At 41.3% G+C, this 144,179-nt stretch overlaps 2 protein-coding genes across 2 annotated transcripts; one reads left to right on the forward strand and one right to left on the reverse strand.

Moving 5' to 3' along the window:
- The first annotated feature begins 14,835 nt into the window (after positions 1-14,835).
- ENPP1 (ectonucleotide pyrophosphatase/phosphodiesterase 1) lies at positions 14,836-93,531 on the forward strand. The gene is made up of 25 exons (XM_060239468.1): positions 14,836-15,080; positions 32,632-32,704; positions 35,164-35,280; positions 37,265-37,390; positions 38,347-38,407; positions 47,350-47,447; positions 51,157-51,236; positions 53,064-53,183; positions 53,521-53,630; positions 55,787-55,852; positions 57,044-57,116; positions 57,613-57,721; positions 61,063-61,194; positions 62,520-62,551; positions 63,547-63,674; positions 67,651-67,720; positions 70,695-70,782; positions 71,716-71,891; positions 75,067-75,112; positions 75,229-75,383; positions 83,121-83,256; positions 84,311-84,391; positions 87,092-87,224; positions 90,721-90,877; positions 92,443-93,531. Exons 1-25 carry the CDS (start codon positions 14,856-14,858, stop codon positions 92,608-92,610), a joined length of 2,760 nt encoding a protein of 919 aa, XP_060095451.1. The 5' UTR covers positions 14,836-14,855; the 3' UTR covers positions 92,611-93,531.
- An 18,360-nt stretch (positions 93,532-111,891) lies between these two features.
- Positions 111,892-115,154, reverse strand: CCN2 (cellular communication network factor 2). Its single transcript, XM_060239484.1, has 5 exons — positions 114,912-115,154; positions 114,582-114,801; positions 114,005-114,262; positions 113,638-113,849; positions 111,892-113,192 (listed from the first exon to the last, which is right to left on the reverse strand). The coding sequence occupies exons 1-5, from the start codon at positions 114,975-114,977 to the stop codon at positions 112,896-112,898; spliced, it is 1,053 nt and encodes a 350-aa protein (XP_060095467.1). The 5' UTR covers positions 114,978-115,154; the 3' UTR covers positions 111,892-112,895.
- Positions 115,155-144,179: the final 29,025 nt, after the last annotated feature.

Raw genomic sequence — 144,179 nt, forward strand, 5'->3', positions numbered from 1 at the left:
TTGAATAGCAAGCTATGATCTTCAAGAGTGCAAACCTGCAATTCTCAAACAATTTGAACATACCTTCTATCATCCTCCAAACAAAAATAAGTATACTTTTCTATGCCAGTTGAGGTTGGAAGTTGTTGCCAAAATACTACCTCTATGGAATCAGAATCAAATATGTGAAACACCTGAGTTTTCAGGGAAGCAAAAAAACTGATCTACCACTGACATTTTCCAGGGGTGTATTTATCCTCTCTTGATTGACTATTAAACACTTCTGCATTCATTTCATTCAAGTCAAAAACTGTGGCTTGTTCTTTTTTCTTTAAACAAAATCCAGCATGGATACTGTAACACACACAATATGGGGCTACTAATTCCTTCTGTAAGGTATACTTTTGCAGAAAGATAGGATATGAATGCTGTAGATAACTAAATAAATAATACAACCAATTAAACTACTCGATGCATTAATTGTCCACAACAACAGCACAATTCACTTCCTTCTAAGGGGGGGGGGTGGAACTTGATATTTTTAAAACATTTGTATAGTTGTAAGGCATTCAAACAAGTAAGCACCACAAATGTTATTTAAATCTGTTGCATTTTTCTACTATAATTTTCAATACATCTTTCAAATGTTGCTAAGAATCCTAGCACCACAGTCATCCTTTGGAACATCTTTGCACGCACCCCCTCCCCCCCCCCCCATTTCACATGGTCTCTATGAACAAGTTAGAGATGCTCCCAGCCAAACAAGTAAGTTAATCAGCCAAACTCCTGACATGGAAATGTTTGTGCAGTGATCTGGACATGTTAATATAAACATTTCTTATACCTTTTAGCATTCTCTTTTAATATGTAAACAAACCTCCAAAAGGACTATGTGAAACACATGGAGCTCCCATCTATAGCAGAGTTTATCTTTAAGGAGTTGCGATGGGATTAAAACCAGGCATGTTAATGTTTACTTAGGAAATACCATGAACCCTTGGCAAAGCGCCTTATTGCAGTAAAACATGAGGGTCTGGTTTTTTGGGGGGATTTTTTACAATACACCCAATGAAATATGTCTTCACTGGATAAAGGTTTCTTTCAATAAGAGAACGAACAACATTAACTGCAACATTAACTGCACTCAGTGTTTAGATTACAGACTCAGAAAGTCTTCTGACCCTGACCACTTCAATTAATTATGAAGATTAGTGTCTAATTGTCAAAATGAGAGAGGTTATCTGAAAGTTACGCCACCACCACGTTCTAGCATGGGCCCTGGCCCCAGATTTCCTGGATCTCCAACTTCTATCTCCCGCTCTCTTCAAGTGATAATTTTAATTGTTTATAAAATGGGGATACTTTCCCCCTATCTGAAGAAAGTGTAGCAGGCAGGATACCTTGCGTGCATGGTACAGTCAGTGAGAATTTCATCCCAGTTGGATGTGGGCTAGAAGATACATCCAGAAAAGAGTTTCCCACATAAATTAATAGAAAAGAAGAAGAAAAAATTAACAAAACAAATGGCTCTAATAACAAAAACAAGCTTTTTTATTTAAAAAAGTGAACTGAAGCAAAAAAAAGAAGAAGATGTTTTTGTACACATCCCAAGTATTGTCTACTCTAACTGGAAACAGTTCCCTAAGGACTGGGGTGCAAGACCTGATACTGGAGATCATCATAACACATGCCAGGAACTGAATGTGGAATCTTCTTGCAGTGTTGTACCATTCAGCTTTGGTACCTGCTCCAAAGCAGGGAGCACTTACCCTACTCTAGCAGGCACCACAGGGAAAGCACACTGTTACTTATTCCCTATGCAAGGATCATTTAACTCAAATCTCTAAGGTCATCTGCTTTGTAATTATAGAATAGACTGGTGGACAATGGTAGCAAAACCAAAGTAAACTACCAGTTCTGGCTAGCTTAGATATTTGGTTTAGCTGAGAAGGTGTGTAGCAGTAAGCAAACAGCGGCTGTGCATCCATAGCTAACAGAGAATTCTGGATGCCTTTATTATAGACACACATAGATGCAATGAGAGCTTGAATTTACAAGAAGTCTTGCAGGATTTGCAAAAGGTCTCACTGTGCTACAATTCCTTCTTCCTTCACCCATTTCTGTGATTTTGGTCTCTGTAAAATAATTTTGTTCTCCATATGCATCTGAAGATGAGACTTATGAAAGTTTATGCTAGAATAAATTTTGTTATTCTTTAAGGTTCCATTAGAATTCTGTTTTAACTTGATGACCAGCTTAAAAAGTGAAAGGTTATCTCTTCATGGATGCATTTCACAGACAAGGACTTAAGCTGATGCATCCCCTTTGGTGTAAACTGTAATGTCTATATATAGCTTTCTTATTATGATACAAAGACTGAAAGCTACACATCCTTCAGTTTTCTAGACAGCGGTCATAGAAATTTAATTAATGGTATTTGCATATGTATTGCTTGGCTTTTTGTACCAACATCTGTGGTTTTCATCCTTGCCCAGAAGTGTTCTTTCTAGGAGACTGGCAATGGTTTATAGGACGCAACTAATACAATTTTAGCTACAACCAGTAAAATAGAATAACATCATAAGATACAGTTCAAAAGTTTAGGAAGGCTATTTCTAGCATTGAGAACAGCTATTCAAGCAGCGTTATTTGAGGAAAGGAAGGGAAAAATGAGGAAGGAATTCTTAGTACAACTAGAAAGACAAGAGCAAGAATTTAAAGAGAACACCACATAAAAGAATAGAAGCATCCTGGAGTTAATAAGAAATAACACAGAACAGCTATCAGCTATCAGCTTCATAACAGCTATCAGGTTTCTAGGAAATTACCTTTTTCTAAACAGACTATTTAAATATTCAAATAAATTATAAAGAAATCTAGATCATTTACTATCTGAAAAATCTAACCAGAATAAAATCTCTGTAATTAAAGGTAAAGCAGGTCAATGGTTCTGTGAGACATGGAAGATAGAGGAAGAATTAAAATACCTCTTTGCAGCATTGTATGCATCAGATAACACTGCCTAATATGTGATAAATTATTTTATTCAACCAGGTAAGATTGCAAGATTTGAGGAGTCAGAGAGCATTGTTACATCAACTTTATATAGGAGGAAATCCAAATTATTACTAAATCCTTAAAAATGAATAAACGCCAGGGTCTAAATGGTTATACCCAATGACTATCTTGACCAGTAGAAACACTCAGCGAAATCCAATGGAGGAGGAAGAAAAAAGTTTATTGCAATAAATGGAGAGCAAAACTAAGCCAAAGAATGCATACTAAACTGCTCTACACTTTTCAGAGTGCACAATACTTTATATAGCTTTGATGAAATGTTGGCACATGTTGGTGTATACACATACTAATTGTTTGCAGCTGCCAGCATAATGTCATCATGAGAGCCAACTACACACTTTTGATGCGTTTTGCCAGGCTGGCATCAGTTAATTAGTAAGGATTTCTGCCACAGAAAGAAATTGTACTTCGCATGCGTCTTGACCAGATAATTCCAGTTTGGGCTCTAAGAATCCCCTACTTCTATTGTTACTTAGAAACACAGTAGAAATACAGTAAGGAATACTGCAAGTTATGTTTCTTTTATAGGTAAGGCTGAAATGTTGGTAACTCTTCTGTCTTTACTTATTCTCAGTCAGGCCTAGCTGTGTGTTTACCCTCAAGGATGTTACTTAAGCATGCTTGTGGCCTTCCCAACTAAAGCTGTGTCCTATAAGTTCCCCCTTTTGGTTCAATGTCCTTTTCTGGTGCACTGACACCACCCATATGTTGATATTCTTCATATTGCTGGGTAGGGGTGGAATTCTAGCAGGAGCTCCTTTGCATATTAGGCCACACACCCCTGGTGTAGCCAATCCTTCAAGAGCTTACAAGGCTCTTTTTTGTAAGCTCTTGGAGGATTGGCTCCATCAGGGGTGTGTGGCCTAATATTCAAAGGAGCTCCTGCTAGAATTCCAGCCTTGTTGCTGGGTAACCACCATCATTCACTCACCTGGTGTTGATGGTCTTGGTGTGTAAGTCATGCACCATGCTATGATAGTGGAAAGCATTGAATAGAGAGATAGAATATCTCCCCCCCCGATATTTAAAAAGTAGACATCAACAACACTTTCTACAGTTACAAACCTTTCCCCCCCAGAATGCCGTAGTGCTTTTGATTTTCCCCTCTGATAATGTTGCAGTGTAATTGAGCATGCACAAAAATTAAAAAAGCAATGTCACTGACAAAGTGCATGATGGGAGGTGACTTGGCACCCTTTCAAATTAATTGCAGAACACAGTGTATGGGTCTGGTCCTGAGGCAAAAAGCCTACTGCAAAACAAGTGGAGCAAACTTTAAGCATTAGATGTGAGTTCCACTCAATGCTAAAATGAGGTAAGAAGGTATTGAAGATATTGTCCGGAAAAGGCTTTTGACAGAATTAGTTGGCAATTTATATAATGTGTCTTTAACACTTTTGGCTTTGGCACAAAGTTTTCTGATTGTATAAAATGTTGGTATGGTGCTCTGCTCCCTTTGCCAGAGTTAGAGGGGAATAGATTTTTTTTATCTCCTTTTAATCTGGAAAGACTTGTACCTCAGGAGTGTTCTCTCCCCCCACTTTTGCTTAATCTATATATTGAAACATTAACTATTAGGGTTAGATCATATAATCAGTTAATACATCTAAATCTTGTTTGTTAGGATTAAACAGAGAGGAATAAGAAAAATGATTTTGTAAAAATTACGGCTTTGAAGTGGCAACTAAAGATGTGAAATATTTGGGGGTGTGCTTTTCAGAAGGCACAGATAATACAATTACAGTGGTAAGAAAAAACATTATATAATTTATTCAGGGAAGTCTACATAGCACATAGTATTTTAAGACAAAATATTATAATAATAATTGAAATTAATAAGAAAACATTCAGCACTTTAGGGAGAAGTAGATATCTAATACATAATTTAAAAATCTAATTAAAATTAAAAATATTCATAGAATTGTTGCATATTTTACTAGGCACTGAATTAATGGCAGTAGCTTGAATTTTTAGAGCAGTTTTTGGTAACTGCCAGAGAGATGTGATTTTCATTTCCATGCAGATGGTTAAGTAGTTCTCTGAGCATCTGAGAAAAGTTACAAGAAGAGGGGTTATCAGAGAAGATGGTTTTTTAATCAGAGCACAAGCTCTATCAAAGCCTAACTCAGACAAGCCAGAGAGGGAAACCTGTAATCGTGCTATTTTAGAATCCAGAAATTGGTACCATGGACTTAACAAAGGAATCAGTGTGTGACCAAAGTGAAAGGGGAGGGAGGGACTGAGAAAAGTCTAAGAATAGTCTAAACTTTAGAGCAGCAAAACCAAGCAGAGGTGGTAAGTTGTTTCATGCCAGCTTCAAGGAGCAGGACTGATGAAATCACACATCTAAGAGTGCCAAGCAATGCCCAAGGAAAGATGACTGGATGACTTCCATGTTGGAACTAAAAGCTTGGACCCAAATAGGGCCCCATATAGGAAGTGAGCTGTGATTTTTGCTCAAAACTCCTGTAAAGCTGGTGGGATATGTTGGCCACTACTGATAAAGAAGACATTTTGGATAGCTGCCATATTGGTACTTTTATTTGCTAATATATGAAAGGAATAGGGAGTTCATAAGAGAGAGAGAGAGAGGCAGGCATGAAATAATAAACATGTCATGACTTACCCCAGCACCCCCCTTGTTTATTCACTCTAACAGGGTTGCCTTTAAGATTTAGGCACCTCCATGCCGGGGTGTCATGGAAGGGGTCCTTACCTGTTGCCTAGCTCCCTCTGCCTTCAGCCTTCAACACCCAGCCCAATCAGGGAACTATTTAGAGAAACACAGGCTGGTATAACACAGCCTTTTGGTAGTCTGCCACCACTCCTTAACAATCAAAACTCAGCACTCAGTCCTTCTGCTGGTGCATTATTATAGTATCCCTGGCCTCCATAGGTATTCTGGATTACCAATGGCAACCGGGATCTAATTACAAGATGACAGATCTTAGATTTTGACAGCTCCATGAGATTACTAGCTGTCAAAGCAATTAAAGACAGCTGTAATGTTTTCTCCAATTCCACAAAGGCCCAGTCAACATATCTCTGCAGGTGAAGGGAGTCAAAGGCACTTTGCCTAGCAACCTGGATCTTAAAGAGACCCTCTGCACCTGCTAATGAGTTATGTGAATCAATATAGCAAGCAACAGTCCAACGACACTTTGTGCTTAACTATATACAATTTATTTACAATATTTCCATTCACCAGCAAAGTGCTCCACCAAGCAACCATCTGGAGTAGAAGGAAAAACTGCACAGCACTGCTTATATACAAATTACATAGTATCTGCACCAATGGGTTACAAGTGCTGAGTCATTGTGCACTGGACACTCAACCTCTGCACTCATTCCCAAATGCCAGTCAGAACTAGTTTCACTTTGTTGAGACTTGCTAAACACTGATGTCATCTTTTTGACACTGACTTTCAGATCAGCATGATCTCAGTAGTCACTAGCCTAATGCCTTATTGAGAATTTTTATATGCTGACATATCTAGCCCTTTTCATTGTGGCAATATAAGGAGAAAGGTACTCTGCCAGGATTATGCCAGATCATTAAAATCTACTTCTTAGCTTGCAATTTATCCTCTCTTTGTATTCAAACAGGTTAGTGAAATAACTTCCTGATTTTACCCAGCAAGCAAGACATAAACTGATCCATTGGATCATCCCTGCTAATATAATGATTCTTTCCAATACATGATTTTAGGCTCCAAGTTTCCATCAGTTTAGTCCATTGATTAATCAACTAAATGATGGATGAAAATTCTCTCTCCCTTTCCGATTTCGAACTAAGATGGACAGATACTTCAATGTGTTAGCTGTACAGATATCTGATTTCCTTGTAAGCCCTAGTTTGGATGAAAAACAAAACAAATTGGATGATTTTCAGTTTGTAACCAGGTTTTCATTTTAAGGTCAAACTATCAATTTTTAAATCTCTGTTTACTAAGGAAATGTTTATGTTTTGGTGGAAGTGGCTTACAATAAAAATAATAAATAATAATATAAAAACAAATGAGCCACTAAAACAAGCCCAGGGACACAAGAGCAGCATAAAACTATCCATAAAGCAGATCTTGGACCAGAAGTAGACCTGATGAGGGCTGAAACAGGACTCCCTTCCATAAGAGCACAGGTACATCTAGCTGTAATAAAACATTGGAAAAAAGTAAATCCTCTTATCATAATTCCCTTAATTACCATTCATTTAATTTTCTACTATCAAAAGATCACAGGCGGTCTAGATACCTCAACAACATTATCCAGAGTTATTCTATTCCTGGTGATCTCCTAGGAACCCAAAATGACAATTCTCAATTTAGGGATTGGATATATTTTTCAGATACAATGCTAGATTGTTTTCTAATCCTAAACTCTAAAGTAGCCCCCTGGTTCAGACTAATCAAGATCATCTGAGATCCCCATACCTGGTTAATATCTCTAGATTTAGCATCAGAACATCCTCCACAGCTCTCCGCTTTCAGACTATGCAAACAACTCTGTTAACTGGTCGATATTTCCACATCTCAACAGAACAATGTTTTTGCATTTGTGGTTCACCTATGATAGAGGACCTCCCTCATTATATTCTATCCTGTCCACTCTACAATGCCCCCAGAATTAAATTTCTGTCTGGAGTACTAACCTTCTTAAAAGCAAGTTTAGAAACTGAAAAGGTTATTTTTCTGTTATCTGACAATGATGCTCATGTGTCCTATAGAGTCTTTTTGTTTGTCCTTGCAGCTAAGAAGATAAGAGCAAGAGTAATATCAAATGCTGTAACTTCTTGAGGTTGGCCTTTCTGGGGAACTTTTGTTAATTGGAAACTTTGTTGTTTGGGTTCCGTTTTGTTTTGTAACGGCCAATGGCTATACACAATAAATTTTTGACTGACTGTCTCAGCCCGCCCCCAAAAAGTAGACCATAAAACAACTGGAAAAATAAAATGCCTAATTAAAATCCTGGATAAAAAGAAATGTTTTGGCCTGGTGTCTAAAAAGAGTAAGGTAGAAGCCAGGTGAGCCTCAATGGAGAGAGCATTCCAAAGGCAAGATGACACCACAGCAAACACCCTGTCACTAGTTGCTACCCACCTCACCTCTGAAGATGGGGGCACAGAGAGCAAGGCTGGGGAGATAGATTTCAGCTGATGGGCTGGACAGTGTGGCAGGAGATGCTCTTTCATGAGATGTTCTTACATCACATAATGTAGGCAACTGATGTTGACACTTCTCAGCTTAAATCAATGTCAGTTTAATTATATTTGCATCTCATCTAATTGTACAGGATTTGAGTATGTTTATTTAAGAAGGCATATCGGCACTGGGAAACAAAGCAAACAAAAACCCCTTCTTGGGTGACCTGTTTTTTAGAAAATAAAAGTTCATATTCTAAGGAACCCAAATTTTGCCTTTGGTACTATATTCCTAAAAACAAAACAAATAAACCTCACTTTTATATAAGTGGGACAGTTCCTGTTTTAGGAAGCTACTTTAGTTGCAGTGATTCAAAGCAGTGATTCAAGCCTCATCATTACAAACCAAATATTGCAATGCCCAGTTCTGTTCAGTTCTTTGGTTCCAGGACCTGGCAGCAGTCCCTACCAACCTCTTCCTCATCCTGTGGCAAAAATGTTATATTACCCATCGCTTCTATTTTTATAGTCTATGTTCAGGCAGCAGGCCTCAACTGTTGCTTCTAAGGGTTAAAAGTTTTATTTTCAGAGTTTTATAGCATTAGGCTATAAAAATAGGGACAAACATAACTGCATCATCATTTTTGGGTGTGTTCCCACTACACTAAATAATCATAGAATCATAGAGTTGGAAGGGACCTCCAGGGTCATCTAGTCCAACCCCCTCCACAATGCAAGAAACTCACAAACACCTCCCCCTAAATTCATAAGATCCTCATTGCTGTCAGATGGCCATCTAGCCTCTGTTTAAAAACCTCCAAGGAAGGAGAGCCCACCACCTCCTGAGGAAGCCTGTTCCACTGAGGAATGCATTTTGCAATTGGATTTCAACTGTGTAAGAATAACAAAAACCCACTTGCAAAATGCATTATTTAGTGTAGGAGGAACCAGGGCTTTTTTTGAGCAGAACACAGTTCTGGCTGATTTTGTGTTGGGGTGTGGCCTAGTATGCAAACGAGTTCAAACTGGGCTTTTTCTACAAAAAAAATCCCTGTGCAAAGCAATGGTGATGTCAGGGGGGTGTAGCCTAATATCCAAATGAGTTCCTGCTGGGCTTTTTCTACCCCCCCCCCCAAAAAAAAAAGCCCTGGTGTGAACACATTCATTTTGATTCATGTTTCATCATGTGAAGATGCCTGCTTATGTCTGATTGCAAATGCAAACACCATATTATAAGTATGGAAAGAGAGCTCACCATCAGAGTCTCTGTTACTAAGATAATTATTATTGTAACCGATCTGTCCATCTTTCTCTGCTTCCTAAAAGTGCTGAAACAATAAATAAATGTCTTTATTTAATTTATATCCCACCTTTCTCTCCAATAGGAGTCCAAAGCAGCTAATTTTCCTCTCCTCCATTTTATCCTCACAAAAAACCTGTAGGCTGAGAGTATGTGATGGACACAAGATCACCCAGCGAGCTTCCATAGCACAAATGGGAATATCAAACCTGGGTCTTCCAGATACTAGTTTGACACTCTTAACAACTACACCACACTGGTTCTCAGTTAGGGTTGCCAAGTCCAATTTAAGAAATATCTGGGGACTTTGGGGGTGGATCCAGGAGACATTGGGGTGGAGCCAAGATCAAGGCTGTGACAAGCATAATTGAACTCCAAAGGGAGTTCTGGCCATCACATTTAAAGTGATGGCACACCTCCATGGAATATTAGGGTCATGACATGGAGGCAGGCAATGCTTCTCCGTCTCTGAACATCTCTTGCCTTGAAAATCCCATGGGGTTGCGATAAGCTGTGACTTGATGGTACTTTCAACCACTCAGTGAAAGGAAGTGACTGGGGTGGGGAAAGTAGCAATGGTCAAAAATGGAGATCATGAAAGGAGGGATGGGCAAAGAGAATTAGAGGCAGCAAGGGTGGGGAAAGTAGAATAAGAGCTGGCAAAAAAGGAGGTAAATTTGTTGCAGAAACTAAGAGGAGAGAGAGGACAAGGGGATGAGAAACCATAGGACGGGTGGCCAACAGTAGCTCTCCAGATGTTTTTTGCCTACAGCTCCCATCAGCCCCAGCCATTGACCATGCTGGCTGGGGCTGATGGGAGTTGTAGGCAAAAAAAACATCTGGACTGCTACCGTTGGCCACCCCTGCCATAGGAGATGTATAGTGAACAATGGAGATGGGATTAGTGGGAAAAATGAGACAAGTAGTTTGGCAAAGGGGAAGGAAAAAAGAAAGAACATGTATGATGGGGTGAAGAGTATGAGGAATGAGCAAGCAAAGACAGAGCAGGAAAGTGGGCATAATTTCAGTAATAACAAAATCATTAGGCTTATACACTACGTACTTCAGTCTACAGATAATAAATCCTTTTTTGGTTACTTTGTCCATTCCTAATAAACTAAAGAAAGTTAACTTTTTCTTTTGTATATTGCCTTTCAAAAATATGTGCAATTAACTGTGATTTGATGTGGCATCCTCCTCCTCTGGTAAATCATGCTGGGCAGCACTTCATCACTTTGAATAAATGAGTCAGATGTGGTGTGTTAAGAGTGTAGTAATGCAGTGCCAAAACTGTAGGTGGAATGAGCATAGTGGGGTGGAGGTTTGGGTTCATCTTCATGGAAACAGGCATAGCTGTACACAAGGAGCAAGATATAGACAAGCAGCAAAGACCAGAGAATTGACACTGCCAGAAGAAGAAGGCTGACATGCTTTACAAATCAATTGGTTGATTTACTGGGAATCTGAAACAGTTACACCAGTCTAAGTCCATTGACTTCAATTAATTTTGGAGGGTGCAATTATGTTAGGACTGCACTGTTGACTGAAACACTATCTTGCCTTCAGAGAATTTGGTACCAAGAGTATGGTTTTCAAGTAGTCTCTCATTTAGACACTGAACAGACCTAGCCTCATTTAGCTTCAGCAAGGTTGCCAAGTTGTGTGTCTTTGGACCATGCTTCAGAGATGTGAAGATGTCTTTTCAAACTATCCATTTTTTCTTCCTAGCAAGAGAGCCCCATGGTACAGAGAGGTAAGCTGCAGTACTGCAATCCAAGCTCTGCACATGACCTCAGTTTGATCCTGGCAGCAGCTGGGTTCAGGTAGTCGGCTCAAGGTTGACTCAACCTTCCATCCTTCCGAGGTCGGTAAAACGAGTATCCAGCTTGCTGGGGGTAAAGTGAAGATGACTGGGGAAGGCAATGGCAAACCGCCCCATAAAAAGTCTGCCGTGAAAATATCGTGATGCGACATCACTCTAGAGTCGGAAACGACTGGTGCTTGCACAGGGGACTATCTTTACCTTTTTAAATGAGCCATGATATCTTTGAAACCGTGTGTTTCTTTTGCTTACATAGATAACTTGCTTATATCTTCCTAGGAATTCTGTTTGTGTTTCAAGAAAATGTTTCATTGCAGGATCTTATTTGACATAAAATTGCATGTTGTCAATGCCATTCACAAATTAATGGAAGTTTTTGCATGGGCCTCTCTACAGAGTGGTAACTGACTACTTTGCTCTCTCAGAACTGTATTCCCTTGAGAAGCACAATTCTGAATCTTTAACTGGGACAGAGTTTGATGGTGCCTTTAGCTTTGTTATCTTTTTCTGTTATGCAAACTTTGATTTGGTATGGAATGTGTGGACATTCAACCAGTGCTGCAAACACTGCACTGGTTGCCTGTGGCATTCCGGATTCACTTCAAGGTGTTGGTTTTAAGCTTTAAAGTCCTATATGGCCTGGGGCCCGCTTACCTTAGAGATCGCCTTTTGACATATGCACCCCAACGGGCACTATGCTCAGGTTCTCAAAATCTCCTCATGATCCCTGCGCCAAAAGAAGCCTGGTTGGTTACCACTAGGGCCAGGGCTTTTTCTGTGGCTGCCCCCACATGGTGGAATGCCCTCCCAGGAGAAATCAGAGCCCTGCAAAACCTTGTACAGTTCCGCAGGGCTTGCAAGACCAAACTCTTTCGGTTCACATTCAACACCTGAGGGAGACAACTGCTACGTTATAATATCGACACCACAGCACTGACAGCCCGACCGGCATTATGATACTGACATCTGAGTGTCAACATAATAGCAGTAACAATGTCAGCAACATGTTGAGCACCAACAACAGTAGCGATGATAAACAAATCTTGGATGACTAGTTTGTAGTTCTGCATATTGTTGTTTTATTATATTGTTTTTAAGCTGAATTGTTGATTTTAAAACGTTGTCAGCCGGCCTGAGTCCATAAGGGGAGGGTGGGATACAAATATAATGAAATAAATAATGAATATTGCAATATGATATTAATCCTCAACCCCACCCTCACCCCACCCCGCACTACTAACAGAATCAGGCTAAGATATCAGGCTAGTCAGATCTCAGAAGCTAAGTTTGGTTGGCCCTGGTCAGTATTTGAATTGGAGACCACCAAGGAAGACCAAGATTTCTATGCAGGGCCAGATGTAGCCCTTTGAACTATCTTTGAATATCTCCCGCCTTAAAAACCATCATCACCATCTTCACCTTGTGTCATAAATAATAGTCAGCTGCAATTTCGTACTGGAATGCATGGATCAATACTTAAAGAGCCAATAATTTTTAAGTGCCAATAAAAATAATATGCATTAGTTTCTGCAACGTTGGATGCCATTTCTTAACATAAAAGATTGAATATGTAAAAGTCGAAACAGGCATTTTGTAACCAGCTGGTGATATTGGCAGGTATTTTGTTTTAACTTCCCTTTAACAAAAGCTGGCATAAAATATTTTAAGCAGGAATCAGTTTATTTTAATCTTCCTCCCACAAAGCCAGTTTGCTGAATATCACTTCTAAATATGGGCTGCTGATAGGTGCCTATTTGATTAAATGTAAGAGAATATTTAGTAAGAGCCCCGTGGCGCAGAGTGGTAAGGCTGCAATACTGCAGTTGGAGCCCTCTGCTCACAACCTGAGTTTGATCCCAGCAGAAGCTGGTTCAGGTAGCTGGCTCAGATTGACTCTGCCTTCCATCCTTCCAAGGTTGGTAAAATGAGTACCCAGCTTGCTGGGGGGAAAGTGTAGATGACTGGGGAAGGCAATGGCAAACCACCCCGTAAAAAGTCTGTCGTGAAAACGCTGTGAAAGCAACGTCACCCCAGAGTCGAAAACGACTGGTGCTTGCACAGGAGACTACTTTTACTTTTTTTTAACCTTTTAATAGAATATTTACTTTTGTTTTGAACTGAAATCATTTCAGGATGCAAATTCAACATCAACAACATAGATAGCCTTTACACAGTAAGACAGTATTTTACCCTAAGAAATGCGTAGCACTAAATCAGATCTGCTGTGGTCTAATGGCGAGACTCGGAGCACAGAGACCTGGGTTCGAATGCTGTTGAAAGGCTAACCTACCTGGCAGGTTTGTTTATACTCTGCCTTTCTCCCCAATGAGGAGCCCTTATATAATTTTCTTTCCCATTTTATCATCACAACAACTCAGTGAGGTAGGTTGAGTGTGTGTGACTGGTCCAAAATCACCCAGCAGGCTTCCATGGCAGAGTGAGATTTGAACTTGGGTGTCCCAGATTCTAACTGTTGTACTACACTGGATCTTATATGGGAATATGCGTGTGGGGAGACCATACAGAGGACAGCCAAGGATAATTGGGGGTAGGGACTGGACTGGCAAGGGAAATGTAGTTTATAGTAGCTGCTTCTGCTGGTTAATACTATAATAAAAGATAACCTTTCACACTGCATATTCAAAGTATGATGCCAACAAAATATAATATAAAGAACAAATAGAAAGCAAACATAATTTCTGTTGGGTGAAACCACACAAAAAAGTAACAGAATGCCAAACAAAGGACAATATTTTCAATAAGGGGGGTGACTTGTTTTTGGTAATCTTGTTTTTGTAACTTTTATTTAGATACAAATATTGAAGATACATGTGTTAAGCATATTAAGCATGCTTCTTCAGTAGGGGTTACTCCCAAGTAACTGTGAAGAGTAGTAAAAGTAATGAAAAAGTGAAGTCTATGGGAAAAGCCTTTGAAGTTTCAGTTATGGATGGGGATGCAATAATTAATAGCTCTCACAAATATTTTCTTGATGATTACTCAGCTGTTTAACTGTTGCATTTCCTTTGCTTTACTGTAGCCTGGAATTGAAGGGGTTGCTTGAGTTCTGGGAAAATCTGTGTAAATAAGGCAAAAGAATTTTATTTTCCCCCTCCATAAAGAAAAACACTGCAGAGGAAACTGTATCTTCGTTTCACTTTTGCGTGTAAACAAACCCGGTCACCTTCCTGCAAAGTCTATTTTGGAGTCACATTATTCCATCCCTTTCAAGAAATCACACTTTTAGCTTCTTTACAGTATTTCATCTCCTTCAGAGGATGGGGGTATGAAGTGTCTTCAGAAGACAAACAGAGCTTCCTCCTCCACACACCAATCACCACATGAAGCTTGGAAAGGGGGAACCACCTAGATCGAGGGGGACCAGACAGGAAGCCAGGACAGTTGATTCCTCACTCCCCCAGTTTGTTCAGCCTGAGGGAAGCCCGCCAAAGCCGAGGAAGGAGGCGGAGCCAGGGCAGCTCGCTGGCCCTTATTAGCAGAAGCGACAGAGGAGGAGGGCAAGACAAGCCGCAGGGATAATGGAGAATAGCGGCAGCGCTGGCAATAGCCAAGCTAAGGGCAACTCGCCTGCGGGTAATAGCCAAGAAAAAAGCCTCCGCAGCGATGGGGCGGTCGCAAGGGCAGAGCCGCAGAACTCAGCCGCGGTGCCTATGTTGCCGGCCATGGAGCTCGCGGATGAGCCGGAGAAAGCGGCGTCCAGAGGCAAAGACAAGGAGTCGAACGCCTACAAAGTTCTCTCCCTGGTAAGGAGGCGACGCCCACAAGGAGCCCAGCGAAGGCGGCGGGGCTAAATCAGATCCGCTGTGGTCTAATGGCGGGACTCGGAGCACGGAGATCTGGGTTCGAATGCTGTTGAAAGACTAACCTACCTGGCAGGGGTGTTATTATGATGTTAAAATGGGATGCTGCCTGATGCTCGCTGGAGGAAAGGCGGGTAACAAAACAGAAAGTCGTCTTGCAAACTAGGTAGTGACTAAATCAGGGGTGTCAAACATGCAGTCTGGGGATCGAATCAGGCCCCCAGAGGGCTCCTAGCAGGTCCCCGAGCGACTGGCTGTCATCTGCTTCTTTCTCCCTATATCTTGCTTCCTTCTGCATAACAGTTTGCTATGCAAGGCTTGCTCAATTGCACAGGTGCTATAGAGCAAAATCTCTATTTTCTCCATTGGCTGAGGCTCCTCCCTTGGGGAGGAAGGGTGGGGGATTGCAGAGCTTGTTTTTCCAGGCTCTCTCAATTGCACAGCAGAGCTACTGAGCCAGTCCTCTGTTCCTTCTACTGGCTGAGGTTCCCCCCCCCCCCCTCTCCTGGGGAAGGAAGGAAAGAGCCACAGCTTCCTTCGCCCAGTTCCCTGGATCTCATGGGAGAAATACAAAGAAAACATCTTTAAGACCAACAAGTGCTAACATTTTAAGCATGTGTGTGTGTGTGTGTATATATATATACACACACAATTGTGTTTATCTTTTTCCCTTGTAAAGTTTTTATCTTTGCTACCTAACCTTAAATAGGTACACACATGGCCTGACTCTACATGGCCCGGCCCAACCTGACATGGCCAAGCCCAGCAAGGTCTCATTTATGTCAGATCTGGCCCTCATAACAAATGAGGTCGACACCCCTGGACTAAATTGTTTAGTGCCATTTAACTAATCTGTGGCTGACAGCTCATGCAGGTTCAGAATTTAAAATAATAAGGCATCATTACAGCTACACGTATTATTAAAGCACATAGGAAAGACACTTTCTCTGTATTGTGTACTGAGTTGGTTACCGTTGGGTGCAGAGGCTACAAAGGTCTCCAGTATTTTGTGAAGAAGCCATTATCAGCCAATAAAAACCAATACTCTACATGAGGTGCAGCCGCATGGCTTGCTTTCAGCCACAGTTGACCAGCCTTGGTTTTCGGTGCTTTGGTTCAGCCTTGGAAAATGTCAGTTAATGAAGATGCATGAACATCTGTGCATGTCGATACTGCAGTTCTCAGCTTTAATCACAATATACTCTTACACTTCTGGTGTCCAAAGCAGAGCTGGAGTACAGAAGATAGGGCAGTCATGTAGAGATTAAATCTAGTCTCTCTCTCTTTCTCTTTTAGCTGCTCATAACGAGGTGGCACATTCATAGTGGGGAAATCAGAACTGTTCAGTTTGATCTGTTGCACTTTCTGCTCTCAAAGGATTCAATAGAATGGAGCATTTGCTGTCCCCAGTATTGCTGTGTCACCTGCATTATACCCAAGAATTCATATTTAAAGTTATATGATGTGAATCATTTATTCCTCAGCATCTGTTAGCCAGCCCTAGAAAAAAAGATGGATTTCTCCACTTTTCTAATGCATACTTATGGACGATGTGGAGCTTGTAATTTGTGCTACTGATTAAGTCTGTATTTACAATGACGGGTGATAGTTATTCCACATTAATTAATATAAGGTACAGTTATGTGTCATGTCTGCGGTGAATCTCCTGCTTCACAGGAATGATAATGAGGTAACACTGGTTAAAGTATAACTTTCATTGTGGGGGGGGGGGGAGTGAGAAATGATAACTAAATGGAGATTATGTGAGTGGTCCTTCTTGGTTAGATCCATGACATCTATTCTTGCTTCAGTAGAACTAAGAAGTAGGTTGCCAGTTAAACCTTAAATGCCTGAAATGGCATTTGGAGTCATCACACACCAAGGATTTGAGAATGAGACTTCTGATCTGTTCTGGAGACTTTAATCCCACTGCATCATGCATGACTTGGTGATGTGGGTTGAAAGCATGCACTGAAGCCTGGTTATGCATGTGGACAAGTGGTGAAAATTGACAGCAAGATTGCAGTATTGGTGATAAACAGCCTGCCACACTCCATAAACACCATAGCAAATAAAGAAATAAATCATGATTCATGACTGATCTGGAATGTATCCATTTGATATATATGAAGAAGCATTCTTTAGAGCAGTTCTTGCTATCTAGATGGGGATTTAATCTGCAGAAGTTTTTTATAACTCAGTTTGCATGCTACTTCAATGTGAATGGTATTAAAAATATTGCCTTAGTCACCCATAATCATGTCATAAATATTACATCAGTATTTTACTGAAGTCTGTCAATAAAAACAATACCTACTGTGAAATTAAAAAAAAAATAGATGACCCTTACAGGATATTGCATTGCAATTTGTTAGCTGTCTGCTATCCCTGTCTGTGTGCTGTCCAGCACTTGCTCTTCTTGATGATGCAGTAAGCTTCCACCTCTGCTGTAGGTGAAGCCAGATTACGTTCACTGCTGGCAATACGAAGAGAATACAGTTCCTTCCTACTCTTTCTAATAGCATCCCATAGGCCCTTTGGGCACACTGCTGCAGCAGAGTGAGTCACTCACTTTGTCACTGAGGGATGCTTAAATCATTATTAGAGTATAGGCATAACTAGATGTCAGGTTACAGGTGTTCAACGGGATGCATTGTCAGATGTTCATCAGGGGCATTCCTTTAAAAAGTGCTTGTTCACTTGGCTCTGTGAGGAGGGAGAAGGAACTTCCAATTTCTGTCTTATATGTTTTCTCTAGTTTACTCCCCCCTCACCCTGTCGCCACTACCAGGCTTGAGGAATAGGAGAAGCATTTTTCTAAAAGCTAATTGTACCCAGTATTTTTTGTTTTCTGTGAAGCAGTCTAGTTAAGATTTTGAAATCCAGTGAGCTTCTAACCTGATTAATGAGTTGGGACACTCGTGCTTCTGTATTGTACATATTAGGTACTCGTGCTTCTGTATTGTACATATTAGACTCTAAAACCTTTGTGAAGTTTGGACTATGACCTTTGTAAAGTTAGTCATTCAGTATCCGGCTATGTAACAGCTGGTTTTCTGAAGCAAGGGAGAGAAGAATTTTAAAAATAGGAATGTATGACAATAATTTAAGAAAAAAACAGAGATAGATGGAAGGTGAGGGTCTATGCAGTTTCCTGAAGTAATCCCCCCAAACCTGTTTTTGTAAAAATAAAACAAACTCAACAACACAAGAAGAATTCTGCTGGATCAGACCGACGTTTATCTGTGCCAGAATCCTATTTCATACAGTGGCCACTTGGATGTCTTTAGAAGAGCCAGGAGAGGCCAAACATGTTGTTGCTACCCCACACTTGGTATTCAGAAGTATACTGCCTCTGAACATGGAAGTTCTATTTAGCCATCATTAGTTGTAAGCATGGATGGGCCTTTATTTGTTTAATGTAATTTTAAAGCCACGTATACAGTGCAATCCTATGCATGTTTGCAGAGAATTAAGTCCTGTTTTATTTAATGGGGCATACTCTTGGGTACCTGTTCTTGGAACTGCAGCCTTAATTTGGCAGTTATCATTACAGTTTGGGGCAATGGATTCTGTACATAAATTATGCCTTAACTAGTACTTTTGTAATTTTGAATTTGCTTCCTCTCAATACATCTACGTGCTCCTGAGTTCTAATTTTAGAGGGAGATAAGGCTTGTTATATATTTATGCATTTATAATGTTTTTTATTATTAATACCATATGTGTGTATATAGACACTGTGGCAAAAAACCCCTCCCCCCCAAAAAAACCCAATGTCTTGACAATGAAAGGGGGGGATAAATTTGGGAGATGATAAAGGGGGAGAACTGGGTGGCCCCTTATTCAGTTGATGAGGGCAGAGAAGTCTGGCCAAGTGGCTGGAGTGGCAAAGGAAAACATCAGGGTGGAGGACAGGGGGAAAGTGCATGGGAAAAAGAGGTGGAAGTGAAGGAAGTATGGCCAAATGGATGCAGAACATAAGGAAGGGAGGTGGAAGCCAACTGAGGAGGGATTACAATTTTTGTTCTACTGCAGGTCTTCATGGGTCCACCTTTTTTTATGCTTGGGCAATCAAGAGCAGCTGCTGGGACTGTCAAGCATAACAAGGGCTGCAAAACCAGAACAGTCCCACCATTGCAGCCATATTCATACAATGTTCAGCATATTGTTGAGTCCCCCCCTCTCCACTAATAAGCTCTGCCATGTCCCCCCACTAGTCATAATCATCATCTTCTTCTGCTTCAACATAAAGATCCAAACTCTTTAGCCTTACTTCACAAGGAATGAGTCGCTCATTTATTTTTATGGTCGTCCTTTTTGCCTTCTGTATTGGCCTTTTCAAAGGAATATGCAAAGAGGGAACAAAGTGGTCAGGAAGTTGACAAGGCTCTGCAGACTGCTAAAAGGAATTATGAAACGGAATGGATCCATTCTATTGTGGAATTTGGTGTTCTAGATATATAAATGTTATTTGAAAGCCACTGCAGTGCAGTAGTATGCCAGAGGTTGCTTTAGGATTGCTTCTGATTTAACATTTTGTGCTTGGAGATGTGCTTTTTTAAAGGTGATTACATGAGCATCTCCAAATGGAAACATTGTGTTGAATGCTACAGAAAGTCCTTGCAGAGGCAGATCTTCCTGACAGCTCTTTCTCCCCTTCTTTTCCACAGGAGCTCTTTGTTACCTTCTCCTGCAAAAAAAGGTTATGGGTAAAAAGCCACTTAGTATGAAGTGCTATGAGGAGAGGGAGTCAGGTGAAAGTGCCTCTCTTTTTCTCTTGTGCCACCAGTGCTGGCAAGCCTACTGCCCATCTGTCAAAACCTCCAGAACATTTTCCTCAACAGCACAGCTCCCTTGCTGCACTCCTAAAGCAGAAGTGTAGTTGAACTGCGGTGGGCTCAGGTCACAACCAAGAGATTTGTAGGGCAGTCTGGAAGCCAGCAGGGTCCTGTGGAGTGGTCTCCTTCATTACAGCAGAAATTGCATAAAATAAGAATTTGGACTGCTGGGCTCTGACAGTGAAAGTTGTGATTTGGAAGCCCTGTTTATAAATAATCCTTAGGACCAGACATTACATAGGTAACATTTTAATTCATGATATTGTTAAGTATGCACATTGAAAACAAAACCGCTAACTTTTCTAAAGCTCTTTAGTTCCTTAATTTCATGCAGACATACACACATGCATGCACAAACAAGGTGACCCTCAAGGACTTGCTGGGAGCATCTCATTTTCCCTTTCCTCACTATTATTGTAAGCCAAAATGCCCTCAAAACGAGGTTGGGGAATTGTCAGGTGGGCACCTGGCTCACTCAGGATCTTTTTACCTGTGTATACAGGATTCCACATCCAGAAAAGTAATGCTTAAAATATTAGGGACTCTAATTAAGTAATACAATTAAAATTTATTAGGAAAAATATAGGCTTTCATACAAGATAAAATACTCATAAAATCACACATTCAGTCCTAGGAAACATAGATAGAGAGATAGGGGAACACATGGCTAGACAAATAGGGTGATATTTACTGATCGTAGTCTTTAAGGAAGGCTCCAATGGTGACGAGTAAGGAAGTGGGAGGGGACCCGAAGCTAATCAGGAATCGGGGATGGATCTATGCAGCGGAATTGGGATACTGATAGAAGCACACCTGTGGGTAGCTAGTCCACAGATTATAAGGACTCTCTTGAGCCCTTAGGGGATGGGAGGTGCGAGGGAGGAGGAAGGTGGTCAACTGGTGCATGACCTCACAAAAAGGGGAGGTTTCGCAGTGACCATAAGGGCTGGACTACTGCGACAACCAATAGAAAGTTCATTGGTGGCACCTAATTGGGTGTTTGCTCTGGACCAATGGACTTGCTTAGATCCTGGATACCTGAGTGAACTTTCAGGTTGAAATGGACCAAGGGGAGGCTCCAAAATGACAGTTGGGGAGAAGAATAGAGGGATTACTGGGTGGGGAGATGCTTAAGACTAATGAACTTATCTAGAAGGGTGACAATAGAGAGTCAAATCATGGCCTAGGTAACACCCAGTTTGTACAAAGGAACTTGGCTCTGGCTGAAGATGGTCTTCCTCTTCTTCTGTCTTCTCCTTGGCATTAGTCTTTGTCTTGAGTTCCATTAGACAAAGAAAGTGGCGGTTGGACTATTAACCACTCCTGGGGTGGGAAGGTTGCTTGCAGGCACAGGTGACATCTGGTGTGTATGTGAGCCGTTCGCTTCGCTGGACTGGAGTCAAGCCTGGTAGGAAGATGGCTGCGTGTGGTGTTAGCCCTCCATGGTGGATTCCGTGGTCAGAACTTCAAAACCGTTCGCCTGGATAGCTCCTGGCAGCGCAGTTTCCTCTGCTTTATGGCTGGGATGGACGTCATACAGAACGATGGGAAACCATCCGTTCTCCTGGTGGGCACTCTTGTACCGGTCTAGAGAGCCTTTGTAGCATTATGGCTGCTAGTACTGCATAAGTCCCTGTTGCCCCTGGATAGGTTTGCTCACACACTCTGGCCAGACGTGTGCGAGTCACTTCTCCAGGTGTGTGGCAACCAAGCTGGTGACTATGATGTTCTGCAAGGGGTTTTTTTCTCACATTATTTCATGAGAGTCCCCACAGCCTCTCAATTTTTCTGCTTCCTTCTTTTTCCCACCTCCTTCTGCCCCATGCCTTTAGCTTTCCCTTCCCCTCCCCTCCCTTAGCAGACTCTCCCTGAGAAAACTATGGCCTAGTTGTGGGATACTAGCTGTCAGGCCTGGCCCAGTTGAATGGTGCAGAATCTGCAAGGACTTGTGGGAGGCATCTCATTTTCTCTTGCATTCCCTTCTCCACACTATTTCCTCTTTTCCTTCTCCTGGCAACCCCATATCCTCACCTTTTCCTGCTTCTTTCTCACCCGCAAACCAACCTATTTTTATATGCCCCCCCCCCAATCTTTAGCTTTACTTCATTTCTCCACAATGGGGACCCAACATAGTTTACATCAGGGATATCAAACTCATTTGTTATGAGGGCCGGATTTGACATAAATGAGACCTTGTCGGGCCGAGCCATGTGTATCATAAAATGTAATGCCAGGTAGTGGACATATAAACTTTATAAAGGGCACAGACACACAATTAAATATATATTTTTTTGCTTAAAATAAAACATGCTTAAAATATTAGCCCACTTGCAATATTTTGTTTTACTGTCTCTAATAAATGTCACCTCTTGCTATGAACTACTGCATCAAAAACTGCAGATAATGCCTGTGCTATACCAGTCTTAAATATGTGCTGTTCAGGTGTGCACATCTGTAAGTTGCAAACCTACTTTTGATTCATTGGCATTCATTACAGACATCTCACGGTCAATATTTTGAGCCTAAGACCCAGAGGAACATGAAGCAGCTGAGCATTGTGAGCTTTTGTACAGAAGTTGCTTCAAGGACTAGTCAAGAACATGTGAAGGCACCAAGGCACAGACTGAGGGCTATGTGCTTGTCTACAAAACTATAATTTCCCTCAGAAAAATGACTACAACTCAAAAAATAAAATACAACCCCCCCCCCGCCAAAAAACCCCAACAACTACAAGAACAGAGAGACAGCCATGTATAGTGGTAAGTGTCAGCCTACTATCTGGGAAGTCTAAATTCAAGACCCCCAATCAAAGGAAAATGTGAAAGAAAAAAATAAACCTGGGGTGGAACACACTCTCAGCCTAATGCTATTTCTCTTCTAAATAGTTTACATGCTTTCCTATTGAGAAAGACTGGAGGGCATGAGTACAGTGAAAAAGAGGAGGGGAACCCAGTTACAAGCCCAACAAAACTCTCTCTTTCTGTAGCAAGGCAAAAAGCTCATAGCTTCACTAAAACGTTGCTAGTTTTAAAAGCATTCTTTGTAGCTCTCCTGATGGTGGGGTCTGGCAAAGGAAGCTCTGGCTCCTTCTTTCCTTCCCCAGGACAGGAGAAGGGGGAGGAGCCTCAGCCATTTATTAGAAGGAAGAGAGGCTTGTCTCAGTAGCTCTGCAGAGTGATTAATTGAGCCTGTGCATTGACAGCCAACAGAAATCTCTCAGGCAAAGGCACCCAGCAGAAGTCCTTCTGAAGTGTAGACTGTTAGATACTTCCATACTAATATTAAGTGTTTTCTGCTGAGATGTCAACACAATGAAGAAAAAGAACAAGAAAATATTGGAATTATAGCCTGCCCTTCACTTGCTATCTCAGACCAGTGTACTCTCTCCTTCCCCTCCTCACAACAGACATCCTGTGAGGTAGATGGAGCTGAGAGAGCTCTTTTCAGAACTGCTCTTGAGAGAACAGCTCTGTAAGAACTTGTGACTGACTCAAGGTCACACCAGCAACTGCATGTGGAGGAGTGGGGAATAAAACCCAGTTCTCCCAGATTAGAGTTTGTGCTCCTAGCCACTACACCAAAATGAAGCTTTGTAGGTAAAAGGTTAGGAACATTCAGTGCAAGGAGCCACATACTGCTTATTGAGCAAAAACAACAAGTTACACACACACAAAGGGATTCCAGGCATCCATTTTAAGGTTCTACCTAAAAAATCTTATTAGATCTCTACTGAATATTATTTTGACATACCTAGGGAGTAATGGATGATATGACTGCTGTTTTGAGTGGTTATTGTAGTGTTTGGTGGCTTTCTCATATAGTGCTTTGGAATTTTTAGGGTAAAAAGTAGCATGTAATCAAAAATAATTACAGTTTTATAATTCGATAGGAGCAAATTCCTTTATTTTCCAGTTATACGGTGGCTCAGTGGTAGAGCATCTGCTTGGGAAGCAGAAGGTCCCAGGTTCAATCCCTGGCATCTCCAAAAAAGGGTCCAGGCAAATGGGTGTGAAAAACCTCAGCTTGAGACCCTGGAGAGCCGCTGCCAATCTGAGTAGACAATACTGACTTTGATGGATGGAGGGTCTGATTCAGTATAAGGCAGCTTCATATGCTCATATACAAAGAGTCTTTTCATTTATTCCTTTTTGTGAGGGGGCCATGGTAAAATGAGAAGCATTAAACATGTAGGAAGAATAGTCTAAAAGTGTTTCTGTTTGTTTTTGTCAAGCAGGGCAACTAGGCAATTGCCTAGGGCGCTGGCCTTCTGGGGGCACCAAATTGGGCACTTCATGTGACTCAGTGATGTTATCAGTGCAGGCCCCACCCCCCAGAATTTAACCTTGCCTAGGGTGCAAGACAGTCTAGGGCCGGCCCTGTTGTCAAGCATATCAATGTCTTTAGGAGGAAGATTGTGGATCAGTACTACAATGATGTAATGCTAACGAGTCATAAGAAATACCTTAGATAAGAATGAAACTTCATTTTATTTTTATTTATTTATTTATTTAGGATTTATATCCCGCCCTTCCCACAAGTGGCTCAGGGCGGCTTCCAGCATTAGATCCAACATAAATTAAACAATATTTAAACATGTAAGGGAATAACTTTAAAACAGATAAAACCATAAAAATTAATAAATATTCCAATATATACAGAGATCTGGCAGGTTGCATTAAAATTCTCAAGCTAGGTGTAGGCTAACCGGAAGAGGGTTGTTTTACAGGCCCTGCGGAACTGAACAAGGTCCCGCAGGGCCCTCACCTCTTCCGGTAGCTGATTCCACCAGGTAGGGGCCATAACAGAGAAGGCCCTTTCTCTTGTGGCTTTCAAGCGGGCTTCTTTCGGCCCAGGGACAGTAAGGAAGTTTTGTGATCCCGACCTCAGTACTCTCTGGGGAACATGCTCTTCTCTTCTGTTGGGCTTAGTATATCTCAGGTTTCTGTTACTTTTAGATTTTTCTCTTTAGATATGTCAGTTAAATATTTGTCTCTGCATGCAAAAACCACCTTGTCCAGCATAATTGGCATCTTGCTTCACAACAGCTCTTTGAAGGACCTTGACTAGAAATAGCATAGTACATACTAAAAGATTTGGGGAGTGTATGTGTTAAATTCTAATAGGTATATTTTTTTGATGTCAAAATAATGATTTCCCCCCTCTATTGAATGTAAATTATGTCCCTTTCAAAGGTCAAAGAAGACTGGGTTTCACATAGGAATTAGTACTTCACTGTGCACACAGAAAGAACATGCAAAACTTCACACAGTAGGATAGTTTGTGTGTTGTGTATATTTATGCTACTTCCTGTTCTTCTGTTTTTACTCTTCAATGAACCAGGCACACAAGAAAATACCTTTAAGTATGCCCTTGGGTTAGTCATCTTTAGTTGCTTCAGTCTTTCAATTCCCAAATGTCTCTCCAAATGTATCTTTCCAAGGCAATATCATGAACTATTTCCTATATACCAGTCCTAACAACTCAGGGGAACTGCTGCTTTATGATGTGGTTGTCTTAAATAGCAGGGCTGTCATCCAGCCATTCATGTAAATTGCCAGGACTACTGTAAGAAACAAAATACATTTGAAGAATATTGTAATTCCATGGAGAGGCCCCTTGGCTTGATTTAAGTTTTTTTGGCCTTATAGGAAAAGGTCTTAGTGATGTTAAATGGATCATTTTAAACCTGTGGTGGAGGAAAGTTCCATCGAGGTACAGCTTGCTTGGGTTTTCAAGGAAAGAGATAAACAGAGGTGGTTTGCCATTGCCTTGCCACTGCATAACAGCTCTGGGTTTCCTTGGTGGTGGTTTCCCCGTTCAAGTATTAACTTGGGCCAGCCTTGCTTAACAGCCAAGACTGGACAAGATGAGGCTAGCCTGGCTGCCTTGGCCATCCAGCTCTATCTGTAATTCTGTCAAAATATGTAGAAGCATTTTTCACTCTTCAGGAGGGGATAATTTCATAATGACTGGAATGTGCAGAGGGTGAAGTATCTACTTAGCTTAAAAATAGATGAGAAAATGGCAAGAAGAATTAGAATATTTCTTATGATTAAGACAGGTGGGGTATATGTGGGAGGGAGATTATTGCTGCACATTTTCACATATCCAAATAGTCTTTTGGTTATTTAGAAGTTCAAAGAAATGGCAGTGGTTTCATATAGATTTACACTGAGATGGAATTCCGTGGAGAATTCTTAATAAAATTAAGAAAATATTGTGTTATGGTTAATGTGCTGAAGGCTCTTGTTTTTTTAAGTAGACATTTTTTATGCTAGGTCTGAGCAAGAGAATTAAAAAATCCTTTTTTTCCCGGTAAAAATAATAACTGGAAGACTACACGCTGGCAACGCGATGTGATAAGATAGTGGAAGATACATGATTTTTCTTCACTAGCACAAAAGGAGGGGGAGCAATTTCCAGGACCGGATCTACATTTTGGGGGGGGGGGGGATTAAAAAATGTTGCCACCTTATGGGCTTGTTCTGTTTTATGGGCCCATAGAATAGAATGGACTCCATAGCCAATTTGGTGCCTCCCTCCGGCACCCAGGGCAAGTGCCTCCTCTGCTCCTCCGTAGGTCCGGCTCTGGCAGTTTCACCAGATCCCCTTATTGCATGCCCCTGTGCTACATAGCATTTTGTACAGGAGGGTCTCTCAATGTTCAGCATTTTCAGCTTTTCATAAGTGGGGTGATCACACTGGGCTCTTGGTAGAAGGAGAGGGCAGGAAAGAGGAGCATGCTCAAACTCCTTATGCTCTTGATTGGTAGGCTATAACCTGGTATGTCCTAGAAATGCTTATAGACAGACATTCAAACATGGCTATGGATAGGAAAGATGATATACAAATTTATGTAGATTTTCTGCTTCCTGATTGTGTTGGAAAAGGAAAGAGAAAGGTCCCCCGTGTAAGCACCAGTCGTTTCTGACTCTGGGGTGACGTTGTTTTCACAAAGTTTTCACAGCAGACTTTTTTACGGGGTGGTTTGCCATTGCCTTCCCCAGTCTTTTACACATTCCCCTCAGCAAGCTGGGTACTCATTTTACCGACCTAGGGAGGATGGAAGGCTGAGTCAATCTTGGGCCGGCTACCTGAATCCAGCTTCCACCAGAATCGAACTCAGGTCGTGAGCAGAGACTTCAGACCACAGTACTGCAGTACTGCTGCTTTACCACTCTGTGCCATGGGGCCACAAGTGTTTACCAAGTGTTTACTGTCCAGCATGAAAAAACATTTTCTCAGCTATCTGTCAGAGCCCATAATGTTTAATAAGCAATGCTCTCTATCTTCCTCCCACACAAAGGGGAAAGATGTCTAGAATACAAGAGCTTGTTCCAAAACAAACATACACAAAAACACATTTTATAATAAAATGAGACGTTTTCTTCTTTCCTTCAGCAAGCCAAAACCAACTTCAAAATGCTCCTTTTAACTTCAGTGTATCATTGCATAATCCATATTGAAATTGTGCTCAAGAATGGATGGAGGCTGTGGTGAATGGGGAAATCGTAACTGCTTCAACATTTGAAGTTTCTCCCTCCCCAATATTATTTACCTGTGTTTACATTTTAATTATGTCATATTCCTTTTTTGCCATTCAAACATTTAAAGGTGAAATTTTTATATATCAGGGCTCGAGGACTTTTCTCATAGTTAAAATATGATTGACAGCCCACCACTGAAATATAGACTCAGCTATATGTTGCATGCAATCCTATGATTCTTTCCTCTTGTTTTTTTAAGGCAAGGTAGGTTAGAAGAGAAAGGGCGCAATAGCCTCTAGACTTGCACAAGGAAGCTTGTATCATTCTTTTATGTTTGTTATTAAATCCAAAAGGAACTGTTTCATTATTGAGTTTTGTTCCATCAGTGTTTCTTTCAGTAGCATTTTCATAACAGTATTTTGTTATTGTTTCCTGTTGGTCTCAATGGATCCCCTGCCTTTGCTTGTTGTTTTGCATCCGAATTGGACAAAACTCAGGGAGATAGTAGTGCTCCTTTAGGACACTCATATTGCCACGTTTTAGACAGATAAAGTCCCCTTTCAGAATCAAGTTTTTGGTTGCCAAGTGATACATCGGTTTATATTCTGATTCAGAGATTTATGTGTATTAAAATGTGCAGTTGCTTTCTTGAAACAGATGGACTTTTCTAAACACAAAAAATGTACATGCATAAATTTGGCCCAATTATGGAATACAAGTCACCTGCCTGCACTATGTTAGATGTTGACAACAATCACCTCCCCCACTGATTACTGCTTTCCCTGGCAATGCTGGTATATAGTCATAGGGAAGCAAAGGACTGAGCAACATAAGAACATAAGAGAAGCCTTGTTGGATCAGACCAATGGCCCATCCAGTCCAACACTCTGTCACACAGTGGCCAGAAAACCCAGGTGCCATCAGGAGGTCCATCAGTGGGACCAGGCACTAGAAACCCTCACACTGTTGCCCTCCGAAGCACAAGAATACAGAGCATCACCTGCCCCAGACAGAGAGTTCCAACAATACGCTATGGTTAATAACCACAGATGGACCTCTGCTCCATATGTTTATCCAATCCCCTCTTGAAGCTGTCTATGCTTTTAGCTGCCACCACCTCCTGTGGCAGTGAATTCCACGTGTTAATCACCCTTTAGGTGAAGAAGTACTTTCTTTTATCCGTTCTAATCCGACTGCTCAGCAATTTCATTGAGTGCCCATGAGTTCTCGTATTGTGAGAAAGGGAGAAAAGTAGTTCTTTCTCTACCTTCTCTATCCCATACATAATTTTGTAAACCTCTGTCATGTCACCCCTCAGTCGACGTTTCTGCAGGCTAAAGAGCCCCAAGCGTTTTAACCTTTCTTCATGGGAAAAGTGTTCCAACTCTTTAATCATTCTAGTTGCCCCTTTCTGAATTTTTTTCCAATGCTATATCTTTTTTTAGGTGCAGTGACCAGAATTGTACAGAGTACTCCAAATGAAGTCGCACCATCAATTTATACAGGGGCATTAAGATACTGGCTGATTTGTTTTCAATTCCCTTCCTAATAATTCTCAGCATGGTGTTGGCCTTTTTTATTGCAGTCGCACACTGTCTCAACATTTTTAGTGAGTTATCTACCATGACCCCAAGATCTCTCTCTTGGTCAGTCTCTGCTAGTTCACACCCCATCAACTTGTATTTATAGTTAGGATTTTTGGCCCCAATGTGCATTACCTTGCACTTGGCCACATTGAACCTCATTTTCAACCTCATTTGCCATGTTGATGCCCACTCACCCAGCCTCCAGTTCAGCTTTATTACGGTCAAAGACCAGAACTTAAATACCCATGGATAAAATGCCACTTAGGGCAATAAACAGTATAAAAACCATCAGGATACAATAAAATAATTTTAATGTGCATATTAAAGGAATAAAATGTTAAAATTCTACTACTTGAGCTAATAAAGATTTTCTTATCCCTACAGCATGCCACCCAAATCTAGCTACCTGATAAGTTACATCGGGATGCCTGTCTGAAAGAAGTCTTCTCAAAAGGCACAATCTTTGTCTGCCAGTGAAGGGTAATGTTGTGGCCAAGGGAAGGGATTCATGAAACTTATAGACCTTACAGTCAAAGAAAATATGCTCTAAAGATTCTATGCCCTCCCTGCACCATGGGCAAAGTCTTTCCTCTTAGGGGATTTTTTTATACCTTCCTTCAAGAGCTGCTTTGGGAAGTACATCACAGCGCATTAGCGTGAACATTCTCCTATATATTCTTGGTTAGATAGGAGGGAAATGTAAGGCATGGGAGTTGCCCTGATGGTGGGTTTTATAAGGATTCCCTTTTGCCCTATTTTGCTCAAATCATGTTGCCTCGCAATATCCAATACCCTCTGTTTGACCATAACCTTGACTTTCTCAAACCCAAAGAACAAGGGAATTGCTTTGAGAAGCCATAAAAAGGCAATTTCTTGTCCAGGACCTTTATCCATGGAGGAACAAAAGAATCTAAGAATATTAACCTTGTCAACCCCATTGGTGAAAATACCAGTTCTAACAAGTACAGGATCACTGCTAACCACAGCCTTGTTTCCACTGTGATCATACCTGTTTCAAGGCATATAAGAGCATTTGGGACACTGAATTATTCTCAAGAGTTTAGACTGAACTGTATCCAGTTTCCTAATATCTGAAGAGATATTAATTGGGGCACCATACATAAACCAACAGAGGGATTTGGCCTTGAATACTTTTAAGGCTGCTGCCATGCATTTCCCCCCCCCCCCCCTTATTCCAATAGAATTTTTGCATTGCCCCCGACCTTTTAGCTTCCACAGCAACAGTGTTAATACTAATTGTTCTTGAGCCATTGTCCTGAAAATGAATCCTCAGATATTTAAAACAAGGGACCTGCTTAATAAGATTGTCATTTAATGATCAGTGATAAATTTTTGAGGTTTTATTTTATGTAAAGGTCATTACTTTTGTTTTAGCATAATGTTTACTTTTGTTTTAGTGTAATTGGTTATTAATTTATTTTCCTGACAGTACAGGGCAAAAGAACTCATGGTTCTCCTAAGACCAACTGGAGTCCTTGAAAGTAAAACCGCATCATCTGGTAGGGTACATCTCACCTGGATATAGGTTTGGTTATAAAGAGCCTTGATTAGAAACAGGAGACATCTGTCAATACTGGAAGCCCTTAGTTTGTTCCATAGGATCTCTCTAGAAACTTTGTAAAAACATATTTCAGTTCCAGGAAGGCAGCAAAAAGAGAGACACTTGACTTGAAGGCAAAGTAATTTGGCTTCCTGTTTCCTACACATCTTTGAATGTTTGAAATTGGAATTTTTTTTGCCACTTGTAAAAAGCAGTTGAGCAGTATCGGTAATTCACAATGGACTTGCATCTGTGGATTATGCAGATACTCTATTTATAGAAGTAAGTATAAACATTGTGTGCTCCACAAAATGAATGAATGTGTGTGTGGGGGGGAATCAGATGTTCAGGTTCAAATAGATTTATTATTCTGAAGTTAAGATAATTTTTGCTCAGGTTTTTCCCAAATTGTGGATACCATGCATGGATCCTGAGATTTTTCTAGTCTGTAGTAAAAACAATAGTATTTTTGAAATGTTCTGCGGCTTGCGGTGCTGTGAATCTGCCTTGTGTGTGGTTTGCACAAGGACCCCAGAATGACTGTAACGTGGTCATTTCTGTAGGACTTCCTGACCACAGGAAGAAATTCCTGCAGTTTACTGACCATGATGATATTGTGGGGATTGCTCTTTAAGATGAGTTATCCATGGTAATATGAAACTTTTCAGAACTGTGACATGCAATAGTTAGAGAGGTGCCAAGGTAGTTTTTAGGGATTACCCAGTTCTCAGTAAACAATCTCTCTGAATTTCCCTAAAACAATACTTTAACTTTCTAACATTATCACTACATAACTGCCGGAATATTTTTTTTCCTCCTTTAGGCTAGATTCAAATCTGTTATTGTGAGAGTGGAAGGCCATTTCTGTTGGTGGAAATTTCGCATTGTTCTCCTTATTGCTCTCCTCTGCAGGCCACATCTTTTGCCATTTCTAAGAACCCTCTGACTCTTGGGTGGGGGGAGCGTTTTCTGGGGGCATTGTTGAGACTGCTGCAGAAAGGTAGCAGCAGGAAACCTCTTGGAAGGTACATTTTATAGCATTATACTCCACTGAAGTCTTTCCCCTCCAAACACTTCGGGAGGGACAGTGGCTCAATGGTGCTTGGGAAGCAGAAGGTCCCAGGTTCAATCCCTGGCATCTCCAAAAAAGGGTCCAGGCAAATAGGTGTGAAAAACCTCAGCTGGAGACCCTGGAGAGCCACTAAAGGGGAGGGGCGGTGGCTCATTGGTAGAGCCTCTGCTTGGGAAGCAGAAGGTCCCAGGTTCAATCCCTGGCATCTCCAACTCAAAAGGGTCCAGGCAAATTGGTGTAAAAAAACCTCAGCTTGAGACCCTGGAGAGCCGCTGCCAGTCTGAGAAGACAATACTGACTTTGATGGACCGAGGGTCTGATTCAGTAGAAGGCAGCTTCATATGTTCAAACACTACCCTTCCCAAACTCCACCCCTAATGCAACCCTAATGCAGCATATCTACATGTGATGGAAACATTCAATTTTAATGCCAAGTTCAGCTAATTGTTTCAAAAAGTTTAAGTCAGGTATTCAGATGAGTCCTATGAATTCTAAGTATAAATATTATAGATGCCTAGCTACTTTTCCTTGGAACAGCAAGGCCCCTAAGCCACAACTCCATTTTGCTGTTTGGTGGTGGGAAAACAGTGATCTTGGAGAAATGCAAGTCCAAAACCCAAATGGAGAAGTTACTATGCCTTGATTGGCGTGGGAGAGGGGAAAGGTTTTTGTAGCTTCACAGTATAGTGTGAGCTTTTACGAATATGCTGATTACTGTTTTCATCTTGCTTATCATAAGCTTCCAAAGAACATTTTGTATGTTTGCTGCATTTGCTGGATTGCACATTGACAACATGAATGTGAAATTGAACTCAGAATGTTTGGGATTGCTGTGGGAGAAAAACCAAAACAAACTTTGTCATGTGGAAGTAGTTAAAACAGTACTATTGGAGATTACATGTATCACAGTTACTGTCAGTTAACTATGTTTTTCTTTTATGTTCTAGGTATTGTGTGTCATTGTGCTAACAACAATTTTAGGATGCATATTTGGACTCAAGCCTAGCTGTACAAGAGATGGTAATTATAGGAAATTCTAGCATACATATTTTAAGGAGTTCCAATTGATATAAAAAAGTATCTTGCATCAGGGTGCATTATAGCAACTCAGAATGCTTCTGTTTATAGATATTATTGGAAAATAACTGAACTCAACTAAAAGAAAAATAACTAAAATGCCAATACAGAACTAATGAAGAATAGATTAGCAAGGCCAAGGGAGACCAAAGGAGCAGGCCTTTTCGATAATGGCTCCCCAATGGTGGAACCAGCTGCCAGAGGAGGTGTGGGCCCTGTGGGATCTTAATCAGTTCCGTAGGGCTTGTAAAACCACCCTCTTCCAACTTGCCTTCTAAGGTGGAATCTTGGAAATGATATCCAGCCATCTTTATATATGTACTGAAACTGTAGCACCATTAATTTATATCGGTTTAAAATTATTTATTTAACTTAAATTTACGAATTTGTATTTAATTGTATTTTATTGTTATATCATGGTATATGTATCATGTCTTATAAGCCGCCCTGAGCCTGCCTTGGCGGGGAGGGCGGGATATAAATAAAAATTTATTATTATTATTGTTATTAATAGATGAAGTAATTCAAACATTTCTCTTGTTCCTCCGGAATATATGTATTCTGTGTAATGTATTATTTTGAAACAGCTCCTTAAGACTCCAATTGAATTAGTACATTTTCTGGTTCATCAAAACAAATTAAGGGTGCAGCCATGGCTCAGTGATAGAGTATCTGCTTTGCATGCAGAAAGTCCCAGGTTGTATTTAAAGTGACCCTTTAAATGTTACTTGCAAATAGCAGGAGCCACGCATGTCTGAACTCCAGAGCAAATTTGCCACTTGGAGTTCAGGTGTGTGGCTGGTGGCCATTTCTCGTCCTCTCCTGCAAGATTTAAAGGGTCCTCCAGCTGATCTGTGGACCATGTGCTCCAGCAGACCAGGAAAGAACCCTTTAAATCTTGCAAGAGGGGAGGGAGAGGGGTGGCTACCTGGTGGCCACTCTTGGCGGTGGGGCTCCCTCAGTGACCAACTGGCTGGTGGTGGGCTAGAGCCTGTGAAATCAGGGGATCCCCTTCCCCCACCTGGGCAGGGGATCCCCTGACATTTACCGGACCATGGTGAACCAGAAAGGTCTAATAGAAGAAAACACCATGAAATAGTACTGGAAGCATTCAATGTCAAGTTCATTCAACTGTAACACAAATTCACAATATTTAAGTCCATACACAAAATCCTTTAAGGAGAACACACTGCGATAAAAATACATAGTATTGTCTCAGTACAGAGTAAGCGAGTTCTGCAAGGTTCAATGATGTCCCAGTAGATAGTGTAATTTCTTTTCATATTTGACTACTGCCTAATGCATTTCAAATTAGCCATAAGGTTCTTAGTGACAGTCAACAACCATTACATTTAAAGAAGAAACAATACAACGTTCACAGCTGAATTGCATAACCAAAGCAAGCAAATTATCCACACGATCCTTACAAGACTTACAGTCATATTGCTGCTAACCAGATGGCAATGCTTGCAAACTTTTTTAATTGATTATTTTACAAAAAGGGTAACCAAAGCATGCAAAGTGTCCACATTATCCTTACAAGACTTAGGTCGTTTTCGCACTCACCTCCAGCCGGCGCGACCCCCCTCTTCACCGCGCAGGATCTGCGCGGATTTCGCACTAAATGCCGCGGAGCAGCCTTTTGCGCCGGAAGCTCCCGTCGCAAAAGCCGCGCAAACGCCAAACTGCTTTTTGGCGATTTACGTTTGAGCGGCTTTTGCGACGGGAGTTTCCGGCGCAAAAGGCTGCTCCGCGGCATTTAGTGCGAAATCCGCGCAGATCCTGCGCGGTGAAGAGGGGGGGTCGCGCCGGCTGGAGGTGAGTGCGAAAACGACCTTAGAGTCATATTGCTGCTAACCAGAAGGCAAGATTTACAAACTTATTTTGTAAACAGCATCTATGTGAGCTGGACAAAAAGGTGTGAGCTGGAGGCTAAAAATCTGTGAGCTAGCTCTTGCTAACTCAGCTTAGAGGGAACACTGAGCAAGAGTAGAATCAATCCTGGTGGATATGATCATTTGTAAGACCAGAACTGGATGAATGAATTTAATCCTAGAACTGTCTGGTGGTAACATTGGTAGATACTACATCTTCTCCCTAGTTCAGGTTCTTCTAACCTATTTTCCTTGATAAGGACAATCAAACTCATGGGTGCACAATTCACAAGGCCCTTTTTTGTGCCTATTTGGCATTTATTTGAATTGTAGTCTTTTGGAAAAAAAGGATGCTACCTAACTGCACTGTTTTGCAGATGGCACATCACAAATAAATGCTTATACAATATCAGAGGCATTTTCATTTTGGTAGTCCATTTGGATCCAAACCAATATGGAATGCTGATCAATGTAATATCAGTGTTCAGGCCATGATACTGAAGATGCATTCCATGTTAAACATTTCAGTCAAAACCTGCAAAGGCCGCTGCTTTGAGAGAACGTTTGGAAGCTGCCGCTGTGACAGTGAATGTGTCAAACTTGGAAATTGCTGTTTAGATTTCCAAGAAGCTTGTATAGAACCTGGTAAGACCTTTTAAATTAAATGTTCTAATTCTTGACGCAGCTGTACTGATTGGAATGCAGTAGCATTATGTCTGTCATGTCTCCATCTCTTTTGATCATGGTTATATTTAAACAGTGCAGATAACAAAATGTTTGTCTCTGGTACTGTAGTGGTTATTGTTTCTATGACGGAGTTTAGGTATTTCAGGGAATGATACATGCAGTCAATTGTTCATTTAAATTAATAAGAAGAAGGATCAATCTTGATGGTCCTGGATTTTGGAATTTAGGTTTCCACTGAAAATGTGGAATGTTGTAGAGAATAGCATAAATTGAAGAAAGAAAGCAGCAGTCATAGGAAGAATAATTCACCCCTTTCTAACAAGCCTTTTCTTGCCCTTTCCCCAGATATTTTCCTCCAAAAGTGTGTTGGGTGTGACTTGGGTGGCAGCAGTGCAGGGATGAAACAGTGAAGAGAATAATTAAACTCTCCTGTCTCCTCAATCTGCTACTGTTTGTTATATGCTCATGTTGGCTTGAGTCTCATTTCGCTAAAATGGGGATGCCAAGCCCCCGGGCTGGGCGGGGAGAACCTCCTCTGATGTTGCCAGTGCAATGACATCTCCCACAAGTGATGTAAGCGCTGGCTGCTCCAGGCATTTTTGGGAAAACTCTATGGTACCTATGGCGTTTTCCCGGATGCTCTAGCAATTTGGGGAGAAAACTCTATGGTACCTATTGGCTGCTATCCTGTCATGTTCAATACAACCTAAAACCTCTTTAAAATATTGTTCTGGTTTTTCTCAGTGTTAAGGAGAACAGTCCACTCTGAAGGTTTGTAGAAGCCAACAACAGAGCCATTCCTCTTTTAATCTGCAACCAGTTTCTGGCCTTTAAATGACAATCAACTCTCTGCAGTCACACCAGGGCTTCTGTTTGTTCTGAATTAGGGTTGCCAGACCCCTGATTTTGGGGGCTCCAATCCACCGCTGACCAGCTGGCCGGTGAGGTAAGCCCCACCCCCAAAAAGTCTCCTGTATCAACATCATTAGTGTGATGATGTCGCACGGAAGTGAGGTCATCATGCCAGGCCCATTACTTGGTGATGCTTTAGCATTTTGGCAAAAGCTGTATGGTAACTACAGAGTTTTGACCAAAATGCTAGAGTGTTGCTGCACGACTTTCCTGGTGTGATGACAACATTTCTGTGTGATATCATTGTGCAAATGTCACCCTCCCCTCCCCACTCCTATAAGACTTCCTTCCATCCCACCCTAGCCAGTTGGGTAAGTAGACCTGGCAACCCTATTCTAAACTGCTACCACTACTGCTACTACTCCTATTCCTTCCATAGAGTGTGTTCACACTACACTAAATAATGCATTTTGTGACTGAATTTTTGTTATTATTACACAGTAAAAATCCAGTTGCAAAACACATTGTTTCGTGTAGTGTGAATGCACCCATAGCGTCCCCCCTCCAAAGATGTCATTTCCTGTAGGGGACCAGATCTCTAGATTTGCAGGTCAGTTATAATTCTGGGGAAATTCTAGGCTTCACTTTGAAGTTTTTAATCCTAGTTTTAGCTTGGCCATAATACTTGGGTTCTACAGAATCTATAGCCTAATAATGTACAGTTTTCCCTCAACATATCTTATAGACCATAGAGCATTGAAAATTCTGTAGAAACTAGCAGGAAGGCATGATAGTGAATAAACTGGTGTTTGATTACTTCATTGTCTTCAGCTGGATTTCATGTTGTTGTCAACATGAATATGAAACTATATTCTGACAGGGGTAAGGCAACAGGCAAGAGCTAAACCATCAAAACAATTTAGGGCATTCCTGCTTTTCCTTGCGGTGTCATCTTTTGTACAAGTGAAAATTGCTGACTTTTTTTTTTTAAGTGTACAGAAAGAAGAGTTGGCATGCAGTTATATTAATATGTACATTATGCAATTAAGCCATATTTAACTAAAAGTGAGTTGCTTGGTTTTGATTGTAGCTCATATATGGACCTGTACAAAGTTTCGGTGTGGTGAGAAGAACCGGACAGAATATCACTGCTCCTGTTCAGATGACTGTGTGGAAAATAATAATTGCTGTGTCAATTATTATTCAGTTTGTGAAGGTAAAAAATCTGCCTGATTTATGTTTGTGTCCTTGAAATATGTAAAGAGCAATAATGGAGTGTTCCTCATCAGACCATAGGCATTTTTGCACAATTCTTTCTGAGCTGTCTAGGATTTGAACAAAAAAGAGCTGAAATTTGAAAGCGCAGTTGAAAACGATGCAAGCAATATGATAATGTACATTCAGTTTTACAGAAGCAATATGATAATGTACATTCAGCTTTACAGACTGGAATGGTTTGTCACTGAAATGTGAAAGAATATGATTTGTAATTATAGCTGAATGCAATCATAGATGGTTAAAGTTTAGTTTAGGGGTAGTGGAAGAAGTTTCTCAGATTTACTGTTGTCCAAATTCAACAGCTATATCAAGTAATACAGCCAAGGATCAAAGAGTTTCCTTAGATATTTCCAAGGGTCCTGGACATCCCCAGTAGGATTTTTCACTTTCCCACCTGGACATCCCCAGTAGGATTTTTCACTTTCCCACCTTAAATTGAACAGTTTTTAGAAGAATTAAACTAGGCCAATACTCCCTCTAAGCTGTGGAGTCTTGTGAGCAAAAATTCTACTTCATGAGCTACTAGTGTGAATGCTCACTAGTAGCGTTCACACTTACTTATTAAAGTTGTGAGCTTCTGAGTAAATTAATTTGTTCTGGAGCCATTTTTCCTGACTAAGAGGGTGTGTGCCAGAGGGTAAAAAACTGTAATCTAGTTTAGAGGAAACACTGCACGAGGTAGAATTAACTATTGTAAACCTGTTGATTTAAATGGATTTAGAAGGCTGTAACTGATAAGGATTGCACTGAAAAGAGTAGATCCATGAATTCCCATTGCAATCAGTTAATTGATTTTTTTTCCTTATGAAAATACTCATACAAATATTTGATATATTAATAATAAGCAGATATATTAATATAATATTAGAAGTAAAATATCTTCTCTTAAATAAGGAAAGGCAAGTTGGCTTCAAGAAGAATGTGAGGACATTAAGGAACCCCAGTGTCCAAATGGGTAAGGAGATTTAAATTTGATTTTACATCTTTTAAAGGGAAATAATGTTTGTTTAAGTCTGTGGTAATATAAATATTGCTGTATAGTGATGATTATCCAAATTGCTAATGTAATCTTTTCTCTGGAGGGCTTTTATCAACCGTTATGGAGCCCCACAGAGACTTCAGAGAAGGAAATTGTTTGTTTAATGAATAGTTTTCTTACTTATTACATCCTGAAAGAGATGGACGTGAGTTCAGGGCCATAGCCAGGATTTGGCAGGTTGAGGGGGCTATAAATTTTTCAGGGGGCACTCAGAGGCTCCACCCCATAGCCTTCCCTCCCATTCCCTTCAAATAAAACTGCCCTACAAGATTTGGGTGATGGGGAAGGGAGGGCAGCAGCTACTCGAGCACTGACTGAACTTGGCAGGCGCTGCAGAGGGAAACTGACAAGTATTTTTCCTTGGCTTCAAAGTTTCCCTCTGCAGCGCTGGACACCTTAAAGCCAAGGAAAAATGGCGATTCCCCTTTCCTGCACTGGCTGAACTCGGCCAGTGCTGCAGAGGGAAACGGACAAGTATTTTTCCTTGGCTTTAAAGGATGGGGGAAGCCCCCCCCCCCAATTAAAGCCAAGGAAAAAAGGGCGATTCCCCTCTCCTGCCCTGATTGAACTCGGCGGGCACTGCAGAGAGAAACTGACAAGTGTTTTTTCTTGACTTTAAGGGGAGGGGAGACCCCCCCCATCCCTTAAAGTCAAGGGAAAAAGGGCAATTCCTGTCTCCTGCACTGGCTGAAATTGCCCACACTGCAGAGGGAACCTGACAAGTGTTTTTCCATGGCTTTAAGGGATGGGTGGAGTCCCTCCCCTTAAAGTCAAGGAAAAAAGGGCGATTCCCTTCTCCTGCACTGGCTGAACTCGGCAGAGCTGCAGATGGAAACTGACACGTGTTTTTCCTTGGCTTTAAGGGGTGGGGGGAACCCCACCCCCCCACCCCTTAAAGCCAGGGAAAAATGGCGATCCTCCTTTCCTGCAATGGTTGAACTTGGCAGCGCTGCAGAGGGAAACTGACAAGTGCTATTCCTTGACTTTAACTGGTGGGGGGAGCCCCCCACCCCTTACAGCCAAAGAAAACCAACATTTTCCCTCTCCTGGACTGGTTGAACTTGGCAGCACTTCAGAGGGAAACTGACAAGTGTTTTTCCTTTGCTTTAAGGGGTGGGGGGAGATCCCCCCATCCCTTAAAGCCAAGGAAAAACGGTGATTCCTCTTTCCAGCGCTGGCGGTAGAACTCCACAGGCCAGGCCTGGTGGCAGGGAAGGAAGGGACTGCCCTCCCTTCCCTGCCACTCAAATAGCGCATGTGGGCTGATGGTCAGCAGAAGCAGTCCCAGCCTTCTGTGCCAGTTAAAGGGCCCGTGGATCAGCTGATCGGCGGGTGCTTTAACTGGTTGGGGGATGCTTCTGCCACCCACCCTTGCATAGGATTTGTGTTCCAGGGAAGGAAGGAAGGGCGGCGGGAAGGAGACAAGCAGTCCTGGGGGCCAGTGGGGGCCCAAAGTTAGGGGGCCTCATCCAGAAGGGGGGGCTGTGCCTCCACAGGCCCCCTCGTAGCTACGGGCCTGCGTGAGTTCATGTCTTTTATATATACTTTAAATGAATTTCAGCCATAGTTGTTGAAAGCCTCTTGGGAGAAAGCATTTTTGTGGCATATGTGGCCTAACTGTAAACACAGTGAATGAGACTTACAGACCAAAATATTTTTGGAGAAACCTCAGATCAGAAGCTTCAAGACCTGTGACCCAAATAACATTTTTTTCTTAAATCAAGAAGTGTGTTAAGACATTTACTTAGGATTCATATTAATACAGCTTTTTAAGAATATTGTGATGTCTAAGGCACACTTTTAACACTTTATTTTATCCCAAATTAAATGCAGATGTTCTATCTATCTAATGCATCTATCTATTGATGGATGGCCGGCCTGACAATGTCCCTGTAAATTTGGACCAGGCGTTGAAAGCCGTGGCGGGTTGACTTAGGCTGAGTAGGCTAAAGTTAAATCCAGCGAAGACAGAGGTCCTTTGCCTGGGTCGCGGCGGTCCGGGTGGGGAAATCCCCTTGCCAGTTTTTGATGGTGCGCCACTGGTACTGGTGCGCAGGGTCAGGAGCCAGGGAGTGCTACTGGAGTCTTCCCTGACAATGGAGGCCCAGATAGCAGCCACTGCTAAGTCTGCCTTCTTCCACCTTTGACGGGCAAAGCAGTTGTCTCCCTTCCTGGAGCGTAGTGACCTGGCAACAGTGATTCATGCAACGGTGACCTCGAGACTAGACTACTGTAATGCCCTTTACATGGGGCTGCCCTTGTACCGAACTCGGAAACTCCAGCTAGTGCAGAACGCGGCAGCCAGGCTGCTAATGGGTCTACTTAGGTGGGAACATGTGTGGCCTAGGCTATGCAAGCTGCATTGCCTGCCAATTGTATACCGAGTCCATTACAAGGTGCTGGTTATTACCTTTAAAGCCCTATATGGCCGAGGACTTGCCTACCTTAGGGACCATCTCTTTCCATATGTTCCCCAGAGAGCCCTGAGATCTAGTTCACAAAATCTACTGAAAATCCCCGGGCCAAAGGAGGCCAAACTGAAAGTAACAAGGGAGTGGGCCTTTTCGATAACAGCACTCCAATGGTGGAACCAGCTGTCAGAAGAGGTGTGGGCCCTGCGGGACCTTAATCAGTTCCATAGGGCTTGCAAAACCGTCCTTTTCCAGCTGGCATATTAAGATGGAACCATCGCATCAATAAGCTATGTTTACATGTATATTAAGAATGTAGCACCATTAATTTATACTGTAATTTAAATTTTAAATTTTAATCTAATCGCTGGTTTAAGAAATGTATTTTAATGGTTATGTTGTATTTATTGTTACATCATGGTGTGACCCACCATGTCCTGTAAGCCGCCCTGACCCTGCTTCAGCGGGGAGGGTGGGGTATAAATAAAAAATTATTATTATTAATATAATATTTAAGTAATCTATTGCAGGATTGCCAGCTTTTATATTTTGCCAGTTTTGAACTTTATCAGTTTGATCTGCTGCAATTATGAGGTGATGTTACTTAGCTCTATGCCCTGAAAAGCTTCAGCTGCCCATTTCTACAATATTTAGAGGATAGGACTTTTTCCCAAGGCAGTTGGCAATCTTACTTAGGATACTACAGAATAGAAAGGCAATGATAATATATTATAATATTATTATATTGTACAATTCCACATGTTCAAAAGCATCCACTTGTTGGGGGAGGGGAAGTTAATGAATAAAATCAAAGATTTCAGGTTTTCACGGCTGGTAACATCATTAGGGTTTGTAGAATCTTTCAGGCTCAAGTGCCGTGTTCTACTGGAGAAAGTTTTTCATCCAGACGTTTCGTTCTCGGCTGCGGAGAACATCCTCAGTGGTGTTGCAACTGGAGCAGGCGCTCTGACCTTCTTGGCTGCTGTGCGTTGAGTGGGCCAGGGCTGCTGGAGAGTTGCTATTTCTAGGCTGGAGGGGGTGTGGTGAAAGGGTAATAGGTTTGTGGATGTGCCCATTGTTTGGTGGGGCTTCCTGGAAGGGTAGTGATAAGGAAACTGGCTGTTGAATGTGACCATTGTTCTGTGTTAATTGCTGGGAGGGTTGGAAGGGGTGTGAAGAAAAGGAAGATGGTAGTTGACTGTGCTGATTGTTCTGTGGAATGTGCTGGTTGTTCTGTGAATTTCTGCAATTTATAGTCTGTAGGGTGTTTTGCAGAGCTGGATACCAAGATCGGTGGATGGAAATGCCTTCTTCCTTTCTGTTAAAATTGTGCTGGTGTTTGTAAATCTCAATAGCTTCTCTGTTCAGGCGGGTATGGTAATGTGAGGCCGTAGAAAGAACTTCAGTTCTTTCAAAATGGATGACGTGGTCTCCTTCTTGAAGTGCATGTTCAGCTATAGCTGATTTTTCTGGCTGAAACAAGCGACAGTGTCTCTTGTGTTCGGTGAGGCGGGTGTTGATACTGCGTTGGGTAGTGCCAATGTAGACTTTACCACAGGAGCAGGGTATTTTGTAGTCTCCAGGGGTTGAAAGTGGATCTCTCACATCTTTGGCCGAGCACAGCAAGTGGCGGATCTGTTGTGTGGGTTTGAAGACTGTGTCAACATTGTGGCGTTTGAGAATTTTGCCAATGCGGTCGGTGACAGATTTTGTGTAGGGCAGGAAGGCTGTACCTACATTTGTGTGTGGCTCGGGATTTGGTGTGGATGGTCTCTTGGGATGGAGGGCTCTTCTAATTTCTTGTATGGAGTATCCATTGGCCTGCAGTGACTGGTTGAGGTGGTGTAGTCCCTGCTGGAGTTGGCTTGGTTCACAGATGCGTGATGCTTGGTGGATGAGGGTTTTTACAACTGTACGTTTTTGGCGAGGATGATGATTGGAATTCTTATTTAGATAGCGGTCAGTGTGCGTGGGTTTCCTGAATACAGTGTGGCCGAGTTTTCCGTCATCTTTCCTGGTAATGAGGACGTCAAGAAAGGCAAGTTGACCATTCTTTTCTTTCTCCACGGTAAACTGGATGCGAGGATGGACTGAATTCAGATGAAGGAGAAAGTTATTCAAAGCAGCCTCTCCATGACTCCAGATGGCAAAAACATCATCCACATATTGGAGCCAGCAACGTGGTTTTAGGAGGGCAGATCTTAGTGCTGTATCTTCGAAGGTTTCCATGTAAAAGTTAGCGATGACAGGGCTAAGGGGGCTTCCCATGGCAACTCCATCGATCTGTTCATAAAAGTTATTGTTCCATTGGAAGTAGGTAGTGGTGAGCACGTGGTGGAATAGGGCAGTGATGTCATCAGGAAAGATGTGTTGTAATTGAACAAGGGTTTCTTTGACGGGATCTATAGTGAACAACGAGACGACATCGAAGCTTACTAAAAGATTGCTGGGTTGGAGTTTTAGGGGTTTGATTTTTTCCAAAAAATGTGATGAGTCCCTGATGTAAGAGGTAGTGTTGCCCACAAGGGGTTGAAGAAGGCCGGTCAAGTGTTTGGCTATGGCGTAGGCAGGTGAGCCAATGGTGTTGACTATCGGTCGAAGAGGAACATTGGGTTTGTGGATCTTAGGGAGGCCATATGGTCTGGGGGGCAGAGCTTCAGACTTTCTGAGCAGGCGTTGATCCTCAATCGGTATTGAAGAGCCTTTGATGAGCAGATTTGTTTTCCGAAGTATTCTTGTGGTGGGGTCGCAGCGAAGTCTCCTGTATGTATCTGGCTTGAGAAGGTCCTGAATTTTGTTATGGTAGTCTTCTGTATTGAGAATAACTGTGGCATTCCCCTTATCTGCTGCAAGAACCAGTATGTCCTTGTCAGTGTTGAGGGTTTTCAGAGCTGATCTTTCTTCAAGGGTGAGGTTGCTTTTTGGAGGTTTAGCATGTTGTAAGATTCTTGATGATTCTCTTCTTATTTCTTCTGCAATGTGTCGTGGGAGGTTGCGGATACTGGCTGCAATGTTGGCGACAATGTCTTCTATAGGAATTCTGGAAGGGGTGATGGTGAAGTTCCCTCCTTTGGAGAGTACAGAGATTTCAGCTGTTGTCAGTTGTCGTTTGGACAGGTTGACAACTGTGCGTTGTGTGTCCAGTGTAGGAGAGGGTTGCTTGGTTCTGGAGATGTTGTTATACTTTCGTTTTTGTCGCTCAGTAGCCAGACCCATGGTGGATATATGAGAAGTGTGAGTGATGCGGTCAACAAGGTCCCAGTCATTTTTCTATAGTTTGTTGCTGAGTTCAAGGTGAATGAGAAGAAGTTGGCGGTCGTTGAGGGCTAGATCCCGCCGGGTTTGGTGTATTCTGTCACGTAGGAGAGCTCTTTCCATTCGGTTATAATGCAGTATCAACACCCGCCTCACCGAACACAAGAGACACTGTCGCTTGTTTCAGCCAGAAAAATCAGCTGTAGCTGAACATGCACTTCAAGAAGGAGACCACGTCATCCACTTTGAAAGAACTGAAGTTCTTTCTACGGCCTCACATTACCATACCCGCCTGAACAGAGAAGCTATTGAGATTTACAAACACCAGCACAACTTTAACAGAAAGGAAGAAGGCATTTCCATCCACCAATCTTGGTATCCAGCTCTGCAAAACACCCTACAGAACAACCAGCACATTCCACAGAACAATCAGCACATTCCACAGAACAATCAGCACATTCCACAGAACAATCAGCATAGTCAACAACCATCTTCCTTTTCTTCACACCCCTTCCAACCCTCCCAGCAATTAACACAGAACAATGGTCACATTCAACAGCCAGTTTCCTTATCACTACCCTTCCAGGAAGCCCCACCAAACAATGGGCACATCCACAAACCTATTACCCTTTCACCACACCCCCTCCAGCCTAAACGTCTGGAAGTAAAACTTTCTCCAGTAGAACATGGCACTTGAGCCCGAAAGATTCTACAAACCCTAATGAATAAAATGTTTTCATATTTCCATTTAAGTGATGTAAAGTTACTTGGCTAGTCATTAATTTACTTGAATTCCAGTGTTTGATGAAGTAAATAGGGTTGCCAGCTCCATGTTGGGAAATACTTGAAGATTTGGGGGGGGGGTGGAGCTTCAGGAGAGCGGGGTTTGGGGCATAATGCCATAGAGTCCAACTTCCAAGGGGCCATTTTCTCAGGTGAATTGATCAGTTATAATAGTGGAGGTTGGCAACTGTGCTGCAAGACTTTGCACCCGGGCTCCACTTACAGAGTGGGATGCTCTTTACTAAGTTGTGTTGTACACTATTTTGCTTGACTCCAATTTTTATGCTCTTCCTAGAATTAGATCAGCTTGAATTAGCCATTGCCCCCAAGCCCTAATCAAAATCTCAACATGTCTGATCTAGTTAAAGTTAAGCACTTTTAAAAATGTCCATGGATTTGAAGTGGATTTTAAAGTGTTTGTCTTGACCGTTGTGTTTGTCTCAGTTGTGTAAACTGTGTCCTCTCCCAAAAAAATTAATGTTGTGTTTTGGGTGTTCTGTCTTTTCCTGCATACAGTTCCAGCTACAGAATAATAAGCCAACTCACGGGTACTTCTCATTCACAAAACTCTTATAGCAAGTCAGTGTGTTGTTATCAGTAGCAAATAGCAGGCCTGGGTCAGTTTCATTACTCTCCCTGAGATGGAAGAATGTAATGTAGGGGTGTCAAACGTAAAGCCCGAGGGCCAGAACCGGCCTTTCCAGGGCTCTTACCCATCCCACAAGCATGTATGGAAAGATAAGATACCCCCCCCCCCTTTATTGTATCCCTTGGAAAAAACCTAGTCTTGAATGTGATTACATCAATTTATTGGAATTTTTGTGCGCTCCCCAGTAAATCAATTGCTTTCACTGCTAGGAATCAGTTGCTTTTGTTTATATCTTGAGTAAAAAATAATATTGTTACGTAATTCTGGTAGAACAGAGTTTGAGTCCAGTGGCACCTTTAAGACCAACAACATTTTATTCATGCATGCACATGAAAGCTTATATCTTGAATAAAACTTTGTTCTCCTGCTTCAGACCAACATGGCGGTCCACCTCAAGTAATTCAACTATTTTGGATAATTGTATTTTAAATGTTTTTTTAATATTATAAAAAAGCAAATCATCTCCTTGAGCATAGAGGGTATAGCTATACGTACAGGAGCAATGGCAGATACTTCAGATAAGCAGAATACTAGAACTGTATTTAGTTTGTGGGTTTCTTGCTAGCAAATGCCAAACCATAAGACAATTTGGAAAAACGAAACAAAACACAAGCTACTTTCAAACTTGTTATTTTGAATTGGCAAGTTGTTTCATTTAGTTAGATTTCTGGGGGCATAAAACATTGGTAGGAAGTTCTTACATTGCGTAAGAATGTGAATTTTCAAGTATGTTATAAAAAGTTTTATTTTTATGGAAAATAGATGATTCAAGTCTATTGTTTACTCAGTGGTCATATTTATTTCTTCCTTTACAGAAAGTTTGCTTACTAGTACTGTGAAATAGATCACATTTTTAAAGATTTATGGGAACACAGATTTCATTGACTTCTAAATAAAGAGGAGCTAAGAAAATTGCCAAATAGGAAATAAAGGCCAGCAGCAGCAATCTTATATAAAGTATCTTTGTTAATTCCAGTGCCCATCTTTAGTGGTCACCACTTTTGGATATAAAGCTAAAATTACCTTAAGAAATCGTCCAGATTAGTGTCTCATGGATGAAGTCTACTAAAACAATATCAACCAGTTAGTTTTTCATCTTGTTCTTGAAGATCCCATGTGAAAAAAGAACAATAGTAACACCTCAGTCTGTGCATGTCTTCTCAGAAGTAAGCCCTGCTATCTTGAAGGATCCTTACTCCTGGCTAACAGTGCATAGGATTGCATCCTAACTTAGCTTCCTCAGTGCTCCACCAGCTAGACTGGTTCTCCTAATGTTCATCCTGATATTTTGACTGAATTTGAGCATGTCCTAACATATTTCATTAATCTCAAAACATATGTAACACTTCAGGATTGCCCTTCTCCATCTTCCACCCTACTGTGTCTTAAAAGTCCTCCTTGTGGTCAGTGAGGACAGCCAGACTTTTTGGCATTGTTTACTGTGTTATTGCTGCCATTGCTAACAGTAATAGAAATGTTTTGCTAGTCTGTTACACAGCATGCTTCTTCATATTCCCTGGTCTATGTTTAAATTATTTTTGGTTAGTTCTGCCTCATCTACACTTCTGGTCCTCTCCACAGAATGAAAAAGCTTGGTGTGTAGAACTGAAATTGATTTTTGTTTGGTTAGAGTTGTCTCTGTCCCAATTCATCTTTGGATACACATCAACAGAGTTGTCCCAGACGAAAAAAAGTGTCTAGAAAATGAGTTAATAAATATCAGATGCTTGTTTCTAACTGTCTCATTTCTAATTGCTCAGATTTACAAAGCCTCCAGTGTTGTTGTTTTCTTTGGATGGATTCAGGGCTGAGTATTTGCACACATGGGGTGGACTTCTTCCTGTTATTAGCAAATTACGTGAGTAGTTTCTCTGTCTGAGGGATAGCATGTTGAAATAGTAGGAAAAAAATAATCTGTTGGGTATTTTCCTAATTTTTTCACTTGAATTCTTACATCTCCCATAAACTCCTTTTGACCTATGATACCACAGTTGTTTTTGCAGCAAAGGATCTGTAAAGAGGCAAGAGTCATTCTTGAGTTCCATAAAGTACTGACGTGGTTAAGCAACTGTTTCTGTGGCTGGGTAGTAATTATCTTGCACATTTCCAAAACCACATTCCTAAACATGGAAAATTTCATGAGACAGGAGTGTTTGCTTCCTCAGGGTTTGTTAGGAGTTAGTATTGGGTAAAATATTAAAACATATTTAACAATGCACACACAATTTACTTGACTTTCTAACTCTGGATTATTGGAGAAATGAAGCAGGGAATAATGAGATAGCATGATGTATTTACGTTGTTCATATCTTCTCAATCATGTTCTGTTTGTTGAAATAGTAGAAAACAATGGTGGTTCGTGGGCAGTGGAAAAGACCTTTCTATTCTTGTTGCTGTACTGAAATTTATGTTTATAAATAATTAATACATCTACCTTGAAAATCTTGTTTAAACTTCCACAGAAGGGGTAAGAGAAAGGCAGGTTGCTAAGATCTTTTGAGGATCTTATGGTACAGTATTTCTCATTTTACATAAGCTTCATAGTGTCTGTTGGGCAGTAGAACAACTAGATTTGCATCCAATAACTTTACAGGCCAACAAGATCCTTGGGGTATGAACTATTGAGTGTCAAAGAGAAAGTGGGAGGGGTGCCTAATGGGATATTCATTTATTTACTTTTTACTTTGAGCAGCAGAACTGCTTGTTCTTCAAATACTTCCCTGCACAAGTCATAATCTGGATGAAATTTTTAAAGTACTATGAGCATCAAAATAAGTTCTGTTAATGGAAGGGAGGAGGAAATGCTGCTATGTGAGAAGTAAAAGCCAGATGTCTTCGGTATTCAAAGCTAGTTGCTCAGTTCTTCAGATCCTAGTTGTTAGTTATAATTTATAGTTGTGAATTTGCCTCATTTAAATGGATTGTAGTCATTAATCCTCTTAAAATCAGATTGATATTAAGTGAGAGTCTTTCTTACTTTTGAACTCTTAGAAGGAAAATTGCTAACAACTATATGCATTAATGCATCATCTGCTTTCAATCTTAGTGATAGTTGTTCATTACTCTTCCAACTTTTCAATAAGTTACTGGAACATCTTTTTAAAATTTTCAAGCTTCAACTATCATATAAGCAGCATTAGTTAATGCTTAAGGTGATAATTGGCATAGTATTTGACTTAATGTTTTTTTTAGCAATGGCAATGCTGTACACATTGATATGAGATGGCACCAGGTATGTATTGCAAGATTTGGACTGTTTTCGCACATAGCTTGCCTCGCAGTCACAATCCTGTTCCCTCCACAGTGTCTGTCGGATTATCCACCATCTGCGCCGGAGTTACAGGAAGTGCCGCGGCTTTTGTGTCGCAAACGTAAACTGGGTTTTAGCGGTTTACGTTTGCTACGCAGAAGCCGCGGCACTTCCTGTAACTTCGGCGCAGATGGTGGGAAATCCGACCGGACGCTGCGGAGGGAACAAGATTGTGACTGCGAGGTAAGCTGTGCGCGAAAACAGTAATAATTTCACAGACTTACCTGGCTAGGAAAAGTAGACTATGGCCAGTCACTGCATCCAGTAGCCAAGCTCTGCCCCTATGCAGATAGTGAGATGCATGAAATGAGGTTAGCCATAGCTACCATTTAAAATAGGAGTGTCAAACATAAAGCCTGGGACCTACCCACAAGCAACTGGTATGTATGGAAATATAAGATACTCGTCTTTTTATGGTGTCCCTAGTCTTGCATATAATTACGTACATTTATTGGGGCTTTTGTGGAATCCCCAGTAAGTCAATTGCTTTCACTGCTAGGAATCAATTGCTTTCATTTGTATCTTGAGTAAAAATATATGTATATTGATAATTGGGTTTGCCTGTGCCCTTTATAAAGTTTGTATCTTCAGTACCTGCTATTACATTTTAAGGCACACATGGCCCAGCCTAACAAACTGACATTATGTCAGATCTGGTTCTTGGAACAAATTAGTTCTACACCTCTGATTTAAAGTTTTGTAAATCTGGGAAAAGCCCAGGCTTGCAACAAAAAATAGAATAAAAATGGAAGGTAACCATCCCTCAGACCTGTTAATATGTACATCAACAAATACCTAGCTAAGTTGGACCAGTATGTATATTGTTATAGCTACTGTTGTGTATGTTGAGGCATCTGGAGATTTGGTGGAGGGCTGTGGAAGCAGAAGTGGCCAGGACAAAGAGGTAGGAAAAAGATATATCAACAAAGAGTAGGGTGGGGGAGGCGAGGGGAGGCAATGGTGATCAGCAAGAGGAGGTAATAAAATAGAGGTGGAGGGGGAGTGGATTTCTCCTTCCTCTACAGATACTCTTCTTATTCCCTCCTAACAGCAGCCTGTTCTGCTCAGTCTGGAATGCTCAGAGTATGAGAATGGCAAGTATGCTAAGGAAATTGATTGTTTTGTTTATTAATTAGACCATTTATAGTCTGCCTTTCAAGGCGGCCTTCAGTAACAGTTAAAGTATCCTCAGCTAAAACCAAAGATAAAATAGGATCCAGAAAATGATAACCCAAAAACCTTGAAACATCCTGTAAAATTCCACTGTATGGATGATCTTTGTCCTACTTGGGATTGTTGACAAATGGCAAATCATAGTAAGAAATCAGATGGCAAGAGGGTTCTTTAGAATGAATTACAGAAATATGAGGAATGCAGATGGTTTATTTTGTTTTCTAAATTAGAACAAAGAGCCCTGTGGCGCAGAGTGGTAAAGCTGCAGTACTGCAGTCGGAGCCCTCTGCTTACGACCTGAGCTCGATCCCAGCAAAAACTGGTTCAGATAGCTGGCTCGAGGTTGACTCAGCCCTCCATTTTTCTGCGGTCGGTAAAATGAGTACTCAGCTTGCTGGGGGGAAAGTGTAGATTGCTGGGGAAGGCAATGGCAAACCACCCCATAAAAAGTCTGTCGTGAAAACGTTGGGAAAGCAACGTCACCCCAGAGTCGAAAATGACTGGTGCTTGCACAGGAAACTACCTTTTTAAAATTAGAAATGGAAACTGAAGCATGAAGAATCACGATCAGTAATGCAGGGTGATAATAAACTAAATACAAATTTCTCAACATTTGTTTTGTGTGTCTGTGTGTCTTTATGTATTGTTCTTATGCAAAGAAAATAGTAATTCTGACATTTTGCCACATGAAGATTTCTCTTCACATTTATGAAGACCAGTTTAAATAGTTGTGTAATAGTCCCTTAAAACATCTCCGTGGAACAGGCAGTGACTGTGTGGCAATTTCTCACATGATCTGAGTGATTTTGACTGGGCCAAGCACAAACTTTACTCAGACAAAAGGATCACATTGGCAGGGCAAAAATGGCCTAAACTTGGGAGGAGAGCTGATTTTTGCAAATGAAGCATTTATGTGGTTGATCTATCTACCAAACAATAAATTGCCTGAGAGGAGTTTGTGTTTAGTAGAGATGCTGAATATTTATATTGCCATATTCTTTTAGTAGTTATATATTTTAATGTGAAAATTAATATCTGTGTGGAATTGTTAAGGATATTAAATTTTATTTTTTTCTTTCACTAGAAAAATGTGGAACATATACTAATGGCATGAGACCAGTGTATCCGTCAAAAACATTTCCCAATCATTACAGCATTGCCACGGTAAGAGCATTGTGTGATTTCACACACACACTGAAGAGGAATCACATTGGTTTCATTTACTTTCATTGGAAATAGTGTGTTGAATTTTAAAAAAATATTATATTCTGTTTTACTATTGAAAGCATGCCATAGTAATATGGAAATAAACATTCCCTCCACATGTTTACAGAATAATTTTAATCATGTTTGCTGAGTGCTGTCTTACTGAGTTCTGTATTTCTGAATTGTAGTATTCTGTATTTAGATTTGTACCTGAAGTTAGTCGACTACTGATAAAAATCTTACACTGCAGGAGAAGAGCTGTAGCTACATATGATGTTGCAAGTATCAAAAAAGTTTTGGTCAACGTTGGTAGTGGTAGCATCACTTAGCAGCTTAGAAAATATTTACAGACAATGTGTGCAGCTGTGAAATACCTGGATGTAGTGTTGCCAGTCTTCATTTGTGAGTGGAGAATTCCCTGGTTTGGAGCCCCTTCCCCCATTTCAGGGTTATTAGGAACTGGGGGAAATTACCCCCCTCCAACACACAGGAAACCAAAAATAAACACAATGTGCCTACATCACCCGGAAGTGACTTGGGTATGTCGGGAATATTGGGGGTAATGCTCTGGTTTGTGGGCAAAACCTCTATAGCAGAATTAACTTCTTACCATAGAGTTTTGCTCAAAAACCAGAGTGTTGCCCCCCAAATGTCCCCATCATGCCTACGTAACGTCTGGTTGACAGGAGCATATTGCATTTATTTTTGGCTTCTTCCCTCCCTGCTCTTGGTAAGTGTACCCCCATCCCCTGCCCACTCATCCGATGAACCTGGCAACCCTACCTGGATGATCAGACCAAAAAGGATCAGAAAATATAGGGGGAGGAATGGTAAGGAGAGCAGCTACTAGGTTTCCTAAGGTCAAGCTGTGACCAGGATCTGGCAGGGAGTAATGGTGGTGGTAGAAAGTGCTACCAAGTTGCAGCAAATTTATGGTGACATATATTCCCAAACTTTTCAGTCAAATATATACCTTATATGTATTTTTGGGTATATTTTGGCTTCCCAAATGTTATCCAGGCTTTCTTAGGAAAACCAGAAAAAATCTCCTATATATTCAGGAATTTCTGGTAGATCTGAAAATCTGTTCCCACCTCTCAGCTGTTTATCAGGCAATCTTATGTGGTCCCTTGTGAATGGTCCTGAAGCTTCTCCAAGGACCAAACCAGGAAGGATGTCTGTGTCAACAGAATTCTGCCAATTCAGATTATCTCTGCTGCTTTTTTGCAATAAAATAAAATAAAATAAACATTTTTCTCTTAACTATCATGTGTTTGTGTTAGTAGCAAAACATGATACTTTCACTTTAGTATTAATTTTGATTTTATCCTTTCCTGTTTTAAAGTCTTTATAGCATTAAAGTCTTCACAACACTAAAACAGTTAACCTTTTTCATATATTCCCAAACTTTTCAGTCAATTCCTTTCCAATTCAGACACCACCACATCCCAGTTTTTATCTGTATCTCAGTAGGAAACACCCTGTTTTTCCTTTCAAAGAAATCCTGCTTTTATACTCCTCAAACCCTTTTTGAGCTTTACTGTTGCTCCACATGAACTGAGAGTCTGCCATACAAAGCACCCAAATTACCCTGAAGACTGTCATTGCAGAGGAAAGCTAACCAGCTGTCATTTAGAGAACAAAGTCTGAAAATCACTGTTGTAGTCTTCTAAAGAAGAGCCAAGCCAGTATTCTCATGTCTTCTCCTGTTGCCTAAATGTTCCTGTGGACGGTAGCATAAAAAGAATTGATACCTAGGTAATAATGACTCAATGTTGCTTGCAGGGCCTATATCCAGAATCACATGGTCTAGTAGATAACAAAATGTATGAGCCCAAGAGAAATGCTTTCTTCACACTCAGAAATAAAGAAAAGTTCAATCAACAGTGGTACCTAGGGCAGCCAGTAAGTAGTGATTTTAAGCATATAGCCCTGAGCTATATTAATATCTGTCAAATAAAATTAATTTTAATGCAATCTTTTATGTTTGTTTTTTCTTTAAAAATGTTCTTTAAACTGGGAAGTGTGTTTTAGGTTAACAGTCTTCAAAATGCATATTTTATTGAATATCAAATTAGTGTAAAAATCTTATAGTATAAGTAACTAGCAGGGTTGGTATGAGGGGAAAGTATACTACTTTTTATGAAATGTTATATGATTTGTACATGTTTTTAAAAACTAGAAGGAAAAAGTCATGACTTGAAAGAATTCACAAGCATCAGTGTTTTCTCTCTTTGAACAGATTTGGCTAACAGCTAAGTATCAAGGACAAAAATCTGCTTCGTTTTTCTGGCCTGGTTCAGATGTTGATGTTAATGGAAGTTTTCCAAACATTTACAGAATATACAATGGGTAAGACAAGACTTTGTAGTTTGGGGAACTGAAGTGTTTGGTTTTTTTTTAAGAAAGAACTACATATATTCTGAAGCATCAAAAACTGGGGGCTGCTGTGATCTCAAGATGCTAGTGAATGCAACATCTATATTCCCAACCTGTTTATTTTGCAGAATTCTTTTAAGAGAAAATTCTCCTCATCCCCTCCTATTTTGCTGCAAATGTCCCCACTGACCTGGGTAGTTTAAAACACAGTTTAGGGATTAGGTGGGCAGCTGCTTTCAAGGGAATGTCAGTGGCATGCATCTTTTTAGGAAAAAAATCCTTTGTAATCTGTGATGATTACACTTACATTGATGCCTCTACAGAATGACCAATTTGAGAGCACATTTATTTGCCTGAATGGCAAAATGTAATTTTTAAGAAAAAAGTCCCCATTTTGTCCTAACATGCTGAGAATTTAATATGCTGTTATGTTCCTAATCATACTCTGACATAAGTCAGGGTTACTGAAAACAATTTGTGTCATGGTGTTACCCACAGCGAATAGCAATGTTCCTTGTATCTTGCCTGTCCAAGGCCAGTACTCTGTAGCTGCATATGATATTTTCTAGGATGATGGCTGAAGTCTCTGACAGTACAATCCTGTGCAGTTACTCCATTCTAAAATCATAGGATTGCACTTTGAATGTGTAATTTAGTCCAATTTTCTTTTATTGTTCAGTGTTGGCTGAATAGTTTTTTTGTGGGGGGAGAAGGAACAAGCAAATAGTAGTCCTGTTCTAATGCTTCAATTCTGTGGGGTTGTATCTGGCAGATGACTTCTGACTTGCTGATTTCTCTTGGTCACTTGTTTTATGACAGTGTATATTAAATAGCAGGAATACATTGTTTCATGCTGTGGTCTTTTTGCACTGCTCAGTCATTCTTTTTCTACAATAAGCTGCAAATAGAAAAAAAAAATGAGGTGCATACAGCACTTAATTAAGCACTATATCTGTCCCTACAAATACAAGTAAATCTGTCCCTGCAAGTACAATCCTACTGTACATCTCCTTGAAAATCAATGTCCTTCATTATTCTGCTTCTCCCTGGGATTTCCTTTAGATTTGTTTTCAGGATAATTAATTACTTCCTGTTTCTCGGGCTCTCCTGGTACTCACAAATTAAATGCTTAATGATTAGTTCTTGTGGAGTGAGAATTTTTTTTTAACCTTCCAACAAGTCACAGCCACCACTCAAGTTTTACTGGTTTTAGTGTTTTAGCATTATTACAAAATCATGATTATAAAGATGAGGGAAAGACCAATGGCGTGATGTTCTGCACAAAGCTTTACTGAAGTTCTTCTTTCCACTCCTGAACAAGAGTTGATAATTAAGCATTTATTAATGAGTGCTGGGAAGAATCAGGAAGCCCCTAGAAGATTGTTAAGTTATTATTCAGGCCAAAGAGAGAACAGAGTATTTTTCCTAAAAGGAACAGTAGCCTTAGGAAGGTTCAATAGCATTCTCTCTACCAGCATGAGACTGAATTTGGAACTGTATTTTAAATAGGAAAAAATCACCACAAATAGCATTTTTAAAAGATGAAAGATTAGAGAAAATATTGGAAAGCAATCGGTTGGCTTCAAGATCTAGAAACTGAATGATCAGCTCATGACAATTGCAGATTAAATGGCTAGTGTGGAATCAGCCCTACATACACATTGTGCTTCATGTGAACATGGGGGTAAACATGCACCTACAATCAGTGCTCACTGCCATTCTCACACTTCTAACATCATCAGTGCTGGCTCAGTTCAGGTCATTGCAGGACACTGTTGGATGGGAATGAGGGAGGGTATGGCCCATATTTTCCAATATTGGTTTCATCTGCAGGTTGAGGGTTAGGGTTCATGATAGGGTTTCAGAAAAAGGCAATCTAAGGAGAGTTCCTTGACATCAGTGGGCTAAGAAAGTGTTATATCTCTGTATTGGATTGTACTATCAGTCCAGTCAGTTTCAGTGGGGCTCTATTAAATGGTTCCCACAAGTTCAACCCAATCAGAAAGCTTAGCACAGCATATCTCCCTGCCAAGCTTTAGAAACACACACACAATATTAGTGTAATTTCATGATTTTTAAAGTAGCGTTTTTGAGTCTTTTTAAGTTGCTTGTTTTGCTTTTTGATTTAGGTCAATACCATTTGAAGAAAGAGTAGCAACTTTTCTTAATTGGCTGCAATTACCAGAAGACAAAAGGTACGTGTTTAGAATATTAGAAAAACAGGACAGCCATGCATTTCTTAAATAGCGTAATAGTTTTAAACTGATAAATGTATTATGGTTTTATATGTTTTATGGAATTGATTGTTTTTATGATACTTTAAGCCGCCCTGAGTCCGCTTGCGGAGAGGGCGGGATATAAATGCAAAGTAATAAATAAATAAATAAATAAAATAATATTTGTATTCACCACAATACATAACAAAATAAAACCTGTTTTTCAAGCTTTATTTCTTGTGAGACATTTTGTCAATTAATAGCTCTTCAAGTGTAACTTTGTTAATTCGTCATAGCAGAACAACAGTTACTTCTGTTGTGTATTAACTAACAACCAACCAATTTAGTGGGTGCATTCAGATATCACAGTAAACCATGGTTTGAACTGTGGTGTTGTGATGCATAAATGGAGGCTGCTCTTTGTTGGCGGTGCTGAACAGGCATGCTGAACCACAGTTTGTATTTGGCTTGTTAATTTGGGTTTGTAACCTCTGATCATTCTGAGGTCTGAATACAGAAATCTTGATTCTTTGAGTAGTTCTGCCCTTCTCAGCTTTCTGGATATAGATGGCTGCACAGAGCAACAGAAAAATCTTGTGCTCTTTGTACTGCTTAAAGCTTTTTCAGAAAAAGCAGCTTCTCTCCCTCTGCTTCTCTCCATGCTCCCATTTTCTGATGGTAACTTTCGCAAGAGACTACATTTCTAGAAAGTCACAATTTGTCAGAATGCAGCCATTGTGGCATGGAATATGAAGTTGGTGCATTTGATGATATGATTGGATCTTGCCCATGACATGTTATGTCTTAGTGCAAAACGAAGTTATTCAAAGTTATTGATTTCAGTTGGAATGAGAAACACATGCTTCATTTTCCAGCTGAAATCAGTTAGTCATGAAAGTAAGTCTTTGATTTTGATGGAATTATACAGTCAGACTGTGAATTTATGCACCCACTTACTTGGGAGTAAGACCCACTGAACTGAATAGGACTTTTGTTTGACTATGCAGAGATATGACTGGGATGTAAGTCCCGGAGTGCCACATATCTTTTTGTTGTTATTGCTTCAGTGAATATTGCTCAGATGTTTCTAACAAATGCTGTCTGTGTGAATTCCATACCTTCTCACAGTTTATATGTAAAATATTAAAATTTTGGTACTGTTTGATATAGACCACACTTTTACACTCTGTATTTAGAAGAACCAGATTCTTCAGGCCACAGATATGGACCAGTCAGCAGTGAAGTAAGTAAATTGATTTTTTTTTGTTTTTAAATAAGTTCTGTAGTGAGTCAGTGATGAAAACTTTTGAATAGAAGATAGCTAATGCTTTGTAACACAATTTTAAAGACTCACATGTGTATTTAAATTGTTACATTCGATATAAAATGAATTAAATTCCATGATTTACTATTAAAAATGGGATATATTTTTATTCAACCATATTCAGAGGCTTTATCTAATTCTATGGGTATCTTTTAATTTTTGTAAGCCTTTTCAAAAGGAACATCTCAGATATATGTAACTGGTCTCTGAGTTCTTTTAACTACATAGGCCATCAGTGGAGTGATTTTTTTTTATCTTGGTTACAAAAGGTAATATAGTTCTTGTGGACCAGGAGTCCAGGATATTTCCTATGAATAACTTGCTGTTCTCAAAAACTTTCAGAATCATAGATTTTATATATGACTTGCAAGCTAAGTTAATGTCTGTTTTGCCTCTCTCTATTTTTGTCTTGCAGGTCATTCTTGCATTACAGAGAGTGGATAAAGTGGTTGGGATGTTGATGGATGGTCTTAAACAAATGAATCTTCACAACTGTATTAACATTCTTCTTCTTTCTGATCATGGTAGGTTTATTTAAACTACATAGCATTCAGGTCAGACCAAAATTTTGAGGTCATTTTATTTTTACAGTAAGAATATTTCTAGAAATAGGAGAAAAGCTTTTAAAATGAGATGGTTTACTATGTCCGCAGTTCTATCACTGGGGCTTTCTTAGAATTGGAAGTAATGATCAGGGCTGGGGAGACCCAAGTTTGAACTCCTGCTCAGCTATGAAAGTTGAAGAAAACGGCCACTTTGGAAGGTGGACTGTCTGGCATTATAACACACTGAAGTCTCTCCCCTCCTCAAACCCCACTCTCCTCAAACACAACCCCCCAAATATCCAGGTATTTCCCAACTCTGTTGTTATTCACCCTGAGCCCATTCGCGTGAAAGGGCGGAATACAAATTAACATAAATAAAATAAATTTAAAAACCAGACCTGGCAGCCCTATGTGTCAGTCAGCCAGTTTCAGTCTTAACCTATATGATATCCCTCAGTATCAAGTTGGAGAGAAACCTGAACAGAATAATTTTAGTTAGTCTTCAGAGTATCCCGGAGACAGAGAGAAACACAAACATATCTAGTGCCAAGTTAAAAAAAAGACCTGCTCCGAAATCTCATAGATCTTCCTTTAGAGAGGGAACACAGACAATCTGTCCCTGATATTTAAAATATTATGAGAATAAAAACCAATTTTACACAAGCATATTTTATGTTGCTTTTTGATAGCAGTAATTTTTCAAATAGTGAATATTTAAATAGTTCTATTGGAAAAATAAATAGATAATCACATGTAAACTTGTGTATGGAAAAGCCATGTAATTTTTAACTTTTATTATTATAAATATAATACAAAACAGAATAATATCAAATAAATATTTGTATCATAATGCACATTCATAAAGTGAATAAAAGAATACCTTCTTTATCTTTATCACATTGTGTCTCAGTTGTCTAACTTCAGTTAGTTTAGCTGTACTCTCTTAGCCATTCAGAAATAGAAGGTAGGCAGGAACTGATGGCAACTCTTAAGCATTAATACTCTGAAAACTGTTTATATATTTTTGTCAGTGATCATGCCAGGTGCAGGTGTCCATTTAGTTTATTATTGTGTGGAGACTTAAGTCACTTGCTGTGCAGTCCTAAGCAGAGTTACACCTTTCTAAGTCTTCTGAAGTCAGTAGGCTTTGAAAAGGGTTACTCTGTTTAGACTACACATATGAATCAGTTAGTCATTGAGAAGCTAGCAAGGTGTGACAACATTCTTATTTTGCAAATAAGCTATACAGAATTTCAGTTCAGACTATGAGCCCATATCCTTTTTTCCCCTGGAAATAACCCTATGGAATTACTGTTTGCCTGACTGGAGCAGACATACAGGCAACATACAAAGTACTTGTATGTTTGCTCCAAAGAGGCAAACTGGAGGGCCCTTTCAAGTTTAAAAATGGTGCCAAAGGAAAGGGTTAATTCGCTCTCCCCACCCCATAGCCCTGATTCCCCATGCAACTTTTATCTTCAGAGTAGGGTTTTTTTAAGCAGGTATGCACAGGAATGAGGTTCCGGCTGGCTTGGTATCAGGGGGTGTAGCCTAAAATGCAAATGAGTTCATTCATAGAAGAAGCCCTGTGTGAAACAATGGTGACATCAGATTAGATTAGATAGATTAGATTAGATAATTTTATTTATATCCCGCCCTCCCCGCCGGGGCAGGCTCAGGGCGGCTAACAGTAACATTCCATTATACAGAGACAGGTTACATTCAACATTAAAAATTCTAATAGGTTTAAAATTGATTAATTTAATAAAAATGTTAATGCTATTGCTATTTGTTCTTTATTATGATGGCGGTCTCATTAGCAATTACTTTCCTCGTCAGCGAAAGCCAGTCGGAAGAGGAAAGTCTTGCAGGCCCTGCGGAATTGTTCAAGGTCCCACAGGGCCCGCATTTCCTCTGGAAGTTGGTTCCATAAGTTCGGGGCTACAGAGGAGAAGGCCCGATTTCGGGTGCATTGCAGCTTCACCTCTCTTGGTCCAGGGGTGGTCAACAAGTTTTTTCCAGCTGACCTCAGTGCTCTCTGGGGCTCATATGGGGAGAGACGGTCCCTAAGGTAGACAGGTCCTCGACCATATAGGGCTTTAAAGGTAATGACCAGCACTTTGTAACGAACCCGGTATATAACTGGTAGCCAGTGCAGCTCGCGCAGTCCAGGCTGTATGTGCTCCCATTTAGGGAGCCCCAACAGTAGCCTGGCCGCTGCGTTCTGCACCAGCTGCAGTTTCCGGGTTCGGTACAGAGGCAGCCCCATGTAGAGGGCATTGCAGTAATCCAGTCTCGAGGTGACCGTTGCGTGAAGTACCGTTGCCAGATCTTGGCGCTCTAGGAAGGGAGCCAACTGCCTTGCCCGCCTCAGGTGGAAAAAGGCTGACTTGGCAGTGGCTGCAATCTGGGCCTCCATTGATAATGAAGGCTCCAGTAGAACTCCCAGACTCCTAACCCGGTGCGCCGCTTTCAGCGGCGCCCCGTCGAAGACCAGGAGAGGTATTTCCCCTTCCCGGGCGCCCCGACCCAGACAAAGGACTTCTGTCTTCGCTGGATTCAACTTCAGCCCGCTCCTCCTCAACCACATTGCCATATCCTGCAAGGCCCGGTCTAAATTCTCAGGGACGCAGTCAGGCCGGCCGTCCATCAGCAGATAGAGTTGGGTGTCATTTGCATATTGATGGCACCCAAGTCCGTATCTCCTGGCAATCTGGGCAAGGGGGCGCATATAGATATTGAATAACATTGGTGAGAGAACTGCCCCCTGAGGCACTCCACAATCCAGTGTGCGCCTCCGGGACCGCTCGCCACCAATTGCCACCCTTTGTCCCCGATCCTCGAGGTGTGTGGCCTAATATGCAAATAAATTCCTGGGTGTGCGGCCTAATATGCAAAATCAGGGTGTGTGGCCTAATATGCAAATAAATTCCTGCTGGGCTTTTTCTACAAAAAAAAGCCCTGCTTCAGAAGAAAAATGCTAACACCTAATTCCCAAAGTCTTGTCTAGTTAGGCCCCTACTTGGCTGTTGTTACTGTTAAAATAATTGTGACTTTTGCATGTAAATGAGTTCAGAGGCAAAGTGGAAAGGAAAAAAAACACCCTTAAAATCAGTTTACCAGATTTGTTCAAGTTGTTCATTTACATCCTTCTGTGTTTAATTCCAAATACAGTTAGCTGCATTTGAGCAGTAGCTACCTATTCCTTTATTGACTGGCTGATTCTTTAAAATAATAGAATCATAGGGTCATCTAGTCCAACCCCCATGTATAACAATGTATCCAACCCCATGAAAATGATATATATCTTTACTTTAAAGGGATGGAGACAGCTAGCTGCAGTAAAGCAGCATACCTGAATACATACTTGGATGATGTTGGGACTCTGACTGTAGTCCCTGGTCCTGCAGCTCGCTTAAGGCCAAGCAATGTTCCAGATGAGTATTTCTCTTGTATGTAATGGCTAGTCTAATATGCTCAAATTCAATGTATTATTTGTGCTTTAAAAATACATCAGATGATACAGCAGTAATATAATTACAATCAAGGTCAACAGTAAGGCATCTGTGATGAGCTTCTGCTGTCCTTCAGTCCTGGAAATAACCTACTTTTTGTCCCTGTTTTTTTGGAGGGAAAAATAGGATTGAAAGAGAAACTGAATGCATAAACAGATGATTACTTTCATCATCTGCATCCAGAATTATTTAAAATTTATTTAAAATATAGTTCTATATAACATCATCTCAAAATGTATACTCTGAGACATGATGTCTAAGGATGAAAAATTAAGATGTTATGACTTCTTGGCCTTTTGGCCTGTGATAAATGGATTAGAACTTATATCCAAAAATAGACTTTTCTGTAAAAACAAGAGTTGTAGCCAAGCTACTAGCAGACACTGTTCCAGATGTGACTTTTGCAGTAATAGAATTCTCATGCATGGCATTTAATGGTATTACCATTTAATGTGAAACTTTGTATTCTGATTATTTGCATTGTACATATTTATATATTTTGTTCATTTGCTTATGACCTGTTGGTTTACAAGCATTAATAAATGACTAAACAAGTAGTGCCATCTTTATTTTGAAAATACTTTGTTTCACTGAATATATTAGAAAATGGTTCACTTCTATTAGAGAAAATGAAGCAAATGAACTGGAGGCGGGATTCAGCTGTGCAATGGAATAACAACAATCCTAACCTGGGCGATGGGAGGGGGATGATCTCAGTGGTATTGTAGTCCACACAAGTGAATGGCCATTGTTAATTTCTATGAAAAAATGTAGAGCAGAAACCACTTTTTAATAATTATGCTGTGTATATATGTGAACAGTGCCTTGGCCATTCAAATAATAACATATCATTGGGAATGTCAATTTTTACTGAGTCTTTCATTGTTATTTCAGTGGCCAAAGACAGTTGCTGCATGTTATTTAAATAACTTATTGTCCACTTAGAAATGGCTTGCAGCCCAAGAAGAAGGATGAAGGAATTTTTCAGCCAAGCCAGTTTAGCGCCACTCTGTAGGGCTGTCTGCTCCCACCTGGAGTATCTCCATGCTATATTATGCTATGTTGAGTCCACATGTTTTGGACAAGAGCAATATAAACATGTTTTAAAATAAGTATTATGTGATGGGATGTTGAAAAGGATGTTAATTTGATAAAGATAAAGTATTATTCAGTATTTAAATCATCATTCCTCATTAGGAAGTTCTTTATTTTCATTTTCTTTTAACCTTTAGGTAATTAATGATTTCATCTAACTCTTCTAGTTGATTATGAAAGCATTGTCAGAAACCTTACAGTAAGTATTGTTTTACATATATGACTCTTGATGACTTTTTCATGCATTTAGAGCTGCAGCTTTTAGCCATTTGTTTGAAAATTGTGCACTTGATTTAAAAAAATTATGTCTCTTAATTATTTTTTTCTTAAAAATCTGGGACTTATTTTGAATGTAATTACTTACAAATTAACCTGTATTGGACGTATTCTTAGAAGAGGCATTTTTCCTTCTCTCACTCATGGGAGAGAATGCCTCTTCTGAGATTGCAGCTTGTTTTTTTTTCATGTGAGCGCATCATCCTCTATCCCCAAAAAGGAACTAATGCCTTTTTCTGTGGTGCTGTCTGCATATGCAAATATATGCAGATCAGATCAGTTAAAACCTCATAATCATTATTTTTTGACAGCTGTAGTTACTTCATTTCCCCCCATGCTGTGATACCATTGGTCTGGAGAATGAGTAGTTCCCAGTTTAATGATATCCTCATTCCCAGCGGAAAGGTGATGGTTGAGAAATCTTGATACTATCATGCCTACCCATGTGACTGTGATGTTCAAACACATTTCCTAGAGCCATGACACTGCATCACAGGAAGGGTGCGCTCATGATGTTGTTTGTATATATGTGCATGCGTATACATGGAAAGTTGAGAAGGAGCAGCTTGTGCCAAAGAGGCTGAGGCATGTTGAGCCAGCATGGTAGAGTGGCTAGAGTGTGAGGTTAGGAGGCCCAGCTTCAAATCCCTACTCTGCCTTGGAAGCTTGGTGGGGGATCTTGGTCTAGTCAGCTCTCTCAGCTACCCCACTTCACAGGGTTGTTGCAAAGACCGAACGGAGGAGAGGAAAATGTGGTAAGCAGCTTTGAGTCCTCACTGAGGAAGGCAGGGTATAAATGAACTACAATAATAAAGTTTTCAAGAGAAGCATCTGAACAGGCTTGAGAATTTAGAGATGGCAACACGATGCATAAGCATAATATTAGAAATAACAGATATATTAATGTCAACATTTCAGTGCTTAGCCCCAGATCAGCCTTTCAAAGCATACATGAAACAACTACTCCCCAAGCGATTTCACTACGCCAAAAATGACCGCATTGAACCTGTGCATTTTTATATTGATGAGCAGTGGCAATTTGCTCGGTAAGTTACTAGTTTTTCTTGCTATAAAAGTTTAGCTTTTTGTGGATCCTAAGCAATGTACATATACATGGATACATGCTTCATTGCTGGACCATAGCAATAAAAGGTATGGTCCCATTTAATTCTTTAAGTTGGCATAAAAGACATACAGTCAGGTTCTCTTCTACAATAATTTTAGATTCTTGCTTGCTTGCTGAATTTTACTGGTTGGTGCCTAATTCCCCAAAAGCTGATGAGATGCAGCTCCATGCCTTTTCCCATACATACATCTTCACTTTAGATTTCCTTACATGTATGTTTATGTGCCTCTAACAGTCTTTCTTTCACATGCACACATAAAACCTGTATGTTTTACAGCATAATAGAAGCTATTGCTTTACTATATAAACTGTTTGAAATTTTTGTGGATTGAAGCATTTTATCATATGAAAACAGTACTTATACTATGTATGATTAGACAAGGAAATATCCCTTATTAATCTAGACAAGATACACCATGTATCCATCTACTAATGTGCTACCAAATAAAATCTCAATTAGAGGTTCATGTTGGTTTGTGCCAAAATGATGGACTGAGGGACAAATTAAAAACTAATAAGTCACCAGGTCCAGATGGCATACATCCAAGAGTTCTGAAAGAACTCAAAGTTGAACTTGTGGATCTTCTGACAAAAATATGTAATCTTTCATTGAAATCTGCCTCCATTCCTGAGGACTGGAAGGTAGCAAATGTCACCCCCATCTTTAAAAAGGGTTCCAGAGGAGATCCGGGTAACTACAGGCCAGTCAGTCTGACTTCAATACCGGGAAAGTTGGTAGAAACCATTATCAAGGACAGAATGAGTAGGCACATTGATGAACACGAGTTATTGAGGAAGACTCAGCATGGGTTCTGTAAGGGAAGATCTTGCCTCACTAACCTGTTACATTTCTTTGAGGGGGTGAACAAACATGTGGACAAAGGAGACCTGATAGATATTGTTTACGACTTCCAGAAAGCTTTTGATAAAGTTCCTCATCAAAGGCTCCTTAGTAAGCTCGAGAGTCATGGAGTAAAAGGACAGGTCCTCTTGTGGATCAAAAACTGGCTAATTAATAGGAAGCAGAGAGTGAGTATAAATGGGCAGTCTTCGCAGTGGAGGATGGTAAGCAGTGGAGGGCTGCAGGGCTCAGTACTGGGTCCCATGCTCTTTAACTTGTTCATAAATGATTTGGAGTTGAGAGTAAGCAGTGAAGTTTGCAGATGACACTAAATTGTTCAGGGTAGTAAGAACCAGAGAGGATTGTGAGGAACTCCAAAGGGATCTGTTGAGGCTGGGTGAGTGGGCGTCAACGTGGCAGATGAGGTTCAATGTGGCCAAGTGCAAAGTAATGCACATTGGGGCCAAGAATCCCAGCTGCAAATACAAGTTGATGGGGTGTGAACTGGCAGAGACTGATCAAGAGAGAGATCTTGGGGTCGTGGTAGATAACTCACTGAAAATGTCAAGACAGTGTGTGATTGCAATAAAACGCCATACTGGGTATTACGGTATTAGGAAGGGAATTGAAAACAAATCAGCCAGTATCATAATGCCCCTTTATAAATCGATGGTGCGGTCTCGTTTGGAATACTGTGTGCAACTCTGGTCACCGCACCTCAAAAAGGATAATATAGCATTGGAAAAAGTGCAGAAAAGGGCAACTAGAATGATTACAGGTTTGGAACACTTTCCCTATGAAGAAAGGTTAAAACGCTTGGGGCTCTTTAGCTTGGAGAAACGTTGACTGCAGGGTGACATGATAGAGGTTTACAAGATTATGCATGGGATGGAGAAGGTAGAGAAAAAAGTACTTTTCTCCCTTTCTCACAATTCAAGAACTCGTGGGCATTCAATGAAAAATTTATATATATAAATTTTTGGCCACTGTGTGATACAGAGTGTTGGACTGGATGGGCCATTGGCCTGATCCAACATGGCTTCTCTTATGTTCTTAAAATGGGTGGGTTGTGTTGGTTCATTTGATTTCTCAAACCAGTTCATGGTTAGTTTGGTTTGGGATGTGTGGAACAGCCCCCTCATAAGTTAGAGATGCCAAACTCAATGGAAGCCTTCAGCAGATTCTCCTTCACCTGTCCCCCAAGTTTGACAAAGATTGGATTCGGATGTCTAAGTTATTACTCCCTAAAGCAGGTGCCCCCGGAAAAGCTCAGCTTCAGCTGTCATGACAACTAACTCTTCTCTCTTCATGCAACAAAGTGAAAGCAGTTGAGTCAGGGTGCCTGGTCCCATAGAGCAAAATGGGAGCTCTGTGATTGGCTTCCAGAGCTGCCAATCTACCTTTGGACAACTGCTACGGGTGTTTGTAGGGCTCCCAGAAGTCCACTAGAAGTCAGAATTGAAACAAAAATGTGTTTCATTTTTGGATTGGGGAATGACACAATTCCATGAATTGGTTCTAAATGAAGCACAAACCAGCCTGATTCATGCATGAATCGCAGTTCATTTGTGGTTTGTGCCCATTCCAAGTCTCAATTAAACTCTGTTACATATTGTATATAAAAAAATATGCCCTGACTTGGATAAACTAGATTATTTGATCTCATCAAATTGTAGAAGCTAAGCATGAGTAGCCCTAGTTACTATTTGGATGGAAGACCACCAAGGAAGTCTGGGGTTGTTACACAGATCCAAGAAATGTCAAACCACTTCTGAAGGTCTCCTGCCTTGAAAGCCCTAAAAGGTTGCCATAAGTCAACTGTGATTTGATGTCTGTTTTCACCACTACTATGTAACATCAGTAAAATAGCTATTCTCCCATTGAGCATTACAGTATTTACTCTCAGCCTAGGTCTGACATTTACAGTGCATTCCTATGCAGACTCTAGTCTAAGTTCATTTACTTCAATGGGCTTTGATTGAACTCTGCACAGGATTGCATAGTTGGCCTGCCTGCTAGTATTCAAGGGATCACTGGGAATTTTTGGGAAAGGTATTTATGAACTTTCTGCATGTGCAAGGGGTTGGACTAGGTCCCTTCCGACTCTATGATTCTAAGTGCTGTAAAATATCAGTACTTTGAATGTGAAAACTGAACTGAGAAACTTTGGTGGCACTATGTCAGAAGGTCATGCACATGATATTTTCTCATGAACTGTGTAGAAGATGATGGGCTTTATGTGAAGACTTACAGAAGGTGAAAAATTCATCTGGGGCTAAATAACTGTCTCTGAAAGAGCAAATTTATCTTCTTAGGAAATAGTTATGTAAGCAAGTACTTTTTATTTACACAGCTTTCATAAACAAAACATAAGCTTCCAAGAAGATTACAATATAAACTAAACAAGACAACAGAGAGAAGAGTGAGGGAAGCAAAGGTAGTGTGGACAGATTCAATTAATTTGCGAATACTTGGAATGAATATTAAGAAATTAATTCAAAGACCCATATGGAAAGAGCGATTTTAAAGAAAATAAGTACAGCATGAGGCAGAGAATTTTACTCAGTGAGAGGCATCCGATACAGTAGTGTTCAACATCAAGAGATTATTGGGCAGCTCAGGGTGGCAAAGATGGGGAAACATGTTACTGGCAGGAAGTGTTTCATCAGATGGGTATCTGCCAAAGTGGGCTGTCTGTGACTCACAAAACTCATACTGAAATAAATGTTATTGGTCATGAAGGTAGCATTGGACTTAAAAAAAAATATTTTGTTGCATCAGGCTATTAAAATATTAAAAGAAATGAAGCAAAAAAGGAGAATATTTTAAAGAGTTTTAATGCTAAGGGCAAGAACGCTGTTCTGGTTATGGAAGAAAGATAGGCAGCCAATGAAGACAGGGTTATTGTTCTAGAAGTGGGATTTTACACAGAGGAGGAAAGGGCTGAGATGTTTCAAGGAAACCCCAAGAGAATAGGGTTGGAATATTCTCAGGTTTTCTATAATACATCAAAACAGGTATTTGTCAGTTAAGTGTTTATGGCTATGTTTTGCAGAATTCCATCTGAGCTCAAGTATTGCAAAGGTGGATTCCATGGGTCAGACAATACATTTGCAAATATGCAGGTAAGTTTCAGAGCATATTCATTCTTATTATAAAATTGGTAAGTTCTCAGTTTCCAATAAGCCATTCAAGAAGAAAGGCAGATATTTCCAAGTTTAGTCTTATGAGTTTGTAATTGAGACTGAACAAATTTAAAGTTAAATTTAAAGTTAGCAGAACAATTTTAGAGGCTGATTTTCTTGGTGGGGTCAGGGATAATGGGAGAAGAGAAAGTATTGGTATAGCTACAGTCTGCAATGTACCTTTATTTCTTTAGCATCTACAAAGTCATTCCCCATATTTAAGGTTCAGAAGGTGCCATTTCCACAGAAAAAAATTATACTTCCTAGAAAATATAGGCCTTCTCCTTTGCACTGCCTGAAACCTATCTAAGAAACCTAAACAAGCACTTGAAGACAGATGCTGTATGCTAAGATTCTCCATTTCAGATTCTCTGTGTTTCTCCTTCATACCAGGCCAGCCTTGGGTACAGGCTTCTATTTACTTGTGTCTATCTTTTTTCCAAATTTTTGCTTGTATCTGTCATCTTTGTTATGGGACTGGATACCTGGAAGGAGAATTGGAAAGTGTTTCATACCTCTTTGCAATTTCTTTGGAAGTGTTCCAAGAATTTTCTGTTTATTGTATAGTTAGTGGCAGCCAGGAGAAAGCTTTCCTACAAATTAAGAAAAAGAAGTACAAAACAACTCTCTCAAACTGTGCCACTTCAGAGGCTGGTGAGGAGATGCATGGCTGAATATTTGTCCTCTGTTAAAAATATATATTGCATATAAAAATTAGAAAGACAGATACATGCCTAGTCTATATAGTGTACATAAGCTTCTTTTGCAGGATTAGAATGCTGCATTTCATTTAATTTTTTAACAATGTGTATAAAGCCTAATGGATATTATGGCAACACATAGACCCCTGCTGCTGTCAGAGCCAGAACCAAGGCACTTGGTGAGGTGGATAGTAAGGCATGTTCTTCCTCCTCTTGCTTGCCACCATGAACAGGAACACTAGGCCTACATCATTTTTGATGAAAAGGGTATTTTTGAAGAAAAGGGTATTCATTCTTTAAAAATTCTTTTTTACCTACTTCTTTATCCAGAATGGTCTGGCTTGAGCCAGTTCCTTATTGCTGGGGCTAAATGGCTAAGGTGAAACAAGTTGAAACCAAATCCTCACAATATGGAGATGATGTTATTTGGGAAGGCTGGGGTCCTGAAGGATACCATGTTTTCCATTCTTGATGGGGTCCAGCTGATTCACTGATTTTGTTAAGGTACTAAGGATTATACTGGACCCAGCATTATTATTGGAGAAGCAAGTTAACATCACTGCAAAAATGCATTATTCTATCTTAATTTAGCCTGGAAAATGGTCCCTTACCTTGTCTTGGCATATTTGGCCATTTATATTCATTTCATGGTTAGGCTATTCAAATGCACCTGGAAATGATGTCATCATATTGCTGATGTTGCACATGGCACTCTAGGTTTGGGGCAAAAACACTGGTTTTTTAGCTACAAAAACATGGAGTTTGCCCATTGTGTGATGACCCTGGCATGATAACATCACTTCTGAGCAGTGTTCCCTCTAAGCTGAGTTAGTGTGAGCTAGATCACAATTTTTTAAGCTCCAGCTCACACATTTTTGTCTTAGCTCACAAAAAATGGCCCAGAGCAAACTAATTTATGTAGTAGCTCACAACTTTAATGCCAGTAGCTCACAACTTTAATGCTGGTAGCTCACAAACTCTGCTGACAAGACTCCACAGCTTGGAGGGAACAGTGCTTCTGAGTGGTATTATAGTGTCAGGGTGTTGCGTGATGATGTCCCTGTTGGGGGTGTGTGGCATTTTCCCCACTGGCCAGCTTTAGGCTGGTGGACTGGATCCCCTGGCCAGACTGGGGGCCTGGCAACCCTATCTCAGGAATATGCACAAATGGGGACCAAAAACTCACTTGTTGATTGCAAATAATGGGCAATGTTTAAGGACACTTTTAAGATCAGAATGGTACTGATACCATGTTAGTCATAACCCCCTGTGCTTGTAAAAGCTCTAGATTCCTAAGACTTCCTGTTACATTATCTGACAAGAGTATAGCAGTTGTCTTGTGACTAAGTATGCATGAGGTCTTTATTTTATTCTGTTTATGAGCTGCAATAGTATTTGAGAACATGATCCCCACAAAAGAAGGGGTTAAATATATTTCCTGGAGAAAATGTGTGTTGTATATTTCTACTGTTACTGAGAAACTCTACACACAAATGTTTATGGTAGAAAGTTAGTTGCTGCTGCAAAATGACAATTTTTTTTAAAAAAAAAAGATGAACAACATTTGCAAGTGAAGAAAACAAAACCATTTTCTTGGAATACTGCAGTCTTGTATTTGTCACTGTTTATCTTGATGCAGCTGTAGTCTGAATGTTTGAAAAGAAATAAGAGAAAATTGTAAGATTTAAACCATGATTGTAATGGCATTCCTACTAATAAAAACTTCTATGATTTGTTTTTTGTTTTGTTTTGACTTAACAAAGAAAGTAAATGTGCCTTAAACTGAAGATTTAATAAGGTCTCAAGTCAGTCATGTCAGAGCAAATCTTGCTTTTATGCAGGAATCTCTGTGCCATTTGGTGAAATAAACTGATGGGACTGCAGACAAATCTCTTCAAAGGATGTATGGTCACAGGCAGCACCATTGATTGAATTGCAGAATTTTTTTGAAATGCATAAGTGAATGGAAAGTCCATTTTTATTGCCAGAATTCTGAAAACTTGCTGAACAAAGCTTGCTAATGTATGCCAGTAATTTCTCCCCGCCCCCCCCCCCCAAAAGAATAGCTTAATTTGACATTAGTTTAGGCTATATGCATATCATCAGTTACTATAATTAATAATAAATGCATGTCATAAATATCTCCTCTTCCCCCCACATCCCCTTTATAGCATATGAGAACTAAAACTGATTTTTCCTTTTTTCTCCCCTAGGCTCTGTTTATTGGCTTTGGACCTGGATTCAAGTTTCAAACCAAAGTTGACCCCTTTGAAAATATTGAAATCTACAATTTAATGTGTGGTATGATGAAATAGCCATTTTTGCTATACTTGGCATATTTGTGTTTGTGCTAATATTATTGCCAATCCAGTCAGTGTTGAACTGTGATAGCCATCCTAAATTTTACACCATCTCCCTTCACCTGTTCCCTGTTTCCTCTCCTTTGGAGCAATGCTGGGAAACAGATGAGGGGGGAGATTATGGTAGGTTACTCCTGCAGAATGAGCAAGGGGTGGAGGCAGACCAGTGTGGGTGTGCATTGTGGAATCCTCAGAAGATTCCAACATGCCTATATGCCATGTTCATACTTATACTCACATGAAAATTGCAGTGCAGATGTGAATTTTAAAACATTTAATGGGTCACCCTTCTCTTGTCCTGGAGTGATTTCTGATTCTGTCAAAGTTTATTTCCAGTGTTGAGGGACTTGTGTGTACTAATATCTGCATTGATTGGGTGGCTGCAGTGGGGAGAGGGATGTAAGTGAAATTGTTCCTTTTTATTCTGTGAAGAGACAGAAAACACAAGAAGTAAAAAGGTTACTTTCATTATCCTTTCCTGTTAATATCTAGAAGAGAAACCATTACCAGTAAACAGAATAAGAAGGGGCGGGGGGAGAAGCAATTGGTGCAGTGGGAAAAATATTTTATTTGGCTCAATGACCCCTATGCACTTCCCCTATGTGTCACTAGGGGGATCCGTGCAGTGTTGTTGCCAGAAAGTTCCCATTGCAGCTAAGCTTCTGAAGTCAAGTTAAATATTTTTTACATTGAATAAGTCATTTTTTTTTGCCTTTTCTTGTGCAGTAATTAGTACATAGAAATATCCTAGCCCTGGGTCAGAAACTTTCCCAGGGTCAGAAATGGCTGTAGGGGAGAGGGGAAGATGAAAAAAATCTCAGACCACTGGTAGTTCATGGGATCTGAGTCATTAATTATATGTCAATTGTTACAGATCTACTTGACTTGACACCAGCCCCTAATAATGGTACTCATGGAAGCCTCAACCATCTTTTAAAGAAGCCCAATTATGTCCCAAGGTTTCCTAAGGAAGAAAGTTACCCTTCTTCATGTCCTTTCACAAGGCAGAGAACTTCTACAAGTGATCTTGGCTGCTCATGTGATTTGTTGGTATGTACACACATTAACAGAAATACGTTGGTATGTACACACATTAACAGAAATAAGCAAATGTATATTTGCTTATACTCCAGACTGAAATGCTGTAATTTTTCAAACTAAGAGATCATTGTCAACATCAGATTCATTCAGTATCAGTGAGAAGTTCTCATTGACTTGGAATGAGAATAATGTCCCACTTCAAGACTGTGCAGCCTCTATCTAGGAAAAGTGCAGTCTTTCTTCACAGTGGAGACCAAAGCAACTTACTTACATCATTCTCCTCTTCCCCCTTTTGATCTTCACCACAACCCTGTGAGGCAGGTTAGGCTGAAAGTCTGTGACTGGTCTGACCACAACAAGAAGGTAGGTCTGGCAGACCCTGCTCTGAAGTGCCAACAGCCACATCACACTGGCTGTCATAGGGGTGTGACCTCAGCAGGGAGAGCAGTTGTAGTTCTGAGTGATCTCCAGGCCTCAATCTCCTCATCTGGAGATTGGCAACAATGGTTTCGCAGGAGGAAATGGTTGGTTTGGGGGTGCAGTCCATGACATTGTACCTGTCTGAGTTCCCATTCTTTCTCAGACCCCACCCAGGTTCCACCCCTCAAATCTCCAAGAATTTTCCAGCCTGGAGTTGGCAATCTTTCCAAGCCAACCATCAACCTACCATGATCTGTCCCTCTGACTTACATAATTTTCCTCTCCCCCTTTTGATCTGTACAACCCTCTGAGGTAGGTTAGGCTGAAAGTCTGTGTCTGGTCTGAAATCACCCAGTCAGCTTCCACAGTAGGAACCCAGGTCTGGCAGTCCCTTCCCAAAAGCGCTGACTGTCACATCACAGTGGTTGTCAAAGTGATTGTGCGCTGAAACCATACTTCCATTTAAATGTACTATGATAATTTTAGGAGATGAAATGGGCTCTTTTTCTTACATTTACTAAATAACTGCAGCACCATCCCCTTCAATGATACATCAATGAACTATTTAAAACATTTTAAAATCATACCAGAAATGTATTATTTCCCTGTGGATCTATTGGAACACCATTTATGTGTAGTAAAGGGACTGATGTCAGTGATACCCTGTAGTTTGAGGACTCACATTTCAGCCCCCCTTAGTTCAGTCTTTCCAGACCTGCCCCCTTAAACAGGACTTTGGCTTTAAAGTCCTTTGGCAGTGTGCATACTTAAGTGTATTAAATTGTAATTTCTCCCTTACACCCGTTATAAATCTTTAGAATATATAACTCATTCTGTTATGCAATTTCAAGTTAGTTAACATTGACAGTAAGGAAAAAAATAAAGTGTTAAAATCACATATAGTTTGACATAATTTTAACATAGATTGTACTTATCTTTCTGAAAGTAAGGATTCATCCTAGAAGGAATCCATATGCAAGGAAAGCTCAATGATATCAAGATCTGGCTTTTGAATGGGTCCATTAATGAATGGGTCTTTTGTTATGTTCATGTGTTCTTTAAAACAGTGAAATGTGTAAATTATATTATAAAATATTTCAGAATATTGGGCATCTTCAATAGATTTAATATTTTAAATCTGTTAATATTTTATTATGCTCAGAATTATTTATTTAAAAGTGCTCAAAGCAGCTGTCCATTGAAGTCAATAGCAACTGTAAATATCCAACAGAAAAAAAGAGATGCAAAAACTACAATAAAACTTTGTATTTCAGAAAGCAGAAGATCCTAAATATGAATAAAAAGATGAGTAAAGAGTGGAAACTGTACATGGCATTTCAAACACACTAGCAAAGGTGCCAGTTAAACCTGCATAGGAAGGGAGTTTCACAGTAGAGTCACTGCTACAAAGACTGGTTCTCTTCCCAGGAGCCATCTGTTTACCTTCAGAAGACAGAGGCATCTAGATTAGGGCTGCTGACAAGGCCTTGGCTTAATTGATAGATTGGTATAAGAGCAAGCTATCCTTACAACATCTCAGATCCTGAATGTTTAGAACAGGGGTATCAAACATCTGGCCTGGGGGCTGAATCAGGCCCCCAGGGGGCTCGTATCAGACCCCCAAGTAACTGGCTGTCATCTACTTCCTTCTCCTTCTCTCTTGCTTCCTTCTGCATCCCAGCTTGCTTTTCAAGGCTTGCTCAGTCACACAGGAGCTACAGAGCAAAACCTCTATTTTCTCCATTGGCTAAGGAAGGGAGGAGGAAGAGCTTGCTTTGCCAGGCTATTGGGAGGAGGGGGGGGCAAGGAAGAGCTTGCTTTGCCAGGCTATCACAATCACACAGCAGAGTTACTTAGCCAAGCCTCTCTTCCTTGTATTGGCTGAGGCTCCTCCCCTTCCTGGTCCCCTGGGGAAGGCAGGAAAGAGCCAGAGCTTCCTTTGCCCAGTTTCCTGGATCCCATTGGAGACATACATAGAAAGCACCTTTAAGACCAATGAGTGCTAATGTTTTGAGCATGTTTTAAGGTGTTTTAAAAACAAAACAAAAACAAAAACGTTAGTTGTGTTTGTCTGTGTCCTTTATAAAGTTTATATCCCTGCTATCTAATCTTAAATAGGTACACACATGCCCTGGCCCGACATGGCTCAGCCCAACCTGACATGGTCCGGCCTGACAAGGTCTCATTTATGTCAGATCTGGCCCTCATAACAAATGAGTTTGACACCCCTGGTTTAGAATCTTATAAATCATTGCTAGCCCTTTGAATAATGTTTGGAAACAGAACCAGTAAAGTCGTTTCGAAATTGTGGAAGTGTGTTCCCTAAAGTATGTCTCATATTATAGCAGTCAAGTCTGTAGTCAGTCATACTATGAATAATAATAGGAAGATCGTGTATGTCTATGAGGTGCTGACACACTGGCTTGACCTTGTGATGCAGTGGGTTCTACTTGAGCATCAGCCTTAAGGGGTAGCTCTATACCCAAACTACACACATGATTCTTGTGGGAGAGTATAGTTCCATGTAAAACTAGAGAAGTATATCTATTTTGGATGAACTGACTACTTATTTTACCAGCTATCATCCATCCCATTACTAACTCCAAGAACCTGTTGAGAACATCCACTACTTTGCCTGATTCAAATGTAAAGGAGAAATACAGTTCAATATCATCTGCAATTGCTGACGTTACACTCCAAATCCCCAGATTAACTCACACCTCTGTTATTATTTGTTCTCACCTTTTCTTCCTTTTGTTTCTAGGGCTTGCCACAGAGACAACCACAGATAAATTTAACTGCTTTTCAGGGTAAGCATTTTAACTGCTGGGAGGGAGGGGCAGCAGAAGGAAAGCAAGAAGAAAACTTCCTAAGAAAAACAAACTGTGCTTTAGAGGAATAATTCATTCTCTTTTTCCCACTCCAGCAAAGAAGGTAGAACAATACAGTTTGCCATTTGGGAGACCCAAAGTGTTACAAAAAGACCATAACTATTGCCTTCTTCACAATAACCACTACATAAATGGATATAGCAAGGATATCAGGATGCCTCTGTGGAGTGCATATACTGTTAACAAGCATGTAAGTATGTTATACTTAAGGGCATGATACACTCTTGAGCAAATGTTTTAGGAATGACAGAAAATGCCTCTTGAAGCCTTTGAGAACATAAGAGAAGCAATGTTGGATCAGGCCAATGGCCCATCCAGTCGAACACTCTGTCACACAGTGGCCAAAAAAACAGGCGGCATCAGGAGGTCCTTCTGTGGGGCCAAGACACTAGAAGCCCTCCCACTGTTGTCCCTCCCAAGCACCAATAATACAGAGCAGCATTGCCCCAGACAGAGACTTCCAACAATTTGCTGTGGCTAATAGCCACTGATGGACCTCTGCTCCATATGTTTATCCAATCCCCTCTTGAAGCTGTCTATGCTTGCAGCCACCACCACCTCCTGTGGCAGTGAATTACATGTGTTAATCACTCTTTGGGTGAAGAAGTACCCCCTTTTATCCATTCTAACCCGACTGCTCATCAATTTCATTGAGTGTCCATGAGTTCTCATATTGTGAGAAAGGGATAAAAGTACTTATTTTTCTACCTTCTCTATCCCATGTATAATCTTGTAAACCTCTGTCATGTCACCCCTCACAATGTTTCTCCATCCTGAAGAGTCCCAAGCATTTTAACCTTTCTTCATAGGGAAAGTGTTCCAACCCTTTAATCATTCTAGTTGCCCTTTTCTGGACTTTTTCCAAGGCTATAATATCTTTTTTGAAGTGCGGTGACCAGAATTGTACACAGTACTCCAAATGATGCTGCACCATTGATTTATACAGGGGTATTATGATACTGGCTGATTTTTTTTCAATTCCCTTCCTAATAATTCCCAGCATAGCATTGGCCTTTTTTATTGCAGTCGCACAATGTCTCGACATTTTCAGTAAGTTATCTCCACCAGTTGTCCCCATCCATTTTGGCACCAGGGACCAGTTTCATGAAAGACAATTTTTCCATGGACCAGTGTGGGGGGCAGCGCTGGTTTTTTTGCCATCCCAGGCTGGCCCCCCGCCCTCACCCCATCCCTGCCCCCATGGGAGTCTTTAAATGGAGGTGGGGATACTGGGGTTGTTTTGCCACCTCCCCACTAGGTGGTCAGGCAGCAGAAGACCAATCTGCCTCCCTTTCCCATTTAAAGACTCCCATCGGTAAGCTGATCAGGTGCCAGGCAGGCGGATGGGGCAGTGGGGCTGACTCTGAGACTGCTTCCCTGCTTCGGAGCAAGGCCGTGCTGCCTCTTTCGCCCACTTGGGTCCTGGGTGGGTGGGGGAGGTGTGGCACCTCTGCCTAGCTCCATGACTTGGTTGCTAGCAGGCCACGGACCGGTGATTGGGGACCCCTGATCTACCACGACCCCAAGAGCTCTCTCTTGGTCAGTCTCCTCCAGTTCACACCCCATCAACTTATATTTATAGTTAGGATTTTTGGCACCAATGTGGATTACCTTGCACTTGGCCACATTGAACCTCATTTGCCATGTTGACTTCCACTCATCCAACCTCAACAGATCCCTTTGGAATGCCTCACAATCCTCTCTGGTTCTCACCACCTTGAACAATTTTGTGTTATCCGCAAACTTAACTACTTCACTGCTTACTCCCAACTCCAAATCATTAATGAAAAAGTTAAAAAACATTGGACCCAGTACTGAGCCCTGCGGCATCCCACTGCTTACCACCCTCCACTGAGAAAATTGCCCATTTATACTCACTCTCTGTTTCCTATTAGTTAGCCAGGTTTTGATCCATGAGGACTTGTCCTTTTACCCCATGACTCTTGAGCTTACTTAGGAGCCTTTGATGAGGAACTTTATCAAAAGCTTTCTGGAAGTCAAGGTAAACAACAACTATGGGGTCCCATTTGTCCACATGTTTGTTCACCCCCACAAAGAACTCTAGCAGGTTTGTGAGACAAGATCTTCCCTTACGGAACCCATGCCAAGTCTTCCTCAATAACTTGTGTTCATCAATGTGCCTACTAATTCTCTCTTAAATAATTTTCCCGGTGTTGAAGTCAGACTGACTGGCCTGTAATTTCCTGGATCTCCTCTGGAACCCTTTTTAAAGATGGGGGTGACATTAACTACCTTCCAGTCCTCAGGAAGGGAGGCACATTTTAATGAAAGATTACATATTTTTGTCAGGAGATCCACAATTTCACCTTTGAGTTCTTTCAGAACTCTAGAATGTATGCCATCCGGGCCTGGTGACTTATCAGTTTTTAAGTCAAGTCAAGTTAGCCTTTATTGGCATAAAATGTATAGTTATATATATCACAGCAAATTGGTTAAATAAAAAAGATAAAATGGAACGATTGCATACATATACATCAGGGAAAGCATAAACATAAGCTATTTCTATGAGATCCTCTGACGTGCCTTTAGAATAGAATAAAGAAACTTAGCCACTTTCTCAGTGACACTAGATGAAGTATCAGTCAAAAGACTATAGACCTTAAGTGCATCAGAACAATCAACCATGCTAACTAAAAGAGGATGTAAATATTTGTGACGAAGATCTGTATACAAACTACAATAAAGCAGAATATGAGTAACTGACTCCACACATTTTTGCCTATAGAGACAGTATCTGACTGAGTAGGCTGTCTTGTTAAATCTGCCATAAAGAATGGCAGAGGGCATGGCGTTGCATCTGGCAAGGGAAAAAGCTCTATGCTGCTGTGGCACCTGCAAGATGGATAGATATGAGACCATTTTCCCAGATCTCAAAACTCAGTGGGAAACAAGTTTTCCTAGCCAGACTGTATAGGTCTTGGCGCTCAGTATCTAGCAACCTGTTTTTAATTTGTTGGACTGCGGTGGAGAAGGACAGCATGGACAATAGTTCTAGGGATAAACCCATTGCTTTAATTTTTTTTTCCATATGTGCTGACCAATTTGACAAATTAAATTTAGCGAGCATTTGAGAGATATAGCTCCCCGGTTCAGAGTTGTAGTGCAAGCGTAGCCAGAATTTGAAGGTCATGAGCCATGCACTAGTAACCATTAAAAACATTCCAGTTTCTAAGCAGATAACTGCATATGGAACACATTTTGGCATGCCCAGAATTTTACGCAAGAATTTGGATTGGACACATTCGATAGCACATTCATAAAATCCAATCCAGATTGGGATGCCATACAGAAGTTGTGAAATCACATTGGCTTTGAATATTTTTATGACAGCTGGCACAAATTGGTTACCTCTGCCATAAAAAAGCAAGCTATGGCAGATGCACTGATGTTAGCTATTTTCACTGCATACTTGTGATGGGTAGACCAAGTCACATTATATTGAAAATAAACACCTAAGTATTTAAAATACTTGACTTGCTCTACCTCTTTACAATCAGTAACCCATTTGTAAAGTCTCCACTTTTTTGAGAAAACTAAGATCTTGGACTTCTCATAATTGAGCTGGACCTTATTTCTAGTAAAATACAGAACACAACGGGACAACAGACGTCTTAAGCCCACTCTAGAACAGGACGATAGCACTGTATCGTCAGCATAAAATAACACGGGTACATTTAATGCACCGAGTTTTGGACCGTGGCAGTCAGTTTTTAAATTGTTTATCAGTCGTAGGACCTCCTCTCTTATCTCAATCTGACTCAAGTCTTTCAACACCCTTCCCGAAATCAGTGGTTCTGGAGTGGGCAAAAACTTCTCATCTTCCACAGTGAAGACGGAAGCAAAAAATGCATTCAGTTTCTCAGCCATTTCCCTATCTTCCAGTAATTTTTTTACCCTTTGGTCATCCAAAGGCACCACTGCCTCCCTGGCTGTTTTGCTGCTTCTAATGTATTTGAAGAAATTTTTATTGTTGGTCTTTATGTTTTTTGCAATATGCTCCTCATAATCCCCTTTTGCCTGCCTGATCACAGACTTGCATTTTATTTGCCACATCCTGTGTTCCCTTTTATTAAGCTCACTTGGACTAGCTTTCCGCTGCTTAAAGGAATCCTTACCTTTTACAGCTTCCATTACTTTGTTAACCATACAGGTCTTTTTCTATACCTATTTGTGCCTTTCCTGACTTGCAGTATATATTTTATCTGACCTTCTAGGATTGTAATTTTAAATAGCCTCCAAGCTTCCCCAAGGCTTTTGATCCTATTTACCTTTTCTATCAGTTTCCTCCTCACATGCCTCCTCATCTCAGAGTAGTTACCCCTTTTAATTTTAAAAGTGGTTGTGTTGGTCTTTTGGGGCAACTCTTTATGCAAATGGTGAACTCAATAGCATTATGGTCACTGCTCCTAAGTGGTGCAGTTACTTTTGCATCTCTCACCAGATCTTGGGCATTACTTAGAACCAAGTCCAGGATTACCTCTCCCTTGGTAGGTTCCGTGACCATCTGCTCCATAGCACAGTCATTGAGAGTGTCTAGAAACTCAATCTCTTTCTCCTGACCTGAACACATATTGACCCAATTAACATGCAAATAGTTAAAATCAACTATTATGACACAGCTGCTATCTTAAGTTCTTTTATAATCATCCTCCATTTTTTGATCCCATGGGTGATAACAGACTCCCAGAGTTAAGCTTCCTTTTGGGCCCACTATTTCGACCCAAAGCATTTCTAGAAGTGAATCTAATTCTCTGACCTTCTCAATCTTACTGACTTACCCTCTTTGACTTACAGAGCCACCCCACCTCCAACTCTTCCCTCCCTATCCTTCCGATATAATTTATATCCAGGAATCATGTCCCACTGATTTTCCTCATTCCACCAAGTTTCTGAAATACCCACAATGTCTATATTTTCCCCAACACTAAGCATTTCAGCTCCCCAATTTTACCTCAGACACTTCTACCATTTGTATATAAACATCTATAATTTCCCAGGTAAGTTAGGCCTGCTGCCTCGAGACTGTGCCAGGCAATCCATACTGTTTGTCACCGTCTCAGTGAACAACTCTATTCCATTGCCCGATAGAAAAGTAAAAGCTAACTCTTCATCTCTTTGAGATGAGTCATTCTGAACCAGAAACATTTAAACTCCTGCTGGCTTCCCCCCAAGATTCAGTTTAAAAGCTGCTCTGCCACCTTTTTGATTTTAAGCACCAGCAGCCTGGTTTACTCTTGGGACAAGTGGAGACTGTCTCTTTTGCACAGCTCCTGCTTGTTCTAAAAAACATCCCAGTGCTTATCAAACTTAAACCCTTCCTCCCTACACCATTGTCTCATCCACGCATTGAGACTCCTAATTTGTGCCTGTCTCTCCTGCCCTGTGCATGGAACAGCATTTCTGAGAAGGCTACCTTGGAGGTCCTGCCTAGCAGCCTAAATTTTTCCTCCAGGACCTCACGACTGCATTTCCCCACATCGTTGGTACTGACATGTACCATGACCACTGGCTCCTCCCCAGGACTGTCTATCAACCTGTCTACAACATGCATAATGTCCGCTACTTTTGCACCAGGCAGGCAAGTCCCCATGTGGTCAGTATGCAGTTTTGCCACCCAGCTGTCTACTTGCCTAAGGATAAAATCACTAACTACCAAGAGCCCCCCTCCCTTCCTGCCCAGGGATGGTTCCTTGGTGCGAAAGGATACCTGTTGATCTATTGAAGAAGAGGTCCCTTCTGAGGGCACATTTTCCTTATCTTCAGCATGGTGCCCTGTTCTCTCTTGACCCTCATGCTCCCTGGCAGCAGCGAGGCTACCATTTTCAGAATGGGGCACATCTAACACATCCCCGAGAGTCTTCTCCGAATGCCTAACTGACTGTCTCTGCTTCTCCAGGTCAGCCACCTTGGCCTCAAGGGTGCAGACTCATTTCCTGAGGACCAGAAGCTCCTTGCATCAAGCACACACCCAAGACTTCTGTCCAGTGGGCAGATAGTTGTACATGTGACATTCAGTGTAATACACTGGATAGCCCCCACCCACCAGCTGGAATTCTGCCATCATAATTGCTTTTTAAATATACAGTCCCCCCTTTAATAATTTTTGTGTTTATGTGGCTCTCCTTGTGGAAAGTCTACTTACCTTATTGGGATCACAAGGAGACTAGGGCCCCTGCCCTCTGGTCCTTCTGGCTACTTACAGAGCCCCTAGACCAAGAGCCCTTTAGCTCTTGCCCTTCAGCTTGCACCTCTGGCAAGGTGCAGCCTTATAAATGCAAAGAGGGTGGGGCCAGCAGTCAGCCCCAGGCAACACAGACACTCCCAATCAGCAACATTCACCTACTGCAATCACAGCCCACTCAAAACAAACAAACAGCAGTTCTCCAGCAACCACACAAACTCAGATTCTCTCATCCTACAGAGTGGCACCCAGCTGATCCCATCAGCTGTTAAGAAAAGGCAGAAAGAAAAGGCATACACTCACCCTTTCAGCAACACACCTTTCCCACTCTCTCCCAGAGCTCAACTCCCGGAGCATTTGGAAGGCAAGCATTTGTCATGGAACTTGGTCAATCTAATGGCATTCTCTCTCTAAACTGGAATTATTGTTGTTATACTATGAGTCTATCTGCATATAGTGAATTTTACCAAGTAGCAAATGCAAAATACAGGTCTTTTCCCTAAGGAGCCTATAGTGTAAATGGGGTAGAAGAGAGGAAGATGGCAGAGGAGAAAGGAGAGGCAATGGTTAGAAAACATAGCAAGACTTCATTTTAGTTGGCGATGAGGGTTTAAGAGTTATAAAAACTATTTCATGGTCTTGGTGAGTTAAAATGAGAATTTGAAGGACAGGGTACCATTTTGGTATTGTGGTCTGGAGTTCCAGGCATAAAGGATAGCATGTGAGATTCAAAGGAGTATTTTGGGCTGATGAAAATTAGATGACTGAATAGAAGTGGAAATGTTGGGAATATATCTTGCTACAATAGTAGGGAGATAACCTTTGTTGAGGGGGAAGCTGTAGGAAACATTAAAGGCAAGGACAGATGTTTGTGCTGAATGTAGGATGAGTTGAAAAATTATTGGAAGGCTTGACTAGGTGCATTTCCAGCAAATTACTTCATGTCTTTAAACAGATTAGAAGTTAATGAGGCAGGAATCTGGCCTGGTTCCTCGAAGTTACCTCAGGGACCACAATAATCTTTCATTAGATGAAAGACACATGCCCTCCCATTTCCTGTCCAGTTGCTTATTCTGTTTGGACTGCATCACTAATTTGGGTCCACACTGGCTCTTTAGGATAACGGGAGATCAACACAATTTGAAACAGTTTTGAACTCTGGGGTTCTGAAGCTCTGACATTATGTACCAAGTCAGTGCCTCTGATGTAGAAATATACTGGTAAATATTGAGAACTAGAAATGAGAGAGATCTTCAGAAGTCATCCATTCATCTGCCAGAGCTGAAATTAGTTTACATAAGTGAAATATTTAATTATCAAGTTATTTATTGGTTACCACTCCCTAAAAGATGCCTGAGATGACTGACAATGTTAAAAACACTAAAGATCAAATAGACTTCCTGGATTTGATATTTTCATAAAATAGTAGTCTAATGCAAGTGTTCTACAAGAATAAAGTTAGAGGGGACCTTTGTGAATCCGTGTATCACAAAGGGCTTGCGTTCAGCAAGAGCTCACAGGAGCACAGTTCCTGAACCTCCAGCCAGGGGCTGCATGCAGTGGGGAGTTCTCTGCCCACTGCACTCAGATCCCAGGGCATATACAGATGAGATATGCTATTGAGCTCCTGCACCTTTTTTTTCTGCAAAATGACCCCTGCTGTTACATATTGCATTATGTGTACATTATGTTTGCGCAGTTACTGATTTCTCTTTTGTTACGTAGGCCAATTGGAATACCTCTACAGAAGCCATCTCCAGCTGTCTCCACAATGACAATCGTATTCCTTTAAGTCTCGGCCACAGTTGTTCATTTTACAAAGGCCTCCCACAGCTAAGCTATGGATTTCTTTTCCCACCAAGTAATTTGATTCCTTTTGTATTTTGAAACAAACTAATTTATGAGAAGGCTTTGCTAACAGAGTAAGCACTAGAGTTGGTATTTGTATATGAAAGTTGTGCAGGCTTTCAGAATGCATGAATAAGCATAAAATGTGGGAGAGATACAAGTGCCTAGGGAGAATGCCTAGTTCATATTTAGAAAAAACATCACTGACCCTAAAAAGCCCTTTTAAAATACAGTAACAGAGAGTCTTGTAGAATCTTAATGACTAACAAATTTATTGCATAAACTTTCATGAGTTGTCACTTCATCTGATACAAGCATGTCAGAATAAATAATGAAATTATAAATGACTGGCAATTAATCATAGTGAGATCACTATCAGTGCCAGAGTTTAAACTGTAAGACACATGAATCAAGGTGTTATGCATGAATGTTGTACATAAAAAGGGCAGTGAGGAAATGTTTCCATGTCTGTTATGGGGAAACTTATGCCATTCACACTAAATGGTGCTATGCATGTGTTTTGAAATTTTAAATTTTTGTATTGAATTTCCATAAATACAAAGGATTAAATTCAGTACTGTTCCTGTTATATATACTGAGATGTCTTCAACATTGAAGTGCATGGAAAGCCCTTGCACACATGAGAATTATTTGTGTTCATGGGATTTGGTAATGGATTATTAATATATCAACTAGCATCTAGTAAAACACATTTAAATTCCCATTGAAGTAATATTTAATTATTTAGAGCCATGCATTGGAATGTAAGACAAATTGCAGTCAATTAGACTTTCTTTTGGATAGGAGGCCATAGCCCAGTAGAATTAAGTGCACTTAACTTGCAATTAGTGATTTAAGGGGTCTTAAATCTGATTTGGATTATAGCCAGTGGCTGGAGACCAAAGAGCTGCTAGATGTGCTCAAGGGTTCAGGCATGCTTTGTGGGGATTATTTTTTTGTCCCCTCCCCTTAAAATAGCAGACTTTCCAGGGACATGTCACAAACTGCTTTTGGAAATTCTGTAGCAAGAGGTGCAGTCTTGTAACAAATTAAATTTATGTTTTCAGATTTAATAAAGCATGAAAGATCTGGTAGCTATGAAGGATTTTTTACAAGCAATATTGCTCCAATGTATCATGCATTTCAAGGTAAATGTTAAGTGTACATTTTTCCAACAAAAAGGCTAAAGTTATTGACAAAATTCCTTCCCAATCTTTTATATGGGTGGGCCTAACTATAACCTGTCCTAACTATAACTATGCCAGAACCCATGGCTTTCTAACAGTGTAGATATAGTTGAAGAAACAAGTTAGAACTGCTTTCTAATAGTTTCTAGGTCTATTCTGTAAATGCATGAAAGGTAGGTATAACAATTGTCACCACATTCTTAGCACAGTGGAAGTTTCTGAACATCAAAGGCCAAGCCTAGAGCAGTTTAGGATATCCCCTAGTTTTGCATTATATATTGCCTTATAGACTTCAGGGATTTTAGCAGATATTTTCCAGGCTTAACCCTGTATTGCAAAATGACCCACAGTATGCTGAAATGGTCTGCTTTGGAATTTTGGTAGACCAGAAATCCATTCATTTCAGACAAACTGATTATACAGGTAAAGAACTATGATGCAACCTATAGTTTTAATGTAGAAATTACAGGGCAATGTACTCAGTGGTGTACTAAGTGGGGCAGAGGGTGGTCTACCCTGGGCACAGCTTAAGGAAGGTTTTTGAAGGGGGCCCAACATTGTCCTACTGTCTTGAGCCAAATGTTTTATTTTTAAAATGCAGTTCTGACTGCAACCACTAGGGGTGCAGGGAAGTGTGAGAAAACATTTCTAGGATTGGCTAAGCTTCCCTTTTCTCCAAGACTCAAGCAAACTTCTTTAAAAGATAGTGCTGATAACTGCTGCAGTAATTGCCGGCCTGTAGGTAATTTTTCCCCCAATACTGTAGCCTTTCTTTCTCCCTTTCCTTGCACGTAGCTCAGCTTAATCTTGCTAAGCATTAGTAAGGGTGTTGCAGCAAGATAAAACAACTTTTCACGCTGTTAATTCTCTGTCTTTTCTACATATTTCTCATTAATTTCTGTTTCCCTTCACTCAGGACTTTTTTTTATAAAAACAAGTCCAGCAGGAACTCATTTTTTATAAAAACAAGTCCAGCAGGACATCGATATTGCCTCCCTGTCACATGCTGGTCCATTCTGGAGTAATAACTAATTATGATTACTGTAATTGATGGTTTTTATGCAGCCAAGGACTAGGGTTTTGAAATGGTCACCATCTGAATTTTTTAATTAGTCAAATGGTTTGGTTAGTTATTTTACCAATTACATAACCTTAGTTATTGGTTAGTTATTTTACCAATTATATAATTGGTAATTTACCAATTACAATTACACAATGATATGACCCACCTTGAGCCCATCTGGGAAGGGTGATATAGAATTGTGAATAAATAAATAAATAAATAAAATATTAGGCCACACCTCCTGACATCACCAGCAGGAACTCATTTTGTATCAGGCCACATCTCTAAGCCAAGCCAGCCAGAACGGCGTTCCTGTGCATTCCTGCTCAAAAAAAGCCCTGACTTCATCCAAGTTTTCTGTCGTCTCCCCTCCTCCTCCCCGTTATGTTCACTTCTACTCATCCCTGTCCTTATTGGTAACATAATGTATTTAAGAGTAGTACAGTAGCAAACTTTTGTTAATATGTTGGGTACTCTGTACATTGTGGTGGTTCTGATGGGATGCACAAATGCCCCTGCCTTCAGTTTCTTCTGGTTTGACTTTAGTCATTTGGAAACAATGGAGGATGGGGGCACCTTCTTAAGGGAGTAGTGTGTTCTTAACATCCAGTCTGGTGAAGCTTGCAATCAATATTTTGTGATGCTTTGTCTACTGTTAGTTAAGAAAAGTTAGTACAAAGGCAGACTCCCATCCTAACTCTCAAAAATGCCTTGTCTCTGTCTGGGATGGTCAGCTCTTGAGCTTCAAAATGAAGAACAGAAGTGCCTTCCAAGTGCCTGTTCAAACACAAGTGGTGTGATGGATTTCCCCCCTGTCAAGTCACAGCTGACGTATGCTGAACCTGTAGGGTTTTCAAGGCAAGAGGCATTCAGAGTTGGTTTGCCACTGCCTGCCTCCATGTCAGCCCTGCTTAGCTTCTGAGATCTGATGAGATTAGGCAATCCTGGGCTATCCAGGTCAGGGCTAGACTGAGAGTAATGTGACTGGCCAGAGGGCACCCAGCAAGCTTCCATGAGTGGGGTTTCAAACCTGGTTCTCATGATGGAATAGCATGTTGGAATTTTAATTTTTTTTACTGTCATGATTATATATATGAAGTTAAATACAAGGACCTTTTTTTGTCTGCTTTTCTTTTCTGATCACTGAATACAGAGTTTTGATCCAGTGGCACCTTTAAGACCAAACTTCGTTCTACTGCTTCAGGCCAACATGGCTACCCAGCTGAATCTGTTTTCTGGCCATTATTATAATTCATTTCATGATTATTAATGAAAATAATTTTGTTGTCTAGAGGAGGAGCCCTGACCTGGACAGCCCCAGCCTACCCTGATCTCATCATATCTCAGAAGTTAAGCAGGGCTGACATGGAGGCAGGCAACGGCAAACCACCTCCAAGTATCTCTTGCCTTGAAGACCCTATGGGGTTTCCATAAATCAGCTGTGACTTAATGGCAGAAAAATAAAGGGTGTGTGTTAAAAATTATCTACCCCAGGTGTCAGATAGGGTAGGTATGCCACTGAATGTAATTTCATCCAGGAATGTGATAGGCCTTATTTTGTAACCATCAATCACGCAAATTTATCCTTGTTACTCCAGTGATCTGGAACTATTTCAGTGCAGTCCTCCTACCAGCATACGCTACAGCCAGAAATGGTGTAAACATAATTACTGGTCCTGTGTTTGATTATGACTACAATGGTTTGTATGATACACCCAAGGAAGTGAAAAGGTAGGTACATGATAGGTTTAGCTTTTATAATAATAAAAATAAGCAATCGTGTATTTTAGTGAATTGGTTACCAAAGCAAAGTTCTTAAAAATAATTTTTGGCAAAAAAAAAAAGTAGTTCAACTCTTTGTGAACATAGAAAGATATTTGTATAAACAAAAGATTGACAGATTATCTGGCGAATAAATGAAATTCATAGCAACAGACACCTCCCCCCCCATACAGGTTTAGCTTTTGGTCCACAGTGCTAAGAATCCATACTAAATTTTTCCATCAGTGGGATATGCTACTTCACACTGCAGCCCACAGGACTTGATGAAATACTGTTCTCAGGGGATAAGGGATGATGAGAGGGAGGTCTGCAGTGGGGAGGGGTAAACATTGGACATTACCTATCTAGTGGGGATTCAACCCTATATCTGTCAATGAGGGATCAACAACTAGAATGACAAAATACAAAAATATAACATTGAAGATGAAATAGCAAACTGTGTGCTCCAGAGCAGTTCTGATAATGGCTGCCAAAGTACTCCAATGCAAGAGGGCTAACATAAACAGGTGTGAATCTTTAATTATTGCAAAATTATTGTCTAGAAGTATTGCTGTGCATACAGTTCACATGGATCCTGTTGCTACATATTCTTTATTTATTTAAATAGTGATGTTGAGAGATTTGGGGGCTACAGAAATGACAGGAAGATGCATAATTTGAGAAAGTGTACTCTGTTTCTTCTATGTGAATGCTGGCTCAGTAGTACACAATATTTTATTTTTACACATTACAAATCTGATCCTGGTTTATCCCTTGCATCAAGGAACTTATTGCCAATTTCACACGAGTTTAAAAAATACCCATAAAGTTTAGAGTTCTGCCTTTCTGACAGACACCTTCACAGATACTCATAATTATTTAGTTCTGACTTGGGTGAAACATAACCTAAAACACAACCCATCATAATTCTAAAGAATGCTTTGGCACCATCAGTCTAGTTAAACTGGAATGCTGTAATAGGTTTCCTTAGTGTAAATAATGAAAACACTAAACTGAGAAACCAGGGCTGCTTTCACACCACAGATTTTTCAGGTTTCAGCCACCCACTCACCCACCTGGTGCATTTTTTCATGTTTCCACATATTTTCCTCTTTTTGTGCACAAATAATTAACAACCAATTTTTTCCACATCTACAAAAAAATTGACTTTAACTTCAACCTGCAAAAGGGGGTATTTCCTGGTCAGGACTGGATCCACACAAGAAATGTCTTGTATCTGAAGGGGAACTGTGATTGCAGGATTATGGTGAAAAAGAAGTCAGTCACTAATATAATTTGTTGATAATCTCAAGAGGCTGGTTCCTGGCACCAATTAACATAACAGAAGAAAATTGCCTTATTTTTAGACAGAGGAGAGGGGCTACTCAAAGGCTGTGCAAGTGTGAGTTTTTTTTAAAGGTTGTTAAACCTAGTGGTCCCTGACCCGAAAGATATCCAGCTGTCCTCAATAAGAGAGTCCCAGTGGAACTTTCTGCCAATTACCACCAGGGCCCTGCATGACTTGATGCAATTCTTCAGGGCCTGTAAAGCAGAGATGTTGCTCCAGGCCTTTGTCTGAGGACAGTGATGGTTCCATCATAGCCGGCACCCTCTTCTTCCACTTCTGCTTTGGCCCACTCCTTACCTACCCGAGAGTTGTGACACAGTCCAGGATGGGGTATAAACAGGGCTTTTTTTGAGCAGGAACACACAGGAACGCAGTTCCGGCTGGCTTGGCATCAGGAGTGTGTGGCCTAATATGCAAATGAGCTCATGTTGGACTTTTTCTACAAAAAAGCCCAGTGGGAAATTATGATGTCAGGGTGTGTGGCCTAATATGCAAATGAGTTCCTGCTTCTACTAAAAAAAGCCTTGGGTATAAACATTTTCAACACCACCTGAAATATTGGAGTTATCTTTCAGCTTTCTTTTTAACTGTTTTTACTGGCTGTAGATTGCCTAGGGTCCCATGATTATGGGAGTAGGTGATTTATAAATTGAATAAATAAATAAATTCATGCTCTTTTTTTTTTTTTTTGAAGGCAATTACTCACATCTCAGCCTGCCTTTTAGGAAAGGGTGAGGGGATGCTGGAGATGTCTGCAAATACATACAAACATGCATGTGAGGGAGGGAGAGAGAGAGATATATATTACATTTACAACATTGTGTTATCAATGCACCTTGAAATAATTTTTTTTTAAAAGTTAAAGAGGTTGTGGGGAATTCTAAGGGTCACATGAGAATACAGTTGGGAGGGGGACTTCAGTGCACACAAAACCACTGCTGCAAATGGAGAGAAAATGGATTACCCTGGGCTGTCTGGAATCTCCATTGCAATTACACACAGAATTGCATCAGCAATCAGGCTACCACAAAAAAATCAGGATAATGACTGCAGATTTACACCCCGCCCTTCTCTCTGAATCAGAGACTCAGAGCGGCTTACAATCTCCTATATCTTCTCCCCCCACAACAGACTCCTTGTGAGGTGGGTGGGGCTGAGAGGGCTCTCACAGCAGCTGCCCTTTCAAGGACAACTCCTGAGACAGCTATGGCTAACCCAAGGCCATTCCAGCAGCTGCAAGTGGAGGAGTGGGGAATCAAACCTTGTTCTCCCAGATAAGAGTCCGTACACTTAACCACTGCACCAAACTGGCTCTCACCATGGTGTGAAATCAGCTCAGTTTGCAAAATAACTGAACAGAGCTTGATTCCAGTTATTATGCAAACCAGCAAAGTTTTATTCAAGGTATAAGCTTTTGTATGTAAGTGCACTTCTTCAGATACAGAGGCTGTCCATACATATAGGTAGAGGGTGAGCAGCAAATTAGCACACAGTATAATTAATGTTGTTTAACAGATGCAAGACCCAAACCTGAACAACAAACTTAATTTATATGGTCAGTATTTGTTTCAGAGGGGAAAAGAGTGAAGGAAATAAATATATCAGAATTGGAGAATGATGTGCAAATGTACCCTTCTTAATTAGAAACTGTGTTCGGAGTAATTCTGTGGCAGTTTCCACTGTAAATGTGCTTTAAAGTTACATTGGACTACAAACACAGTTGCTCATTGTAGTTATATGGTTTTGTGAAAACTTGCTTCATACTTTAGAGCTTTCATTGTCCAGTGTTTTCTTTGTTCTTGAAATCTATGGGCTTAGACTGAAGTACACCAGCATAGGCCCAAGTCCACCAAGAAGTTCCCCTCTGTAAACTTCGTTAAACTGAATGAATTTATTGCACTGAACCTTACCCCAGAGAATACAGGAGTGTAAGTTTCACAGCAAAAAAAATCATTTTGATGGCAGCTGCCAGGAGAACTTCCTGTTGAATTGAAGTCAGTGGTACTACATCATATTGTTGCAAATGCAACAGTTTTGGTTTAATGGATGTTAGCTTGTTCTACTCATGCTGTTGTAGCCTATTCAGTTTTTAGCTTTAAAATCTTTTTTTAATTTCAGACTCACTAATAATTCAGAAGTCTTGATTCCATCTCACTATTTCATTATGCTGACAAGCTGTAAAAATGTTTCCCAGACTCCTTTGCAATGTGAAGGATCTCTTTATGTAGAATCTTATATTATACCTCACAGAGAAGACAACAGTGAAAGCTGCACAGTGAGTAATTCTCATTTTCATTTATGTATAAGCACTTGTATGTGTACTACCACAGCTTAAAAGATGCATTTTCTGTTAAGTACAAGTTTCTGGCCCTTACAGCTATGAAGGTAGGCTTGAAAAATGTGCAGGTAGTGTCTGGAAACAGGTCTGAAGCCAAATGAATTGTCTTAGAGTACGATCACACACATTCAATAATGCACTTTCAATCCACTTTCAGTGCACTTTCCAACTGGATTTTACTGTGTGAACTGGCAAAATCCAGTTGTAAAGTGAAGTGAAAGTGGATTATTTAGTGTGTGTGATCAAAGCCTTGTATAAACTGTTCTTTTCTTTTGAAGCCCCTCCAGTATATGAAAATGTACTTGATATATAGGTCTTGACAATTTAGCATTTCTTAGTACAGAGTTTCTTCGTTATTTAACCAAAGACAACATAGTCCTGATCCTGGCTCAGATGCAACCATCTGTGTCAAAGAACCTCACAGGTAGAGGTTTGACCAGAGTTTTGAGGCTATTTATTATTTATTTATTATGTTCAACTTATATCCCGCCCTCTCCGCAAGCGGACTCAGGGCGGCTTACAACATCATGTCAATACAGTTAAACCACTTAAACATATAAAAACATAATTTACATATTTCAATTTAAAAAACATATTACAATTTTTAAAACCATTCTATGGTGCTGCATTCATACAATATAGGTGGCATTGAATTCAGATCTATTCAGATCTATTCTTTGTTCCAATAAAGGCATTCTTTTAATTTAGAATTTTTCTGCCAATATTAGCTTTCTGCAGAAGGAAGGAAGACCAGCATTGCTTGTTACGCATGGGAGGCCTGGGCAATGGTTAGGTTTCTGGAGTTCATCCAGCACGACTCACTGGAAAGGGAGGAAGAGTACTCCATAATGCCTTGCTGTGATTCCCACATTTGTGCAGTTTGGGGAGCAGAGATGGGATGGATTATTCACTTGATTTTTATCCTTAATACCAGGAACTATTCTAAGTACCCAGGGTGGCTTTTACAAGCACAGGGGAAAATTACTGTACTAAATATTAAAATACTATACTGATATTTTAAACTACTTTCCAGTATCTGGAATTGAACAAGGGGTGGGAAATGGGGAATCATTTGCACTCTGCACAACATCCTTGCTGAAGTTAAGCAGATCTGGGTCAGTACTTGGATGGCACTACCTCTTGGGCATCTGGTCTGTGCTTTCTTGTGCTCCATGACTGGAGAAAGGCAGACTAGATATGTAATAAATAAATAATGTAAACACACAACATTTTAAATCTGTGACAAGAAAATACATAATGTTATTACATTAGCAGTGCAGTGCGATACAGTGTTATATCATTCTAAACCCATTGAAATCAATACATTTAGATGGGAATAACTCTATAGGATTGCGCTGCAGTCTTGCCTTATCCATTCAGACATCTTAGTGGAAATGACTGCCTTCTTTGTAGTCTGCTGAGAATATTATTACAGCAATAAAATATTTCTGGACCCATCTTTTCCCCCTTGTATTCTAAAAATTCTCTCTCTGTTTCTGCAGAGCGGCAAGACTGAATCCTTGTGGGTTGAAGAAAGAATGAGAGTTCATGCAGCCCGGGTCAGAGACATAGAACTCCTGACTGGGCTAAGCTTTTTCCATGAAAGAAAACAGCCCGTGTCTGATATTTTACAGTTAAAAACATATCTGCCAAGTTTTAACAAGGACTAATTTCAATGCTTGCGTACACTATTGGAATTTTTGTACAGGAAACAAATGCTTTATACATGCAGGAAGATCGTCTGAGGATGCTGGACCAAAATAAGGGCAAGAAAGAATCTGTGCCATGTTTGTATCTCAGGGACATTTTATGGACCAGGCATAAAAGAGGAGAGTAGCTTCTCTAAGCCTTATTATCCACATTGATGTGGGGAAAGTTTTGTACTTTATTATTAAAGCCAGTCTGCCAGCATTTCATAACCTGACGCACATATGAGGGAAAACAGTTTAACTAGAAGTGAACTGGCAGGCATGTATATTTTACAAAAAAATAGATAAAGAATATAAATAGTGTATAAAAACATGTTGTCTAGTTCTTTTTCACTGTGTAGTGGTACCTTTGGAGTCAAACTGTATGAGATTTGGAAAACCATGATCATATCTTCTGCCTTTTAAACTTCTTTTAGTAGTGGCCTGAACTGGATTGAAAGCACAGCACAGAAGAATGGGGCACAAACCCTTCATTCTGCACAATTTTCCTGATTATAAAATATTCTCCTCGAGCAGTGGCTCCCTTTGTATTAGTAAAATGGCACAGAGGAAATGAGCAGCCTTTTCTTCACCAATGCCATGGTCCTAATCTGATTTACTTTCCACCATGGCTGCTATTAAAAGAGATGGAAGATTTGATCATTCCCCTTCAATGCTTCTTCTAGTTTGGCCCTAATATACTGAATGTTATATATTGATTATTGCACCATTTATTGTATCATGTCCTGATGTGTTGCTACCTTGTAAAGCTCACAGAGGTGACTGAACCAGCCCTTTCCCAGCTTTGCATCGAAGTATTTTATCACTTTCTTCAATTGATCTGTATAAATATGTTTAACTTCCTGGTCATTGGACGATGAGATAAAACATAATTTGACATCAGTTAGTCTGACTCTTTTTAAACAAAAGAAACATACCACAGAAAATTTCCATCTCGGATTGGAATACACTCTTTGATTCACAGCAATCAAGGTCCCTTTCATAGGGCTTTTCTGAAGTAAAATGGATTTTTAAAATAGTTTCATACACCTTGAGGATAAAACACTGTCACCCTGTAGAACAGTTAAAGTCCAATGGCACCTTAAGACAAAAAAAAGTTTTATTCAAGGTATAAGTGTTTGTGTGCGTGTACACTTCTTCAGATACATTGAAATGGATTTTACTAATCCATACATATAGGTAAAGGGTAAGCAGGGCTGATTCCGCATTTGGTGTCTGCCTCCCTCTCGCTCCGGGGCTGTTCTATGCGGGCATGATTTCCCGATTCCACACTAGAGGATTTATCCCGGATTCAATTCCCAATCTGTTCTGTGTGTTTTGATTTCGCATTACTTTTGCTCCCGGAGTTTCAGCCACAATCGTAGCAATTCCCGCCCCCCCCCCCCTTACTCATCCATGAATTTTCCTTTTTTTTTTTTTACACGCATGCATGTTCGCATTACAACGCAATAGTATTTTTTTGCTTTACAACATAATACCAGAGGCACAATACTGGCAAAGTCACGTGTTTTCCTTTCGCCCTGCCATTGGTAGTTTATATAAGCCCTGGGAAATCTGGATTGGTGATCCACCATTTTTATTTAATTATCTTCTAAGTGCTGTTTGCGTGCTTGCGTGCTATGCATGATGAATAATTAAAAGCTGTAACAAGTTAAAAACAGATGCCTGAAGGGTGGGGGCTGAGATATCAAAAATATTTTCTCCAGCACATCAACAAAGGGCTATAAACATAATCAAATTCCCGTTTGAGGCCATATGGCCCGGGGGGGGGGGCGGGAATTGATAAAGGTGGCGATCGCGCATCTTAAAAGTCGTTTGCATAATCACTATTTTGTTGCGTTGTAACCATATTGGCAAAAAAAATTATAATAGTATGGAGCGATTTCAGTTGGAGGGGGGAAGAAATTTGTGATTGAACAAACGGCATGGTGGAGTACTTCCTGGATAATGGAGAGCAGTATTAATCATGCCTGTAATCACAATGCAATGACACATTATCAAAATCACGTGGAATACCATAAAGAGTACAGGCCGGTGAAAGTAAGGGATTTATTCAGTAAAAGAAGAATTTACATTGATATATGTTGTAGCATTGTAACGCGAAACCTGCTTTGTATTTTAAAAATATTTTTTTTATCGGATAATGGCGGATATCTTCAAAGGGAGTAAAATTAAGGAAGTGTGACATAATAACTGGGCGGAATCTTGGGCGTGGAATTATGTGGGTGCGAACTACTGACGCGTAAATTTGACAGCACATTGCCGTGAGTTCTGCACATAAATCTCAAGCCCCGAACCCGCATCAAAAATAAACAACTTGCAAAATGATGATCTCCTAAACGCGGGGTGACACCGCTTTGGAGGCAGGTCAAACTGCCGCCCCGGGTCAAGATATGTGGAAACCAACATCTGCCCTGGGGGAAACACAGTGCCAGAGCCAGAGCAAAGGCTAATGTGGAATCAGCCCAGCAGTAGTTAATGAAGCTTTAATCTGGGTTTTGCAAAACTTGTTTTAATCTGGTTTTTCTTTTGGTTGTTACACTTGAGTTACACTTAGCCTTAACAAAATCCATTTGCCTTTAGAAGCCAAAGTGAGTTTAAAGAGCTAAACTGAAATTGACCCAATCCTCCCCTTAGCACCTCTTCCTGTCCTCTGGAGGATGGACAACTATATATGTAGGGTTCCTATTGCTTCCAAGTGGGAAATCTTTCTGGCAAAATAGTTCTACAAATCAGAAGACAAGCCTTTCTACAAAGCCAACACCTTTGACAGTGAAACTAACAAATGCTAAAGTGTGTTGGAAAAAATGAATTTATTTTGCCAAACTGATCCTATATCTAATTAATATAGATTAGTTACACCCGTTGCTTTCCCCATATTTTAGCTTTCTTTTCCAGAAAATCAGTTCTTTGAAGAGGTACTACTGACTTTCCCACAGTATACCTTGTCATGCCTGCAGAATGATCAGGAAAAACATTGTTCCTCCTTTCCCTAGGCATGGTGATGGACAGTGTCTGAAAAGCTGGAAAACAAGTTGACATGCCACAAAGTTCAGTTTGTGAACCATAAACTGGCCAAAATTCATCTTGAACTTTAGTTCATAAATCAGTTCGTGCCCATTCCTAGCCAGGACCCCAAAGGGGGGAATCATAGCAAAATGACAGGTAACCCACTACAGAAGAGCCTGTCCACTTAGGAACTTTTATGGAGATCCCATCACTTCATGATAAAAAGATCATATGAGATGAGATTAATGAAATCTCATTAATTGGTTTAGAAAAAATCAGAGATACCAGTTCTCTGCCCCCCACCCCCCCAATGATCTGTTTGTTGATCACTTGCATGGGCATATGACACAACCTTAAACAGAGTCACACCAATTGTCCTAACTGGCAACCATTCCCACAGAATTACACTATAGAAACATTGTTGGATTAGTTATCACACCGGAGACATTTACCCTGAAGTCTTATTTGGTTTATTGCCATATTGTTTTCATTGTCTGTCTGTTTATTGTTTAATTGCTGATTATTTTTACTTGATTTGACCATATGGTATTGTTGATTTATATGGAAGCTTCCTTGAGGATATAAACTCAAAATAAATAACATGCGATGAGTAGATGGAATAGGGTTCTTACTATTGAAAACAGCAAACGAATCATGCTCTTCACATAGCAATGACACTATTGGGAAAATATTTTCTGCAACATAATCTCATTTACTGTGCTGATCATAAAGATTCACCAGCAGTTTAATTTGACTGTAAAGGCTGTCTCAGTGACACCCACTTGAATGTGGTGTGCTGTGGGGGCAATCTTCTCCCCAGTATTTAATATCGTCCCCAGTATTTAATAATATTGTCCAGTTGGCCCAAGGGTCTGGGCTGGGTTCTCATCAGTATGTTGATGACACCCAACTCTACTTGCTGATGGCTGGCCAGGCTCTGCCCCAGAGGTGTTAGCCAGGGCATTACAGGCCATGATAAAAAAAAAAAAAGGTAAAGGTAGTTCCCTATGCAAGCACCAGTCGTTTCCAACTCTGGGATGATGTTGCTTTCACAATGTTTTCATGTCAGACTTTTTAAAGGGTGGTTTTCCATTGCTTCCCCAGTCATCTACATTTCCCTCCCAGCAAGCTGGGTGCTCATTTTACTGTCCTTGGAAGGGTGGAAGGCTGAGTCAACCTCGAGCTGGCTATGTGAACCCAGCTTCCACCAGGATCAAACTCAGGTTGTCAGCAGAGTTTAGGACTGCACTTTACCACTTTACCACTCTACGCCACGGGCTCTACAGGCCATGATGAGATGTCTTAAACAGAGCCAAATGAAAGTTAATCCAACGAAGACAGAGGCACTGTTCCCAAGTCATGGGGATCTGGGATTGGGAATCCAGTTTCCAGGCCTTAATGGTACATCTTTGGTGCCAATGCTGAGGGTAAGGACCCTAGGGGTTATCCTGGACTCCTCTTTTTCTATGGAGGCCCAGATTGCCATGGTTGCTAGGTCAGATTTTTACCATCTCCAGCTGGTCAAACAGATAGTTTCCTATCTCACTTCCCAGGATTTAGCTACAGTGATCCATGCAGTGGTAACTCCCAGACTAGATTATTGTAACTCACTCTATCTGGGCTGGGCTGCCCTTAAACTTGACCCAGAAACTCCAGCTGGTGCAGAACACAGAGGCACATGTGCTGATGGCAACACCTATGTGGGCTTACATTCAGCCAGTGCTCCACCAACTGTACTGCCTACTTATAGAGTACCAGAACCAGTTCACAGTTCTAGTGCTGACTTTCAAACCCCAACACAGCATATCTCAAGGACCATCTCTTCCCCTTGCACTCAATTGATCAACACCTCCTGTTGATCACTGGCTCAAAGGACATCTGACTAGCCTCAACTAGGGCCAGGGCTTTTTCAGTCCTGGCCCCAGCCTGGTGGAACAAGCTCCCAATTAGGATCAGGGCCCTGCTGGACCTATTACAACTCTGCAGGGCCTGCAAGACAGATGTATTCCTCTGGGCTTTCAGCTTGAGGCAGCAGGTGTCCAAATTCTTCCAACTCTTGGCCTCCCCTACTAGTAGCCCTGGCCTATCGCCAGCAGCTAACCAGCAAAAGCACCACTCAGAATGTGTCCGCCATAGCATCACCACCAAGACATTCCTCTGTGGTGGTTCTTGTTACTGTTGTGAATTTTAAATTTTCTAATTTTATATGGACATTAGATTGTTTTTATTGTCACTATTTTGTGACCTTGTAGCCTGCCCTGAGCCCGCTTGTAGGGAGGGCAGGATATAAATACAAATAAATAAACTCAGCATGAATTTTCAAAACCAGATAGCCAGACATCAGGCTAATTGATATCAACTAATGTTGTTAGTTTTCCTGCTCATTGATATTAAACAGTGACAATAACTTCTGGAAAGTTTGTTTCACTTTTTTATTAATAAATATAATGAATGTAGTAGTGTTGGTGTCATGTCCCCTGCACAAAAAATCTCTGCTGCAGTGCATGGCTGGCTGCTTCACCTCCCTGAACAATGACCATTAATTTGGTGGAGGAGGAGAGTGCAAGGAGATCTTCATATACAGAACCAGATCTTTTGTTTTGGCCTGTTAGTTTCGATTTGGCAATCTAGAGTGAACAAGGTAAGAGCCCATAAGAAATTGCTTGGGAGGGGGTAGAGTAGGCATTTCCTTACCTCACAACAAAGCATCACATTGTTTCATTTTGGGGCATGTCTGGACCTCAGAAATCTTGTGCTATAGTACAATTGGTCAGACAGCTAAGGTTTTCTGCAGGTGGGCAAGAAGCCAATCACTCAGCTCTGAGTCAGCTTGTCATAGACCAGATTATGAACTCCTCCTCATCAGGCAAGGAGCCCAAAGACTCAGTTGAGGAGGATGCTGAGCATCTGACACCACTGCAGAAGGAGACAGATGAGACTCCTCCAGATGTCTCAGGAGGGCAGATATGCAGGAGAAGCCCAGAAACCTCAAACAAGCCTCTCATCGTGGGATACCATCCTCAAATCTGACTCATCTCCATCATAGTAGATGCTTCTGTACTGGAATAGTCATACAACAGTATTCTGTACTATAGCCTATCTTGGAGGAGTGGGTCTTGTATCCACCTCCTTGTATGAGTATTTAAGGTCTTAATTAGGGTTGCCAGCTCTGAGTTGGGAAATTCCTGGAGATATGGGTGTGGAGCCTGGGGAAGGCAGAATTTATGAAGGCAAAGGACCTCAGTGGGATATAATGCCTTACAGTTTGTCTTATAAAAAAGCCATTTTCTCCAGGGGAACTGATATCTGTCACTTGGAGATAATGCATGATAGTGGGAGACTTCCACCCCTTGCCCTGAGGTTAGCAACTTTAGCCTTAAATCACATTCAGCTTTTCCTGGAAAGCTGTCATATAGTGCTGTTGGCTCCAGCCCCAGTTACTTGATTGCTGCACTTCAGCCTTGAGCAGGTCATATGCGAGTGACATTTTAAATATCCATGCTCTGTGGGAGAACGCTATGCTCTACGGGAGTCTCTATTGCATTTGAGTTCCCCCCTCTCCCCCTCATGTATTAGGATATTTTAATTAGGACCATAGATTTATTTTTCTTCTGATCTTGATTAATCTCCCCTCTGGACATTTTTAGCTTCAACTGCTTGAGAAAAAACACTTTTGGAAAAATTGCTTGTTTTCATCAAGATTTTTTAGCTTCTTTCATAATTCCTACAGATGTTTTGCTTGAACAGTCTCCCCACCACTATTCTCCACAAATTATATTTTAGAAGATGTTTGGACTAGAGATGTGAAAGCCTAGAGAGAAAAAAACATGGAAACATTGGGAGAAAAACTCCCCCCCTTTCCCCCTGAGTCCTTAAAAAATGTGGTGAAAAAACTAGAAATTGTGGAGTACACGGGGGGAGGGGGGAAGGAAACCTCATCCGAAATATTTTTTCCTTTTTAGAATTAGTGAAATACTTTTAAAGATAAGGTGGGCATGCTGTAGTCATATACCGCTCTTAAATCCAAGATGCACATTTGTGAGGGGAGCATGCGGGACTTTCATTGCTTCATTGTATGCCTTCTGTTCTTTTGACCTGATATGACTGACCTTTTCACTTCTCCCTCAAACCACTGTTACACATTTACCCCCATACTAGGTAAACTGTGGCTTACTGCCCTACTTTCTAGGAAGGAGAAAACTGTCAGAAGGAGGTGGCACAGAAACTGCATGAAGGCCTCAGAGAAAAACTGGAAGTTTCATTGGGAGTTCTCTCTAATTAGATATAAAAATTAAGCTACATTGTAGGGTTGTTAGCGCTGGATTGAGAAATTCCAGATTTGTGGGTGGAGCCTGAGGAGCATGGGATTTGGGAAGGGAAGCACATCAGCAAGGTATAATACCATAGAGTCCCTCCTCCTAAGCAGCCATTCCCCCCCCCCAGAGGAACTGACCCCTGTAGTCTGAAGAGCTGTAGTTAGATATTTGTTGTCTAGAGATAACTTGGGAACCCTAGGTAACATGTGCTAAGCTAGAATAAAATTAATCAACATAGTTTTCTCTCAAGTATTTGGTATATTTGCAATTTACAGAACTAAGGCATTTATAACTTTTCCAATATTACAGTTTTATATTCTAAGTAAGCTATAAATTATTCATTTAATGTTGCTAAAGCAGTAAATTTTGTTTAGGTTTGGTAAGACAGTAAGTATTGCTTATATTTCAGTTGTTCCCAAAATTTCAGTTTTTCCGGGGTGGGTGGGATCCAGACCCCCCCTCCCCCCGGCGTGGCTTCAAAATTTTTAGAAATTTTACGTCTCTAATTTGGACTAACACCAGACCTATGATAGCGGCCAGTTATCTTCAGAAACATACTCATTGTGCCGTATAGATGGCAGCTTGCTTTCTCTTTCAGTTATGGTACAATATTCTTTTCATTTGCTTGCCTTTTATTGAGTGGATGTTCACAACAAGTTCAAAGTCTAGCCATGTCATGCTAAGCAAAGTTACATCTTTCTGTGTCCATTGTGAAGTTAATGGAGGGCACTGTAAACTTCTTACATTGTGAAAGAGTTTTAAAGTAAATTAAAACAGACACTGAAAAACTTTTAAAATGAATCAATAACAGCCTATTTTTGCCCTGTAACAGAAAAAGCATTTTTAGTGGTTATCCATAGTTTCCTTCCACCTTCGAAGTTCCCATGAAATTACTAAACCTGCACCACATGGGGGCAGCATGACACAGCTTTGCATTTTTTTTTTTTTTTGCTGTGTTCACCATTTTCTGTAGAAAACTGCGGGATTTTTTAAAGACAGCAAGATGAAATTTGCATACAGGGTCATGGACAGTCACCATGTCCTGCCCCTACAAAAATTATTCTGGATGTCTACCCTCCATTTAAAAATGGGAAGGGGTGTAATAGGAAGAGATGGAGGGGAGGAAGTCCTTTTAATGAAACAAAAAACCTTTCTAGGAATGCCTAATTGCTCCCTTAACTCTTTGTTTAACTGAAAAACCACACAAGGGACCTCTTGCTGCAGGGGAATGTTGATTATTATTATGTCACTTAATTTTCTCATACTTTAAAATGCTTCTTCATTGGACTACTTCTTGTTTGTCCTACTTAAATAAACATTTCTTTATCTGCACCCCATGAAAGAGCTACTAGAACCTGAGAACCTCTGACCTCTCTGATCTGTTCCAGTCCCAAACAAAAAGGATCATACTTGAAAGATTTATGACAGGAGTCACACCAAGCCTTTTTCTGCCCCCAACTTCTCCCTTTCCCCATCCTCTTTGGTAATTTTTCCTACAAAAATATGGATTCTGATTTATTCTTTATAGCATCTAACTTATGAAAGCAATTTACGAAAGCTCAAGCTGGGATAAATGCTGTAAGTCTTTAAAGTGCCACTGAACTTCTATTATTTCAAGTCAATTATAACTTCCCAAAGAGATTTCTGTTACAGAAGGCCCCATTAAGGCATTGCACTGAGTGAGACCATCAGGGCTAGTCCAAGGGCTTTGGGCACTGTATACTGACCAGCCAGACTGCATCCCCTCAGGGCAGGCCCAGGTTGACCCCCTCTTGCCTGAGGATGCCAGGTGGCCTTGGCAGCCATGCCCTGGTGTGTGACCTCTGGTGCCCTAAGTCAGGAGTTCCAACCATCTTTAATCTGCAAGCACATTTTGAATTCTGACATGGCATGGTGGGTACAGCAACAAAATAGTTGGCACAAAATGGCTGCCTCAGGAGGTGAAGCCAGCCACAAAATGATTGCCAGAGCTTAACTTCAGTAACATAGTATAGAATCTTGTGCTGCAATTGCTGTTACACCCTCAACCAGCTTTTTATTGGGGAATATTAATATTGCTTAGCTCAAAATGGTAGGCCTACAAGAGGTGAGGTGAGCCAGGATCTCTGTCAATGTTTACGGAGATAGACCACTGAAAATCCTTTGATTAAATAATGGATTTATTATAGGAAATGATTTTCAAATAGTTACATCCCAAACAAACAATGTTCAAGCATACAAGAGGAAAATACAGACATTAGCTGAATAGGGGTAGATGAGGGGGTATGCGATACCTAGATCTTGCAGAGTAGGATCAGTCAGAGGAAACACGAGGCCTCTGGAGAGAAATTTCTCTTGAGAAAGAGAGGGGGGGTGTGAAGGCAGGAAGGGATGGAAGGAGGGAAGGACGCCAGGGAGAATGGGAGGATGGAAAAATTCCTGGATGGAGGGGAGGGTGGAAAAATCTAATCCTGACAGGCAGGGTTGCCTGTTTTCTAGGGTCAGTTATGTCACATCAAGAGGTTCAATTGTCCAATAAGATAACAGAGTGTCAGAACCCAAATGTCCAATGGAAAGTCATATGCTGAGTATCTAATCAGAGATCAGAGTGTCATACACCCATACCCCAAAAGAGGAATTTTAATTACACTGGCCAGATGACTTTATGGCTCGGTTGTGGCCAATCTGTTTCCTTTGAAGCTCACCAAAAGTGAAAGATTTCTCCCTTAATGTCAAAATGGATAGCCATCCATCAAGTGTTCAGGAGATTGGTTAACTTTGATAGCCTTTAGCAGTAATTAAAGAAAAATAGAAATTCTATTAGAACAGGGGTGGCCAAGGGTAGCTCTCCAGATGTTTTTTGCCTACAATTCCCATCAACCCCAGCCAGCATGGCAAATGGCTGGGGCTGATGGGAGTTATAGACAAAAAACATCTGGAGAGCTACCCTTGGCCACTCCTGTATTAGAAGTCAGATTCCCTGGCAGAAATGTGAAACCAGATAACAAATATAGCACACATTCACACAACAAGATGGCAACGTAACCTTTAGCCTTTGTTTTTTTGCTATCTTTTTTGTGTTGCAGGGACTCTTGTGTCCCTCATGTTGTTTTTATGTTTTGAGAACAGCACTTGAAAGGTTGCCAAGAGGAGTGAAGGAATTTTTACAGCTTTGCCCTCTCTCTGGGCCTGGGGTTGTTTCTTTCCAGGAGCAGAAAAATGGATGCTCTTTTTACCCTTTCAGCACAGCCACATGTCTGCCCAGCCTGTGAACCAGACTTGACATCATTCCAGCCTGCCTGGGGCCCTAGACTGAACCGGATTTGCCTCCCTTATTTGCAAGAAAGACCATTCCAATTCAAATGGGCGTTGCTGTGTCATATTAATATTCTAGGGTTGCATTGCAATATCACATTCCAGGGGTGCATTGTTTGGGTATCAAGCCGGGGGTCTCTTTCTGGGTTGCACTGGATTACATAGCAGCTGCTTCCAAAGTAACATTTTAAAAAATCTGCATAGCCAATCAAATCTCTAATAGTCAATCAAAAGTCTACTGGACAAAAGTCCTATCTGGCCCCACCCACTCCCTAAAATACTTGGCAGGTATTAGAAAAGGTGTTGATGGGCACTGGGACCCTCCTCACCCTAGGCAATAGCCTAGGGCTGCCCACTGAATGACCTGCCCCTGGATAGCATGAAAGCAAAATGAGTCAGATGGACTTGTCCATTGCCATGAGAGAACCTGATAAGGTTCAGAGTCATGATAGTAGGGAAAAGGAGCTGTCAACTCTTTTCCCCTGCACAGTTTTCCTGGTTCAAAGTGAACCTTCCCTGTCTGCTTTAAGGCCCTGCAGGGAAAACAATACAGACATAATATGTATGTCTTTTTTTTTTTTTAGCTAACCAAGACCTGAAGCAGTCCTGTAGGGCCAGTTTTTGATTCATCCAGTTGTAGGGGCCCAGTTTCCATTACCTCTCATGGCTTATTTTTGCAGCTTAATTGCACAATTGGGAATCCAGTCTTGAGCTCCCAATGCCCCCTAAATTACACATAATTTTGTGGGCTTTGATCCATGTATGCTTATGACTTAATAAATTAGTATTACAAGTATCTTCATGGTTTATACTGCTGCTTCTCATTCATATACCTTTATTCAAATTTGAAAAGTACTTTAATGTTTTTTGCTCTCAAAATAGATCTGTGAAGAAAGGTGTTGTTTTCATTTGTTACAGAAAATTTCTTACTTTCTTTCCTTTTTAGAGTTCTTATGATCAGATGATCTTGAGCAATGTTTAAAGATAATATATTACTTACTAAAGGAAAATATGCTAGACAGAAATTTAGTGACTGAGTAGGTTGCGTTTGGACCACTGCTTTTTTTGTAGCAGGAATTCCTTTGTATATCAAGCTGCACCCCCTGATGTAGCCAATCTTCCAAGAGCTTACAAGGGACGTCATACAGGACCTACTGTGAGCTCCAGGAGGATTGGCTTTTTTTTGAGCAGGAACACAAAGGAATGCAGTTCTGGCTGGCTCAGTGTCAGGGTGTGCGGCCTAGTACGCAAATGAGTTCCTTCTGGGCTTTTTCTACAAAAACTTGTCTGAAACAATGGTGATATAGGAGTGTGTGGCCTAATATGCAAATAAGTTCCTGCTGGACCTTTTTCATAAAAAGCCCTGCTTGTAACACTTTGGAGGGGATAGCATTAAGGTGAGCTAAAGCGAATACCCTAACAAGGTTGGGGGGGGGGGCGTTAGTTTTCTCATGTATAATGGCAGAGTTTGAGGAGGTATACCAGAGAACTGACTTGAGCAGATTCCTCAAAAGTGAATCATGGTACTGTAGTAATCCAGCTCTGTTAGTTAATGCTTGGCAAGCAAAAGGGTTTTTGCCTTACTTAGCAAGATGAAATCTCCAGTTGTAAATCCTAGCTTCCTTAATCTAGTATCTCTTTATCCATCTAGAATAGTAAGCAGCTTGTTTCAGAAAGAACAGGAGACCTTCAGCCTGCAAAGCAAAAATAATCCTTAGCAACAGTTTAGAAGTGCTAAACCATTCTTTGGCTTCCAATGACTTTTGGCCAAGTTCAGCTCTGAGAGATACATCTGAAACACAACAAGGGATTCCCATTATCCTGTGTATAAACTGATATAAGATATGAGCAAAAGATTCTGGCCCTGTTCACATAGCGTGTTGAGTCCATGTTAAACTGACCCGGTTCTGTTACGAATATCTTTATTCCAGATATTATTGATTAGACTGCTGTACTGCAATTTGAATCATTCTGTGGTGAAACTGTCTTATGACGGCACCATGAAGTTCTTTTTTTTGTCTCCCCCACTATTATGTGCATGAGCATAATATAATGTGCATAGGTCAAAAACATTATATGGTTATGCAGCTATGCGCATATTGCTAAGTAGTAAAAAAAAATGGTGACCGTAAACTGGATGTCTGAGGCTCCTTTTGCTCTGGGACAACCTTCAGGCATCCGGAAGTTGGTAAATATCACAGCAGAACTATCCAGACGGAGATGTGAAACCGAGGTGAAACCGGACAACTCAAAAAACACTGCAAAGGAGCAGGTAACAAAATAATCTGGTTTGGAGAAGGATTGGGAGGGGGGGGGGCAACAATTGACTTCCAGAAGGCAGATGTTGCTGTCTGATCAGCCACTTTTAATCCGGTAGGAATCAGCAGTGACAACTAATTAAACTGTGCGTCTGAACAGGCCCTCTGAGTGGCAAAATCCAGATAGTGACACCATAAAGTGACTGGAGTATTATTTTAGAGTTGAACACCTGAATTGTACTGGGAATATATCTTCCTCCCCTTGTAAAGAAAAAGCAAAATATATCTCCAGAAACAGGGTTTAATCATATCCCAAACAAATTTACACTGATGAGACTAGGAGAGGTTATATGTTATAATTTGTTTGCAGCTCCTTAATTAGGTACTAGTTTGAAAAAATCTCAGGAGTCTCTTCAGACCATTTTTGGTGTGGGAGATAAACACCGAATCAGCAGCATACAGCAGCTTGACCTTTACCAGAGATGGAACTTGAAACAAGATTTCAAAGCTGCATAATCCAACACACAGTTCTCAGAGTAACCTAGAATGTATACTCTAAATGTAATGTAACAGAGAATGGAAATTTGTCTCTACACAGCATTTGCCTCTATACATTTTTATGCAAGTATGCCCACCCATGAATCTGCCTATTAGGTAGTGCATGAAGTGGATGGACAGGGTTACAAAATGTATATACAACAATTCTTAGAGCAACTCATTATCATTTCCCGGTTGTACTTGGAAGTGAAATGCCAGCATAGAGGCCAGCAGCATTTTTATTATTTTTCTCATGCTGCTGCTCAGAGTGACATTGGGCAGCAGTGGGGATCAACAGGAGCCCTAGCAACCATCGGATTAAGTCCCCCCCCCCCCATTCCTGAAATCCTGTTCTGTGCCATTCTGATGCAAGTGATATGAGCTTGAATATCTCCATACAGTTGCTCTCTTCTTTCACCTCTCCCCAGCTGGTAGAGTTGTCAACCTTGAGTTCTCCTAACATTATAAATGGTTTCCAAATGACATAAATCAATTCCCCTAGAGATAATGGTAGCTTCAGAGGGTGGACTCTATGGCATCACATCCCTGCTGAGCTCCCTCCCCTTCTCCCCTTCCCCAACACCACCCTCTGCAGGCACAGCCCACAAATCTCCAGGAATTTCTCAAGCCAGAACAGACAACCATACTAACTGGTGTTAAGAAGAGGAAGAAGAGATTGGATTTATACCCCGCACTTCACTTGGAGTCTCAGAGAGGCCTACAATCGCTTTCCCTTCCTCTCCCCACAACAAACACACTGTGAGGCAGGTGGGGCTGAGAAAGCTCTTTTGATAACTACTCTTGAAAGAACAGCTCTGAGAGAATTGTGATTGACCCAAGGTCACTCAACAGCTGCATGTAGAGGAGTGGGGAATCAAACCTGGTTCTCTCAGATTAGAGTCCATGCACATAACCACCACACCAAACTGGCTCTTTAAGAGGTAAAGGAGATGACTCCGAATCTGCTGAAGTCATGCAGCAGTCAATGAGGACCAAGCAAGAAGTAGGTGTAGGGTTGAAAGATCTAAGTTGGGAAACTCCTGGAGATTTTGGAATGGAGCCTGGGAGAATGACAACTTCAGTGGGGTATGATATAATTGAGTCCACACTCCAAAGCATCCGTTTTCTCCAGGAGAACTGATCTCTGTAGGCTGGAGATATGCTATAAGTCCGGGGGATCTCTCAAGCAGTCCTTGAATGGAAGTTTTAGGTTTTGCTTACCCTATATGGGGTGAATGAGAGTATGAAGGATTCATGAGTAGTTTCAATAAAACTTTATTTCATTTCAAAAGATCCTTGCTGCACAAAGTTCCAAACTAAGGCGATTGACACTGATATGCAGCAAAAAGAAGTACCCTATAATCAGCGGTGTGGTATGCAGAACCTAATGCAAAAGATGATCCAAAGTGATACACCTTATTTGGTGTATCAGTTGCTCTTGGTTATTCAGAGGTGTATGTGTGACTATTTTTGCTTTGTTTAAGAATGGTGCCCTTTCCTGATGTGTATATGGGGCTGACAAAGTTGGTTGGTATGAGCAGTTGCTGCCATACAGGGCCAAGACAACAACAACAAAACCCCTGCTCTAAACAGATCCAGTAATAGATGTCACATTTATAGAGAAGGAACCACTAACTATGGAGGTCAACAAGTTTTGCTTCAACAGTCATCTCCGTAGAAGTCAGCTATGGATTATGTGCTAAAAACATTTATGGAGATGAATATAAGCATTTCTGGGGTGCTGACATAAAATTCCACAGGGAACACAAAATTCTCATGTGAATATTGCCCCAATCTCTTATCCTTAGAACAGATGATCTGCACTATCACCAAGAATCCCACTTCATGAGCCATGTGTACATACAAATCTAACTGTTGGCCTGATAGGGATGCCAACTTCCACTGGGGTGTGGAGTTGTCTTGGAGTTATAACTGTGTTACCCAAACTGGACCCAGAGAAGGGGAAATTAAAGTGTTCCAGAAAGGAATAGCACAAGACCTTTGTTCTATGTATACCAGGGTGGACCTCAGTAGGGGTACCCCACAATAAAATTATAAAGAAAGAAAGAGAGAGTGATTTTAAGCAGAAACAGATAGCTTTATTGCATACAAAATAACATAAAAGTAAAAAATGTAACGAACCTACACTAAGCACGAGAACTAATTCCCAAGAACCACACATGTGCACGCGCGCGCGCACACACACAGAGCAACAAGAGGGCACACACATAAATGGTAGGAGAGAGGCAACAGGAACATTTTAGGGAAGGAACATACGACTTGAAATCCTGGGCTTGAGTTCTGGAGAGGTCTAGGGACAAACACAGGGAAGGTCCAAAGAGTAGAGCAGGGAGCTGGCTAAGCAAGGAGTAAAGTCTGCACAGTATAGCAGGGATTCTCATCAGGAAACCTGAGTTCTAACCAGCAGTGGTTGTACCAGAGATCTGAGAAACAATGTTATATCTCATGGGGTCCCTCTTTTGTGGACAGACGATCTCCAGGGTAGGTGGAATTTGGGCCATCATGGCTTTGAATTGAGTCAAGATAGCAGAAACTCCTTTGCATATTAGGCCACAGATCCCTGATGTAGCCAATCCTCCAAGAGTTTACAGAGCTCTTAGTACAGGGCCTACTGTAAGCTCCATGAGGATTGGCTACATCAGGGGTGTGTGGCCTAATATGCAAAGGAGTTCCTGCTACAAAAAAAGCCCATATGGCAGTTTCAAAGGGGGAGTCTATGGCATCTCAACCCTTCTGAGCCCCCTCCCCTCCACAAATTCCCCTCCCATGCACTGCCCCAAACCTTTGGGAATTTCTCAAACCTGAGTTGGCAACTCTAACGTGCAGCTGTTTCACCAAGATACATATGAACTGCTTGTTTGATCAGGTCAGCAGTCTGACTCATTACATATATATTCTGATTTTTATCTTAATAATATTTTACTTTCCCATAAGCATGTCTTAAATGTCTAGAACATAGAAAACGCTGTGCACTGCAATCTTGAGGTGTGTGCGTGTGTGTTCAAAATTATGTTTTTTTTAAGTCAGTGGGACTTATCCTATCATAAGTGTGTTTCAGGATTGTGGCCATATTGTAGCCTTGGAAATGGTTGTTTTAAGAAATCCCTGGCATTTCCTGATTAAATCAGGCTGAAAATCCTGCTTAAATGTGGTATTTTGGTGACTTCCATGTATGGTAATATGTGGGAAATGCAGAGGTTAGGAAAAAAGGAATGGAAAATGAAGTAAAATATATATTAACTGAACTCTCTTTCTGTTCTCAGGTTCCCCTTGTTTTTTGGGCACAGAGTTCTGTTGCTTTTTCAGCCCAGCTGGACCAATTTCTTGGTAACTGTTTCCATATGTAAAGATCATAAAACATAACAGAGTCTACGTGTGTGAAAGCCACACCCTGGCCCTTTTCTAATGAAGGTGGGGATCATAGACTTAAAGCACAACAAAAATTTAATGGCATGCTGGGTGGGTGAAATAAGTTTTTGTTTCATTGTTTTGATACATTTCATTAAAATAATAGCTAGAGTGTCTTCTTACCATGCTGCGTGTTTGGTAAAGGGCTTACAGTAATCAGAAGGAATGCAAATTACCTCATTGGGTTGTGCTGTTTCTACAGATGTCACTCAAAAGTCAGTTTTCTTAAATGAATCCTGTTTCTCTATCAGTGAAACCACTGGATTTGGTACAAGAAGCATCTTTGTTCCTGTGCAGTTATAAATCATTTGTGACTAACAGTGCTAACTCAAAGCAGATTTCACCTGTTTTAGCTCATTGACTTTGTAACTCTGCTTAGAATGGCATTGTAATTCTTGAAGAGTTTCTTAACTGGCTATTATTATAATTAGGTATGGCGGCACTATGTCTAAATAATAATATGTTCTTACAAAAATTCTCATTTCTGTAGATCAGATCTGTTTTATTACAAAATTGAAGAACCTTAAGGGGATGAGACCTCCCCCCTCCCTTTGTAGCTTCCCAAGCTGACTCCTTGCCCTTTCCCCCCTCCCATTTACTCTGGTTTCTCCCCTTGCATCTCCTCCTGGTTGGGCATCCATCAGCACATGGAAGGGAATGGCACAAGCCAAGAAGATGGTACCAATGTGGACTGGACCTTCAAAACTGAGCACCATACTAGCCACACAGCAAGCAAAGGCATTTCTGCAGAGTAATCCCTCAGAGAACTGCAGATCTACAGATTTATAAATCACTTCCACTTGACTTCTTGCACCATTAGCCCCATCTTGCCCCACTGTGGCTATCTAAAGATGCCATTTTTCATCTACTGAAGACCTTTCTCAGTGATCGCCCACTGAATTCGTTATCAGTTTCAGTGAGTATCTGACAAAGGGAGCTTTGACTCTCAAAAGCACATGTCCCAAAAATCTTGTTTGTCTCTATGGTGCTACTGGATTTGTATCTAGCTCTGGATGTGTTATGTAGTTCATCTCATATAGCTGTGTACTAGTATTGATGCTTTCTGAATATGCAGGGTTGGCTTCTAACAGTTTTTCTGGAAGTGCAAGGAAGAGAACTCTGAAAAGGCAGTGTCAGGAATCATAGAACCCATGTGGACAAAATGCCATACAGTTGCAGTGAGGAAGGAAATGAGGATGAGATTGTCCCTCCTCCCTCTAGCATTAGTGGAAAAACTGTTAGGACCCACCCCCTCAAATAATCCTGCCTGTCAAGGGGGGTTATATAATGGTTTATCTAGGAGTCCTGGTTGAGTCACAATAGAGTTTTCCCTTACAGAAATGTTGATTTTTTTTCTCTGCAAAATATACAGTAGGGGGGGAATCTGAGGCTAATACAGTTAATATTTATCTGCCATACTTCCTATATAGAAAACCATGGTAGTCATGGAGACCAAGTAAGGCATACGTGCCTTTTTAAAGCCAATGGACTTAACCACTAAACTGTGTTCTTGATTTCACTGGGGCTTTAAATGTTGTTTGTGCTGAAAAACTTAACAGAGAGCACATGATAAAGTGCTCCCATACTGCCATTATTCAGAATGCATGTTTAAAGCTGAAGTCCATGTAGTAGTTAAATTGCTTGACTTGAAGCTAAGTAACCCCAATTCAAATCTGTGTACAGTGAAAACAAATTCACTTAGATAGTTGGGTGGCTCTGCCGGTGCATTCATTTGTGGACAGGCAGATGTCCTCTGAAATGAAAGAGGAAGCTCTGCCTGCTAGGCAAGAAAGCTGTGTATGTTTCAGTGGTATAGCATTTGCACAGCATGCAGAAGATCCCAGGTTCAATACCCAGCATCTCCCATTAAAAGGATCAGGAAGAAGGGGATGTGCAAGATCCATACCTGGACCCCTGGAGAGCTGTGCCAGTCAAAGCAGAAAGTACTGACCTTGATGAACAGCGAATGGTTTGATTCAGTGTTTGTGTGTGTGTGTGCACACCATTGCAAAAGTGCCTTGGATGGTATTGGTAGGACTCAACTAAATCCACATAGATCCAAAATTTGGACTTAATGCAAACACAATGTCTCCAGATGCAGCCTATGGTGTAATCTAATTTGTGCACTTCAAACAAAGTCTCATTGTAATATGATTTTCAAACAGTTGATGGCCAGCTTTCAAGAACTCTAGACATAACTGCTTATATTTTCAGTCTTCCTAACCAGCCAACATGCTGGCCTTGCTCAGAACTTCCTGGTTGTATTTTGGGTTGACCTGGTAAATTATATGCCATATTCATTCACCAAGACATCCATACACATGGAGTGTGCCAGACAAGTAAGGAAAGTTAATTGCTAGGCTCAACAAAAGCAAGAGAATTGCAAATCAATTTATATAAAAAAATAAAATACTTTATTTTTCATCTAGAAAGGTGCAAACATGTAACTTTTGGTCACATTTCTCAATATGTAAAAAACTGTCCCCAAAACAGCCATGGTCAAAGAAAAAAACAAAGGTTTCTAGGAAGAAAGATTAGTAGTTGATCAATGAACTGCACTTCTTAGCTTGGGGCCATTAAGGCCCTTGTTACCCTCAATTTGATGAAATGCTTCCAAAGGACATGAGGGTACCTCTTATTCAGTAAATCATCAATTCAGTTCACTATTTCCCCCTATTAACTGAAAAGAACTATTATCTATTTCAATGGTTGAATGTATCAGATCAGACAAGCTGTTAAAAAAAAGAGAGGAGAGGCTAACACTGATGTATCAAAGCATTTAAAAAGGCAATAAAACTTTAAATTAACTTAGATAACTGTACAAAATATATTTATATATATACACATAAAATATTTACAATATTAAAAAATCTAGCTTGTAACAGGCAAGTTCACTGTACAAGCTGTCCAGTCTAACACACCCAAGACCAATTCATTTTGAAAAGAAAGTACTTAAGTACTTGAATCAGAACCTCAAAAAGCAGAATTATTGCTGTTCTGATGTTAGTTAGAACATCATAACTTAGCACCTTGTTGGGTGAGGAGTTCCAGTCCAACATTTACCAGCACAGAAACACATGCTGGTAACCTCGCTAAGGCTCTTTTCCAATTGCACTATGTCTGAGAGTGCACGTCTCCTTCAGTAATCTCTATATATCATCCCCATAAACAGTATATATTCTGAGGCACAGTTTTTCTGTGGTTCCTCACTGTCCATCTTATTTTTTTTTCCTTCAAACCAAAGTTTGGGGTCAGTAGACACTTTTGTTTTAAGTCACATGGAACAGATCGATTTTTTTTAAAAAAATATTTAAATAACTTGTGCTATTGAATCAGGTTTTACAAAATGAGATGCAATTATCAGTTCAAGTTGATGGTCAAGTTTAAGAGTCTCTTGTCTGGTTTATGCCATGTCTCCGTACATCTTCCTGTAATACACAGACTCAAAGATATCATTGTCTCCAGGGCAGTTGTAGTGGCATGCACAGGTCTTGATGAACATCATCCTCTTCTTCATGACCTCACCGTCGGGACACTTGAATTCCACAGCAAGAGTAGCTGTTCTGTGGGGGGTACAGCAACGCCCATCGGTGCAGACACCACAGAACTTGGCTCGGTATGTTTTCACGCTGGTACAGCCAGACAACTCAAATTTGATGGGCTTGGAGATCTTGGGAGTACGAATACACTTTTTGCCCTTCTGTTAAGCAAAACAGAAAGGTTTCATTATATTTACATGTCAGATACACAAGGTTTCCATTCATATATTCAATATATGTAATCTAGACAGGGTATTTTTATAATTTCCTATCCTTAAAAACACACTGGGTAAAATTCAGACAGCAGACCATGTGCTCACTGAACTCACTGAGGTGCTTAACTTTGGCTGGCAAATCCTAAAAAGTTCAGTGGGGTTTTCCATCCATGTGAATCTGTTTAGAGTTATATTACATAGCCACTCTAGAAAGCTTTGACGTATTAACTTAAGGACAAATCACAAGTGCTTTTTAACAGCCCTCCCCCCCATTTGTCTTCTAATTGTTTTATAGTAGCTATGTATATTTGCATATTGCACTATATTTGCAATTAATTTGTAGTAAAGTGAAACCAGCTGCAGGGCTATGCAAAGAAATATCAGTATTTACCTTTATACTCTCCTCCAGGTCTGCTTCACAAGGTCTCACCATGCACAGCCTGCTTTGCTTCTCTAGTCTGCAGAAGGCGTTGTCATTGGTGACTCTGGTGGAGATCCCCATTCCACAAGTCTTTGAGCAAGCACTCCATTCAGTGGTCTGGACCAAACAATTGGCACGCATCAATGATGGATCAGGTCCATAAGTGTCTTCCAATCGATATGCTGAAAAGTACAGTAAAAAAACCCCTCATTGTTGCTACTGTTTTGTAAGGAAGAGATGGAGGTCATTTTCCTGGAACACAGAGCCATAGAGGGTTGGTGCTCACATTCTATCTGGAGCACCAACAGCCAATGCTTGCAAGAAAATTCCAACTCACCAGCAAGAGCAGGTCCAACTGCAGTCTGCTCCTTGTCCTTGGGCTCATCACACACCCATTCTTCACAGCATTTGCCAGGAAGCTTTACTCTTCGGGGGAACGGGCAGTCAGGACTAGGCAGGCGGACATCCATGGAGCAGAGAGGTACGCAGCCCACGGCCCCATCAAGACAAGTGCACTGGTACTTGCAGCTACTTTGGAAGGACTCCCCACTCCTGTACACCATGCCTCCAAACACACATGGGGCACCATCTCTTGCTGCAAAGGAAAGAGAGCATTGGTGAGAACTCTGGTGGGGAAAACTCAAGGAAAACTACCTGTACTAAAGAAGCTCAGCTAACTGAAGTTGGTGGGCTGCCTTCCCGTCCTTGGAAACAGCGATCATTGTCTTGTGGCCCTAACAGACAGCCCTTAGATTGGAGGTCTTCCTTACTGGGACCTTCTACACCCAAAGAGCCCTTAAGGGCTGCTGATGGGAAGGCAGGGAAGCCTGTGCAAGGGGTCCTCCTCTCTCCTGCTACCCTCGCAGTCATCGCGAAACCTCTCACCGTGCTGCTGGGGTGAAAAGGGGACTCACCGGTGCACACTCCGATCTTGCGGTTGACGGGGGATCCGAAGTCGCAGAAGAGCCCCTTGTGGTGATCGCAGGGGTCCCGCTCGGTGCACAGCTCGCCCAGCTGCTTGGCGCACACCCGGCAGCAGTCACAGCCGTCTTGCACCAGGCTCACCCCGGGCGGGCACTGGGCAGGCGCCGAGGGGCACTGGCATTGCCCGCTGCAGTCTTGGCCGGCCACCTCCTGGGGACAGAGAGAGGGACCCGAGCATGAGCGGACGGAGCAGGTCAGAAACCCCCCACCCGAGCTGCCACCCTCCCAGAGCTGCCTTCGACGCCAGCAGAGCCACTTACCCGGCCGAAGAGGGCGACGAGGAGCGCCAAGGCGAAGCTGCCGGGTCTCATCCTTGCTGCCAGCATGCTCGGGGCTGCGTGTTCCGGGCGGTAAAAAGCGGCGTGGAGTCTGGCCTGGAGCGGCTCGCCTTGTCCTGGCGGGTTCGGGGAAAGCAGTCGCTCGCTAGTGGGCGAGGGAGCGGCGGTGAGTCGGGTCGTCTCGGCTGGGCAGCTGCTTGAAAAGTGCCTTCGTTCTCTCTTGCTTTCTCTGTGTCCTTCTCTCAGCCTGAAAGCAGAGCGATTGTTGTCTGAGGCTCCAGCAGGCAGCCCCGACTGTTTTTATACACTCCAGGCGCCCGGGACTCGCCAATCGGCTGAATGGAGTCCTACACAAACAGCGACATTCCTGACATACTTCTCCACCTTCCTGCCTCATCAACTCACACCGGATTGATCCTGACCCCTTGACACTTCGCATTCCTCCTGTCTGAAAAAGCTGGCGCACTTCAACGCACAAAAAAGCCGCTGTATTTCCAACCAGCCAGAGTTTTCTCCAGCGTCCAGCCCAGAATTCTTCCCACCACCACAGACCTGATTTATAGGGCTTAAAAATACGTCTCCTTTTCAAAACTCCCCCCGCCCCGTTCATAGCACTAAACCTGAATTCCACAAAAATTCGGCCTCAGTGGGTGTCCATCCTACTTCCAAAATATATAAATCAAATTTACTACAAAAGGGAGAAAGAAACTAGATTATTTATTTCTTGAAAACTATTGTGATTAAAAATAAGTATTCAAGACCATCACAGATTATTTTTGAGATGGGAATGGAGGGGGAAACAGCCCCCTTTAAATCCTCATTCAAAATAAGATGCTTGTAAAATCTCATGTGGGATTTCCCCACACTTTGATGATGAACATGAAATCAATGGACGGGCACCTCAAAATAATCTCCATCTTTTCCAGCAAACTTCAGAGTTAGATAGGTCTCCTTAAAACAAATGTACACAGATACATTAAGAACAACCTCTTTCAACCTTGGATGATGTGCAGGACCAAGAAACTCTTAAAGGTTATTTATTTACACCCTGCTTTTCTCCCCAGTGGGATCCAAAATCTTATTCTCCCCTCTTCCATTTTATTGTCACAATGAATTTGTGAGGTAAATTAGGCTGAGAGTGTGTGACTGGCCTAAGCTTCCATGGCAGAGTGGAGATTTAAATCTTGGCCTCTCAGATCCTAGTTCAGCACTCTAACCACAGCAGAGTCCCACCTATGCTGACTAGGCTTTTGCAGACCTGGACTACCTCTTCCTTTGCTAGTGCACAAAAGGGATGCAGTGCAGAAGTTTAATGGGGAATCCCCATGTCCAGAATTGGTGGCTAGATCTTGGCAATATATTTATTTATTTATTTTCAGCAATTAGACTTCATCTTTGGACCAAGGAGGACTCAAGTCTCAACGAAGTGCAGCTGAATTGTGATATTAAGACCCATTTGAGTGACTCAAATGCATATACTTTTATTTGGACTGGGGCAACTGTGTAACATTCACAGTGCACAGGATTTAGTGCAGAATCCACAATGGAGCAGTATGGCTGTAATCCATTATGGAGCCATTTATCAATTCTAATAAGAATTTACTTGGTGGTTAATGGACTGGGACTTTAGACCCACTGACTACGTTTTTCACATAGGGCATGTTTGACTGTATGGACATGGACCGAGTCTCTTATTTTTCTCAAGGACACAGTGCCCACCCACAACATTTAATCCTCCCTGAGAAACAGGTAAGAATGTATTATTTGATTCATCTCATGCCATTAGCTTTGTGACAGGCAGAGAGTTCAGATGGGGGAAGGGGGGACAAGGAGAGGTTGCCAGAATGGTTGCTAGGAACAAGCCTGGGAATTCCGCCCCCCCCCCCTCCCTCATCTGTGCAAGAAGACAACAAGGCTCTACAAACAGTCTACAAGCAGACTGTTTTCAGATAATTTCTCATGATTAGTCAGTTTCCGACTGTGGTTGCATTTTGTGTGTGTGTGTAACAGATATTTGGGGACTTCATTCTTATTATCTCACTCCAAAGTAATATGTTATACAGTGTCTAGTTTGCAGTGGGCTCTGTGGACTGCTGAATCATGCAGGGATATTTTTTTCCTAATAGGTACTTTCTATGAATAGAGAGAGTGAGCCTGTTTGCCCTGAAATACTTGGCACAGGAAAGTGAGGCTGAAGCATGGAAGATGTGGCTCTCTTTTTCCCACTGCGTATGTTCAAGTCATTCGTAAGCAACACATTCCGCTCTTGCACTTCTGTGTTCCTTGTTTCCTCCCCAAAGACTATAAAAATCTATTAAAAATGCAAGGTCACCACTATTTCCCCCCAGATATTTTAATAGAAAATGGCACAGTGAAGAGCAATAGGTTTTCTATGGGAAACCTGCTTGGATTCTTCTCCCCCCCCCCGCCCCCAGCTATGAAATTTATGGGGCAATCATCATGTGAGAGCCAGTTTGGTGTAGTGGTTAAGTGTGTGGACTCTTATCTGGGAGAACCGGGTTTGATTCCCCACTTCTCCACTTGCAGCTGCTGGAATGACCTTGGTTAACCATAGCTCTGGCAGGAGTTGTCCTTGAAAGGGCAGCTGCTGTGAGAGCCCTCTCAGCCCCACCCACCTCACAGGGTGTCTGTTGTGGGGGGGAAGATATAGGAGATTGTAAGCTGCTCTGAGTCTCTGATTCAGAGAGAAGGGCAGGGTATAAATCTGCAGTCTTCTTCTTCTTCTTCTTCTTCTTCTTCTTCTTCTTCTTCTTCTTCTTCTTCTTCTTCTTCTTCTTCTTCATTTCTCAGTTTATCCTACTCCACAGTGTTGCTGGGAAACAAACAGTAAGATCAATTCCTCACTAGCAGTTATTCCACCCCTGGGCTTCCACTTTCCCTGGCTCAAGCGATTGATTCCCCACCAGTTGCTGCACAGGCACATTTTGACTCATGGCTCCCTCCAATTTCCCTTGCAGTTCCTGATCTCTAAAAAACAAGACCAGGAAGCTGTGAGGGAAACTGGGGGGAGTTGCAGGTCAAAATGCACCTGTGCAGCAACTGGTGGGGAATCACTTGAGCTGGAGAAAGCAGAAGCCGGGGGTGGGGGGGTGGAGCGACTGCTAGTGAGGAATTGGTGTAAGAATGGTGTAAGAATAGTCAGCACCATAGTCAGAGCAGGCTGGGTTGCTGAGTCTCTGGTCCCTCAAACTGCATGTATTCCAGCCACAATACCTGATCCCCTCGTCTGATGAAGTGTGCTTAGAGAGCACACGAAAGCTTACATTCTAAATAAAACTTGGTTGGTCTTAAAGGTGCAATTTGACTCATGCTTTGTTCAACTGCTTCAGACCAACATGGTTGCCCACCTGGATCTGTCCCTTAAATATATCACTAATTTACCACAGCAGGAGCTGCTATCTTGCCTGCTATCTGTCCAGGCTATGCACCTAGTGATACTGCCCTTCACAGTCTTGTAATACAATGGGAGAGTCTTCTCCTTTTGGGTGGAATATGACCCTGTAGAAAAGTCAGTCACACATAGCTTTTGATTGTGATAAGACCCTCTGACAGAGCTGGGGACTTTGTGGTAGTCTCTTAGGTCACAGGACATGCCTGTCTTTGTACCTGCATTTCCCCATCCTAGGGAACATTGCACCTAAACACCATGCTCTGAATTTCATGGGAGAAAGTTGTGTTACTTCTACAACAAATACAATTATTTGAGCTGTCACACTGAGAAGGTGAAATATTTGGAAACAAAATGATTGGCACTCTGATCTTGGTGGTGCCATCAAGTCACAGCTGACTTGAAAACCTGTGGGTTTTCAAGGCAAGAGATGTTCAGAGGTGGTTTGCCATTGCCTGTCTCCTTGCCACAACCCTGAGATTCCTTGGAGTCCTTCCATCCAAATACTGGCCAGGGCCAACCCTGCTTAGCTTCTGAGATCTTATGAGATCCAAAACATGTATTTTGAAGTTCCATTGATCTTACTGGTAATCAGGGGTTATTTTGTAGAAAAATAGGTGGTGGAGCTCATCCAGGATTGTTATGCAGCTGCACCTACTATTCAATGGACAAGGTGGAACTCTCAGAAGGAGGAGGTTGGACTCTCAGAAAGGTTCAGGAGCTGTGCTCCTGTGAGCTCCCACTGAATCTGAGGCCTGCTGGTAATACAAAATAATGTGGGTAGTCCCATGCTGTTGGCTCAGATCTAAGCACCTTACTGAACTTGTTTATTGGTTGTGCTGAAAACATCTCTGTGTGTGTGTATAAGCAGAGCATCTGTGACTTGCAGTATTTATTTACTACCTTTTAATCTTATGGTTCATTCAAGGAGCTCAAGGAGATATATCTTTTCTCTTTCATTTTATCCTTGAAACAACCCTTAGTTGGAGAGAGAGTGATTAGTCCAAGGTCATCCAGCAGGCTTTACAGCAAAATGAGGATTTCAGTCTGGGTGTCCCAGAACTAGTCCAGCCCTCCAACCTCTACCTCCTGCTAGCTTTCTATTGAATCCAGAAGGGCTCTGTTCTTATTTATTAAAATTGGACTTCTAGCATTATCTGTTAGAGGACCGATATGAAGGATGGTTTACATTTTATTTAGGAGAATGACCTAATCTGGGCAATCTTCAGGTGCCTAGATGACCCCCTCCCCCAAAAACTCACAGGTAAGTGGTATTTGTAAAGTTGTTCCTATTTGGGACTTGACTTATTCATTCTTATGTGTCATGAACTGCAGAGGTTTTTTATTTGTATTTCCAGTTTCTCTCCTGCTCTCCCTTCCTTCCACACTACAGCATAATACTTCTTTCCAATACCACATTGGTTTTGAATAAAAATCTCCTTTTTAATGGAAAAAATACTTTCATTTGTACAAATCCCCTTAAAAGGAGTCATGGTAAGTACTACACATTTCCAAGTTTATGAGGCATCCCCAACCCTATATTTATTTGAACGCCTGCAAGCAAATGGCTGCATTTATTCAGTGCTGAGTAAATAATAGACACACCAAACTATGTACAACCTGCTTACAAAAATGGAAATATGGCCAGGTAAACAGAAAGCTGCTTAAAATGCCCTAATATGGTAAGTGACTATTGGATGAAGATATCTTACTTTGCATATTGTAGAATCATAAATGACAGCACAAGTGATTTCTTTAGTGAAGGGGAGTAAAAAAGAATGTTCAAGCTGACCTGTGCTGAGGTGGTGAGGGGGTAGAATTAAAGTTGGCAGTTGTTTTAAATTGATCTGTTTGTCTTCTTCACATTGATTTTACCATCCACTGCTCCCTCAGCCTTTGGGATTAGGGGAGCCAGAATTGTATTGATAAAAACAAGAGCAGGGAAGATTCCCTTTGTCATTAAATATCCTTTATTTTGTAATAAAATTGATGGCATTTCTGGGCTATTAAAGGACAGTAGGGCTCTTAATGCTTGAGTCTCGCTACGCAGGATTTCTATTTCCACCACTCTCACCTGCTTCCCCACAAGGGCTTTCACATTAATTTGTTGAGCATTTAAACAGAAATATATTTTCATAGAACCTAAACAGCATTTTTCAAAGTGTTTGAGATGAAAGTTTGAGAGAATGTACAATTTAGGGAAGAAAAGCTACCACTCGATGCACAAATATTAGTATTGCTCTCCCCTTCCACCCAAGAGAAATTTAGCTGGATGCATGTCCATGGTGCCCAGAATCCTGTACCTGGTGATGACCAAAAGAACTGTTGGGAGGGGGGATGAGATATCATAAAAGTGGGATGGGAGAGGATTTTTTGTTGATCTAACTAGAGCCAAGTGCCAAGTGGTAGAAAGTGCCATCCTTCCCTTCCCTTCCCTTTCATATCCTTAGAAGCTCATTGATTCATGCATCTTGAGCAGCAGAAGACAAGAAAGTGCCATCAAGTTACAGCCAACTTATGGTGACCCTGTAGGGGGTTTTCAAGACAAGTGATTAACACAAGTAGTTTACCATTGCCTGTCTCTCCATAGCATCTTTGGACTCCCTTGGTGGTCTCCCATCCAGGGCCAGAGTTATCATACCCTGAGGTTGGGGCAGCTGCCAGGGCCCACTACAGTCACCCCCACCTATTCACTTGCTAATGCTCCATCACCTGTGATCCAGATGCTCACATCTGGAAAATGGCTGCAATCAATACAGTTGACTGTGAACACTGAGCAAGTTTGGTGTAGTGATTAAGAGCATGGCCTCTAATTTGGGATAGCTGGGTTTGATTCCCACTCCTCCACATGCACCTGCTGGTGTGACCTTGGGTCAGTCACAGTTCTCTCAGAGCTGCTCTCTGAAGAGCAGTTCTTGAAAGAGCTCTCTCAGCCCCACCTCCCTCACAGGATGTCTGTTGTGGGGAGGGGAAAGGAAAGGAGATAGCAAGCCACTCTGAGACTCCAAGTGAAGGATGGGGTATAAATCCAATCTCTCTTTTTCTTCTTCTTACATTGGCAGTGGTGGGAGGACTCACAAGTGGGCAGGGGAGGGACACACAGGCAAGTGGGAAGCATGTGAATCGATGGGGAAAGGAAGGTGTAAGAGGATGGCTGTGAGTGAACAGAGGAGGGGAGGGGGCCCTGGGAATTCTTTGCCTGGAGTCCCCCCAAACCTGGAACCTGCCATCTTTTCATCCAAGTACTAACCACGGCTGACCCTGCAGCCAAGATCTGACAACATCAGGCTAGCCTAGGCCCTCCAGGGCAGGGCTGAGCCAAGACAGGGTTGGATAAATTGATCACAAATATCCTTCATAAATTAATCCAAGCCTGCCTTGAACTCATTGACATTCTTGCACTTATAAGCAAAGAAGAACTTCATCGACAAAATCTGTAAAGTCCCAAATAATCATTTATGTAGCACTTTAAGCAGAGTCCTTCACAAAGCATTTTCTACAGGGTTTATAACAGTCTAAGATGCACATGAATATCACTGGGGGCTACAATGCTCTATATAGCATGCATGGACTATATGTTTGTCTTGTGGGTTATTTTGCTCTCAATTCATTCTTATTAACCCAGTTCACCTTCTGGAACTGTTCATATATCATGTCTAATTCTGATGCTTTGTTTTCAGATTTCTGACAAAGAGCAAGCACTCTGACTCTTGAAAGCTTATACCACCCGCACTCCCCTCATGTTGGTTTCCAAGGAGTCACTGAACTTGACTCTAGCTGTTGCACTGTAAACTAACATAACTACTCTTTGAAACTATTTTCAGAGTTCTCTAATCCTAGTCTTATTACGTCATTTATCAGAAGCCCTATTCTATTGATTGCACTGACTTACACTTTGTAATCAGCCTTAAGTCTTTGTGAGAAAGGCAAACAATAAATAATAGAGAATTAACACATTTACTTACTTACTTTATATGTCACCTTTGCCCCATCATTCTCCTCTCCTTCATTTTATCCTCGCAACTATACTGTGAGGTAGGTTAGACTGAGCGTATCACAAGGTCACCCAGCAAACTTCCATGGCAGTAGGGGCCAGATCGTAGCCCACCATTCTAACCTCTACACCACACTGGCTATTTTATAGCACCAGTCTTCAAATGTCTGTATATTGCTCAATCACTTACCAAGGCCAGCCCAAGACTATGTCTACACAGTACCTGCCCTTTTCACCCCTGCCAGGCCATGGGCTAGTAGGAAGCAGGACTTTTTTTGTGCAGGAACACAGTTCTGGCTGGCTTGATGTCAGGGGTGTGTGGCCTAATATGCAAATAAGTTCCTGCTCAGCTTTTTCTACAAAAAAAGAGTCCTGGCTGGAAGATTGTGCCTGTCCTGTCCTTCCCCCACATGCTATGGTGAGAATGTGCCACCCTCCCGCTGCCATCTATCTTCCTTACACTCTGGTAGCCAAGTGAGGCAGTGCCCACCCTTCTCCACTCTATCGTGATCAGAAGCTGCTGCTGGTCCTCTCTTTGCCCCACCCCTCCGGTGGTGAGGTGCTAGATGTCCTAGCACCTGCCCTCTTTGCCTCCCACATTGGGCAGAAAAATGCTTCCTGCCTCCTCAGTGTCCCCCCACAGTCAGGCAAGGCATGCACAGAGGTAAGGAAAAAATCACCCCACCTGTTCCTGTCCCCCACAATGGAGGGAGGGAAAGAGGGAACAGGATCCCTGCCAGTCACCAAAGGGGGGCAGAGCATCTTCTGAGGTAGTTGGGAAGGGGACAGCTGGACAGAGGAAGAAGGTTGACTGATTGGTGCCCCTCCATCACTGGTGCTCTAGGCAATTCTGTAGGGCTGCCTAGTGGACCAACCACCTTTTCATCTACTGACTCAGAGCTGAATGTGTGGATTAATTTCACTGAAATGCATGTATTGGAGGCAAGCCTGAGACACAATAAAGTCCCTTTTGAAGTTTTCCAGTATGCCACAGTACATTTATATATGCTAGAATCCTCAAGTCATATGACATCCATTTTAGATTACAGTGCTACAAGGCTGTTAGTAGTCAGCAAAGCCATATTCAATGGATGAGACTGTTCCATTGCTTCACTGTGTGAAGACCCTTTATGTGAACATCCATGTATCTCAGAAAGATTTCTTTTGGTGTTGGAAATATTTGGAGCTTAGTTCAGGTCTGGATTATGTACAGCTCCCATTCACTCAGTGAGGAACTTTATTCCAGAGGAAGGTGCCTTACTCTGTTCTAGGAAGGCTTCCTCACTCAGCAGAAGAGGGTTGAAAGGTCCAGTACATTGCACCTGGCTTCTAAGGTTGCCAACCTCCAGATGGGACCTGGAGATCTCCCACTTTTATTACTAATCTCCAGACAACAAAGATCAGTTCCCCTGGGGGAAATGGCTGCTTTTGGGGGTGGACTCTATGACATTGTACCATGCTGAGGTCCCTCCCTAAACCCTTGCCTCTCCAGGCTCCACCCCCAAAATCTCCAGATATTTCCCATCCCTGAGCCGGCATCCCTACTTTATACTGTTCTTACTCAATACACTTTTAAAATTATTCATCAGACATGCTTTATGCTGACGGGGTAGTGAGAGAATAAAAGAATAGCTTTTCTTAACATGGGCCTTTGTTTGCCTTGAGGCCATGCCACACTATCAAGAAAGACGCTGCCATTGATACACAGGATTGCTAAAATGGACTAAATTGGACTTGCACACAGGTGTTTATACAGCAGTTCCTTTTCAGACAGTATATTTTTTCTGGTAAAACTAGGAATTCACTGCATTGGCAACAGGGTTGTGTTTACACAGCTATATGTGGAATGTGTGTGCTGACATTTACTTCAACTGGTTAAGTCTTGTAAAATCTACAGGTGTGGATATGTGGGGTTCTTTCTTTTATGTTTATCCTTCTTCTTCTTTGGATGCCTTGCCCCCTTCCCAAGAAGTCACCTGATCAAGTATCAGACATACTGAAAAACCTGGCAGGACTGCAGGAAAGTGGCTAGACTTAGAGTGTTTGTGTGCTTAAAGAAAGAATCTTGCACATTTTCAACCTTCAGTCGCGGCTTTTTTCTTATAAGAGCCACTGGAGGTCTGTGCCAGCCCTCAGAGCGGAAATCAAAGGCTCCCAGAGAAACACACCCGAAGAATGTGAACCTGATCCAAGAGCTGTACGCAATGCTCACGCTGGGCTGTCAGCCTTAGAGGAAGTCTAGCCGTATATGGACATCTGCACCCTGAGTTATTTATCATCCTGATGGGCTGGAGGGCCAGCCTGTAGATGATTCTAGCTTGCCTCAGGTTTAATGATGTATATGAATTCTCCTCCCTAAAATCATGCCAAGATATTTCCCCAAAATGTTTTATAAATATTATCTTGCACTCCTAAGGGAACCTGCTTAACCATACATTAAATGTGTATTTACTTAAAGTGCCAATTCCAAGCGAGGCTTGCTATTTGGCCTTGGAGCTGGAAATGAAGGACAAATAAAGCAGGTTTGTTTTTATCCGGCACTTGCTTCTCTTGTGTTTATTTTTTTTAAAGTTCATTCACTGGCTTATTTAATATATACACATATACATATAGCGTAGAGTACACACACATGTTCACAAGTATATATTTTAAAAGTATATGTGTATCATTTTACAAACTGCCATGAGAGTTTCAGAAAATGTTTCCAGGTTTTTCATCTAGTTTGTTTTGGGCTCTCAGGGTGCAATTTAAGAAGAGTTGGGGGTATCCATCATGCTTTTCCCAATTTCAGTTTCAGATAGCATGATAATTTCCAAGGCCTCCTTCCATGCACGTAGTTCAGGATGACATACATAGTCTCCATCACCATTTTATCCTCACAACATGAGGTTAGGCTGATTGAGTCCAGCCTCTGAAGCTACCATGTCTCGCAGGGGGTCTGATCTCTGTAGTCTAGAGATCCATTATAACTCATGGAGAACTCCATGCCCCACCTGGATGTTGGCAACTCTAAATCCACTCCAGGGAGGCATGGAGAGACCTAGCACAGCTCTTTCAGCTGTTCTATACTCATGCCATAGGGTGAGTGCACACAGTGAAGGCTAGATTTACCTGAGCCTTGCCTGTTCTCCTGTAAGACCTGTGTGCCATCCACTCAGTGCACTGGAATGCTCAGAGCAGGTGAGGGGAGTCATTAGGTTTCCTGAGAAAAGTTACTGGATTGTGGTCTATGCTTAGGCTTATCCACTGTGCTTCCCACTGGTGTTCAGCTGGCTGGGGGTGGGGGGAAGGGCAGCAGCATTCCAATGGTTAGAAGTGATGTCAGCACATCATGGTGGACATCAGTGAGTCATGTGTGATGTCGTTATGTCACCAGCATGGCCCTCCCCATCAAGGTAGATCTCCCACTAGTTGCTGGGGGGGGGGTGACACCCCTATATAATGCGTCTCTCCTTGTCTGCTTTAAAGTCTCATGTGTACCAGTATAGCTCAACATTGCATGGTGTAGGCATGGAAGATGGGCATAGTATTGGGACTTCCTGGGCCTCATTATATCTACTTCAAATGCATTTAGTACCAAACCTGCCAGAAGATGTGGCTGATATGTCTACTCGGAAAGTATTTCTACCCTTCTGGAAGCCAAGGAGCTCTACCCTGTCCCTATATCAACAGAATGTGTGTGTGTATGTGTTTTTGGTTCAGTGACAGTGCATCTACTTGGCATGCAGAAGGTCTCAGGTTGAACCCCTGGCATCTCCATTTAAAAGATCTGGTGGTAGATGATATGAAAGACCTCAGCTTGAGACCCTGGAGAGCCACTGCCAGCCTGAGTAGACAATACTTTGATAGACCAAAGGTCTGAATCAGAATAAGGCAGCATCATGTGTTTGTGTATTCTGAAACTTCTTTCTTATATACACAATGTTTTAAGTGATTAAAAATAACAGAAAACCTTTCTCCTAAAGACTTACCAAAGCTGGGGCCATAACATCTTGCAATTGCTTTCTGTTTGTTCTTCAAGGTTTACCATAAAGATCCAAGAGGCATTAGACTGGTCTCCATTATGTATGTTTTGGCATTAATGGAAAGACTTCAGCATTTACTGGTACTTCCTTTCTTGATTTCACAGACATGTTTTATTGGCTTACAGTCACTCTGAGTTAGATCCATCTGTTTACCTAGGCTTTCAGAAAGGCTAAATTGACTGGGTGGGGATGCTTTCTGTCTCTCATTATTATTATTAATATTATTACATTCATATGAGAAGGCCCAAAGGTTATTACACAGTTGTATACTCTGGGAATTCATCTGCTCCTGCAGATTATAGGCATCAACAAGGCAGGAAACCTAAAGACGAACCCAGTGACTACAATATATTAATACTTTACCAATTCTGCTCTTCCTTCTCCTGCTAAAAGAGATTCCAGATTTAATTTTTAAGTCTACATCATCGGTGTTATGTGAGCTATAAAAACTGTTGTATTAGTGACGCAGATGGGAACCTTGGAGATAGCCCAAGATGTCTGAGGTTAAATCACGAGGGCTTTCCTTATTGATCAATAGATGCATGTGAAATTTTTAGCAATTTGTCCAGCACTTAACCATAATTTCACAGGAACCTGAGAGCAGTGTAATGAATAGTATACAGTTTCCCCCAAATGGACAAACAGAACAGAAAAAAATGCATTGCAAGATGGTGTCATACATGTGTTGTCCTTTTCAATTTGAGCAAAAAAGTCAGGAAGCTTTTATGCTGGGAACTTTTATGTTCCTCCACGGCAGCTAGGAATGGGGGTGGGGGGTGGGGAGGGAGCTTGATAGTTTTCCTGTTTGCTTTCCAATTCAAGGGAATTTTACTGTTACTTGACCCCGTCTAACTAATCCTTGAATATAAGAAATCTCCACAGCCCCACATATATGCTAAATTGTTGCTGACAATGAGGTGAATATAGGAGTTTTTGATGCAGGAATTGTATGGGTATTGGAATTCACTTCAGCCCTGGGATTAGTAGTATTGTTATACATGTGCTGAAACTACATGTACTAGCAAAAGAATAATAAATATGCATTATTAAAAACTGAATTGGAAAGGTAAATTTATTTATTTATTACATTAAGCTTATATCCCGCCCTCTCCGCAAGCGGACTCAGGGCGGCTCACAACATTACTACCATTAAAACCAATAAAACATATAAAACATAATTACATATTTAAATTATTTAAAATCATTTCATGGTGCTGTGTTAATACAGTACAATATAGGCGGTTCTGAAAATTCGGTGGTGACCACCAGTACTCTACTTGGTGCTCTATATGATGTCCAGTGGCAGCTCTCTCTCAGTTAGATATCGAAAACCTGTCGAAACAATTCGGTCTTACAGGCCCTGCGGAATGTAGGCAGATCCTGCAGGGCCCTTATGGCCTCCGGGAGAACGTTCCAGAGTTCTGGCGCTGCCACTGAGAAAGCCCTGGTTCGTGTCATACGCAACCTGGCTTCTTTTGGTCCTGGGATGGACAGTAGTTTTTTCGTCCCTGAACGCAGTGCTCTCTGGGGAATATATGGAGAAAGGTGGTCCCGCAGATAGACAGGTCCCTGACCATAAAGGGCTTTAAAGGTCAGTACCAACACCTTGAAACGAACTCGGAACACAACAGGAAGCCAGTGCAGCTCTTTCAGCACCGGCTGAATGTGCTCCCATCGAGGGAGTCTCATTAACAGCCGTGCTGCAGTGTTCTGCACTAGCTGTAGTCTCTGGGTTAGCGTCAAGGGTAGCCCCATGTAGAGAGCATTACAGTGATCTATTCTTGAGGTGACCGTGGCATGGATCACCATTGCTAAGTCGTTGTACTCCAGGAACGGGGCAAGCTGCTGCACCTGCTGAAGGTGAAAAAAGGCGGATCTAACAGTGGCTGCTACTTGGGCCTTCATTGTGAGGGAGGACTCAAGGAGCATGCCCAAGCTCTTGACCTTAGGGGCCGGTATTAATGGCACCCCGTCAAGAGCCGGCAGACAAACCTCCCTCCTCGGGTCACCCCGAGAATCTCCGTCTTCGTCAGATTCAGATTCAGCCGGCTCAGCCTGAGCCAAGAAGCCACGGCTTGAAGAGCCAGGTCAAGATTTTCCAGGGTACAGTTGGACTGGCCGCCCATCAAAAGATAGAGCTGGGTGTCATCTGCATATTGATGACAACCCAGTCCATACCTCCTGACAATCTGGGCAAGGGGGCGCATATAGATGTTAAATAGCATCGGGGATAGGACCGCTCCTTGTGGCACCCCACAGCTGAGAGAGTGCCTCTGGGATACTTCCTCCCCTATCACCACCCTTTGTCCCCGATCTTGGAAAAAGGAGGTCAACCACTGTAAGGTGGACCCTTGAATCCCCACATCGGCAAGGTGGCTAGTCAGTAGCTGATGGTCAACCATATCAAAAGCAGCGGACAGATCTAATAACAACAGCACTGCTGAGCCGCCCCGGTCCAGATGTCGCATGAGGTCATCTATGAGGGCGACCAGAACCGTCTCCATCCCATGACCTGGTTGAAAGCCGGACTGGAATGGATCCAGTGTGAAAGTGTCCTCCAGGAATCCCTGTAGCTGAGTTGCCACCGCCCGCTCTATAACCGTACCCCAAAAGGGAAGGTTTGATACTGGCCGATAGTTTGCCGGATCTGCAGATGGTTTTTTAAAGAGGGGATGGACCACTGCCTCTTTAAGAGGTGTGGGAAAGATCCCTTCTACTACAATACCTTGTAGTGGTTCACGTAGCCACGTCTGGCTAGCTTTTATAAGCCAGGACGGGCAGGGATCCAACCTACAAGTTGTAGGGCGTACAGCCAAAAGGATCCTGTCGACTTCCTCCAGGCTGAGTAGACTGAAGGAATCCAGAATTGGACCAGAAGATGCGCTCGGTGCCCCAAGTTCTATCACTGTATCAACTATGGCGGGAAGTTCGCGTCGGAGCGATGAGACCTTATCTGCGAAAAAACTCGCAAAAGCCTCACAGCCTATTTCCAATTCTCTAATATTATGTTTACCCTGTGATAAAGTTGTTAGTGACTGAATTATACTAAACAATTGTGCTGGGCGCGACGTCGCAGATGCAATTCTGGATGCAAAATAAGTCTTTTTTGCAGCCTGAACTGCCATCTCATAGTCCGCATAAATGACTTATAGGATGTTCTCGTAGCTTCGTCGCGAGTATGTTGCCATCGTCTCTCTAGTCTTCCTTAAACAACAATGTACAACTCTGAACTCAGAAGACTGAAAGTGATTGGTCAGAACCACTCCTGAACTTGGCCACTTGCCCTAGTTGAGATTCTTTGCTATCTCTTGCAAAGAGTCAGGAGACATGCATATTGAGTGTGGTGATTGGTTCAAGGTCACCCAACAAGCTTCCATGGCAAAATGGGGATTCACACCTGGTTATTTCAGAACTGAGACCAACCCTCTAACCATTATGCCACAGAGATAAACTGTGGTTTAGGACCATAGCAATACAAACCACATTCCTGTCATATATTTCACAATTATCATTTGAGAATTACTGGAAAAGACAATAATGCTAGAAAAATCTGAAGGCAGTAGGAAAAGAGGAAGATGGATGGACTGAAAGATAGATGGATATGAGATGGATGGACTGAAAGTAGCGATTTTGTAAGACCTGAGCAAGGCTGTTAATGATAGGACATTTTGGAGGGCATTCATTAATAGGGTTGCCATAAGCTGGAAGTGACTTGATGGCACATGATACACACACATCCAAATTAGTTTCTCTTTTCTGAAGATTACTATTTTAAACAGTGGCTGTGCAGTCTCCTTGTTTTGCTTTTTGAAAGCTCTAGTTTTGCTTTGTTCTGGGTATATTTATTGCTAAAGTCCTATGTGAAGGAGCAGACCACAAGGGGGAGCATGCATTAGACTACACCAGGGGTGGCCAATGGTAGCTTTCCAGATATTTTTTGCCTACAACTTCCATCAGCTCCAGCCAGCATGGCCAAGGCTGGGGCTGATGGGAGTTGTAGGCAAAAAAAATATCTGGAGAGCTACTGTTGGCCACCCCTGGACTACACCATTTGATTGCTATATAATGCACTAATGAAGGAAACTGACTGTAGTAGAAAAACATATTTTTTTAAAAAAAACATCCTCAAGGGTTTCAAAGTAGTTTCATGCAGGTGTCCTGGTCATGGCCACCAATTTTTGTTCTGGGTGTTAATTTCCTCTCTAGAGTCAGGCAGAGAATTGTAATGGCATGCTGAACTTTATACACTCTATGAAAGTGTATCGTAGGGAGACTTTGACTAGGTTCAGACATAACACAAAATCAGCATGATCATCCAAACACAGAACACCACACTATGGTTAGTTGGGGTAGGTCAAGCCAGGATTTGTGTTTATGATTTGAAGCTGTTTTTAAAACCACATTAGTCTTAACTGTGGCTTGGCATAAATATTTATTTTATTTAAATTGTTTTATGTCACCTTTCTGCACATTGGGTTCCCAAGACAGGGAACAATTAAAAACATTAAGACGGCTTTAAGAACACACACATGTAAAACTATTAAACAAAACATATCAAGGGGAAGAAGATCCAATGAAGAAATTTCAAATAAAACATCAGAGGTATGGGAATGCTCGAACCTCTTCCCACCTACGTCCCATCCCAAGGCATGATGGTTGTGGGGCTAAGATAACCTCGGCTCTGACATTGGTGCTGATTAATGCCAGGTCTATTAATAATAAGACCTATACTCTACAAGATTACTTTGTAGAGCGACAGATAGATCTGGCATGTATGACTGAGACCTGGGTTCAGAAGGGCGAGACTGTCACCCTGAATCAGCTTACCCCATCTGGATTCTCAGTCCTCCACCAATCCCAGACAACCGGGTGGGGGTGCGGGGTGGGTGTTGCAATGCTCAATTGTGAATCCTTTTCTTTCAGGGCACTCCCTGCCCCAAACATTACTGGCATTGAATGTGTTGGCCTGGTATGGGAAGCTGAGGAGAGTTGGGCTATCTGGGTGGTGTACCGGCCACCGAACGCGCCCCCAGAGAGCCTGCCTGCCCTGCTGAATGTGGTGTCAACCTGGGCATTGGACTTCCCTAGGTTTCTGATCCTGGAGAATTTCAATGTCCATGTTGACGATGCGACTTCCACGCGGGTGCATGACCTGGTGTCATCCATGGAGACATTAGGACTCAGCCAGTTTATTTCAGCTCCCACTCACCAGGGTGCCATACACTGGATTTGGTCTTTGGGGCCGGGACAACACCGGATCTGATTGCTGTTGATAGTTCCATGGTCAGATCACTATGCCCTGAAAGTTCGATTGGATTTGTGACCCTCCTACTGTTTAGGCAGCAAGCAGATTTACGCTCACTCGTGGAGCCAACTGGACCCAGAGCGGCTTCAGGAGGCCTTGCAGGATCTGATGCCCCTGGCGGATCATTGGATGAGTTAGTGGAGGACTGGTACTCCTGCATCTCTACAGGCATCAACAATATTGCCCCCCGGTGCCCTCTTCACTGCCGTTCCAAAGCAGCTCCATGGTACAACCTGGAGCTGCAGAGGATGAAGTGGCAGTTTAGACAGCTAGAGTGAGTATGGTGGAGATTTTATGATGAGGAGCCTAGAACTGCTTATAGAACATTTATGAAAGTCTATGAGAAGGCAGTGAAGTCTGCTAAGAAAGATTTCAATGCGGCCTCCATTGCATCTGTGAGATCGCTCCCAGCTCAATTGTTTAGAACAATTCGATCATTGACTACGGTGCTGTTAGGCAGCCAAAAAGCTAGGGAATTGGACACTGGCTGTGAGGCTTTTGCGACTTATTTCACAGATAAGGTCTTGACTCTCCGCCAAAATCTTACAGCCACAGTTGAGACAGTACAGGAACTGGAAGCCTGTTGTCCGTCTTCAGGTCCCATGATGACCACTTCAGCTGCCTCACTCAGGAGGATGTGGACAGGATCTTGGCTGCAGTGAAGCCTACAACTTGTCCTCTGGACCCATGTCCATCTTGGACCCATGTCCATCTTGGCTTGTTAAAGTGGGTGAGGATGGTATCAGGGGTCCCTTGGCTGAGATGGTCAGCTTATCCCTGTTATCAGGAATATTTCCAGCCAAGCTTAAAGAGGTAGTGGTTCGCCTGCTTTTGAAAAAGCCATATTTGGACCCAAAAGTCCTAGCCAATTGCTGCTCAGTCTCGCATTTACGGTTTCTGGGCAAGTGGTGGCTGAGCAGTTTCAAATCTTCCTGGAAGACCTGATCCCTTCCAGTCCAGCTTCCATCCTGGTCACAGGGTGGAGACGGCTTTGATCGCCCTCACTGATGACCTTAGAAGAAATCTGGTTCAAGGCGAGTCAGTGCTGCTGCTGCTCTTAGATCTTACAGCAGCGTTCGGTCAATTACAATCTAATGATCCATCGCCGTGCGGACATTGGAGCCTTTCGGTGGTTTTCCTCCTTTCTCTGTGGTCGGGGACAAAGGGTGGCAATCGGCGAGCAGACCTCCCAGTGTTATTCACTAGAATGTGGTGTTCTACAGGGAGCTTTTCTCTTGCCAATGATGTTTAACATCTATATGCACTCCCTTGCTGATTGCCAGAGGTTTTGGGCTGCATTGTCACCAGTATGCAGATGACACCCAGCTCTATCTGCTGATGGATGGCCATTCAGACTCCACCCCTATCCGTTTGACCAGGGTATTGAAAGCAGTGGCTGGTTGGTTACAGTTGAGCCGACCGAAGCTTAATCCAGCCAAGATGGAGGTCCTGTGTCTGAGTCGTGGGGGGCTAAGATCAGGTATCCAACTTCCCATGCTGGATGGTGCACTTCTTGTGCCAGCTCAGAATGTGAGGAGTTTAAGTGTGATGCTGGATGCCACCGTTTCTATGGAGGCCCAGGTCACAGCAGTTGCATGGTCTGCCTTTTACCATTTCTGGCAGGTCAAACAACTAGTGTCCTATCTGGCCCCCCAGGACCTAGCCACAGTGATCCATGCAATGGTCACTTCCAGGTTGGATTACTGTAACTTACTCTACGCAGGCTTACCCTTGGGACTGATCCAGAAACTCCAGCAGGTGCAGAATGCAGCAGCATGATTGCTGACTGAACTGCCTGTATGGGCAGGCAATCAGCTGTTGCTGCACAGTCTGCACTGGCTACCAATTGAGTACCAGATCCGTTTCAAGGTTTCAGTATTGACTTTTAAAGCCTTACGTGGCCTGGGATCTACATAGCTATGGGACCGTCCCTCCCCATTTGAGCCCCGAAGGCCACTATGATCGGCCAACCAACATCTTCTGACTATCCCTGGCCCAAAGGACGTCCGGCTTGCCTTGACCAGGCCCTGGCCCCAACCTGGTAGAATCAGCTCCCCAAGGAGATTTGGGCCCTACCGGATCTACTACCATTCCGGAGGGCCTGCAAAACGAAGCTGTTCTGCCAGGCTTTTGGCTGAGGCAGGTGGGCATCCTCACACCATCTAATCGGCTTCCCTGCATTGACTGCATCCTTTGCCTCGATCTGTGAATGATATTTATACCACTGACACCGCCTTATTTCATTTTTATTTAATGGTTTTAACTGTTTAATCTTTAACTGTTTTATTGTGTAATTTTAACTATTTTATTGTGTTGTAATCTGCCCTGAGCCCATCTTGGGAAAGGGTGGACTATAAATTCGCAAAAATAAATTAAAAAAATAAAATAAACAGAGAAGTCTTCATCTACTGGCAGAAGAAAATGGTAGAAGGTGACAAATGAATCTCCCGAGGGAGAAAATAACATAATATTGTGCTATGACTGAGAAGGCTGTTTATGAATGTGAACAATCTGAGTTCATCCTGGTTAGTTCCTGCCAATGATCTCAAAAACTCCCCAGCTAACATGGCACATGCCCAGAAAAAAAAGATGATAAAACTAGCAATCACCATCTCCAGGCTGGATCTTGGTTTCACAAATCAAAAACCATGAAGAAAGCTATGATTGCATGTCATGTTTTGAACTGGGCCTAAATTATCAAAGATTTCAGGTTTTCACGGCTGGTAACATCATTAGGGTTTGTAGCATCTTTCGAGCTCAAGTGCCGTGTTCTACTGGAGAAAGTTTTTCTTCCAGACGTTTCGTTCTCGGCTGCGGAGAACATCCTCAGTGGCGTTGCAACCGGAGCAGGCGCTCTGACCTTCTGAAGAAAAACTTTCTCCAGTAGAACACGGCACTTGAGCCCGAAAGATTCTACAAACCCTAATGAGCCTAAATTGCAGAACATGGTACTGAAGTTGCTAAATCCAGTTGTGCAACTCCCATTACAGCAATGTAGTGGCCACCAAATCATTAGGAACAGGACAGCATTATTATAATAAAAATGATTCTGTGATTATTTCCATTATGTTCCCTTTCATTCATGTGCACACTCACTTAAGATTGCTACATGTGACTTCTGTGCCACATTCCAATTGCAGGCATCAGTAAAATATGTCATGCATGAAGACATGGTCAAAGGTAGTAGAAAAAGTGTAAAAGGAAGGATTGGCTATTAGCTGGTATGGGGCAAATAGGATTTGCGCTAACATTCTCTGCAGGCAGCAATGCTGGTGAAAGTATAACAACAGAAAATAAAAGAAACATTTCAAGGTCATGATAAGGCAGGGGCTCCCAAACCTCATCAAGTCTGTACTTCTGGAATTCTGAGAAAGGACAATAGGACCCACTGCCAAATGTCTGCCATGGGGACCATATCCTCCCAAAATGTTTATGTTTTCCTACAAGACTGCAAATTCTGATGGAATGCTCTCTGGAGATGTGAAGCTGATGCCTTTGGGGGTCTTCTGAAGCATTCTGGCTCCAAGGAGGGAGAGGGAAGCAGAGAGTAGTGTTTGCAAGATACTGTTTGGTGTTAGGCTCTAGCCCCACCCTTCACAAAGGGAGAGTATTTATCCTGCATAAACACAGGGTGAGGTTGTCAAACCCCAGAAACATTAAAGAAATTGCCCCTGTATTTCAGGATGTTCAACAGAGGATAAGAGGGTTTTTATTTGGGGGGGAGAGGGGTTACCCAACAAGTCATAGCTTATGGCCACCCCCTGGTATTTTCAAGGCAAGAGAGATTCAGAGGTGGTTTGTCATTGTCTGTTTCTGCATTGTAACCCTGGACTTCCATCCAAATACTAACCAGAAATGACCCTGCTTAGCTTCTGAAATCTGTTGAGATCAGGCAAGTCTAGGCTATCCAGGTCAGGGTGGGATGAAAGGACCCACAATTAAACATACACCTCACACCTTCTGTAGAGACATAAACAGAGGAGGCATGCCTCTAAACTCTGTGCAGGCTAAAGCATCATAAACTGAGGTGTCACTCTGATGCATCTTTTCTCACTGGAACCAAGAGATTAAGAACAATTTAAAACAACAGAGTGGCACATTGTCACAGTTCTTACTTTGCAACACTTGAGAGAGGCTTCTTGAAATTCCTCTGTGAACATCGTTTCTGTTCTGTGGAGGTAGCGCAATACCCACATGTGATTTGACTGGATTTACCCCTCCCCCCGCACATGTGTTATTGATACATGCAGTGAAATAACAGTTTCTGTGAGACTCTCACATATGAAAGTTTGCTGTGCAATACTTTCAGCACAGAATTTTGTAACGTATTAATCAGACAAAGAAAAAACCATATAAATGAATCATGAAAATGCAGCAGTATGATTTCTTCCTGCTGAACAGCATCAGATATAAAGGACCACCAGCTACCCTGTATCCCTGCCTGGACTCTTGCATTCTATATCATAAGCCCTCCTTCATACAAATCTGCCTTCTGAGGTGAGTGGATTCAAAAGCCTTTCCAATGACTGCTCCCCAGGCTCTGGAATGCCCTCTTCCAGTTTGGTGTAGTGGTTAAATGCATGGACTCTTATCTGGGAGAATCGGGTTTGATTCACCATTCCTCCACTTGCAGCTGCTGAAATGGCCTTGGGTCAGCCATAGCTCTTACAGTGTTGTCCTTGAAAGGGCCGCTTCTGTGAGAGCTCTCTCAGCCCCACCTATCTCACAGGATGTCTGTTGTGGGGGAGGAAGGTAAAGGAGATTGTAAACTGCTCTGAGTCTCTGAGATTCAGAGTGAAGATATTTGAGCAGCTCTGGGACTCTGAGATATCATCATCATCCATCATCATCTTCTTCTTCCTCCTCCTCTACCCTTGACACTTTCAGTGAGCATTTTTAGAATGCTTAGCTAAATTTTTTTTTTAAATCCAACTTGTTGCTAATTGTTTCTCTCCTTGCTCTCTGTGGCCTTTAGTTGTTTTTTTTTTATTTGATTGTCATTTCAGTGTTATGGCTGTATGGAAATGTGTATTCTGATTAAAGTTTTATCCTTTTCCCAGCCTTATATTTCTTCTGATTTATCTATTGTCTGTATGCTTAACAAAAGCTTCTTTTCTTTTTTTTAAAAAAAGTAGTACTTGACATCCAGACTGCAGTCAGCCGAGTCTATCCCATAAACCTTTGCTGTAGTCCTCAGAGACCTATAAAGTGCCTGTAATCCCTCCCTTACCCCCTTTCATCTTTATTCTAAATGAAAAACTACAAACTTCATCGCTTGGAACGTTTAATGGATCAATATTAAAGAGCACTATTATTATTTTTATCATCAGGACTCCCACTTGCACATTAAGATTCCAGCATCTGTCAGCATTTCTTTATAAATCTGTATCTCAGGAGGATATAACTCGTCCAAAACTCCATTGTTTGGGCTGAAAGCTGGAATAGACACTGTCCATTTGGAAATGGTCCTTTTCCCATCCAACTTCAAAAGCAATATGAGATACAGTCCCATTTTGAACACAGCATTGCTATTGTTTGCTGCTTTTTCTATTATAATGCTAGCCTCAAAAGAAGTCTCTAAAGGTCTGAGAATAAATTCAGACAAGCTTCCAACATTCTGTACCTCCCCCATCCAAAACACTAAAAACTAGGTAATATAATAAGAAATGATGTGTATATCACATTTACAGTGTATACTTGAGCATACATGTACCAGTGTGTTCCTATAATCAGAAATTTATCCACATCAGATGGAAAAGGGCTTGGCATGCACCCATCACCAATGGCTAATCAAATTTGACATGAGTAACTGTTACCACAACAGGCTTTGAATCGCCCCAGGGAAGGTTCATGGCTCATTGGTAGAGCACATATTTTGCATGAATAACATCCCAGCTTCAGTCCTAGTATCTCCGGTGAAATATGTAACCAAAAATCTTTCTCTGCCTGAGAGCCTGTAGAGCAGCTACCACTTGGCACAGGCACTACTATGCTAGACAGAACATTAGACCAACTTGATATAAGACAATTTCATATGTTTATACTGACTTTTCCAACCAACCATTATCTAAGTCAAAGTTAAGAATATAGAAACTGAATATTTATGGGCAATTTGTTTCCTCACCCCAAGTAATTATAACATAGATAGCTGTCGACTTGGAACACTTTAAAAGGGGAGTGGATAAATGTATGAAGGACTGGTCTATCTACTAGTCATGCTGGATGTCTGCTCCCCCCAGTACTAGAGGCAATATGCTTCTTTGTAACCTCTTTTGAATCCTGGACTTCACTGGCCCTTGGTCTGATCCAGCATGGCTCTTCTTATGTTCTTATAACTGGATGATATGAAGAGAGAAGACTTGGGAAGATGAATGAAATGGTGACTCTATTGTACAAGCTAATCTCTGTTGTCTGGCTTAATTCTTGAATTTCCACCACAAATAACTTAGTTTGTGTGAAGTCAGACTGTGGATGAAAGTGTCTGCAGTAGAATCACCACAAAAGTAAAAATTAGTATTATTTTTACTGCTAATCCCACTACTGTCTATCTATTGCTATATTCACTATTAGTATTAGAATATGTATATGCTGTCTTTCAAATTTACAAAAAAAATGAATTTTTTTGCATGCCATGCCAGTGGACAATGTAAGGGGTGAAAATAATATTACTATAGCCACTAAACTGGCCTGAAAATGTTGTGGAGATTGAACATCTCATGTGGTACCTGGCTCCTTTGTCACAGAGAGAAAGGAATCAGGCAAGTAAGTATCTAGAAAGAAATAACCATAAAAGTCGCTGAATAGTTCTTAAGCCCAGCAATGATTCATCTTGGTGGTTAGTTCTAAAATTAGATGCAGAGTTTTGCTTGAGGTGATTAGAATTTGATTACTTCCATAAATCAGTTATCTTTTACAAGTGTTAGTACAGGTTTGAGAGGGCTACCCAACTGCAGCCTCCTCAGTCCTGTTCAGTTTTGGTGATTGAGCTATGAACAATGGGAACATGCACTACTGGCAATTTTCCCAAAACATTTTGTGGGGAAAGGGACAGCACACATATTATCCATGTAACTTCAGCACTTGTGAACAGAACTCCAGATTTATGATGGAATGTGCTCACGCATACGAGAGCTGTACATGAATGGAAAACATTGCCCCCTTTCAAGAAAAATGGCAACCAGATGTATTCACTGGATTGCGAGTACTCCAGTTACGTATGGTTGGAATGCCAAAACTAGACATCTGAAATGGGATTTCTCATCATACTTAATAGAAAGGGAAAAGAAAACTACATTTCTTTGACAGTTTGACTTGGTGTTTACTTCATTCTATAGGGTTCCACAGAGCCAGTATTTAGGTCCTCCTGTGGGTCCACATAGTTTTCATTGGGTTTTGGGGTTCTTCTGCCACATTGCTTTTAAACCAGACCTTGTTGTTCTTTATCTAATATGTAGCTGTTTTATACTTTAATGCATAATAAAACAAATACAAATTCCCATAAATCTGGACTTTCCTGTAGACCTTGTCCAGTGGTACTGCTGGAACCTCTTTGTTTGTAAAAGCATTATTTCTGCTTACCCAGAATGCTTAATACTTCTGTCCATAAATGTTTTGATGGAAGATACTGAATGCTCAGCACTTTTGAGAATGTAATGATTATTTGGATACTCCAGTGGAAATCTTTGGAAGTCTGTTTCTGATTAAGAATGCTGAGTAGTTTTTTTTTTAAAAAAACAAATCTAGCTATGTTCATATCCAGCCTTTTCTCCACGTGACATTTTTCTTTGATGGAAGCTCTTAACAGTGAGTCTTGACACACCTGTCCAATTCTTGTATATTGTAGATTGAGAATGTTTCTGGGTCTAGCATGCCACCTTTTCATTTTTCAGTGCTAGGCATTTATAACATGACAGACAGAAAGGAAGCAGCTTGTTGGATATTTCTGGTTCTTGTATGAGTTAGGCAGCCTGACTAAACAGACATGCAGGAAAGGATGTGGCATAATCCTCTTTGAGACTTGTGCCACATTCCTTGTTTGGAAGTATTCTACATAGAACAGTTTTATTCTTCCTTTCCTTGAAAGAGCTCAGCATTTCCACCTTCTCTGCAATCGTCAGAGAGTGAACGGCCCAAAGTCATTCCAGTGAACTTCATCACTGAGCAGGTATTTGAACCTGGGTTGTTTCTGCAAACTGAAAACCTTCCATCCATGGAAATGCTCTTGCGATTCCAAACCAACGAATCCCATCTTTTAAACATCTTAATTGTACAGGAAAATTTTGTACAGGGATTTTTAGACAAATGACCCCCACCTAATTCTGAGGTGGTACAGGAGAAGTTGGAATCAGTTCTTACTTTTGCTTGCAACATTTCCAATGCATTACGGTTGCTAGCTCGCTCCATGCTGTTGCAGACATGTTTTTGCCTTCTTAAGCCAGCATTCCCTGGGGTTCATAACATACAAACCAGCTCTTAGGAATTTAGCTTAAGTGAATACAAAGCACCTGTAGAGTGACGTGGGAATAAAAGAAATGTTTCTGATTTTTTTCATACATTTTTAATAGTTGATTTAACAATGGACTGTCTCACTCTTTTTCCTTAGAGGTCTTTTATTTTCTAAAGAATTTCTCTACATTTGGTTTCATCATCAAGTCAGAATTGTTTAGAACAGTGGCAAAAATGTAGTTATGGAAAGATGAGGAAAACATTCTATCTTAAGTTGGCTACCTAAGAGGTTTATGCTCTCAAATAATAAATAACTGAAAATAGAAACATTTATTTTAGAAGTTTTACTGAGATTTAAACTGTAGACAAGTTTGAAATACAAAAAACAGTATCAGCAATATGTGGTATTTTAAAATATTTATTTCACAAGATTCTAAAATCCATCCACTATCAAAATGATGTTTCTTCAAAACCATCCATTTAGTTTGCATTGACTTTAGGGCCACAGTCAGTTATCCTTAGCACCCATGGAAATGGTAGTCTGGATTGAATCCAATGCTTATGAAGTTGTTCCTAGTATATAATATGGAAATCTTCCATAATTTATTTATATTGTAAGCCTGTAGAGTTGCTGACTCTGGGCTGGGAAATACCTAGAGATTTTAAGAGTGGAGCCTGAGGAGAGAGGGCCTTGGGAAGGGGTGGGACTTCAGTGAATAATGACAGAGAGTTTCCAAAGCAGCCATTTTTTCCAGGGAAATGGAACACAGTTCTAATTCCAGGAGATCTACAGGCCTTAACTGGAGGTTGACTGTTAGCCTAGCTATAGGGACATGAGAACTGTCCTGCAGTTCCTTTTTGTCCCCCATAGGGTTGCCACGTCCCCCATGGCATTCAGCGGGGGACTTTTTTTCACACATGCTATGCATGCACGGTATGATGACATCACTCAGAAGTGACATCATTGCGCTGGCAACATCATATGCTGGCCGCTATGGGCGTTTCTGGGAAAACTCTATGGTTTTCCCAGACACTCTAGTAATTTGAGAGGGGAATTTCCTCCCAAATTTTTAGTGTGCCCAGGAAAACCATAGAGTTTTCCTGGAAACACCCAGAGCAGCTGGCATGAGATGTCACTGGCACAATGATGTAACTACCGAGTGATGTCATTATGCAGGCGACGTTGGATGGGAATCCTCCTGCTGGCCCACTGCGGGTTGGCAGGTTGGAGTTCCCTAAAGCAGGAGAGCCCCTGTCCTGACTGGGAGCTTAGCAGCCCTAGCAGTCAGTGTAAAATGGAACTCTTCCTGGAGCCAGAAGAGAAAGTCAGCCCTTGAAGATGATTGTAATGGTCTAGTTGGGAGTAGGAGGTTGTTAAGGGGTGTGTGTGAAGCCCCATCACATTGTGTGCTGTGGTCCCAGTCTAAATCAGATGCTTGTATACTAGAGAACTGAGTTCTGAGCAAAGAATTTGCAAGGTATGTCTGATGAGAAGTCCTCATGGTGTATCTGAGGAGTATAGTATAGTCAGGACTTTTGAAAAGTATAGTAAGGAATGTATAGTTAGGCCCTTTAAGAAGTTAAGGCTCTTGAAAATTAAATTTACCTATGGTATCTTGAACATGACTCCAACTGTATCCTGCTCTTTTTCCTTTTGACATTTTTGCTTCTAAAACCTTAATTTTATTCAGACATTATGATTCTACACATATTTACTTACTGGAAGCAGTGGCTAATTTTTTCATTATATAATTAGAAGATATGCTTATACTCTTGGGGAGTTTCAAACTTGGAGATCAGTAAAATAGCTAAAACACCTAAACCAGATTACTTGCTTGCTTGCTTACGTACATAGAAAGCCCATTTACAAAACAGCTTTTGTTTTCAGAATGAGGATCACATAGTAACATAATAACTGAATTAATGTGATGTATTTAGATTAGATGTGAGTACACAAGCAGCATTCTCAAAATGATTAGTTTGGGATATTTGTCAACACTAATTTGTAAAGGTCAAGCTATGATTCTCTGATCTATGGAACAGGAACTGAATTCATTACATCTATCAAACTGAAATTACTTGATGATAAATTTATTTTCTGGAACCGTTTTGGAGCGGAAAAAATGTCTTGTCGCGTTTATAGAAGCTTAATGCAATGTTATTTACTTTGATGCCATTAAAAGATTGGGCAGTTCATTTCACACATAAAGCCTCTATTTAAAGGACAAAAATTTCCCCCCAGACCTGCAGGCAACCCTATCAGCAAATCAGGACTAGCCTAACAGAAAACTGAAGGGGTAAAATTTACTGTTTGATATCACACACATACACTTTTGTAAATTATGCTGAGAAATAATTGCTTGGATCCAGTAGAGGCCTTCTGTGAACAGAAGGGATTTCTGTCTGAAGAGCCTAGCTTCTTCATCTTCCACTCCTGCCACAGACCCAAATGTCCAACCAAATTCTGGTCCTGGGGGCCAAGAATAGTGCAAGGTAGCATTTCGGCTTACCTGGAGTGGAAGATAGACAAAAAATCTCCCTCTTCCATTCATTGAAATCCTCTGGTGGATCCAAGCCACTGATCCATGTCGTTCTTCACAATTTGCACTCGGCAGCCAATTCTAACTGAAGTTAGTTGTACTTGAATTGTTGTGCTTGAATCCTGTTACAATCAACATGGATTAAATTGGTTGCATTTCACTTGTTCCATATACTAACATGAGATTTAAGAATGTGTGATTATCCTGAGTTGCACTCAGGTCAGTGTCCCAGATTGACCGTATAGCTCAGCTTTTTAACCATAAAAAGAGTGTTTCTATCAGTGAACAGAAACTTGTGCCTAAAATTGTGCCCATCTGTGATTAATAAAATGACTACTATTCAAAAAGAGGGCTATTAAAGTAACAGCACTACAACCCCAACAAACAGAAACAAATTGCAGTAGGATGAATAAACAGCTCAAGTCTTTTCTGTGAGTGCTTGTCAGTGAAAATATATGAAAATAATATTTTTTTCACTCCCTGCTCTCATGAAAGTTACATGCAAATATCAGATTTATTATATTACTGTGGGGATATTGGATATTATCTTGTGAATACATAGTTTGTATCAATATTATAGTGAGCATTGGCTGATTGAAATGATAATTCAGTTTGTCCTCTATGTTTGTGATGTTGATATAGTTATTGTAAATTCTCATGTCAATGCCAGATACTTTGGGTGACAATTAATGATTAGGTCATCATAATTTCTCAAGAGGCTAAATATTATTTGAGGTTACTTAGAAAGCAAGAAGCTTCTCTTTTAAGCAAATTCTAAAGGACACACATATGTTGGAGATTTCCAGTTTTGGATCTTCTTACATTGCTTGAAACTGCCTAGTAGTAGAACTAGTATCTGAATCTATGCCAAGTCTGTCTTCTTGACCAGGAACTTCATTTGAGATGTGTGATAGTGGATTTGCAATTATACCCTCATGAATTTCTACAAACAGAGGGATGTAGGTAATAAAATCCAAGAAAGACAGGACTCTTGCATTTGTGCTTTTGAACTTCTTCAGTGCCTGAACAAGAAATTAAAAAAACAGGAAAAAATGTTAATTAGGTTTCATGAGAAGCTCTTAATTGGGGATGTGTGAAGTCTGTTTTTTACTGGTTTACGGCTTTGGTCATATATGAGCGGATCCAGCTTTTGCCACCTAGACCCCAAAATGAAGGTACATGTTGATGGCATGGGTTAAGCTATGGTTTGTTGTTAATAAAGGATCTGAACAATTTATTAAACACAATCCTCACATTTCATATTACCCAAGTTAACTAGGCCATGCTAAATGATCAGTATCAATCCGCCTTTACTGCACTTTCAAGTTGGATATTGCCAGTTCACACATAAAATTCCGTTGGAAAGTGCATTGAAAGTGGATTGAAACTGCATTATTTAGCATGTATGATCGCAGCCTTTAGGTAGAACCTGGAGATCTCCCGCAATTACAGCTGATCTCTAGACTATCCTCTTCTGGAGAAAATGGCTACTTTGGAGGGTGGACTCTATGGCATTATATCCTGCTGAGCTC

Source organism: Heteronotia binoei, chromosome 1 (genome assembly GCF_032191835.1).
Source record: "Heteronotia binoei isolate CCM8104 ecotype False Entrance Well chromosome 1, APGP_CSIRO_Hbin_v1, whole genome shotgun sequence".
Classification (NCBI taxonomy): Eukaryota; Metazoa; Chordata; class Lepidosauria; order Squamata; family Gekkonidae; genus Heteronotia; species Heteronotia binoei.

What these genes read in the sequence shown, in the direction of transcription:
- ENPP1 (XM_060239468.1), top strand. Translation starts at nt 14,856, where the DNA reads ATGGAGAATAGCGGCAGCGCTGGCAATAGCCAAGCTAAGGGCAACTCG. An exon ending in AGAAGCTTGTATAGAACCTG is followed by an intron (nt 35,281 to 37,264) that starts GTAAGACCTTTT and finishes TTTTGATTGTAG; the next exon opens with CTCATATATGGACCTGTACA. An exon ending in TCCTGTTATTAGCAAATTAC is followed by an intron (nt 47,448 to 51,156) that starts GTGAGTAGTTTC and finishes TTCTTTCACTAG; the next exon opens with AAAAATGTGGAACATATACT.
- CCN2 (XM_060239484.1), bottom strand. Translation starts at nt 114,977, where the DNA reads ATGCTGGCAGCAAGGATGAGACCCGGCAGCTTCGCCTTGGCGCTCCTC. An exon ending in AGTTGGACCTGCTCTTGCTG is followed by an intron (nt 113,850 to 114,004) that starts GTGAGTTGGAAT and finishes TGTACTTTTCAG; the next exon opens with CATATCGATTGGAAGACACT. An exon ending in ACCTGGAGGAGAGTATAAAG is followed by an intron (nt 113,193 to 113,637) that starts GTAAATACTGAT and finishes TTTGCTTAACAG; the next exon opens with AAGGGCAAAAAGTGTATTCG.